The sequence below is a fragment of the Mobula hypostoma genome, chromosome 5, assembly GCF_963921235.1.
Source record: "Mobula hypostoma chromosome 5, sMobHyp1.1, whole genome shotgun sequence".
Lineage (NCBI taxonomy): Eukaryota > Metazoa > Chordata > Chondrichthyes > Myliobatiformes > Myliobatidae > Mobula > Mobula hypostoma.
Window position 1 is genome coordinate 89,545,592 of NC_086101.1, and position 144,179 is coordinate 89,689,770.

General features: G+C 41.3%; 1 long non-coding RNA gene across 1 annotated transcript; it reads right to left on the bottom strand.

The window, feature by feature from the left end:
• Positions 1-21,598: 21,598 nt before the first annotated feature.
• Positions 21,599-77,116, bottom strand: LOC134346233 (uncharacterized). Its single transcript, XR_010017878.1, has 3 exons — positions 77,097-77,116; positions 76,722-76,841; positions 21,599-21,608 (listed from the first exon to the last, which is right to left on the bottom strand). It is a non-coding gene; the product is annotated as an uncharacterized LOC134346233 (long non-coding RNA).
• Positions 77,117-144,179: the final 67,063 nt, after the last annotated feature.

Consider the following 144,179-nt stretch of genomic DNA (forward strand, 5'->3'; position numbering starts at 1 on the left):
TTTTTGCTGTGATTTGCTCCGCGAATGTGATGAACCTACTTTGGGCTGCTCTGGGGTTTGGATCTAAGGACTCAGTATGGTTTGCAATGCTGTTGTTGTTGCTTGCTTCGATTGTTGGTGTGATCTGTATTTTTCCCTCTTTCTCTGTGTGTGTGTATTGGGGGTTGGTCTTAAGTTTTTTAAATTGGGTTCTTTCTGGTTTCTTGCTTTGTGGCTGCCAGTAAGCAAACAAATCTCATATATTGTTTGATAATAAATCTCATATATTGTTTGAAATTGATTTCCGTCTACCCCACTTACTTGCACCACCCCACCCAACTTTACTAAAAGACTTCACGTGCTTTATAAACATTATTTATCATAGAACGGCTATTATCCTGAGAGATGAGTAATATATGCAGTTATACCGCACCACTTTAAGCAATCGTATTTTTTTATTCCTGCTGATTTGAGAAGTTTTTGTAAGCTGAAGTAAATCAGGCAAGAGCTTATGGACTTTTTTAGGTTAAATGCGTTCAAGGCAGAGTTTCTAGAAATGAATTGCATCAATAAGTTTGACAACTCTCTATTCTTAGCAGCCTATATTTAAACTTCTTATTTCCTCAGGGGAACTTTTCTGCATTTTTTCTTTACTGCACAGGCACCTGTTTCTGCAGCTTTTTTGCAATCAGGTCCTTCAATAAATATTGTCCTTAATTTGTATTTTTGTGCAGATTTATGTCTAATTATCAGACCTACCTGGATTACACCATGTGGATCTTGGAGAACAATTGAAAAGTCAAGATCTTTCACCGCTTCTGTCCCACCCAACTCTTGTGATTTTTAATTTTTGTCTATATGACCCTCAGCTGTAAGAATGTGTTTATTCCTCAGCACCAAGGGAGGATCAGACCTGCAGCTGTGAAATGGGACAGCATTGAGGTAGAGGAAGTGTGTGGATATTAGGGAATAGGATTGGCAGAGGGAGATGACAGGGATCAGTCAGGCATCTAGTTGTTTGCTTCAGGGTTCAGACACATGACCAGTGATTGAAAGGGAATTTCAACAAGAGTGGAGCAAAGAGGACAGGAAATGGGAGTAAATACCAAGAAGAGGACTTCAAGGAGCATCTATATATAAGCTAACACTCCATGGCAGTGGAACAGTTACATTGTCTCCATTTAACTTTTACAGAAACTACCTTCAACTATCCTGCTACTTGGATACAGGTCTTGCTTTCTGAGACTGATCATTTGCTTATGTCATCGTCAGATTTGAGAGTGTGCATTTTCAAAAGATTGCTAAGGTGAGCTATAAGGTTATGAGGCAGTATGAAAAAATCCTGAGAACTCAGATGAAGTATCTTAGTATTACTGGTTGCAAACTCCATTATCTTCACGTCCTTGCATTTGGACCAAGGAACAACAATAACTAGTTCTATAAAATCCTACTGGGGAACAATCTCAACAGCATGACAACAGCTGGCAGATGCCCTTTGTTCTCACTTAACTCACTTAGTTGGAAGTAATTTGGCAGCCAATGTCAGGATCTATTATGTCTCCTAAGATTGTTTTCCAAACTCTTGAGCTATATTATCCTGGAGTAACTAACTTCATCAAAAACCCGGTGTAAGATAGGAAGAATTTGTGAATAAGCCTGTTGATGTTCAGAAAGTGGTATGAGCCCTCAACTTTTTGTTACCATGCCGACTAATCAGTAAATGAATGTTTTGATTCCAGGTCATGCTCCTCACTGGCTCAATGTAGAAAAGGTGAGATTTGCCCGTGGCAAATACAACCTATAATTCAAACTTGGATCTTGAAAAGGATATGATTTCCACAGAGATCCAGTGTTCAGTAGTGAGCGATTGCCATGCCGTCTGGATAACGAAGACCCATTCGGGTAATAATAAGTGATAAGTAAGATATTCCACCAGCTTTCCACCCAAGTAATTTTTCCACTGAATATCCTTAAGGAATGAACTGATTATTTGAGTAGATGGGTTACCTTGTCACCTCCCAGTGTCTACCTCCCTTGTTTGTATTCCAAAGAATTTTACCTATAATTTAATGTATATTTATTTCTTTTTATTCTTGTTCTCCTCAGTCAGGGAGTTTTAGAGATGATACAGAACTAAAACAGGTCCTTCAGCCTATTTTATCAATGATAACCAAGGTACCTTCCTGATTTAGTCCCATTTGCCTACTTTTGGCCCATATCCCTCTAAACATTCCCTATCCATGAATCTGTCCAAGTGTCTTTTTAATGCTACAATTCTACCGACCTTTACCACTTCGTCTGGCAGCTTGTTCCATGTACCCACCACCCTCTGTGTGAAGAATCAATCTCTCAGGTTTTAAATCTATCCCATCTCAGGGCAAACCTCTGCCCTCCAGTTTTAAACTCCCCTACACTGGGAAAAAGACCGTGAGCATCCACCATGCCTATGTCCCTCATGATGTTAAAGTCACCTCTCAGCCTTCTTCACTGCATGAAAAAAGTCCCAGCGTAACCACTCTCTTCTTATAACCCAGGACTTCCAGCCTAAGAACTCAATTGTCTCACCAGTTTACCATTCTCATTGCTCATTTCCTACTAAAAAGGTATTCCCTTTGCTTGTCAGGGTGAACTCCTACAAGAAGAAAGGGAATACCTTTACTATATTGTAAATACATTTAAAATATGAACCCTTTTGTAAATACTGGATCCACAAAGGTGACTATAGTGTGCATATGCCACAAAAATAGCCACTAGGGTGTACACCCCTAACATCTTTAATCTTCCATGCTGGCACCAATATGCTGGCCACTTCTTGCCGCTGTGTAACTTGGAGCCACTGAAGATGCTGGAAGTTTATGGATGCACTTACCCCCAAGCATGGACAGGACAGAATCATGACTTCAACACAGCTTGATTCAATATTGGAGAAGGTCCCTCAGCCTGTTGTTTCTCCCTCACCCTGGGGCTGACCCTTGACTGAAAATCCATCGGTCTCTAGCCTCTTCTCCCTACCCCACCACCCTCCACCTGAAGCATGCTACCATCTTCACTAGTTACTGCCTCACCCTTTTCTCAAACTATCTGGACCAAGCATCTGGAACACTTCACCACTCAACTATCAAAATATTTTCCTCTAACAATCATTCCATGCACGTCAATAGTTACCCACAGTATCTTTGTATTTATACTCCTTATTGCCTTGTATACACAAGTGCAATTATGAAAAAAGCATGGCATGGCCTCTATTTCCTTAGAAGTCTGCAAAGATTCAGCATTTCATCTAAAACTTCTATAGATGTGTGGTAGAGAGTATATTGACTGGTGCATCACAACCAGGTGTGGAAACACTGAAGCCCTTGAACGGAATATCCTACAAAATGTAGTGAATATGGCTCAGTCCATCTTGGTAAAGCCCTCTCCGCCATTGATTACATCTACCCAAAGCATTGTTGAAGAAAGCAGCATGAATCATCAGGGACCCCAGCCATCTAGGACATGCTGTCTTCTCGTTGCTGCCACTAGGACGAAGGTACAGGAGCCTCACACCACCAAGCACAGGAACAGCTATTACCCCTCAACTACCAGGCTCTTGAACCAGAGAGAATAACTTCACTCAACATCACTTGCCCCATCACTGAAATGTGCCCATAAGCTATGGACTCACTTTCAAGTACTCATCATCTCATGTTCTAGATATGTACAGCTTATTTATTATAAAATCATTTTTTCTCAGCTCAAGCTGGTAAAACCTGAGGTAAGGGCATAGCTGAACACGTAAAGCTTAGTATTGTGGCATTCTGAAGATTTGCAAAGATATTCCTGTGTAGCCCTAGTTGTTTAATGCTATTGTGTAGAGACTTTAGAATGACCCCAGTTGTAGGTATTACTATCAGGACAATGTATATTCTTGTTCACATTCCAAAGTCTTTCAGTTTCCTCTTTTAATTCAGCATACTTCTGGTGTTTTCCACTCATTGATTTCTGTAACTTATGTCTGTTTGGAATGGCTATATCTATTAAATAAGTTGTTCTTGCTTGATTATCCTCTAATATTATATCCGGACGGTTATTATGCATTGTCCTATCTGTAATAACTGATCAGCCGTAACATAATTTGTGGTATTCTGACTCTAAAACTGGATCAAGCTTGTATTTATAGCAATGTGTGATTTCTTTTATGAGATTGTATTTTAAAGCAAGATTTTAATGATGTTTGCCACTTGACTGTGCCTGTGTAACTAATCAGATAAAGTTAAACTGTTACAGGATCCTGTAATATGTTGGATTGTTTCTGGTTTTTCTGGACAGTTTCTACATTTATCATCTTGAATTCGCTGGTGTTTTATTGTGTATTTTTGTTTTTTTCTGTGTTCACCATCTGTTTCTGTATTGCTAGAAGGAACCCTTCTGTTTCTAGGAAGAGGTCCCCAGTGCTGAGGTAGGCACTCCACACTTCCTTGTCGATATCTAGTCTGCTCAGATCGTGGGGATAACTTTCATGAAGGGTCATGCTCTTCCATTGGTTAACTTTTTCTTCAAAGGTGATAATGTCTTCATTTTTCTGGGTTGTGCTCTCTTAAGTGTACGGTATACTTATCAGAATTGTATATGCTTGTGTGGAATGCTGATTCCCGTTTTTGTTGATGAAAATATATCCTTAGAAGTTTTATCTAACTGTTGTGTAGATTTTCAATGTTTTATTCTTCTTCCCCCTTCTGTCTTAGGTAGTCTCAATCTAGGCTCATTCAGAAGTACATAATGTTTTCTGAAATTTGTCATTTCAGTTCTTATTTTTCTTTGTAAATTTTCCAGATCTCATTTGGACCAAGATATTACGCCAAAAGAATACATTAATATGGGGATAGCAAATTTATTGCCTTCGTTATATTTTTACTGTTGAGCTCTGTTTGGCAGATTTTCTTAAGTCTCGAAGTAAATTCTCTCAAAAGTTTTTCCTTTATTGCTCTATGGTTTAATTTCTTTCTTTGTTGATATCCCAGATGTTCCATATTTATCCATCGGTTGTGTTGTATCCGGCTGCTCTGTTTTGTATTCTACTAGTTCTATTGCACCTTTCATCATGTTTAATGTTCTGCATTTGTCCAGTCCAAAGTTCATGTCTATATTTCTTGAAAAAAGGTCTATGATTTGAATTAATTGCTTTAGCTTATCTGATGAAGGAGCATATAATTTCAAATCATCCATGTATAAAAGGTACGTTAAGGCATACCTAATTTTATAGTTTCTGATTTGATATTTCTGATCTGATTTCTGATTATTATTTCATTTTTTAACTTTATTTTTGTATTGCACAGTTTTTTGCACACCAGTAGTCCACCATGTTCATACGGTCTTTCACTGACTCTACTCTGATTATTGGATTTATTGTGTATGTCCACAAGAAAATGAATCTCACGGTTGTATACGGTGACATATATGTACTTTGATAATAATTTTACTTTGAACTTTAATTAAAAAATAAAATATCAGTGGCTATATCTTTGCAGTGAACTATATTTAATTATGATGAAATTCAGTATTTTGTCTGCCAAATTGCTACTGTGACGAGAATACACATAAAATTAAGATGTTTGCTGGCCTGGGTTAGCATCAGTGACATCAGCAAGTGGTCTGCCACCTGCCCTCAGGGGAAGGAGAGATAAGGAACAATGGAGCAGCGTCTGGAGATGTGTAGTGAAGGGACGTGGGAGAAAGAGAGCTGTCTGGAGCAGCTCCCCCTTTGAACCCTGAACTGTTTGAAGTGGTGGATGGGTGATGCCCCAGCAGGGGGATAAAAAGGGACAGGTTCGCTGGGGCGGGACACACACGCCACCCGAGGTAACGAGACCCTGGAAGCGGTGCGCCTCTCACGAGTGGGTGAGAAGTACCAGACAACAACCAGGGTGGAAAGGTACGATCAGCGGGAACCCGGTGTGTGTCCGCCCTTGCCTGGGTGCCGGGTTCACTGCAGAGGATCGACCGCATCTGGAGGAGGGGTCACAGTCGGTGACCTCAGGTGACATCACCAAGGACCCGCCCAAAAGTTGCTTGTGAGCTATCTCGCTGGTCTGTGAGTGAAGCCGTTCTGAATGATCAGTTGTTCCTGTTCTATCTCTCTCTTCCCCCACGTTGTCCATCGCCATGGCAACGATTACTGCGAACTGAACTTTGAGTCACGTTGAAATTTGGTCATTTACCCCTAGACAACAATAGAGCTTGATTGATGCTGTTATCTTAATTTTATGCACATGTGTGTTTATCATCGCTGAACTGTTGCATTTATTATCCTTTCGATTACTGTGTTGCTTGTTTCTTTAATAAAACTTTCTTAGTTCTAGTACTCCAGACTCCAACTGAGTGATCCATTTCTGCTGGTTTGGCAACCCAGTTACGGGGTACGTAACATAAGTGGGGGCTCGTCCAGGATTTTGAATGCTAAATTTGGGACGGAGTAAATTGATTGGGTTAAAATTCCCGAAAGAAAGAAAAGACAAACAGCAGAAATGGAGGCTGAGGAATTTATAAAGGCGCCGACCTTGGAGGCATTAGAGGATGCCAGGAAATCGGAATTGATAGCTGTGGCCAAACGGTTGAATCTTGCTAAGGTGAAGTCGACAATGAGGAGAGAGGAGATACACAGAGCTATTGTAGAGCACTATGTATCTAAAGGTGTGTTTCCCCAAGGTGAGCTGGGGGTGGTGTCTATTGAAAAACCTGCTGGAGACGCGGTACAGGTACAGCTTGAAAAACTGAGACTCGAGCACGAGTTCCGGGTACGGCAGTTAGAACACGAAGAGAAGCAGTTAGAAAGGCAGGAGAGACAGTTAGAGAGAGAGGAGAAAGAGAGGCAATGGGAGCGAGAAGAGAGAGGGAAACAGAGGGAAAGGGAATTTGAGCTGGAGAAGTTAAAGATAAGGGCCGAGCAGGTGCTCATGCCGAACCAAGGTGGAGGGTTCCGGGCGACCCAGGAGGTTAGGCTGGTTCCCCCTTTTGACGATACCGACGTGGATCGGTACTTCCTCCACTTCGAAAAAGTGGCTATAAGTCAGGACTGGCCGAGGGATAAGTGGGTTGTTTTACTTCAGAGTGTACTGAAAGGGAAGGCCCAAGAAGCTTACTCAGCTTTGTCCGCGGAAGATGCCCAGAGGTGTGAGGTGGTGAAAGAGGCCATCCTCAGGATTTATGAGTTGGTCCCGGAGGCATACCGGCAGAGGTTCCGGAATGCGAGGAAGCAGTGGGACCGCACGTATTTGGAGTTTGCCCGTGAGATGCAGACGTATTGTGAGCGCTGGTGCGCCTCGAAGGGGGTAGAGGGGGATTATGACAGACTGCTGCAGCTGATTCTGATTGAGCAGTTTAAAGGCTGTGTCCCTGAGGGTATGAGACCCTACCTCGATGAGAAAGAGGCAGCCACGTTAGCCGCAACTGCTAAGTTAGCGGATGAGTATGCGTTGACGCATAAAATGAAGATTGCCCCGAGTAAAGGCTACCAGAAGGGTAGTCAGGACGTCGGGGAGAGTCCGCCGGAAAAGTCAGAAAGTAAGCCGGGGACTAGTGAGAAGGATAAGGTAGACCGGGAGCAGTCTGGTAGGAAGTCTCCTGGGGTCGTCTGTTATAATTGTGGGAAAGTCGGACACTTTGCGTCCAGGTGCTGTGCCCCAAGGAAGGAGACGGGGAAAGGAAAAGCGGAAATTTGGAATGGCTGTATCGAGCTGTTAAGCGAACCGCTAGGGAAGGACAGGTCTGAAAAAGTCCAGGAAGGGCGCAAGAGGTTTATCTCGGCCGGACTGGTGTCAGTGAAGTAGGGGTTAAAACCAGTTCCAGTGCGGATCTGGAGAGACACGGGAGCGTGTCAGTCACTAATACTGAAGAGTGTATTAGAGTTTAGCTCAGAGACCCAGACTGGGGAGGTAGAGGTCAAAGGTGTTGGGGAAGGGACAGAGTCAGTCCCTTTGCACCAGATACACTTACAAAGCAACCTGGTCTCTGGACTAGTCACGATCGGGGTGAGGTCCGAATTACCGATGAAAGACGTGGAAGTCTTGCTCGGTAATGACATCGCCGGAGGAATCGTGTTCCCAGTCGTGAGATTGACAGTCGAGCCTGCCAGCATGGAGGCCCCGCCCGTGGACTCGCAGGTTTATCCCGTTTGCGCAGTAACTTGGCGGATGGCGAGGAAAGCTGCAGAGGCCGACATGAATTTAGCTGAAAAGTTTCTGCCAACCTTGTATGAGACGGGGTGTAGTGAGACAAGAGGTAGTGAGGGAGCTGGGACGGACGTAGCAGTAGCCAGGAAAGAATTTGTGCAGACGCAGGAGCGAGACGAGGGGCTGATGGTTTTTGCCGAGACAGCTCTCTCTGACACAGCTTTGACAAGGGAACTAGTAGGCTATTGTGTGGATGAGGAAGTGCTAAGGAAGAAAGGGAAATCAAGTACAGTGCCCGCAGATGAAGAGTGGGGGGTGGTGCAAAAGAGTTATGGGGATGAGGTTTTTAACATGGCCCACGAGGTACCCCCCCAGTGGACATTTTGCGGTGCTGGAGGAAACAGTTGGTGGAATCATGAAAGAGATTTACCGGCTGCCCAGGGGGAAAAATGTTATTGATCATGACCGACGCGAACTGAGACGGTCACTGGCTTTTGATATGCTAACAAACCTAGTGGGTGTTAACGTGGAAATCAATGAAGCTAGGGGCCCCCTGATAAGAGAAAAAAAACATTTTGAAAAGATTAGTATGGGATCGATCAGATGGGAGAAGGCTATTGTTTTGGCCAGGTCTACTGATAAGGTCTCTCCCTTAATCCCCGAACAAAGCGAATCTTTAGCAGAAGTAATTAAACGACTTGCACCTGTGTGTTTGATTGCCCCGAGGAAATGCAAAGAACTGGGACGTTGGGTGATGTCTGTTACAATAGGGCGGCCTAGTAAACAACACCCATATTTTTTGAGTAATTCAGTGACTAAAGGGCTGATGAACACAGAGGTGTGTATTGGCAATTTAATACGGCTGTCTGAAGCCAGTTTGATAGTGAACCTTGAAAAAAATGAATTCGGCCACACGAGGGTCACTTACCTGGGAATTGTGGTGACACAGGGGCAGCTGGCAGTGATGCAAGCTACAGTGCAGGCTATCGCTGACCTCCCAACCCCGACAGACAAGAGGGCCCTCCGAAGGCTCTTGGAGATGGTGGGGTACTGCAGGAAGTTTTGCAATAACTCTGCGGTCAATACCCGTCCCCCTCCTACTAAGCCCTTGCGAGAGAAAATTGAGTCGGAATGGGACGACCCTTGTTGTTGTGGTCCGGGACAAAACCAAATGAGAGGTTACATTGGTCGCAATTCATCAGTGTTTTTGGCCACTATGAAGTTTGCTGAGTGGGAGCCTGGTCTAAGGGATTATTAATAACACGTGTAAAAGGAACAGAAAATGTGATGACTGTCTGTCAAGGTGTTGACAGCTTCAATCTCGCTGTGTTAGCCAAATAACTGATAAAGATGTATATTTGTGTATGTATCAAATAATGTATTCATGTTTGTAATTTTTACCTCCCGGTAAAAATCCTTAAAAGGGGGGAAGTGTGACGAGAATACACATAAAATTAAGATGTTTGCTGGCCTGGGTTAGCATCAGTGACATCAGCAAGTGGTCTGCCACCTGCCCTCAGGGGAAGAAGAGATAAGGAACAATGGAGCAGCATCTGGAGATGTGTAATGAAGGGACGGGAGAGAGAGCTGTCTGGAGCGGCTCCCCCCTTTGAACCCTGAACTGTTTGAAGTGGTGGACGGGCGATGCCCCAGCAGGGGGATAAAAAGGGACAGGTTCGCTGGGGCGGGACACACACGCCACCCGAGGTAACGAGACCCTGGAAGCAGTGCGCCTCTCACGAGTGGGTGAGAAGTACCAGACAACGACCAGGGTGGAAAGGTACGATCAGCGGGAACCTGGTGTGTGTCCGCCCTTGCCTGGGTGCCGGGTTCACTGCAGAGGATCGACCGCATCTGGAGGAGGGGTCACAGTCGGTGACCTCAGGTGACATCACCAAGGACCCGCCCAAAAGTTGCTTGTGAGCTATCTCGCTGGTCTGTGAGTGAAGCCGTTCTGAATGATCAGTTGTTCCTGTTCTATCTCTCTCTTCCCCCACGTTGTCCATCGCCATGGCAACGATTACTGCGAACTGAACTTTGAGTCACGTTGAAATTTGGTCATTTACCCCTAGACAATGATAGAGCTTGATTGATGCTGTTATCTTAATTCTATGCACATGTGTGTTTATCATCGCTGAACTGTTGCATTTATTATCCTTTCGATTACTGTGTTGCTTGTTTCTTTAATAAAACTTTCTTAGTTCTAGTACTCCAGACTCCAACTGAGTGATCCATTTCTGCTGGTTTGGCAACCCAGTTACGGGGTACGTAACACTACAATTTATGTTTTGATATTTTGTTATGGATTTTTTGGCATTTAAAAATATTGAACATCATGTTATATAGAATGGTACAATGAAAATTAACGATTCCTGCCTCTGTGCTGGAAGGTGCAAGGCTCCAACTTCACTCTGGACTTTCCTGGTGAAAGGAGATCAGAATTCCCATTCTGAATTAGTGTCTGAGATGAGATTTGAGATTACAGTCTGTAGTAATCTCAGCTATCTCCCTCGGTGAAAAGTCAGTAGTACAATCTTTTTGATGTTCCTGACATTATGGACAAGCCAGCTGATTGGGTAATCGAAGATGCTTATAGACAGAAAAAAACTTTGATGTTGTAGCCACATGGGCTGTTCACTAGCTTTTAAATCTTTTCACTATTTCATACTATTTAATAAGAATTAACAAAGAAAAGAATTGACACATAGATTTTAAAACAGTACACAGATCTATGATCAAAAAATATTTTTGGGTATAGTATCATGCATTTTAATGATGGCTATCTGAGGGTGTACACTTATTCATTTCCCAGTCATTGATAGGGTTAGTACTGACAAAAAATGCATTTTTGGTCTTTGCTAATAACATGCAAATGTTAGAATATCAATTATGTATAGAGTTATCCTTAGAGCAAATTCACATCTCACTGACTTCTGCATTGTATTAGAGAGTACCGATTGATAAATACAGACATGCACTTAAAACTAAAGTAACTCGTCTCCAAAGAGCTAATCTAGTCTTTCAGTGGTATTGTTTGGATGCAGTTGGTTTCAACTTGTATTTCCAAATGAATTTTAAGCCTTTCAAATAATATACATTGACTCTGTGCATCAAAATGATTATTTATAAGATCTCCAAAACTAATGATAAGTCAAAAATTTTGAGGAGTGTTATCATATTTAATTAGTTATTTGACTAACTAATAAAAATAATGCAATGATTGCATTCATTTTGAAATGGCAGTGAATTCTATTCTGCCCTATCAATGTCACCATGGCAGACAGGGTCACTTCTGACTGAGAGTGCTTAATTCTTCTTAGACATAAAATGCACTGATGTACCAAAACACTCTGATGCTCAAACATCTTACAGTTCTACGAAGGTTTTAAAACACAGCATGATATAAACAATTTTATTGGTAGAAAGCACCTTTTTATTCAAATGGTATCTTTCCACTTGCAGAATGTGATGCCATTGAACTGTCAAAGGAAAGAGGAATGTTCCGCTCTGATTAGTCTATTAGCTAGTGTTGGATCAGGAACAGAGTTTTAGGGCCTTGTCTGTCATGTTCCTGAAAACGAGGACAGTGGATGATTTTAATTGCCTTTGCTCAGTAAGCCGTGGCCTGGCAGATGTTCACCATTTGTAAAGTTTTTCTGGAACAGCACATAAATACACATAGGCCCTTAAGCTGCTACAGGCATATATTAAAATTTGACAATTATATTCCAGCTAAACGATGAAAGTATTTTGAATACTGTTTAGATATGACTCACTTGAGATCTTCATTAAACTGCATTGTTTGGACATTCTACAGCTCCCATATTAAGTTTGCTTTTCAATTGGTAATGATTTTGTTAAAACTTAGTTGCTGTAGAGAAAGATAAAGGAACAATAGAAAACTGGGTTGGCAACATTATAACATGAATTCAGTTATAAAATCAGAAACTACAGCATCCCTCAATGCATCACACTCACTTCATTCACAGTTCCTTTGCAATTACTTACTCACTTCCTTTTGAAATACAGTAATGATACAGTACTATCTTGGAGGACAAGTCATTGTGGTGCAGGATTTCATGTTCCCTGTGTAGAATGTGGTTTTTACAACTTCCTCCTTTGTTCCTTTGAAGGCAGTTCTTCAATTTATGTCTTTTTTATGAGTTCACAAATCTGTAGAAGCAATTTTTCATTGTTTACCTCTCAAAGCCTTTCATAACTTTGAGAAATGCTATTAAATCCTAGACCTTTTCCATTTTAGTGAAAAAAGCCTTATTTTTCAAACGATAACTATGATCTTTTCATTCCTCATATTATTCCAGTCAGTCTTTTACAGACCCTTTCAATGGCTTTAATATTTTTTTTAAATTGATGTGCCAGAACTCCACGTAATGGTTTATCCATGAGCTAAGCAATATCTTTTACAAATTCAATGTCAAATTCAGTCTGCTTTTTTCTATCTAGAATCCTATCTGTCCTTTAATGACCTTTTGTGCCTTCTCAACCCCTTTTAAAGATTAATATCCTACTCAGTGTGTAGGTTAAGCTGCTCCCCAAAACATATTATCTCTCAAGTCTCAACAGTGATTGGTATCTGCCGCATATCTACCCATTTTATTAACCTGTCTACCTTGTAGCCCTCCACACAGATTGTAATACAGTAACTTTGAATTTGGTTTCAGAAAAACTGATTTCATTTCTTTAGTATTATGTTTAAACAATTTATAAATAAAAAGATGGAAAGAATTCCAGTATTGACTGGAGTGATATACCAATACTGTAGCCAGATTCAGAACCACACTTTTTTTCCCCTGTTCTCTATATTTTCTATCCATCTAACTTCCTTTAATACTATATGTCAATTTACAATTTTTGTACGTACAGTATCTACATCTCCACATCAGATGTCTTTTTTTGTTTCTGTCCTCTTCCATTGTATGTTTCCCACTATCATTTATGCCATTTTGTTTGGATACTGGTTGTGAAAATCGATTACATGTTAGGATTATCTTTTGTTGCATTTTTTTATCAGTTCAAATTTACCTTTACTAGCCACCTATACTCCATTGGTTGAAAGAGGTCTTTTAGTTCATACCAGACAAGAGACTTTGTAGTGTAGGGATATATCTGGAGACATCTTCCATCAATAGTGAAAATATGTTCCATGTAAAGACACCATCTTTATATGAAGATGATAAAAAATTAGAATCATGTTTATTATCACTGAGATATGTTTTGAAATTTGTTGTTTTGCGGCAGCAGTACAGTGCAACACAAAAAATTACTATGAATTGCACTAAGAAATGTATAGAGATAAATAAATAGTGCAAGATGGGTACAAAATACTGAGGTAGTGTTCATGGGTTTATGCAATGTTCAGAAATCTGATAGCAGATCCAGAGATGATGAACATTAAGTGTGGCTCCTCAGGCTCCTGTACCTCCACCAGGATAGTAATTATAAGAGAGCACAGCTTAGATGGTGAAGATCCGGAACTGGAATCAGAATCAGGTTTAATATCGCAGACCTGCTGTATGTTGTGAAATTCGTTCCTTTGCAGCAGCAGTACATTTCAATACATAGTAATAAAAAAAAGCTACAAATTACAATAAAAAATAAATTAAGTAGTGCAAAAAGGGAGGGTAAAAAACCAATATGAGAAAGTCTGTAGATGCCGGAAATCCAAAGCAAAACACGGCATGCTGGCAGAACTCAGCAGGCCAGGCGGCATCTACGGCATTGAGTAAACAGTCGATGTTTTGGAATAAAAATACTGAGGTATTGCTCATAGGTTCATAAGTTACCCATTCAGAAAGCTGATGGCAGAGGGAAAGAAGCTGTTCCTGAAACATTGAGTGTGTGTCTTCAGGCTCCTGGACCTCTTCCCTGATGGTAGCAGTGAGAAGAGGGCATGTCCTGGCAGAAGGGGGTCCTTAATGACGAATGTTGCCATTATGAGGCATCGTCTTTTGAAGTCGACTTGGATGCTAGGGAGGCTAGTGCCCATGGAGCCAGGAGGGTTTACAACTTTCTGCGGCTTTTTCCAATCCTGTGCAGTGGCAGCTTCATACCAGATGATGATGCAACAAGGTAGAATGTTCTCCATGGTACATCTGTAAAAAACTGTGGGTGTCTTTGGTGACATACCTATTCTCGTCAAATGCCTAATGAAATATAGCCACTGTCTTGCTTTCTTACATTAACATGTTGGGCCTAGAGTAAATCCACAGAGAGTCTGACACCCAGGAACTTGATGCTGCTCACTCTTTCCATTTCTGATGGCTTAATCAGGGTGTGTGGGTCTGTCCTTAATGGTGAAGGTCACCTGCTTAAGCAGATGACAGTTGTGGAGAGGGTTGTGTCCTTGCTGGAGCTGCCCGAGTCTACCCCCTCTGCAGGTTTCTTCAATCCTGTGAATTAGAGCCTCCATACCTGATGGTAATTCAACCAGACAGAATGCTGTCCTTGGTACCTCTGTAGAAATTTGCTAGAGCATTGGTGACATACCATACCTCCTCAAGCTCCTCATGAAGTAGAGATACTGGTGTGCCTTTGTTATGACTGCAGATTAATCCTATTTTGAGTTGGAGAGAAACTATGAATTATTTTCAAGCATTGACTGCAAGACAGAAATTTGTTGAAGCAGAGGCAATCAACTGAATCTGAGACCCATCTGGTTGATATAGCTAAATGTCATACAGGTCAGTGAATTATACATTGAATTATTATGGATGTAGGGGATTCCAGTCCAATCATTTGATGGCTCAGAATATATTACAAACAAAACAGAATACATGAAACCAACATTATCCTTGACACATCGCAAACATTTATATATGTGATTAATTGGTTCTAACAATCTATTGCAGAACGTACATTTGTATGAGCATATGAATTATGAGCAGAAGCAGGCCACTCAGCCTTTTGAACTGCTTCACTGTTCAATAAGATTGTGGCCAACATGCAGTATGCCCATGAGATATGAAGAGTTTAAAATGTGTGTAGTTCATCTATGGCATCTTCGGACACTGCCTTTTCTTTTAAAACATGTTATAACCAATGGAAAGGTTAGCTGCATGTCATAACAGGAAAGACAATACTCGTGCATTCAATGTCTTGTAGTTAATAATATTTCAATATTGATAAATCTGGTTGTGGAGTCCAATGTTAGGTTCCTACAGCTTGGGAGAAAGATTGCACATTGTTCCTCAAGAGTGACAATGCAGTAGTAATGTAGACCACTTCCCATACTGAAGTAATGTTGAAAGCAGAAGTGTTCTATAATCTTCTCAAAGTCTACATCAACAAGTTAGGTGTTCTATACTTTTGTCTATGCCTTGCCTTTATTTTTGTTATTCCCATGATTTGCACAGTGTAATCTTGTTTTACAATTCCTTCCATATACTGCCTGACACCCTACTTTACACAACACTTGTAAGTAAATAATTCATAGCATCTGCAATTCAATGGTTTCACACCTTCAGTCAGATTTGTGTTTACATATGATCTTCCAGTTAATGTGTAATCATATATTAGCTTCTAAATAGGGCCTTCCTATGTAGCTGCATTTCCACTGTTGTTATGAGGAATTCATCTTTATCACCTACAAAACATTAATATTGGAACTGGTTTATCATTGTCACATGTAAAGAGAAGATTAGCATTATTTCTGACATGTACATTAAAATGTGCAGTGAAATGTGTCATTTGGGTCAATGACTAACATGATCTGAGGATTATACTGGGCAGCCTGTATCGCCATGCTTCCATTGCCAACATAGCATGTCCATAATCATACATCTTTGGAATGTGGGAGGAAACCAGGGCACCTGGAGGAATCTCACATGGTAATAGGAAGAACATAAAAACTTCTTAACCAGTGGCAGGAATAGAATCTTGATCTTACAGCTGGCACTGTAAAGCTTTGTGCTAACTATGTTACTATGCTGCCTCCAAGGTACAGTGCAAACCTGGTCTTGCATACTGTTCATTCAGATCAATTCAATACAAAAGTGTATTGCGTAGTACAAAATAAAACTATTAGAATAAATTGTAACAGCTGCAAGAAAGATGAAGTCTAGGTAGACAACGAGGTGCAAGATCAAAATGAGATAGATTGTGAGGTCAAGAATTAATTTTATTGTACTGGGGAAACCATTCAATAGTTTTATAACAGCAGGGGAGAAGCTGTCCTTGACCCTATTCGTATTCTTTTGTCCGATGGGAGAGGGGAGAAGAGAGAATACCCGCAGAGGGTGGGGTCTTGGATTATGCTGGCTGCTTGACTGAGGCAGTGAGATATGTTAACAGAGTCCATGGAGGGGAGGCTGGTTTCCGCGATGCGCTGAGCTGTGACCCTCTGCAGTTTTTTTTGCAGTCAGAAGCAGAGCAGTAGTCCTACCAAGTTGTGATGCTTGGGGTAAGGTGTTTTCTATCCAAAATGTCTTTATTTCCTGAGGAAGTAGAGGCATTAGTGAGGTTTCTTGGAGTCTACATTGTTGAATGAGGACAGAGCCATCATGAACAGGGTCATCACGTCCGTAAGGAGTTTGCAAGTTCTCGTCATGACTGTGTGGGCTTCCTCTAGGTGCTCCCGTTTCCACCCACGCTCCAAAGACGTATCTGTTAGGGTTAGGGTTAGGGTTACGGTTAAGTTAGTTGTTAGCATGTTATGTTGGTGGCAGAAGCATGGGACACCTGTGTGCTGCCCCAGCACATCCTCAGACTGTGCTCTTTATTGACGCAATGACACATTTCACCCCATTGTGATGATTTAAAGGCCTTCATCAAAGTCAAGTTTATTGTCAAGATTCAGGATTTAAAATTTAAGTTTGTTTCATGTCATTTCTAGTACACAAGTGTAATGGAGAACAAAGTAATTATTACTTTGGATACAATTTAGCATGAGAAAAAGATGAAGAATACAATGATTAAAACAACAATCAATATAAATACATTAGATAGCTTATATTAATCGATTGTATCTGCATAAAGTAACGCGAGGCACAGCAGTGTCTGTACATAAGGTGACTCTGATGGGAAATGATAAAGTAGTGGTGGTGATTGGTGTGGAGGTGTGGATCAATGTTACTGCTTGGCGACGGTAACTGTTTTTGGCTCTGCTGGTCCTGGCACATAACCTGCTCCCTGATGGAAGTGTGACAAACCATCCAGGAGCAGGGTGGGTGGGATCCTTCACGATGTTGCTGGCCCTTTTCCATCATATGCAGAAGAATACTGTGTGCATGCATAGGTGCAATGAAAAAAACTTAACTGCAAAGGCATCACAGGCCTCCAGTCATATAAACAGCCTTCACAAGAAAGGTTTATAGAAAAGCTCCAGGGCATTGAGTATAGAACTTGGAGTGTGATGTTGCAGTTGGACAAAATGGTGAGGCCATAATGAAAATTGTGTTCAATTTTCGTCACCAGCTCTAGGAAAGATTCGGTTAAGCAGGAAAGAGTTGATTAATGAGGGTGTTTTTGGGTCTTGGGGAAGTGGAGTATGAAGAGGGGTAGAGCAGGCTGGGACAATGGTCAGAGTGTAAGAGAATGACAGGTAATATTATTGGGCTCATTTTCACCCACTCATAGATCTACATAAACTACTTCCATCTGCATAACGGTCTATTTGATTTTTAAACTAACATATTTTGAATCCTTCTTCAAATAATCAACTTTTATAAAAGTTGCTTTTAAAAATTCATTCTAAATAGATAAAATATACTGGATATACAAGAGCATTTGATTCATTCTTGCTTGCAGTGTTTTAGGTGAGATATCTATATATTTGCAATATTTTAATTTTACCCTATCTGGTATCATGGTATAGAACTGTAACCCCATGTGGATCAATAACATTGATAATCATCAACATTGGGCTTGGCATAGAGCACGAAGCAATTCTAGATTTGTGAAGAATTTTGCACCTGTCAGGTTAGTTTTATGAATCTTGAAGTGTAGGAAGATGGAGATTGCTCCCCTACTGCTCTGCTAAAGAGTCACGTTATCTTCTATTCATAGCTGGGTTCTCTTATCAGTTTTAGCTACCACTACTTTTGCTGTTGCCCAGAGGTGAAAGTAACAAATTTCTTACTGCTATGCTCATGTAAATTTCCTGTTGGATTCAGTGAACCTGAAGCACCACGTCACTTCTTACCAGTTCACCATACTGAACTGTGGTTACTTGCGTCTGCTGTCATCCCATCAGTCTTGTCATTCTCACATTGCCGTTCAAGTTCATTTAGCTCTCTGTACCCGGGCTTTTATTTTTGCATCAGGCACTGGTGTGAGATTACACTAAATAGGTCAGAATTTCACTTGGTTATTTGGTGATGGAGCACGGAGTCGACTCTTCGAGCCACGCTGGCCCAGCGACCCCTCAGCACCAATTAACCCTAATCTACTCACAGACAATTTACAAAGACCAGTTAACCTTCCCAGAAAATGGTTTGGACTGTGGGAGGAAACCAGAGCATCCAGGGAAAACTCAGGCATTCCACGGTGAGGACCAACAGAGACTTCTGACAGGATGGCACCGGAACTGAACCCTGAATTCCGGAATGCCCCCAAGCTGTAATAGTGTTGTTTGTGAATCTTATGAACCTCATTTATGAATCTTTCATACCTCCTCCTGTTGCAAATACAATGTTGACACCTAGTTCAGTTTCAGCTAATGGAATCATGTATGGTTTCATTTCTGCACTTTCATCCTCACCTTCTATTTCAACAGGGTCATTCTCCCCAAAGTCATGAATGAAATTGATCCATTTTATTGTGTAACTGAAAATTTCAGATCTGTGACTGGACTGACATTTGTACGGTATTCCATTTTGTCAGTAAGTCAGCATTTTTTTAAAGCTTGTAACAAATTTTACAGGTCCTTATGTTGAAACCTGCACCTCAGACTTGCTGTGATGTATTGTAAGCTTCACTAACGCTTACCAATACAGCCATCCTCAAATAACTATGTTGATTATGATTCCTCACTCTCTTCATTATGAGTATAAAGTATCTACAGCTAGGTTTATTAATGTTTGATGAAGTCCTCTATAGGATGTGAGGACTTGGTACCCATGAGATATGAAGATCTCAAACAAGTGTGCAGTTTTATCAAGTACCCTTTACCAGCTGTACTTGGAAAGACATACAAAAGATTATTAGAACCAAGAGAACAGTTAGTCATAAAACACAATCATAATGGAGCATCTGTTTTAAAGTAATGATCTTTGTTCATAACCAATGTAAATAAACGACACTCTTTACTGGTAGTTACTATTGTTGGAGAGAACCTTCCTTTGGTAATCAATCAACTCGAAAAGGGTAAGCATCAGAAGTTATTTCTTGAAATTATGTGTATGATTGGAGAAGATCAGAGGGAATTTTCAGACTAGTTCTTAAAATTAACCTCATACAGACTCTGGAGGAAATATTTCCTTTAATGTTTACAAAATCCAACACAAAGATAGAGAGCACCTTCTCTCCAATATTTATTCTCTTTGAAGTAGAGTAAAGTTTAAAGATTGTCAGCAATTGTTAACTTTCTAATTGAGAATAACAAAGAAACTAAATCAAAACTCTTAAGTAGCTCACCCCAGATATCGAAATAAAATGTTGCAGTCTTAAATACTTGAATGCAAGCAGCTGCATGCCAAAGCATAACAGTGTTGTTTACTCTTTTTAATGATTTTATGAGGTCTGTGATTATACAGTAGAAAATTTTGAAGCAGCTGCTACCATGTTTGATTGCCCATTGGCATTTTTTTTTAAAACTATACTTCATAGCTCATTTCACATATCATTAAGAAACCAATTTGAACAATGTAGACTTACAAAGTGGTGCAGCAAGGAAGAAATACATAATTGGGCAGCAATGTACATTTTAATCTTATAATAATTTAAATATTAGATTCTCTCAAATTCAGTGAACTTTGCTAATTCATCTTTTTTTTTGTAAAATTCATCAGTATTTTTGGATGTTCCATTTTATGTGCAGAAACTCATCTCAGACTATTACAACAATCTTGTTATTTTGGAGACACAGGATACTGCAGATGCTTGGGTTTTGGTGCAAGAAAAAGAACTGCTGGAGGAAGTCAATGTCTTAAGCAGCATCTATGGAGGCAAAGGGATGGTTGACATTTTGGTATGGGACTGTGCATCAATGTAGGGAAGACAGCCAGTGTAAAAGAGGAGAGAGAGGGAGGAGTAAGGTAGAGGCCGGCAGGTGATCTGTAGAATCATGTGAGTTGGGGGATGATTGGCAGATGGAGATAGGTTGAAAAGTGGGAGGGGCTCACTTAGAGACAGAGGTTGGTGAGTGATAGGTGGAAATGAATTCAGAAAGTAAATTTTAGGCAGATTGAGCCAGTTCAGGGAGGGCAAAGGGCAACGGGTGGGAATGGTGGTAGATGGAACCTGTTGAGGTAAACGATGATAGGCAGTTGGAACCAGGTAGGACAGAGGGAGTGGGAAGTATTGACATTTTCCAGTTTCTCTATCTCCATATGCCTATCTGGTGCTATCTGCCCATTTTGTTTGTTTATCACCCAGCAGCCCCGTCTCACCTCAGCCTCTCGCTCTTAATACCAGCTATTTTCCTCTATACTCAAAGTCCAAGTGCAGTGTCTCACCAGAAATATCAATCATTTAACTACGGAGATGCTGCCTGATCTGCTGAATTCCTCCAGCAGTTTTTTAAGAATATATAGATCTTGTTATATTGTAAAGAAGTTCCAATTTGAGGTGGAAACATGTTATTTACTGCAATACAAATGTTTCTATTTATTTGACTGCTTGTTGTTTCTACATTCTCCCTAATAAAGGCAAGTGGAAAATAAATATTCTGTTGCCTTTGTTTAAATCAACATGTCCTTTTGTTCACTTGTTTAGTCTATTGTTTGGTATGTTGACATTGCTAGTACTTGATAAGATATTTTAGAAATTTGCTGAAGAGGCTGGGTTTAAGTAGCTGTTGTGTCAGTTTTAAAAGAACAACTTTTTAAACATTATCTCACATGCTGTGTACATACATCTACTGATGCTTCTGGACACATCTTCAGTGATGTTCCTGGAATCATCGGGTGTTTTGGGTCTTTCAACATCATACAACCTCCTCCGGGTGACCCAGCCGGGGCTGATCAGACCCCAGCTTGTGTCCAGATGGCGAGCTACTTATGACTCCATGGCTCCCCTCTTTTGAGCCACAGCCATCTTGAGGCCCTCTCTGCCGCATCGGTGGTACTGCGGATGGCTCTCCTCTTCCTCTCTCCCTCGATGCCCAAAATGCTGAAGGCTCTAACGAAGGAACGGGCTGCAAATCCCCTACAACCAACCTCCACTGGGAGACACCTCGCTCTCCATCCAGCCTGCTGACAGTTGCTGACCAGTCCTGAGTACTTGGAGGGCTTCCTTTCAAAGGCCTCTTAAATAAACTCGAAGTAACTTGGCAAAAAAGCTCACTTTCATTTAGTATTACTTCGTCTACAGATAGTAGTAATTGAAAATAAACATAGGTTAAATTATCCAGTAATACCATTTGGAAAAACAAATGCTCTATATTTGAATAATGTTCTTAATTAATCTAAATCTAGTCATATATTTAAATGTTATTTTGTAAATATAAAAGCATAAATGATTTAAGTATAACCATCTGTATATATAGAAAATATATTTAAGTATATCTTAAGTTTTATATCTATACGCGTAAGTTCGTTACTTTTGTTTCCCATGTTTCAGATATCACTAAATCTTACGAAGTTTCTACACATATTTAAGAAATACTTTCTTAGGAAGTCATATAATGATATTTTAAGACCATGTATATTTTTACAATATTATTATTCTATATTATGATTTAGCATTGATAAACTGTTATTAATAAAGGTGATATTCTTATGATTTAACTAACCTGTAAAAATAGTTTATATAATATGTGCAATACATTGGTTGGGGTATCACAGCAAATATCTTTGCAAATTTGCAAACCTATCCTCCACATTTCAAAATTATTAATTATTATTTTATAATGACATTGGCCATCAGGAGAGAGGTCATTTCAAATTTCAGTTTGATATAGTGCCCATCCCATCCTGAATATTCCTTGAGTGGTGTAGTTATTGGAAAGTAAGGATGAAAGTCTATCTATACTGTTCTATACAGAACAGTAAATGAACTAGGAAAAGTAGCAAAAGGTGATATATTTAATTTATTTTCAAAAACAGTACTTCACAGAAAGCTTTGTGCTCAAAAAATTCAATTTAGTGAATCTACCCTGGAGTATTTCTTCTGGATAAAGTAAATTGAAATACATTTGATTTAATTGTTAATATCATTTTTTTTGTAAAGTTGTAGAGAGAAGACCTTTAGTCCAAATACCAATCAATACTGATGAAATTCCAATATCCCTGAATCACATCTGTTGACAAAAACCATCTTCTGGAAAACTATTCAGGCAATCTGTTCCACACACTTGCCACCATCTCACTAAAACATTTCCTGCATATCCTGTTTCACCTTGTGGTATTTTACCTGTCAGTACCACTGTTCTCTACAAATGCTGCAGAAAATAGTTAAATCATTTAGAAACAAGAGAAAGTCTGCAGATGCTGGAAATCCGAGCAACACACACAAAATGCCAAAACCCTTCGGCAGAACCCAAAACGTCGAATGCACTTTTTTCCATGGATGCTGCCTGGCCTGCTGAGTTCCTCCAGCATTTTCTGTGTTGATCTAAATCATTTAGATCCAGTTGGTTCAAATTGTTCAGAATTTAGTTATTTTATTACATCTCACTCACAAGAAAAAAAAGACACTATTTAATACTTCCTCATTCTCTTAAGTAACACAATCTGCTAGAAGAATGAACCAGATAGCGCAACATCAGTGGCATCTGCTATCTCGTGTCTTCAATCTCTTAAAACCAGAGATCGACAGTTTAGCTCTTCTATGCATCCCCTGAAATACAGTATAATTATTCTTTTGTTGTTGTTACATGTACATTGCTTTTTTTAACATGGGATTTAACAAATTGTGATCCTATGTAAAAACATTCCAAGATGGCAGAAGTCCAGCTCATTAACAGAGGTTTGAAACTCCCTGCTGCATTCAGCCCATTGGAAACAATCCCTCTGAATTTATTTGTGATAATTCTTGCTGAAGTTTGGACAGTGTTTACTTTTTCAATATCATGAGATCCAATTGCTAAAGTTTTGTTCTGTAATCTTACTATTATTCAGTTAACACCTGCTAAAGCTACCTAAGCTTTCTCCGGCTTCCAAACTTCCTGTCCATTCTCCGTTATTATATTACCTGCATCAACCTCTGATCAGCCAAATCCTGCAGCTGCCTTAAAAGTAAATTATCAATGCTCTATCAACCAGTTTATAGTGTCAAAATCAATTTGAATTTGATAAACATTGATATTTACCTGTGGAAACAATAACCGTGCTTCAACGCCAATATGACAAAGGAAGTTATTGTAGATTTCAGGAAGGGGAAGTCAAGAGAACACATACCAGTCCTTACTGAGGGGTCAGCAGTGGAAAGGTGAGAAGCTTCGAGTTTTAGGGCATCAGCATTTCAGAGGATCTATCATATGCCCAACATATTGGATGCAATCACTAAAATGCACACTAGTGGTTATAATTTATTAGGAAATTGAGGAGATTTGGCATGTCACTTGAGCAAATTTCTACAGACGTTTAGTGGGAAGCATTCTGACTGGTTGCATCACTGCTTGGCATAGAGACTGTAAATGCACAGGAATGAAAAAGAAAGATTTACAGACTCATCTAGCGTCATCATGGACATTAGCCTCCCTACAATCAAAGGCCTCTTCAAAAAGTGGTCCCTGAACAGGCGGCTTCCATCATTAAACCCATCTTTGGGGAGTTGCTACAGGAGCCTAAAGATGCTTTTAATGCTTTAGGAACAACCTCTTCCCACCTGCCATCAAAATTTGAATGCTCCATGAACCCACAAACACTACTCTTCGAACTTCCTGTCATTTTGAACTGCTTATTTATTTATATTTCTTATTGCAATTCACAAGTTTATGTATTGTCACAAAACAGCAAATTTTACCACATACGTCAATACTAATAAGACTGATTCAGATTCCTCTAATCTGGTATCGGCAGCCAATTTGGACATATTTGGTGCAATGTGTTCTATGAATCATTTATATTCTAAGTTCAAAGTAAATTTGTTATCAAAGTACATACTGTATATGTGACCATATAGTACCCTGAGATCCATTTTCTTGCAGGTGTTCATAGCAGATACTGAGAAACATAATAGAATCAATGAAAAGCTACTCACAAAGATAGGCAAACAGTCAATGCACAAATAATGACACATTGTGCAGATACAAAAAGAAAAACGAAACAATAACAAATAAATAAAACCTATTGAATGGTGAAAAACCTCGATAGAGTGGACCTGGAGAGGATGCTTCCTATGATGGGAGAGTCTAAAACCAGAGTATACTGTATCAGAATAGAGCAGTGTCCTAATAGAATGAGATGGAGTAATTTACTTAGCCAAAGAGTGGTGAATCTGTGGAATTCTTAGCCACAGGCAGCTCCGGAATCTGTGTATATTTAAGGCAGAGGTTGATAGATTTTTGATTGGTCAGGGCATGAAGGGATACAGGGAGAATGCAGGTGACTCGGGCTGGGAGGAAAAATGGATCAGCCATGACGAAATGGCAGAGTAGACTCAATAGGTCAAATGACCCAATTCTGCTCCTACGTCTTATGGTCTTAAGTAAATAATATTGAGAACGAGTTGTAGAGTTGTTGAAATTGTGTCTTTCTATTGCGCAATCAGCTAAGTATTGGAGTGAGTGAAGTTATCCATTCTGGTTCAGTAGCCTATAGTCTGAGGGATAATAACTGCTCCTGGGCCTGGCAGCGTGGGAGCCAAGGCTCCTGGGCCTACTTCTCCATGGCAGCAGCAAGAAGGGAGCATGACCCCTGGATGGTGGATACTGCTGTCCTGTAACTGTGCTCTTTGCTGATGTGCTCAGCGGTGGGATGGACTTTACCTGTGATGCACTGGGCTGCACCCACTACACTTTTGCAGGCATGTGCTAACCAACTGGTGGGAATATTCAAGTACACCTTCAATCCCTCACTGCAGCAATCGGAGGTTCCTACCCGCTTCAAAAGGGTGACAATCATACCAGTGCCCCCGGAGAGCATAGTGAGCTGTCTCAATGACTATCATCCAGTTGCATGCCCATCTACTGTGATGAAGTGGTTTGAGAGGATGGCCAACTCCTGCCTAAGCACAGACCTGGACCTGCTCTAATTTGCCTGTTACCACAATAGGTCTACAGCAGATGCACTCTCAGTGGCTCTCCACTCGGATCACCTGGACAATCACAGTACCTACGTCAGGCTGCTGTTTGTTGATTACAGCTCGGAATTCAACAAAATCATACACTCATTTCAAATCAACGAGCTCCAAAATATGGGGCTCTGTACCTCCCTCTGCAACTATATCCTTGATTTCCTCACTGGGAGACCACAGTCAGTGTGGGTTGGAAATAATACCTCCTCCTCCATCATAATCAACACTAGAGAATCTCAAAGATGCATGCTTAGCCCACTGCTCCACTCTCTCTACACCCACAACGTGTGTTAGGCACAGCGTTGTAGCATAGCAGTTAGCTTGACGCTGTTACAGCTTGACTTCAGTTTGGGTGTCCTTTGTTCGAAATGTTGTATATTCTTCCCATCAGTGCATGTGTTTCCTCTGGGTGCTCCAGTTTCCTCCCATAATTCAAAAATTTACCAGTGAGCAGATTAATTGAGGGCCCTGTGTTGCACTGTATTTCTAAATAAGATAAAATAACAAAAAATAAAGTTTGCTGATGACACAACTATTGGTTGCAGAATTTGAGATGGTGACAAGGAGGCATACAGGAGTGAGATAGATCAAAAACAACAGGAATTCTGCAGATGCTGGAAATTCAAGCAACACACATCAAAGTTGCTTGTGAACGCAGCAGGCCAGGCAGCATCTCTAGGAAGAGGTACAGTCGACGTTTCAGGCCGAGACCCTTCGCCAGGGTGTTAGTCCTGACGAAGGGTCTCGGCCTGAAACGTCGACTGTACCTCTTCCTAGAGATGCTGCCTGGCCTGCTGCGTTCACAAGCAGCTTTGATATGTGCTGCGTGAGATAGAACATCTACTTGAGTGGTGTCGCAACAACAACCTCGCACTCAATGTCAGTAAGAACAAAGCATTGATTGTGGACATCTAGAAGAGGAAGTCAAGGGAACACACGCCAGTCCTCAAAGGAATCATCAGTGGAAAGGGTGAGCAGTTTCTAGTTCCTGCATGTCAAAATCTCTGAAGATCTGACCTTAACAGTGCATATTATAACCATTACAAAGAAGATATGACAGCGGCTAAATTGCATTGGGAGTTTCAAGAGACTTGCTATATCAAAGACTGTCGCAAATGTTTACAGATATGCTGTGGAGAGCGTTCTAACTGGTTACATTGCCATCTTGTATGGAGGGGCCCCACACAGAATCATAAAAAAGTACAGGAAGTTGTAAACTCAGCCATTTTCATCACAGGCACTAGCTTCTCCAGCATGAAGGACACCTTCAAAAGGCAGTGCACCATTAGAGACCCTTACAAGGAAATGTAGACATTTTGTCTTACTTTTTGATTCTCTATTAGTAATATTAAGTGATAAAATTTTTACTTTATCAAACTTCATTTGAAGTTGAATATCATAGATAGTTGGAAGCATTTAAAGTACTTAAGTGCCTTTTTTAGCGGAAAATATTTGGGGCATGACCCTGTGGTCAATTCTTTCCGACCTTTTTATAGATAGGCTTGTTCTTGTCCATCCATGTGACATATCACGTAGTCCTACCCCCAATCAGAATCAGATTAACATTTACCAGCAGGGAATCTGCAAAAGGGAATGCTATTCTTTATCTATGCTTCAGAATTGAACAAGAATGGTGTGATACAAGCAGCAACATCTGTACCTTTTTCTTTCATAATGAGCGACTGACTTTTATTACCGTTGTTCAGACTCTATAGGTCTGGCATTTGCTTGAGAGGAAGGTTGATTGGGAAGGGAGATTATGTGCAGGGAGGAGATTAGAGGCATAGCCTTGATGGAATACAAGGTTCACAAAGAAGATGTTTGGGTTATATCATACATTGTGGGAACCTTACTGTCTGCGGAAGTGCTTGATAGAGGAAATCATTCTGTATTCCCCAGGAACAAGCAGTGCACGCAAGTCATCGACCCCTTAAATATGACCCTTTTGCCATATTCAGAAGATTAAACCAAAATAAATCTCTTAATGTGCAAGTGTGCTGCATCCTTAAAATAATTTATTGACCTGCTTGTATTCTGAGAATGGGTTGGTTAAACATTTCTTAACGTACTTTTACTAAAACTTGCCTGCTGATTGAAACACATATTAAGATGTTTTCTTCATCTTTCCTAACCTTCTGAGCTTAGAGATGGATTGAAACCTGGCTATGTTTAGCTTTGATGTCAATTCCAATCAACTGCATAAACTTTCAGGACATTGGGCAAAATCTTGCTTGAAATGAGCTTAGCCACTGCAATCAGAGATGGCCTTTGGACATTACAGGCACATTCCCCTTATCAGCCACAGCAACAACACTTGAGTTGTCATGGAGAAGACAAAAGCAGTAAGGAAATGGGAGGCAGCTTCATTTAAATGATCAAACAAATACTGGTCAATGACATGTGTCAAGGGATGGATGCTGTATATTGGGAAACATAGCTGGAAGTTTGCCACATGCATTATAAGAAAACCCTAAATGGAGGGGATACAATGCTCTGCTGAAAAAAGTATCATGGTCTCAGAACGTGTCAGAGTGATCTGCAAGCCATTGTTCACACCTGAACAGTGAGAGCATCACAGAAACAACAGGAATTCTGCAGATACTGGAATTTTAAGCAACACACATCAAACTTGCTGGTGAACGTAGCAGGCCAGGTAACATCTCTAGGAAGAGGACTCCTGACGAAGGGTCTCGGCCTGAAACGTTGACTGTACCTCTTCCTAGAGAAGTTACCTGGCCTGCTGCGTTCACCAGCAACTTTGATGTGTGTTGTTAGCATCACAGAAGATGTTTTCGATGCACAGCTCTGAGTTCTCTAAGTGAGGTGCCACTCATTGGGAAATACTGCTGATGCAGTTAGAATATTTTTAAAAATCCGAGCAACAATTTATTCATATGTGTTATTTAGTACATATGATTTTCACATCAGGATGTGAGAAATTGTTGTGCACCAGCTGGTCTCTCTGGCTGATTATCGGTAAACTGAGTTACAGTCGAAGATTGTTGTTGCAGAATGCAATGTTGGTCTTCTTCTTCCAGTTATACTTTTGCTAGTTCAGAATTAACAAGATTTTTGCAATTGGAAAAGTAAACAGAAAATGTTGGACATACATAGCAGGTCAGGCAGCATCTGTTGAGAGAAAAACAAGAGTTCAAGTTTAAGTTTGCTGACATTTCAGCCCCCTGTTTTCATGAACAATCTCAAACATTAACACTGCCTGATCTGCTCAGTATTTCCATTGTGTATTTTCATTTGCTGAGTATTTTCATTTCCTCTTTAAGACTCTGTATAGCAAACTTGGGCCTGGAAGTAAAGAAACAACCATTGTTTCATGTAGTGTTGCAGAGTGTTTGTATCTGTGACAGTTTAAAGTGGCAGTGGCATGAACAAGTTTGAAATAATTTTCAACACATTCTGTCGATGAGTACATCTACCTTTACTGTTGATTTTTTTTTATTCCAGTGCGTCAGAGTCTTTGAATTACCTGTAAATGAATACTGTACCATTTGATCATACTGTTTCCATTGGGACAGAATTTTAGCACCTTATCTAATGAATAATAAACCAATCAACACTGAAGTTATGTGTTGAGTGAACAGTATCTTAAGTATGCCCCATAAGCATACTGTTAGGATGCATACTGTGCACAAAGTATGAAGATGGGGACACTGAGCCGTGCCTGAGCATTTGGTTTGCATTCCAAGTGTTGGCCTGAAGGGAAAAGCAAAACTGTCAAAGACAGTTGTGGGTTCCTTGCAGATGTATGTACAGACGCATTATAACGTGGAATTTAGAAAGGGTTTTGGAATTAAACTACTTTGTATTGGCTTTGGTGAAAAAGGCAGCAATAAAGACGCATAAGTATTAGAGAACAGATTTATTTGTAATTTTTTTGATTTTTTTAAAATGGAGATACAGCAGGGAATAGGAACTTCGAGCCATGCTCCCCATCAACCGTAGCCTAGTCACAGGGTAATTTACAATGACCAACTAACCTACCATTTGGTAGGTCTTTGGAGTGTGGGAGCAAACCAGAGTACCTGGAGTAAGCCCATGCTGTCACAGGGACAATATACTAACTCCTTACAGAGAGTAGCAGGAAATGGAGAATAAGAAACTACAAGAGAAAACTAGAACTGGTTAGTGTGCTTGATAGCTGATAAATCCTAAGGATCTAATGATCTACATCCCAGAGTTTTGAAAGAAGTAGCTATTCAAGATAATGCATGTGCTGGTTATCAGCTTCCAAAATTTCGTTGGAGTGGTTCCTTTATATTAAAGGTCAGTGAATATAACCCCACTATTTCAGAAAGGAAAAAAAAAAGAAAACCATTAACTTGTTACATTGATATTAGTAGTAGGGGAAATTCTGGAATCTGTAATGAGTCTGGTTCCAAGGATGGTGGGTTTCCTGTATGAGGAGAAATTGTGTAGTTGAGGCTTGTATGCTCTGGAGTTTGGAAGAGTGAGAGAAGATTGCATTGAAGTTTATATAATCCTTACATGACTTGAAGCGTGAGTGCAGAGATGTTGTTTTCCCAGCTGAAGACTTAAGAATCAAGTGCCAGAAGAAAGAGTTAAAAATTTAGTACTGGGTTGATGAGAAATGTCTCTGCTCAGCATATGGCTTTCTTCAGACAGTCTTTACCCTGGAAGGCTGTGGAGTTTCCTGATATGAACAGAATCTTTCTTTCTTTCTTTCTTTTTAAATCTTTTTATTGAGTAAGTATACAAAAAAGGTAAGCCATATAAACATTAATACAATGTTAAAGTATAATAAAATTCCAAAAGATAACAATACCAAAAAGAAAATACTACAAACAATGTAATTTAAGCATAAGAAACCAAAATAACATAATAGTATACTAGATTTTATATATATCAATGGAAAAAAAGAAAAAAAAAACCCAAAAAAAAAACCCACCGTGCAACTAACTAAAAGCAAAGCAAAGCAATGGGCTAACTTGAAACCAAACAGAGTTAAACTTAAAATCACGTCCTCAATCCCGACCTCCATTAAAACAGTGAAAAAAAAACAAGAAGGGTAAATATTACATTAAATGAAAATATCGAATAAAAGGTCCCCAAATCTGTTCAAATTTAAATGAAGAATCATGAAGGTTACTTCTAATTTTCTCCAGATTCAAACATAAAATCGTCTGAGAAAACCAAAAAAAGGTAGTTGGAGCATTAAGCTCTTTCCAATGTTGTAAAATACATCTTTTCGCCATTAAAGTAAGAAATGCAATCATTCTACGGGCTGAAGGGGAAAGATTACTAGAAATTTTAGGTAGTCCAAAGATAGCAGTAATAGGGTGAGGAGAGATATCTATATTTAATACCTTAGAAATAATATTGAAAATATCTCTCCAAAAAGTTTCCAAAGTAGGGCAAGACCAAAACATATGAGTTAAAGAGGCTATCTGCCCCGAACATCTATCACAGAAAGGATTAATATGCGAGTAAAAACGCGCTAACTTATCTTTGGACATATGTGCTCTATGCACCACTTTAAATTGAATTAGGGAATGTTTAGCACAAATAGAGGAAGTATTAACTAATTGTAAAATCTGCCCCCAATCATCCACAGAAATGGTAAGCCCCAATTCCTGTTCCCAATCTACCCTAATCTTAACAAATGGAGCTTTCCTGAGTTTCATAATAATATTATAAATCATAGCCGATGCACCTTTCTGACATGGATTAAGGTTAATTATCGAATCTAAAATATATATAGGAGGAAGCATTGGAAAGGAAGGAAGTATAGTACTTAGAAAATTTCTAACTTGTAAATATCTAAAAAAATGTATTCTTGATAGGTTATATTTATTAGATAATTGTTCAAAAGACATAAGGGAACCATCTAAAAATAAATCCAAAAACCGTAAAATACCCTTAGTCTTCCAAGTTTGAAAAGCGCGATCCGTAAAAGAGGGAGGAAAAAATATGTTACCTAAAATAGGAATCGCTAACCCGAATTGATTAAGATCAAAAAATTTTCTGAATTGAAACCAAATACGCAAAGCATATTTAACGATCGGGTTAGAGACCTGCTTAAGGCGTTTCGAATCAAAAGGAAGAGATGAACCTAAAATAGAACCAAGTGTATAACCCTGAACAGATTGTAATTCCAATGCTACCCATTTAGGAATAGATAGTATATCCCGGTCAAGTAACCAAAATTTCATATGTCGAATATTAATAGCCCAATAATAAAATCTAAAGTTAGGTAATGCTAAACCTCCATCTCTCTTAGCTTTCTGTAAATGTATTTTACCCAGTCTCGGATTCTTATTCTGCCAAATAAATGAAGAAATTTTAGAGTCGACTTTATCAAAAAAAGATTTAGGAACGAAAATTGGTAATGCCTGAAACACATATAAAAATTTTGGCAAAAAAAACATCTTAACTGCATTAATACGACCAATCAAAGTTAAATATAAAGGAAACCATTTAGATGAAAGTTGAGTAATATGGTCTATTAATGGTAAAAAGTTAGTCTTAAATAAATCTTTATGTTTACAAGTAATTTTAATCCCAAGATATGAAAGGTAATTATTAATCAATTTAAATGGAAATTTATAATATAAGGGAAGATGTTTATTAATCGGAAAAAGTTCACTCTTACTAAGATTTAATTTATAACCTGAGAAAAGACCAAATTGTGCTAATAACTCTAAAACAGCAGGAATAGATCTCTCAGGATTAGAAATATATAAAAGTAAATCATCAGCATAGAGTGATAATTTATGGGACTTTAATCCCCGAGTTATCCCAGTAATATTTGAAGATTCTCGAATAGCAATTGCAAGAGGTTCTAATGCAATATCAAATAATAGGGGACTAAGAGGACAGCCTTGTCGAGTACCACGAAAGAGAGGAAAAAAAGGTGAGTTTAAAGAGTTAGTACGAACAGAATCAAGTGAAATGAAGTTAGTGCAGGAAAATAGGACTCATGTTGAAAAGCATCAATGACTTGGATGAATAGTGGACTAGACTTTAGGGCCGAATTAACCTCAGCGTAGTATATTGTGACAGATACATACTATAATAACAAATTTACTCTGAACTTGGCTCCTATTTGTTTTGTCTTCTGGGGAAAAGTGGATTTAAAAGGAGTGATCTAGCAATGACAGGATTTGTGATTATAGATAATGAATTGTACAGACAGTTAAAAAAAAAACTAGTTACAGGATATCTATAGAATATCACCTACAACTTCTAATTACGCCTCAGCTAACTAGATAGTACATTCCACAGCAGAGTATGATATTTGAGAGAATTGTGCTTTCTTGTACAATGAAAATTAAAAAATAAGTAACAAACCTGACAAACACCTGAGACAAGTTGCTGCAAAATGTTACTTTCTGATCCTGAGTGGTAATCAAAAATTCAGATCATTGATATAGTTTTGATAGGAAGACTTTGCGTAGGTTATCAGACTGCCCAGATTGCTCATGTTGGTAAGATCAACGTCATTTTCAGTGTGTGGAATAGTTGATGTAGGGAATTGCATCAGAATTAAATTAGACCATGATGGTCTAGTACTAGGTAATGAATCGGGTCAGGTCACAGATCTCTCAGTGGGTGAGCATCTGGGGGACAGTGACCACCGCTTCCTGGCCTTTAGCATTGTCATGGAAAAGGATAGAATCAGAGAGGACAGGAACATTTTTAATTGAGGAAGGGCAAATTATGAGCCTGTAAGGCTAGAACTTGTGGGTGTGAATTGGGATGATTTATTTGCAGGGAAATGTACTATGGACATGTGGTCGATGTTTAGAGATCTCTTGCAAGATGTTAGGGATAAATTCGTCCCGGTGAGGAAGATAGAGAATGGTAAGGTGAAGGAACCATGGGTGACAAGTGAGGTGGAAAATCTAGTCAGGGGGAAGAAGGCAGCATACATGAGGTTGAGGAAGCAAGGATCAGATGTGTCTATTGAAGAATATAGGGAAGCAAGAAAAGAGCTTAAGAAGGGGCGAGAAGAGCAAGAAGGGAGCATGAGAAGGCCTTGGTGAGTAGCGTAAAGGAAAACCCCAAGGCATTCTTCAATTATGTGAAGAAAAAAAGGATGACAGGTGTGAAGGTAGGACCGCTTAGAGATAAAGGTGGGAAGATGTGCCTGGAGGCTGTGGAAGTGAGCGGGGTCCTCAATGAATACTTCTCTTCGGTATTCACCAATGAGAGGCAACTTGATGATGGTGAGGACAATATTTGTGAGGTTGATGTTCTGGAGCATGTTGATATTAAGGGAGAGAAGGTGCTGGAGTTGTTAAAATACATTAGGACAGATAAGTCCCTGCGGCCTGATGGAATATTCCCCAGGCTGCTCCACGAGGCGACAGAAGAGATTGCTGAGCCTCTGGCTGGGATCTTTATGTCCTCGTTGTCCACGGGAATGGTACCAGAGGATTGGAGGGAGGCGAATGTTGTCCCCTTGTTCAAAAAAGGTAGTAGGGATAGTCTGGGTAATTATAGACCAGTGAGCCTTACATCTGTGGTGGGAAAGCTGCTGGAAAAGATTCTCAGAGATAGGATCTCTGGGCATTTCGAGAATCATGGTCTGATCAGGGACAGTCAGCATGGCTTTGTGAAGGGCAGATCGTATCTAACAAGCCTGATAGAGTTCTTTGAGGAGGTGACCAGGCGTATAGATGAGGGTAGTGCAGTGGATGTGATCTACATGGATTTTAGCAAGGCATTTGACAAGGTTCTACACGGTAGGCTTATTCAGAAAGTCAGAAGGCATGGGATCCAGGGAAGTTTGGCCAGGTGGATTCAGAATTGGCTTGCCTGCAGAAAGCAGAGGGTGGTGGTGGAGGGAGTACATTCAGACTGGAGGATTGTGACTAGTGGTGTCCCACAAGGATCTGTTCTGGGACCTCTACTTTTCATGATTTTTATTAACGACCTGGATGTGGGGGTAGAAGGGTGGGTTGGCAAGTTTGCAGACGACATAAAGGTTGGTGGTGTTGTAGATAGTGTAGAGGATTATCGAAGTTTGCAGAGAGACATTGATAGCATGCTGACGTGGGCTGAGAAGTGGCAGATGGAGTTCAACCCAGAGAAGTATGAGGTGGTACACTTTGGAAGGACAAACTCCAAGGCAGAGCACAAAGTAAATGGCAGAATACTTGGTCGTGTGGAGGAGCAGAGGGATCTGGGGTACATGTCCACAGATCCCCAAAAGTTGCCTCACAGGTAGATAGGGTAGTTAAGAAAGCTTATGGGGTGTTAGCTTTCATAAGTCAAGGGGTAGAGTTTAAGAGTCGTGATGTAATGATGCAGCTCGATAAAACTCTGGTTAGGCCACACTTGGAGTACTATGCCCAGTTCTGGTTGCCTCACTATAGGAAGGATGTGGAAGCATTGGAAAGGGTACAGAGGAGATTTACCAGAATGCTGCCTGGTTTAGAGAGTATGGATTATGATCAGTGATTAAGGGACTAGGGCTTTACTCTTTGGAGAGAAGGAGGATGAGAGGAGACATGATAGAGGTGTACAAGATAATAAGAGGAATAGATGGAGTGGATAGCCAGTGCCTCTTCCCCAGGGCACCACTGCTCAATAAAAGAGGACATGGCTTTAAGGTAAGGGGTGGGAAGTTCAAGGGGGATATTAGAGGAAGGTTTTTTACTCAGAGAGTGGTTGGTGCGTGGAATGCACTGCCTGAGTCAGTGGTGGAGGCAGATACACTGGTGAAGTTTAAGAGACTACTAGACAGGTATATGGAGGAATTTAAGGTGGGGTGTTATATGGGAGGCAGGGTTTGAGGGTCGGCACAACATTGTGGGCCGAAGGGCCTGTAATGTGCTGTACTATTATATGTTCTATGTTCCATGAGGCCAAGTTTAGAGTATTGTGTGCAGTCTGGTCACTCACCTACAGGAAAGTTATCAGTAAGTTTGAAAAAATGCAGAGAAATTTTACAAGGACGTTGCCAGGATTTGGGGACCTGAATAAGACAATAAGACCATAAGACAAAGTAGCAGAAGTTGGACATTCGGCCCACTGAGTCTGCTCCGCCACTTTATCATGAGCTGATCCATTCTCCCATTTAGTCCGACTCCCCTGACTTCTCACCATAACCTTTGATGCCCTGGCTACTCAGATACCTATCAACCTCTGCCTTAAATACACCCAATGAAGTGGCCTCCACTGCTGCCCGTGGCAACAAATTCCATAGATTTACCACCCTCTGACTAAAAAAATTTCTTTGCATTTCTATTCTGTATGGGCGCCCTTCAATCCTTAAGTCATGCCCTCTCGTACTAGACTCCCTCATCACGGGAAACAACTTTGCCACATCCACTCTGTCCATGCCTTTCAACATTCGAAATGTTTCTATGAGGTCTCCCCTCATTCTTCAAAACTCCAAGGAATATAGTCCAAGAGCGGACAAACATTCCTCTTATGTTAACTCTCTCATTCCCAGAATCATTCTAGTGAATCTTCTCTGTACCCTCTCCAACGTCAGCACATCCTTTCTTAAATAAGGAGCCCAAAACTGCACACAGTACTCCAAGTGAGGTCTCACCAGTGCCTTATACAGCCTCAACATCACATCCCTGCTCCTATACTCTATTCCTCTAGAAATGAATGCCAACATTGCATTCGCCTTCTTCACCACCAACTCAACCTGAAGGTTAACCTTAAGGGTATCCTGTACGAGGACTCCCAAGTCCCGTTGCATCTCAGAACTTTGAATTCTTTCCCCATTTAAATAATAGTCTGCCCATTTATTTCTTCTGCCAAAGTGCATAACCATATACTTTCCAACATTGTATTTCATTTGCCACTTCTTTGCCCATTCTTCCAATCTATCCAAGTCTCTCTGCAGACTCTCTGTTTCCTCAGCACTACCGGCCCCTCCACCTATCTTCGTATCGTCAGCAAAGTTAGCCACAAAGCCATCTATTCCATAATCCAAATCATTGATGTACAATGTAAAAAGAAGTGGCCCCAAAACGGACCCCTGTGGAACACCACTGGTAACTGGCAGCCAACCAGAATAGGATCCCTTTATTCCCACTCTCTGTTTCCTGTCAATCAGCCAACGCTCTATCCATGTATGTAACTTTCCCGTAATTCCATGGGCTCTTATCTTGTTAAGTAGCCTCATGTGTGGCACCTTGTCAAAGGCCTTCTGAAAATCCAAATATACAACATCCACTGCATCTCCCTTGTCTAGCCTACTGGTAATTTCCTCAAAAAATTGTAATAGGTTTGTCAGGCAGGATTTTCCTTTAAGAAAACCATGCTGAGTTCTGCCTATCTTGTCATATGCCTCCAGGTACTCTGTAACCTCGTCCTTGACAATCGACTCCAACAACTTCCCAACCACCGATGTCAAGCTAACAGGTCTATAATTTCCTTTTTGCTTCCTTGCCCCCTTCTTAAATAGCGGGGTGACATTTGCAATCTTCCAGTCCTCCGGAACCATGCCAGAATCTATCGACTTTTGAAAGATCATTGCTAATGCCTCCACAATCTCCACAGCTACTTCCTTCAGAACACGAGGGTGCATTCCATCTGGTCCAGGAGATTTATCTACCTTTAGACTATTCAGCTTCCTGAGTACTTTCTGTGTCGTAATTGTGACTGCGCACACTTCTCTTTCCTGCCACCCTTGAGTGTCCGGTATACTGCTGATGTCTTCCTCAGTGAAGACTGATGCAAAATACTCATTCAGTTCCTTTGCCATCTCCTTATCTCCCATTATAATTTCTCCAGCATCTTTTTCTATCGGTCCTATATCTACTCTCACCTGTCTTTTACTCCTTATATACTTGAAAGAGCTTTTAGTATCCTCTTTGATATTATTTGCTAGTTTCCTTTCGTAGTTCATCTTTTCCCTCTTAATGACCTTCTTAGTTTCCTTTTGTAAGCTTTTAAAAACTTCCCAATCCTCTGGCTTCCCACTAATTTTTGCTTCCTTGTATGCCCTCTCCTTTGCTTTATCTTTGGCTTTGATTTCCCTTGTCAACCACGGTTGCATTCTTTTTCCATTCAAAAATGTCTTCTTTTTTGGAATATACCTGTCTTGCACCTTCCTCACTTCTTGCATAAACTCCAGCCACTGCTGCTCTGCCGTCTTTCCTGCCAGTGTCCCTTTCCAGTCAACTTTGGCCAGTTCCTCTCTCATGCCACTGAAATTTCCTTTACTCCACTGAAATACTGACACATCAGATTTCAGGTTCTCTTTTTCAAATTTCACAGTGAACTCAATCATGTTATGATCACAGTCTCCTCAGGGTTCCTTCACCTCAATGTCTCTAATCACCTCCGGTTCATTACACAATACCCAATCCAGTACAGCCGATCCCCTAGTGGGCTCAACAACAAGCTGTTCTAAAAAGCCATCTCGCAGACATTCTACAAATTCTCCCTCTTGAGATCCAGCGCTGACCTGACTTTCCCAATCCACTTGCATGTTAAAATCCCCCACAATTATCATAACACTGCCCTTCTGACAAGCTTTTTCTATTTCCTGTTGTAATTTGTAGTCCACATCACTGCAGCTGTTTGGAGGCCTATAAATAACTGCCATCAGGGTCCTTTTACCCCCGCGATTTCTTAGCTCAACCCATAAAGATTCTGCACCTTCTGATCCTATATCACCTCTTTCTAATGATTTAATATCATTTCTTACCAATAAAGCCACGCCTCCCCCTCTGCCTACCTTCCTATCCTTCCAATACGCTGTGTATCCTTGGACGTTCAGCTCCCAGAGACATGCATCCTTTAGCCACGTTTCAGTGATGGCCACAATATCATACCTGCCAATCTGTAGCTGTACGACAAGATCATCCACCTTATTCCTTATGCTGCGTGCATTTAAGTATAACACCTTAAGACCACTAATTGGGAAAGGTTGACTAGGTTGGGATTTTATTCACAGGACTGTAGGAGAATGAAGAGGGATTTGATAGATATGCAAAATTGAGGGGCATAGATGGGGTGAATGCTTTCAGGCTTTTTCCCCTCAGGTTGGGTGAGACTAGAACCAGAAATCATAGGTTTAAGGTAAAAGGTAAAATGTAAAATACTTAAGGAAAACCTGAAGGGGAACTTCTCTCAGAGGGTAGTGTAAGTGTTAAATGAGCTGTCAGTGGATATAAGTTCAATGGTAACAACTGAGAGAAGTTTTGACAAGTAAATGAGGAGATAGGTATGGAGGTCTATGGTCCGGGTGCAGGGAGATGAAACTGGGCAGAAAACCAGGCAGAGTTGAAGGGCCTGTTTCTGTCGATGACAATGGAGTGTGTGCTGAAGTCTACAATTTTGATAATCCTGTGTCTGCAATTATTAACTGCTCTCCCCCTTGCACTCGGCCATGAGTTGAAGAAACCATGTTCAATTCACATCAATATACTAGTAGAAATAAATACTTTTGTTAATTTAACTTCCAAAAATTTCACTGTCAATTTAATGAGTAAATTCTAGATTAGAACTTTCAAACCTATGTGTTTTGTTACAAATGTTAAATTCCAAGAATATTAAAACAGTATTCTGCGTAATCTTAAATGATCATGATATTTCTCAGCTTCGGTACGAGTCAGCTTTTCACAATATTGAGATTACCTATGTAGTGTCAACAGATACCATTACCCATTAAGAAAGGTCACAATATACATATTAGTTTTCCAAGTGTGAAGGTAGATTATAAAACAATGACACTAAATGAAATCAGCGCTGCAGTGATGTCTAATGCTGTTCTCGATCTGTCAAAAAGTGTAAACAGATCATGGCAATGTAGCCCTCACTGATGTTTCATATGCACTGCAAGATTTTCACAAAATTTGCACTGAATTTATTTCTGCACCTATGAGATAATCACTTCGGTATCCCATAATAGCTAACAGAACTTACTATAGCTATTGCTCACAGCAATCATTGAGTTACTGTGTCAAAGGAGAAGATGTGTTTTTCCAAGAGAAGCTTGTAGTGCTGAATGCAAAATGAACAAGTGTTCAGCAGGACAAGCAAGCATGATATCAGACCTACAGATTTCCCTGAAAGTGAATACACAAGTTGATAAGGTGGCAAAGAAGGTACAGTATATGGCATGCTTGCCTTATTAGTTGACAAATGTTTTCAAGAGTTGGGAAGTTATGTTGCAGCTTTATAAAATTCTATTTAGGCAACATCTGGAGTATTGCATACAGTTCTGGTTGCTGCATTAAAGGAAGGGTGTTGAGTCAATGGCAGAGGTGCAGGATGCTGTCTGAATTAGAGGACATGTGATTAATGAGAGGTTGGATAACCTTGGGTAGTTTTCTTTGGAGCAGTGGACACTGAGGAGAAATCTGATAGAGGTTTATAAAATTATAAGCAGACAGAGTAGACAGCCAGTATAACTTTTCCCAGGATTAAAATGTCTAATCCCGAGAGCATGCATTTAAGTGAGAGGGGGGTAAATTCAAAAGAAATGAGCAGGGCAAGTTTTTTTTTAAACACAGAACAGTGGGTGTCTGAAAATTGCTGCTTGGGAAGATGGAGCAAATGATAGAATCATACAAGAGGCTGTTAGATAGGCACTAGAAGGTGCGAAAGATAGAAGCATATTGACGTTGTGTAGGCAGAAGGGATTAGGTTGTACAGACATTTGATTATTAATACAATTAATTTGGTACAACCTCGAGTGCTGAAGGACCTGCGCCTGTGCTGTATTATTCTATGTTCAAAAAGGGAAAGTTGATAAGTGATTGGTACAAGCATTGATTTTTACAGATCAAACGTCTGATCATTTGTTTGCAATTATAAGCAATAGTAAATTTCATGTTATATAACTGAAATGTCTATACCTGTGCAATCTACCATTCCAAAATCTAATTGTGGACAATATTCAGTGATTCATCTTTGAGTCTGATTGAATACACCACAGTTGTCACTGACTTCGTCAAGACTTGTGTGGATGAGTGTGTACCTGTGAGCACATACCAGAGATACCCAAACCAAAAGCTATGGATGGACCAGGAGATTTGTAGCTTGCTGATGGTGTCAGCAAGGAGAGGCATCAGATGCAGGTAGATTTTTTTTTTTGTTACTTGTTCTTTCTTTTTGCACATTTAGAGTAATAGGGATGTCAGACAGGATACTGGAATACTCCTCTTGCAGGATGTGGGAAGGCAGGGAGAACTCCAGTGCCACTGATGACTACACCTGCAAGAAGTGCATCCAGCAGCAGCTTCTAACAGACCGTGTTAAGGAGTTGGAGCTGGAGCTGGATGAACTCTGGGTTAGTCAGGAGGCTGAGGAGTTGACAGAACAGACATACAGGGAGGTAGTTACACTCAAGGTGCAGGGCACGGGTAAATGTGTGACATTGAGAGGGGGGAAGGGAATAAGCAGCTCGTGCAGAGTACCCCAGTGGCTGTTCCCCTCAACAACAGGTATGTGGTGGATACTGTTGCGGGGGGGGGGGGTGGTGGGATTGACCTAGCAGAGGAAAGCCACAATGGTCAGGTCTCTGGCACTGAATATGCCTCCGAGTCTCAGAAGGGAAGTGGGGAGAAAGGATGAACTGCAGTGATAGGGATTCATTGATTATGGGAACAGAAAGGAAGATCTGTAGATGAGAATGAGATTCCTGAATGGTTCGTTGGATTGTGCCAGGATCAGGGGCATCTCGGATCTAGTCCACAGCATTTTTAAGTGGGAGTGTGAGCAGCTGGAAATCAAGGTCTCCATCAGTACCAGTGACTTAATAGGATAGGTGATGATGTCCTGCAAAGTGAGTTCAGGGAGCGGGATGCTAAGTTAAGGACAGGATCTCTAGGGTTGTGATCTCAGGATTTTTATTCTTATTCTGAATACGTGGAAAGTTAAGATCACCTATCACTACTTTATGAAAGAATAAAAATCAGCTTTAATATTGTTGGCATACTGTATGTTGTGAAATTTGTTATGTGAGAGCAGTACAGTGCCATACATAATGATAAAAACTTTAAAAACTGGGACTCCAATACTGTAAAGGAGCTGGATGGGAAATAGTTTATCAGATGTGTTCAGGAAACTATCCTTAATCAGTCCATAGAAATCCCAACTAGAGAGAGTGTGATACTGGATCTCCTATTAGAGAATGAGACAGGGCAGGTGACTGTGTACATACATCTGTTGATGCTTCTGGACACATCTTCAGTGATGTTCCTGGAATCATCGGGTGTTTCGGGTCTTTCAACATCATACAACCTCCTCCAGGTGACCCAGCCGGGCTGATCAGACCCCAGCTTGTGTCCAGATGGCTAGCTACTTATGACTCCATGGCTCCTCTTTTGAGCCACAGCCATCTTGAGGCCCTCTCTGCCGCATCGGTGGTACTGCGGATGGCCCTCCTCTTCCTCCCTCCCTCAATGCCCAAAATGCTGAAGGCTCTAACTAAAGAACGGGCTATGAATCCCCTACAACCAACCTCCACTGGGAGACACCTCGCTCTCCATCCAGCCTGCTGACAGTTGCTGACTAGTCCTGCGTACTTGGAGAGCTTCCTTTCAAAGGCCTCCTCCAAGCTATCTTCCCATGGGACTGTCAGCTCCAGCAGCACCACTTGCTTAGTAGACTCAGACAGTAGGACAATGTCTGGTCGCAGGGTGGTGGCTGCGATATGGTTGGGGAACTTCAGCTGCCCTTCGAGATCCACCAACAGCTGCCAGTCCCTTGCAGAGTTCACAATGCCTGCAGATGTTCTTTTGGCAGGTATTGGCTGCTCCCCAGCTCTGACAAAGGCAATGGTCTGCTTGGAGGGTCGGGACCGCTTCGCCCACTCAACTCCTGTGCTGATGGCTTCAGCGATGGTCTTCAGGACCTGATCATGTCTCCACCTGTACCGTCCCTCACCAAGTGCCCTTGCACAGCCACTGAGGATGTGCTCCAGGGTTCCTCGCTTGGAGCACAGTGGGCACTCAGATGACTCTGCCTTGCCCCATGTGTGCAGGTTTGATGGGCTTGGAAGCACATCGTACACTGCCTGGATGAGAAATGGGATGCGGTGTGGTTCGGCCTTCCAAAGATCAGCCCAGGTCACTTTCCTCTCAACTGCATTCTCCCATCTCGTCCAAGCTCCCTGTTGCTTCATTCCCACCACTGAAGTTTATGTAGGGGAACACTTTGCATCTAGAGATCACAATGCCATTAGTTTCAATATAATTATGGAGAAGGATCATTCTGATCCTCCGATTGAGATGCTAAACTAGAGACAGGCCAATTTTGATGGTTTTAGAAAGGATCTGCTAAGTGTGGATTAGGACAGGTTGTTTTCTGGCAAAGGTGTACTTGATAAGTGGGAGGCCTTCAGAAGTGAAATTTTGAGACTACAGGGTATATGTTCCTGTCAGAATAAAAGCAAGGATAACAGATTGAGGGAACCTTGGTTTTTGAGGGATACTGAGTCCCCGGTTAAGAAAAAGAAGGAGGTGCAGAGCAGGTATAGGTAGGCAGGAACAAATGAGGTTCTCAAGGAATACAAAAAATGCAAGAAAACACCCAAGAAGAAAATCAGGATGGCTAAAAGATGACATGAGGTTGCTCTAACAGACAAGGAGAAGGAGAATCCCAAGGGTTTCTACAGATATATTAAGAGCAAGAGCAAGGGACAAAACTTGTCCTTTGGAAGATCAGAGAGGTTTTCCAAATGAGAAGGGGGAGAACTTAAATTGATATTTTGCATCTGTATTTACTCAGGAGATAGACATAGAATGTATAGATGTGAGACAATGCAGCAATGAAATCATAGACCCTGTAAAAGGAGGTGTTTGCTGTCTTGAGGTAAATTAGGGTGGATAAATCCCCATACCCTGAGGTGTTCCCTCGGATGCTGTGGAAGACGAGTGCAGATATCAAAGGGGACCTGGCTCTAGCAGAGATATTTACAACATACTGAGCCATGGGTGAGGTACTGGGGATTGGAGGAGAGCTAATGTTCTGTTGTTTAAGAACGGCCCTAAGAATAAGCCAGGAAATTATAGGCTGGTGACCCTGACACCAGTAGTAGGAAGCTTATTGGAATTTATTCTAAGGGACTGGATATATAATTATTGGATAGACAGGGACTGATCAGAGGTAGTCAACATGGCTTTGTGGATGACATGTCATTTCTAACCAATCTTAGAGCTTTTTGAGGAAGTTACCAGGGAAGTTGATGAAGACAATGCAGTGGATGTTGTCCACATGGACTTTAGCAAGGCCTCTGACAAGGTCCCACGTGGAAGGTTGGTCAAGAAGGTTCAGTCACTAGGCATTCAAGATAAGGTAGTTAATTAGATTGGTTTTATGGAAGAAGCCAGATGGTAGTAGTTGGTTGCCCCTCTGACTAGTAGTGTATTGCAGGGATCGGTTTTGGATCCATTGTGGTTTGTCATCTATATCAATGATGACACCAAGATTGGGGATGTATTGGACAGTGTGGAAGGCTGTCAAAGAGTGCAGTGGGATTTGGACCTGCTGGAAAATGGACTGAAAAATGGAAGGTGGAATTTAATGCAGACAAGAGCGAGGTGTTGCAGTTTGGGAAGATCAACCAGGGCAAGTCTTTCATGGCGAGTGGCAGGGTATTGACGGGAGTGGTAGAACAGAGGAATCTGAGAACACTGATCCATTATTCCTTGAAGGTGACATCACAGATATATAGGGTTATAAATAAAGCTTTTGGCACATTGGTTTTCATAAATCAATGCATTGAGTAAACGGGTTGGGATATTATGCTGAAATTGTCTAAGACACTGGTGAGACATAATTTAGAGTATTGTGTCCAGTTTTGATCATTTACCTACCGGAAAAATGTAAATAAGATTGAATGTATGCAGAGAGAATTTACAAGGATGTCGCTGGGACTTGAGAACAATCTATAAATTTTCTGAGAACATGACTGTAGTTGGCAGAATTTCAGATGGTGGTGAGATGGCATACAGGAGCGAGACTGATCAGCTAATTGTGATATTGCAACACCAAACTTCTACTCAACAGAGTTAAGATCAAGGAATTGATTATGTACTTCAGGAAGGGGAGGGTGAGGGAACACACACCAGCTGATCATTGAGGGATCAGCAGTGGAAAGAGTGAGCAGCTCCTGGGTGCTAAGATCTCTGAAGATCTATCCTGGGCCCAACTTATTGATGCAATCACAAAGAAGGCACGGCAGCAGCTACAGTCCATTAGGAGTTTGAGGAGACTTGGTATGTCAACAAAGACACATGCAAATTTCTACAGGTCTACCATGGAGAGCATTGAACTGGTTGCATCGCTGTCTGGTATGGATGGGCCACTGCACATAATCAGAAAAAGCTGCAGAAAACTGCAAACTCATCTAACTCCATCAATGGCGCTGGTGTCTCCAGCATCTAGGACATCTTCAGAAGGCCATGCCTCAAAATACAGTGTCTGTTATTAAGATTCCCCCTCACCCAGGACATGCATTTTTCTCATTGCTACCATCAAGGATGTGGTACAGGAGCCTGAAGGCAAACATCTGCTATCAGATTTCTGAATGGACAATGAACCCATAAACACTACCTTACTAATGTTCCTTCTCTTTTTCAACTACTTATTTAATTAAAATATTTTATCTCTGTTTATTTCTTACTGTAATTTGTAGTTTTTATTATGTATTGTAGTATACTGCTGCCACAAAACATCAAATTTCATAATGCTGCAGGATAGAGCAATGCTGAAATCATGACAGAATCACTGCCAGCTGCACAAACTGTTTGTACTTGTTTTCCAAAAGATCAGTATCTACATACCTCCTCCATGTGACGAAGTCAAGGAGATTATCATGAAAGCTTATATAGACAAACACTTGAAATTCAGATCAATGGGGATATTATTCTTGTGAACTGCTTGCCTGCATGGTTGTCATTTGCAGCTCCATATGACATGCAGCCATTTGAAGTTACTGCCACAGTGTGTTCTGTGATCACACCAGTATACCGTTCTCACTATTCGAAATGTTTAAAACATCCCCCAGATCAGTGAATAACCTCGGGTTTGAGAAGGAAACAGACAACCTCAGTTGATGCAAAGTCTGGTCCTTACATCTGAAAGAATGATAGCTGTATGTAAAGGTCTCTTATAATAAAATGCTAAACAATGCGTTAGATGTCCCTTGAGTGGAAACTGTCATTATCTGAGGTGTTTAGATTAAAGTTTAGCTTTTAAATGTGCTTTCAAATCCTTGTTTCTATCCTGAATATCAGAACATCATAGTTACTGCATGCCAATTGTACACTAGCTTGATTGTGGAGAGAATCTCTTTACCACCTTTAACAGTGTCCAACGGCATTCTTCACATGTTTAGTTTTATTTATTCTTTCTTGGGATGCCAATTCTAAACTTGCCTTAACTACCCTTTGACATGAGCGAGCAAGCCACTTTGTTTAAGCATCGTGCATCTTCACATAGTTTTGGAGTCATATGTCAGTAGGGACAATAGACACCAGCGATACAGAAGGTAGAGTGGCTGTTGCTATAGGAGTTTAATCTCTCCATCCACTGCTGTCCCTGTGGAGTTTGTACATTCTCTCCGTGATCTGTGTGGTTGCTTTCTCCCACATCCAAAAAGGTTAATAAATAAATTGTTCCTTATGTTGCTGAGTGACGGAATGTGCTCACACCTGCCATGCACTGGAAGATGAACAGTTGATCTCCCCATCAAGCTCGCTATGGCCCTTGCACTTTATCTATCTACCAACCAGTTTAAGATGGTGTTGGTGAACCACAATGACAACTTGCTGGCAGCAAACACAACTGCTAACTATTTTATTACTCATACCACTTGAAAATGATCATGATAATCAATAGCCTGTAATATCCCTTTTCGAGTTAAGCTTTCGAACGGTCAGTTTAACCTTGCATTTTTGGGGTTGTGAAAACTGAAATCTTGAAGGATCAGGTACTGGCTGAATCAAGGCAGCAGGTATTTATTTGCTTTTCATCCTTCTGTTTGTTCTATTCCTGCACATTGGGTGTTTGACAGTCTTACTTAAATGGGTTTTGTTGGGTTTCTTTGTTTTGTGGCTGCCTTTAAGGAGACAAAGCTCAAGGTTGAGTACAGTATACACACTTTAATAATAAATATACTTTGAACATTTTCCTGCAAGGTACCATACAGGGAGTTCTTTAAGAACTGGTTTGTATCACATGCTATTCAGGATATACAGTATCATTGATTTTTGAAATTTGACAGGATGCCCTCTGTATAGCTCCTGTGTCTATTTGCTTATGCTTACAGCAACAGAATGTAGCCCACAGAGGCTAGTGTTTGAGTTTGGGATGTACTGTGAGGTAAATAGAGAATGGCACTCTGTGTACAGGCATGATAATGAAAGCTGATGGATTTCTAGGAAACAGATTCAGAAGGAAGAGGCCTGCATTCAATCAAATGTGACTGAAGACAAACACTTTATTGAGTGTCCCAGGGAGAATGCAGTTTTCATGCCATTTTAATTCTCCTTCCCAGAACAAAACTGACCTGTGTCTTTGGCCTTCCTGTTGCTATTGAGAGCCAAGTACAAATAAGAATAACAACATCTCAATCCCCTTGGGTAGCCTACAACTCAATGGTAAGAACATTAAATATTCCATTTTCAGCCAACTCTACCCAGTTCACACACTCCCACTCACACCCGCATCCGCATACAGTATCTAATTTACTTCTCCCTTAGCCCAATTTTCTCATCTCCTCCACATCTGGTTCCTCTATCATTTCTACAAGCCTCTGTCCCATGGGCCTTCACACTGCTGTATACTGGCAATCTTTTATTTTCCCTCTTGGTTCTGATGCAGAGTTTTATAAACATAGAAACATAGAAAACCTACAGCGCAATACAGGCCCTTTGGCCCACAAAGCTATGCCGAACATGTCCCTACCTTAGAAATTACCAAGGGTTACCCATAGCCCTCTATTTTTCCAAGTTCTATGTACCTATCCAGGAGTCTCTTAAAAGACTCTGTTGCATCCACCTCCACCACCATCGCCAGCAGCCCATTCCAGGCATCCACCACTCTGCGTAAAAATCTTACCCCTGACATCTCCTCTGTACCTTCTCCCCAGCACCTTAAACCTGTGCCCTCTTGTGGCAGCCATTTCAGCCCTGGGAAAAAGCCTCTGACTATCCACACGATCAATTCCTCTCATTATCTTGTACACCTCTATCAGGTCACCTGTCATCCTCCGTCGCTCCAAGGAGAAAAGGTCGAGCTCACTCAACCTATTCTCATAAGGCATGCTCCCAAAACCAAGAAACATGCTTGTAAATCTCCTCTGCGCCCTTTCTATGGTTTCCACATCCTTTCTGTAGTGAGGCGACCAGAACTGAGCACAGTACTCCAAGTGGGGTCTGACCAGGGTCCTATATAGCTGCAACATTACCTCTCAGCTCTTAAACTCAATCCCACGATTGATGAAGGCCAATGCACCATATGCCTTCTTAACCAAAGAGTTAACCTGCATAGCAGCTTTGAGTGTCCTATGGATTTGGACCCCAAGATCCCTCTGATCCTCCACACAGCCAAGAATCTTACCATTAGTACTATATTCTGCCATCATATTTGACCTATCAAAATGAACCACCTCACACTTCTCTGGGTTGAACTCCATTTGCCACTTCTCAGCCCAGTTTTGCATCCTATCAATGTCCCTTTGTAACCTCCACACTATCCACAACACCCCCAACCTTTGCGTCATCAGCAAATTTACTAACCCATCCCTCCACTTCCTCATCCAGGTCATTTATAAAAATCACGAAGAGTAGGGGTCCCAGAAGAGATCTCTGAGGCACACCACTAGTCACTGACCTCAATGCAGAATATGACCCGTCTACAACTACTCTTTGCCTTTTGTGGGCAAGTCAGTTCTGGATCCACAAAGCAATGTCCCCTTGGATACCATGTTGCCTTACTTTCTCAATAAGCCTTGTATGGGGTACCTTATCATTTACCTTGCTGAAATCCATATGTACTGCATCTACTGCTCTACCTTCATCAATATGTTTCATCACATCCTCAAAAAATTCAATCAGACTCATAAGGCATGACCTACCTTTGACAAAGCTACACTGACTATTCCTAATCATATTATGCCTCTCCAAATGTTCATAAATCTTGCCTCTTAGGATCTTCTCCATCAACTTACCAACCACTGACCCAAATGCATTGGTTAATATAGTTTGCCTCCACAATTACAGTACTGTTTGTTGTTCCAGATTCAAGCATCTACAGGTTCCTATGCCATCTGGGTCAATGACAAATGATCATTAGGTCATGGGAGTGTAATTACATTGGAAGGCTATAAGCCATGTATAAAAGGCCTTTGCCATGGTTGTTTCAGGAGCAACTAAACCTCAAGGCTAGTTGAAGATGGGCCAGTGCTATGAATATTATAGGATGGAGCATATTGCAAGCCCTTGAAGGCAAAGCCAATAGAGAAGATAGCTCCATGGGGCTTGGACTCTGGCACTCAACTGTATGGAACAGCATTAGTGTCACAAATGATATACTGCATTTCAAATCCACTTGTTGATTGAGGAAGCAACTACAAATACCAAAGAGCAGCACACAAAATGCTGGAGGAAGTCAGGACCTGAAGGCGGGTCTCAGCCTGAAACGTCGACTGTTTATTTACTTCTATACAGGCTGCCTAACCTGCTGAATTCCTCCAGCATTTTGTGTGTGTTGCTTTTGATTTACAGCATCTGCAGGTTTTCTTGTGTTTGCAAATACTGCAACAAGTTGACCTGTCAAACCTCAGCTGGCTGGCCTGTCAAAGATGAGGATGTTTATCGTGAAGTGCCCTCAGGATTTTCTCTTGAGATGTAACAAATGATATTGTGCTATCCAGAGGAAGGGGCTCCTAGTTTATAGGGGCAGGGGGCATTTGGGTATTGGGTAGAGATGTGTGGTTCAGTTTATAGGGGCAGGGGGCATTTGGGTATTGGGTAGAGATGGGTGGTTCAGTTTATAGGGGCAGGGGGCATTTGGGTATTGGGTAGAGATGGGTGGTTCAGTTTATAGGGACGGGGGGCATTTGGGTATTTGGTAGAGATGGGTGGTTCCTAAGCTTCTCATGGTTAAGAGCGTCAGTGATTCACAGAAGTAGGTGCAATTGAGTTACTGAGTGATGTAGATTCAGGGTTTGTGTGATTTTGAGGGGATCAGCATGGAGATCTGGTTCTCAGGATGCATTAGCCCCACCTGAAATAACTGCTGCTTAAGTTGGTTTGAAACTGAAGAAATGTCTTCTGGGAATAAATGGAAACATACCTCCAGATAAAAGGGTGCAGAAGATTAACAGTGTATATCTTCAGGCACCCACAGACAGAATGACATAGCACAGAAATGGGACCTTCAGCTCAACCAGTCCAATGCTAAAATGCCCATCCAAGCTAGTCCATGAGTCAGAATTTGACCAATAACCTTCTAAACATTTCCTATCCATGTACCTATCCTACTATCATTTAAAAGTTGTTATTGTTCTGCCTCAACTACTTCCACTGGCAGTCCATCCAGATACATAACACCCTTTGTGTAACAATACATTGCCCCTCAAGTTCCTATTAAATCTTTTCCCTCTTACCTTAAACCTATGCCCTCCGGTTCTTGATTCCTCAACCCTGTGATAAAGACTGAGTGCATTCACTGTATCTATGCCCTTCATGATTTTATACAGCTTCATAATATCACCTTTCAGTTTCCCGCACTCCAAGGAAAAAAGTCCTCACCTGTCCAAACTCTCCCTACCTCAGCCCCTTAAGTTCTGGCAACATCCTTGTAAATCTTTTCTACACTCTTTCCAGTTTAATAGTCAGGTAAGTGCGAAACGTTGCATGTTGGAAAGCTAAATCAAAGTAGGGCTTTCAAAGTGAAAGGCTTTAGAGCAGAGGAACCCTGGAATACAAGTATATATTTTTCTGAATGTGGAGTCACAGGTGGTTAGTGTGGTGAAGAAGGGTTTATTAGTCTTTCCTATAGCAGGATGACCAAAACTAAACAATACTCCAAGGACAGCCTCACCGGCATCTTGAGCAACCACACCATAGCTGTGGAGGGCAAGTCACTGGGTAAACTTACAGCAGAGGGTGATAGGTTCTTGATTTGTACAGACATCAGTGGTTATGGGAGAAGGCAGGAGAATGAGGTTGAGAGGGGAAATAAGTCAGCCATGATCAAATGGCCCAATTCTGGTTCTATGTCCTATGGTCATATGGTCCTCTCAACTTTCACACTCATTGCCCTGACTGCTGAGGGCAAGCATACCAATACCCTTCTTCAACACCCTAACTACCTGTGACTCTCCCTTCAGGGAAACACATGCTTGTATTCCAAGGTCCCTCTTTTCTAAAGCACTCCTCAGAGCCATTCACAATGCAACTCCTATTTTGATTTAAATTTCCAACGTGCAACATCTCATACTTAGAACCATAGAACAATAGAACACTACAGCACAGAAACAGGCCATTTGGCCCTTCTAGCCTGTGCTGAAACATTATTCCGCTAGTCCCATTGACCTGCATCCAGTCCATAACCCTCCAGACCTCTCTCATCCAAGGACCTATCCAATTTATTCTTAAAACATAAGAGTGAGCCCGCATTTACCACGTCAGATGGCAGCTCGTTCCACACTCGCGCCACACTCTGAGTGAAGAAGGTCCCCCTAATGTTCCCCCTAAACCTTTCCCCTTTCACCTAAAGCCATGTCCTCTCGTGTTTATCTCTCCTCATCTAAGTGGAAAGAGCCTATTGGTATATACTGTCTATTTAAAGGCATCCATTAGTCTTGCGAGACAATGGATCTGCGCCTGGAAAGTCTTCACTCTCCAGGGTGCAGGCTTGGGCAAGGTTGTATGGAAGACCAGCAGTTGCCCATGCTGCAAGTCTCCCCTCTCCACGACACCAGTGTTCTCCAAGGGAAGGGCATTAGGACCCATACAGCTTGGCACCAGTGCAATGTGTGATTAAGTGCCTTGCTCAAGGACACACCACGTTCCCTCGGCTGGCGCTCAAACTCACGACCTTCAGGTAGCTAGTCCAATGCCTTAACCACTTGGCCACATGCCCATGATACTGTCTATACCCTTCATAATTTTGTAAACCTCTAACAAATCTCCCCTCATTCTTCTACACTCCAATGAATAAAGTCCTAACCTGTTCAATCTTTCCCTGTAACTCAACTCCTGAAGGCCCAGCAACATCCTAGTAAATCTTCTCTGCTCTTGTTCAATCTTACTAATAGCCATACTATAGTTAGGTGACCAAAAGGGAGGAGAAGATGGCGACGTGACGACAGCACGCGTGGCCGGTCCGGTGATGAATATCTGTTATCTGTCAAGTAGGGGACTGTGCAGAATTCTAATTTGATGGAGATGGACGTGAGAGTATGGAGGAACATCTGGAAAACTTCTGAAATGCCCGCTTCACTGCTGCTGCTACTGTGTAGTAACCGTAATCTCCAGAGCAGAAGACCCCGAAATTCTCAGCTTTGCTAGTTTCAGCGGCTGGGGCGAGGTCGAAGGTGCTCGGCAGAGGATGGCGCTCGGGAGGCTGTATTGGAGGGGCTAGTCGGAGGCTCGAAGTTTTCGGACTGATGGACTCAGTTTTGGCTGTGGTCAGCTGCTTCCAAGGCATCGGCAAGTTGACGGTGCCTGGAGGTTTATGGCAGGGAGTTTCTCCCTTTTGCTGCCTGCTATCGGGGACTCGGGAGTTGATTGACTCAGGGACCTTTGAGACACTTTTTTTTTACCGTGCCCATGGTTTGTTCTTCATCAAATTAGGGTATCGCTTTGCACTGCTGTAACTATATGTTATAATTATGTGGTTCTGTCAGTGTTAGTCTTTGGTTTGTCCTGTTTTCTGTGATATCACTCCGGAGAAACATTGTATCATTTCCTAATGCATGTATGCATTTCTAAATGACAATAAAAGAGGACTGAGTGTTCTCATAATCTAAAAAAAACTGTACACAATACTCCTAATTTGGCCTCACCAATGTCTTATACAACCTCTCCATAACATCCCAACTCCTATACTCAATACTTTGATTTATGAATGCCAGGATGCCAAAAGCCTTCTTTACAGCCCTGTCTACCTGTGATACCACTATCAGGGAATTATGTATCTGAACTCCCAGATCTCTTTGTTCCTCCGCACTCCTCAGTGCCCCACCATTTACTGTGTATATCCTACCTTGACTTGTCCTTCCGAAATGCAGCACCTCACACTTGTCTGCATTACATTCCATCTGCCATTTTCTGGCCCATCTTTCCAGTTGGTCCAGATCCCTCTGCAAGCTTTGAAAGCCTACCTCGCTGTCCACAACGCCTCCAATCTTAGTGTCATCAGCAAACTTGCTGATCCAATTTACCACATTATCATCTAGAACATTGATATAGACAACAAACAACAATGGTCCCAGCACAGATCCCTGAGGCACACCACTAGTCAGAGGCCTCCAGTCTGATAAGCAATCATCCACTACCACTCCCTGTCTTCTCCCACACAGCCAATTTCAAATCCAGTTTACAACCTCTCCATGGACACCTAGTGCCTGAACCTTCTGAAATAACCTCCCATGTGGGACGTTGTCAAAGGCCTTACTAAAGTCCATGTAGACACCATCCACAGCCTTTCCTTTGTCTACTTTCTTGGTAACCTCCTCAAAAAACTCATCAAGATTCATTAAACACAATCTACCATGCACAAAGCCATGCTGACTATCCTTAATCAGCCCTTGGCTGTCCAAATACTTGTATATCCAATCTCTCAGAACACCTTCCAATAATTTACCTACTACTGATGTCAGGCTCACTGGCCTGTAATCACCTGGTTTACTTTTGGAGCCTTTTTTAAACAATGAAACAACCTGAGCTATCCTCCAATCCTCTGGCACCATACCCGTGGTTAAGGACATTTTAAATATTTCTGCCAGGGCCTCTGCAATTTCTACACTAGTCTCTCTCAAGTTCCGAGGAAATATGTCAGGCCCAGGGGATTTATCTACCTTTATTCACTGTAAGGCAGCAAGCACCTCCTCCTCTTTACTCTCTATATGTTCCATGACACTGCTGCTTGTTTCCCTTCCTTCCATATACGCTATGCCAGTTTCCTGAGTAAATACTGATGCAAAAAAATTGTTTAAGATCTCACCCATCTCGTGAGGCTCCACACATAGACGACCACTCTGATCTTCTAGGGGACTAATTTTGTCCCTTACTATCCTTTTACTCTTAATATACTTGTAGAAACCCTTCAGGTTTACCTTCGCATTATCTCACAAAGTAACCTCATGTTTTTTTGCCTTCCTGATTTCCTTTTCTAGAATTCTCTTACATTTTTTATACTCTTCAAGTATCTCATCTGTTCTTTGTTGCCTGTACCTGCTATACACCTCTCTTTTTCTTAATCAGATCGCCAATATCCCTTGAAAACCAAGGTTCCCTATGCCTGTTAACTTTGCCTTTAATCCTGGCAGGAACATGCAAACTCTGCACTCTAAAAATTTCACCTTTGAATGCCTTCCACTTACTGAACACATCCTTGCCAGAAAACAACTTATCCCAATCCACTCTTCCTAGATCTTTTCTCACTTCCTCAAAATTGGCCCTTCTCCAATTTAGAACCTTAACCTGAGGACCAGACCTATCCTTATCCATAATTAACTTGAAACTAATGACGTTATGGTCACTGGACCCAAAATGTTGGCCTACAGATACTTGTGTCATCTGACCTGTCTGATTCTCTAATAGGAGATCGAGTATTGCATCCTCTCTTGTTGCTACCTCTATATATTGATTTAGAAAACTTTCCTGAACACATTTGACAAACTCTATGCCATCTAACCCTTTCACAGTGTGGGAGTCCCAATCAATATGTAGAAAGTTAAAATCCCCTACTTGTACAACTTTCTGTTTCTTACATCAGTCTGCTATCTCTCTACAGATTTGCTCCTCTTTATTCTCTCTGACTATTGGGTGGTCTACAATACAACCCTATGAGTGTGGTCACCCCTTTCCCGTTCCTCCACCCATATGGCCTCTGTAGACAAGCCCTCCAGGCTGTCCTGCCTACGTACAGCTGTGATATTCTCCCTGACTAGTAATGCCACTCCTCCCCCTTTCATCCTCTCTCTCTGTCACGTCTGAAACAACGGAACCCCGGAACATTAAGCTGCCAGTCCTGCCCTTCCTGCAACCAAGTCTCACGAAAAGCAATAATGTCGTAATCCCACATGTCAATCCACACCCTGCTCATCTGCCTTACCTACAATACTTCTTGCATTGAAATAGATGCACCTGAGAACATTACTATCACGTACAAACCTTTGATTTCTGTCTATACATGCAGTCCTCGCATGACCTTTATCGTCCTCCACCTCACTATCTTTTCTGTCACTCTGGTTCCCCTCCCTTTGCAAATCTAGTTTAAACACTCCCCCCCACCACCCCTGGAGCAGCACTTAGCAAACCTTCCCGCAAGGATGTTAGTCCCCCTCCAGTTCAGGTGCAACCCGTCCCGTCGGAACAGTTCCCACCTTCCCTGGAACAAGGCCCAGTTGTCCAGGAACATGAAGCCCTCCCTCCTGCACCATCTCCCTAGCCACGTATTTAGCTGCATTATCTTCCTATTTCTAGCCTCCCTAGCACATGGCACAGGTAGCAATCCTGAGACTGCAACCCTGGAGGTCCTGTCCTTCAACTTTGCACCTAACTGCCTAAGCTCTCTTTGCAGGACTGCCTCCTCCTTCCTATCCATGTCACCGGTCCCTGCATGGACCACGACATCTGGCTGCTCACCCTCCTTCCTGAGAATACCGAGAACTCGATCCGAGGTATCGCGGACCCTGGCACCAGGGAGGCAACAGACCATCCGGAATTCTCCATCTCTCCCACAAAACCTCTTATCTGTCCCCCTAACTATCGAATCCCCTATCACTACTGCTCCGCTCTTTTCCCTCCTTCCTTTCTGAGCTGAGGGTCCTGTCTCAGTGCCAGAGACGCGACCACTGCAACTTGTCCCTGGTAGGTCGTCCCACCAACAGTATCCAAAACTGAATACTTATTATTGATGGGAACGGCCACAGGGGTGCTCTGCTCATTCTGTCTACTCTCCTTCCCTCTCCTGACAGAATTAAACTTACCTGAATTAAATTCCATAATCGTCTAGGTCACTTGATAATGGCAACTAAACCTTCATAGTATGGCAATAAATACATAAGATTGATAAGCAAGAGTCATTACAAGTGGAGACAGAAAGGGAACTGGTTCTGTTGTTCTTAGAAATAAATGTTTGTGGATATGTCAGACTTATGAAGTTAATACTATTCATGGGAACTTGCTCATATGTTACCAGCGAACGTCATTGGTAAAGTGGTGATGACACAAGGGTTGGCCTGTACATTGTTCTATCTAGAAAAAGGAGTTTAGATGAGAGTCATTGGCTTCAGTGCAGATGATTGCATTTATAAATTTGCCTGTCCCATTTCCTTGTGCTTGCAGCAACCCTCAGACACAGAATATGGCATTCATGAATCTATTGAAAATGGTGACAATCTGGTTGTTTTTTCTAGTACCGAGAGAAGGATGTTTTATAAAAAAAGCAGATTTCTTTAATACATTACCCCTCCCTCATCTTTCTTTTTCTGTTATCATTTTGGCTAGAATTTTAGTTAATTTTGGTTTTTACAGCAAATTATTAATGATTAATTCCCCTGATACAATAGCAATTTTCTGACAGTTCAGTCGTGACTTTACAGCATTTTCAGTTTTCTGTTGGATTTTCAGCATGCACAGTATATTGCTTTAGTAATGATATTTGAGAAATGCCGATATATTCATATTCTTTGTTGATTTTATGAGAGCCCAAAGGCAAAACTCCTCAAACCTTCACAATAAAAGGAATATTCTTTTCCTGTATCTGTTTGAACAACTAATACTACCAATTTTCAATTTCTATTATGAAATTGTTTGAATTGTAGTCTTGACTTGGATTTGCATTTGATTTCTTTTCCAGGAGGGAGAAAGTACAACATAAAGTATGAGGAAGGGGGCAATTGGACACAGATGAACTCCGAAGCTAGATACGAATCCACTGATGTGCTCATAAGCGTATTTGCCAATTGGATTGATCTGGCTGGCTGAAGATAATAGCTGAATTTGAAATAGGCAGTTTGACAGGGAGAAATACTGAAGTGAGGAATACAATAATTGGGGTCTGCAAGTATCATAAATTCTATTATTTGAACACAGGACTGACTTTTTAGCCAGAGTGTCAGAATGTAGAGCTGATTAATACAGGGATTGGGGGAAATGATAAAGATAGGCATATGCTAAATGAATGAAATTGAAAAGTATGCTGACATACAAAAGGGATTGGAAGGAAGATTGTAGGGAGCACAAATGCAGACATGATTCTGTGCTCCAGTGATAATGACTGTTGAGGTCTTCTGCTGTGACTGCTGTAAAGGCCAGTGGGGTTATAAATTGTACAAAACACATGCTGAAGTGTTGCTATGCATTGGATCTGCAACAGTTTCTTGTCGAGCCACAGGACGGGGATTTTCTTACATGCAGCCTCTGCCATAGTTGGCAGATTCCGGCTCCTTCAGAGCAGTTAAGTAAACAATATTGGAGAATTTCCAAAGTTGTGTTGGACAGACTGTTTTATCAGTATCATCTATTGCCATGATGGGAGACCTTAAAGTGGTGGTTCATCAAAAAAAGAACACCACTTCAAGTTGTGTACATAAACCGGAACATACAAGCCAGTAGTGGGAGTGGAGATGGACATTATAGGGATATAGGGAAACATCAGAACTGGAGATCATCTCTTCCTGTCCCATTACCAGTCAGGCCCCATGCAAATTAGAAAATGTTTATTTAAGAGTTTCTGAATCTAGGAAATAAAAGGCAAAAGGTTATGAACATCTACGCTCTGTCCGCCAGAGAAAGCAGGATCTCCCAGTGGCCACACATTTTAATTCCACATCCCATTCCCATTCTGACATGTCCATCCACGGTCTCCTCTATTGTAAAGATGAAGCCACACTCAGGTTGGAGGAACAACACCTTATATTCCGTCTGGGTAGACTCCAACCTGATGGCATGAACATTGACTTCTCTAACTTCCGCTAAGGCCCCACCTCCCCCTCGTACCCCATCTGTTACTCATTTTTATGCACACATTCTTTCTCTCACTCTCCTTTTTCTCCCTCTGTCCGTCTGAATATACCTCTTGCCCATCCTCTGGGTCCCCCCCCACCCCCGTCTTTCTTCCCGGACCTCCTGTCCCATGATCCTCTCATATCCCCTTTTGCCTATCACCTGTCCAGCTCTTGGCTCTATCCCTCCCCCTCCTGTCTTTTCCTATCATTTTGGATCTCCCCCTCCCCCTCCAACTTTCAAATCCCTTACTCACTCTTCCTTCAGTTAGTCCTGACGAAGGGTCTCGGCCTGAAACGTCGACTGCGCCTCTTCCTATAGATGCTGCTTGGCCTGCTGCGTTCACCAGCAACTTTGATGTGTGTTGCAGGTTATTTTTTTTTTTGTCAAATTTTGTTTATTTTCCTGCTTTTAATTTTTTCTTATGTTTTCATCATTAATCTTTTCATCTATTATAAATACCAAAAATATTGACTTATAAATTCTTAAATTACAGTTCTGCCTTTGACAAGGGTTTGAAGCTCTGTCCTCTGTTCAGGCATCTGGGATGTTCTAGGAGAAATCTTGGCAGCTCTCCAATAAGGCTTCATTGCTCAACACCCAGCAGCAGAGGAGCAGCAAAGCCTGACATTTTTTTTACCAGATTAGTTGAATGCCAGCAAGTGGGTGGAGCTTTTGGGTCGTGAGAATCCCATCACTTAATTTAACTCTCTAGCAGCAGTTCACGGAAGGACAGGGCCCTTTCAATTTCTCTTTGGTCTCTCTATAAAGTCCTATTTTTCTTAAGAATATTGGCACTCCATTCTTAGGCTGTGATCTCAAAAACACGTTGTGTACTGCTTCTGGTCATTGTTGAACACCTTGCACCCTCTGTGCATGGGAGTTTCCTCTACGCAGGAACCCATGATTCAACATTACAGTATTTGCATTTTGTGATAGATTTTCAATTTCAAATCAATCACATAGTATATGAAAACTTCTGATAAGATCACATTTCAAAGTTGTAGATTTTACTTACCCCCTAAACTTGATAAGGAATCTCCAGTGTTAATATTTGCTAGTGTTACAATGATGTAAATGTAATCCGACATGTTTACATGGGCATTTTCCATTATAAATGCAGACATGGGGAATATGCAAATGAAAGACTGCAAATATGGGACCAACCATCGAGCACCTGTATGCTAAACTCATTTTCCAAAACTTGGTCCTTAGCCTTTTGTGCCATTGTGTTTCAAGGCTTATCAAACTATTATAAATGTTTGAGTGTACCTGATTCCACCCACCCCCACAGGCAGAGTTCTGGAGTTCATCCATTCTTTGGGTGAAAAGCAAAGGCTAATTATGATATAGATTTGTCAAATACATTGTCCTCCAAAACATAGAAACACAGAAACCCTACAGCACAATACAAGCCCTACAGTCCACAAAGCTATGCCGAACATGTCCTCACCTTAGAACTACCTAGGCTTACCCATAGCCCTCTAGTTTTTCTTAGCTTCATGTATCCATCCAGGAGTCTCTTAAAGGATCCTATTGCTTTTCCCTCCACCACCAGGATTGGCAGCCCATTCCATGCACTCACCATTCTCTGCGTAAAAAAACTTACCCCTGACATCTCCTCTGTACCTGCTTCCAAGCACCTTAAAACTGTGCCCTTTCGTGCTAGCCAATTCAGCCCTGGGAAAAAGCCTTTGACTATCGACATGATCAATGCCTCTCATTATCTTGTACACCTCTATCAGGTCACCTCTAATAAAACTTATAGATTTTGTTGCTGTGGGCCATGTAGCAAGAAAGATCTTTCACATTGTAAACTTTCATCGTGTACCAGCTGGTAATTCTCAGACATCTACCAGGACATATCTACTTGATGCTAACTGGATGGAGCAGGAGCTGAACAGGCACCAAGGAATTGAAAACCTATTGGTCAGTAGCCAGATCTGTGCTACTTTACTACATTTTATGATGTGTGCTGGCAATGTCAGGACCCAATCACAGAGGAAAGACAGACTTCAATGTAGAGATGGTAACCTGAGTTTACACATAATAATTCCAAAAGAATATTGGGGTTCGGCCAATAAGTAAAATTCGCAAAACTAGAATCCCGTGATCAGTGCAAATCAGGCGTCTGCTTAAATAATACAGGATAGAATCCCTGTGCCACTCAAAATAATCTTAAACAGAAAGCACCAGGAGACCACGTTACAAAGAGCAAGTCACTCAAGAAAAACACAAGGAACTTTAAATGATTAACTATCTCATTAAACAAAAATCAACCAATTCAGGTGCTCTTAAAACCTCAGAGCCCTCGCTAGCGACTCACAGAGACCCGAAAATCCCATTGCAGATATGGTGAAATTTCCCAGCATCGTTGTAGTTCTGCTGTCATACCAAATAAAATCTACTCCAATTTTCTGGACTGATTGGAATTCTTCTGGATGCAATTAAAAAACACCACAAATGATGAAAATTATGAAAGAATAGTTATATTTTAGCATTTGCATCATTTTGTTATTAGTTTCTTGAATGACCTTCTGTTCTGCTGTCATTTTACTTTAAACTTAGCAATTTCTTTTTTGGAAAGTAAACTTAAAAATTTTGAATATTGTTTGTGCTACAGTCTTAATATCATCCATTGACTTGCAAAAGAAAAGCCTTCTGCCATATCGAAAATTGCCAACATTTTAAGTGGACTGGAACAAACAATGCTTCCTATACAAATATTTCTGGACATGAAGAATGCCAAGCTAACTGGCACATCCCCCAATATACAAACAGCTTCATTAATGCAGCCCATATGACCATATTACATCAGTGGGAAAATGATAACAAATGGAAAAACAATTTTATTCCATCAACAAGTAGACCGAGTGACCATGAAAATGGACGGCAGTTAGCCTGCCAAAACATTTATTTTACATTAATCTACCAATTTACCAGTAGTTGCAAGGTTACCATTATTTCAAGAAAGGAGAAACAGACAATATTGAAATCAGTAAAGGTGGTGTAAGAAACAAGAATTGACGAAAGGTTTCTCCATGGATGCTGCCCAGCCTCTTGAGAATTTCCAGTATTTTAATGTTCCTGTTGCAGATTTTCAGCATCAGCAGTTTTTTTTTGCCGTTCTGTTGTTCCCCCATTGAAGTCAAAGGAAATGAATTGCAATGCACAGCGACAGCTTTACATACTTCGAACAAGAGATCAAGAATGAAAAATGCTTATTCGGGAGGCTGTGCCTGAGTTTGGTGCGGGCGGGTGGAATCTCCTGATAAGAATACTTTGGTGTTCAGATGATAATTTCAAATTTACCTTCTCTCAAACTCAATTCATAATGGGCATATCTGTCATTAAGGTGAAGGACGTGGAATTGGAAAACTTGATTGGTGAGTTGGATAAGGTAATATACATGGGTAGAGGAATGATAAACAAGATTTAATGCTGACATTTGTACCACACGTAGAAAGGAGGTCATGGAGTATGTGTATCACCTTTTAATTTGAAATGTAATAGAATCAAACTTTAAGAGCCTTATAGTCAAATGTATCAATATTATAAAATAATGCAAACAAGAAATAAATCATTGTCAAAATGCAAAGCTGAAATACTGAGGACAAGAGGAGACTATTTGTTGCATCGGGTTTCACTGAAAGCAATCCAGTCAGCCTCATTACCCTGCTGTTTCCCTTTAGCTCGATAAATTATTTTCTCTTAAGTGCTTATTTAATTCCCATTTGTAAACCCTACGGTTCAACCATAGGAACTACAGCTCAACCACTCTTGGTGAGTTCCAGTGGGTACAGCAATTTTTCTGTACATAAATGCTTGTCCTTCGTCTCTGTCTTTGAACCACATGCTAATGGAAATTGCTTGCTCTTACTTGCCTTATCTAAACCCATGGTGATCTCCTGCATTTCTATTCAATCTCCATACAACCTTCTTCCTAACAAGGAGAAAAACTCCTGCTGTTTTTGACTGAACTCCTTTAATGCTAGAACTTTGCAACTTCCTGGATACTCAGCGCCCTTGTAAAACTGAGGCGATCAGTGTTATGCTTTGAAAAGGTTCAAGATGGCACAGAAATGCTGCATATATCAAGCAGGCCATCCTGCATCTGAGGAAAGAGAAACAGTTAATATTTCAGTGCCAAGACCCTTTGTCAGAACTGTTTCACCATTTCTCTTTCTGCATATGCTACCTGACCTGCTTACTGCTTCCATAATTTTCTGTTGTGTGTTTCAGTTTTTCAGCATCTATAGTTTTGGTTTTCAGGATAATCTCTTTGCTCCTGTTTATAAAGCCCAGGATTGATCAGTTTCATTTATCACTCAATCCACATATCTTACTAACATCAAACATTTACGGACATATACCTGTGTAAATTTTGTATCCCTCTGGCTTTGTGAGTAAGGAACTCTTGAACAGCACCAGAAGTATCAGAGGTGATTGCCTAAGACTTCGGGCCAGTGTGATATACAATGTTTGGAGGACTTTAATAAGTGTGCAGATTGTATTGATCCTGTTGAACTTCAAAATATGCCTCCCAGTTTGAAATATCGGGAGAAATATTTCTGAATGTAAAGTTCAATATTATGAGCCATTAGGAAATAATTATTTCTTTTCTGTTTAGAAAAGATAGATCAGAAATGTAATCTTATAAAGTACGCTTACATGTGTACACTATGGACATAGAAGAGAATATAAAAGCAAGGATGTAATGTTGAAACCTTATAAAGCATGAGTGAAGCCTCACTTGGAGTATTGTGAGCAGTTTTGGGTCCCTTATCTTAGAAAGGATGAGCTGAAATTGGAGAAAGTTCAAAGGAGGTTCACAAAAATGATTCCAGATTTAAATAGCCGTCATATGAAGCGTATGTGATAGCTCAGGGCCTATATTCACTGGAATTCAGAAGAATGAGGGGCATCCTCATTGAAACCTGTTGAATGGTGAAAGGCCTTCAAGAACGGATGTTTTATATGGTGGTAGAGTATAAAAATAATGGGGCGTCCTTTTAGAATGGAGATGAGGAGAAATTTATTTGGCCAGAGTGATGAATCTGTGGAATTATTTGCCACAGGCAGCTGTGGAGGCTATGCCTTTGTATATTTAAAGTAGGGGTTGATGGATTCTTGATTGGTCAGGGCATGAAAGGTATTGGGGGGTGGGGTTGGTGGGAAAGACAGGAGATTGGGTCTGAGGGGAAAAATGGATCAGCCATGATGAAATGGCAGAGCAGACTTCATGGGCCAAGTGGCCTAATCTTGCTCCTATTGCTTATGGTCTTAATGCCTTTTGTCAATTCTCTTTGAATGGGATCAATTCGGATCAAACATCTCATATCAGGTCAAATCTGACACAGGTTGTTCAAGCAGTATCTCCAAAATGCAGGGGAATTGCTGCGATTTCAAGCTCTACTGCTTGAATGCACAAATCCAGTGTCAAAGCACAGGGAAGCCCTGCCAACAAGTTCAGGGCCTCTGCCTTCACCTGCAAGGAAATAGTGAACCCACTGCTATTTATGTAGGGAAATGTAAGCAGTTTATCACCAAACCAGTTTCACTCTCATCCCATTCATACATCATAATCACATTGCAAAGTGTAGAGCTTTCCAGGTTGTGAAAGTGACCACTGATCGCTGGTGAGAGATAGTTAGCAACCTCTCAGCAGCTGATTGTGATAGCACATTGCTTCAACCTGCTGAGTTCAAATCTGTTCCTTGAATTCAGATGTCGTGTGGGCAGAAGGGGCATTGGTGGCCAGAAGATACCCACTGTTTTTGGCAGACAGCCAATTAATTTGTCTGAAATTTCTTTCACCATGTTATCGTTTGCAATACTCTTGTAGGAAAGTCTACTTATGGTGAGATTTCAAATTTCAATTTTAGCAAACTGTAGCCAGCATCAGAGCATAGCTGCGTAGGGTAAAAGCTTTAACAAGATACAGTACGTGAAGCTTACTTGTTTCTTAGTTAGTTGTGGTTCTGGGATAGCTCTTTTCCCCCTAAGACAGCAGGTCATACTTCCAACCCTATTCCAAAGGACCCGAGGACATAACTGAGGCTGACACTGAAGGGGTAAGTTGTACTGCCAAATGGGACCTTGAGTCAATGCTCCATCTGCTTTGCCAGCAGACTGTAAAAAATACTGTGGCACTGAATGAACAATAAACACAACCACTAATTTGGAATTCTTTTCAACACTTCCCCTGGACATATGCAGACAATAAAACCTTTATATCCCCCCATTTAACTTCCACTCTGTTTATGTCATGTATTAAAGGATATACCTTATTATATGTAAATTTTGATGCAAATCATAATATACCTTTGAATAGACAACATGATGATAGATAAAAGATATTGAGACATATTTATATGACTGCCTACAGAAGCTTTCTGACTGATTATCAGATCTATACATATGATCCTTAAATCTTAACAGTCACATACTTACACATACTGATTGCAACAGTAAACACAACTATCTTCCTAACACACAAGTTAGTCAAATAACAAGCCCTTTTGAAGACATATCCTTATATACCCTCATGAATGACCTGGTCATGGGCAGGGCTTAATGTACTATCCTGATTGGCTGGATCTGAATTGCCTGTTCCTGATTGGTTAGTTTGAATTGGACTTATTCTGATTGGTCGATTTTTTTTTTAGGCTGAACCCTCTTTAGGGATGTGTGGTCCCAGACTGGCGCTAGAGGTAAGGGCTGAGTTGAGAGGAGGGCTTGAGTGTGGAGTTGGAAAAGAGCATGGAGGCTGCAACTGTTGAGTTCATGAAGAAAATATCCTGTAGGATGAACAGGTTGATGGATAGTGAAAGTGAGTTTGAGATGGAGGAAAGGAGTGAAGAAAGTGAGGAAAGGAAACAGAGGTATGAGATGTCAAACTCTAAGGAGTCAGGGGACAAACAAAATAAGATAGCAAAACAATGGAAAGAAGATGAGATTAAAGCAATTATAACACTGAGCAAAGATGGAGTGTCTTTTGGTGAATAGAACCTGATTCATTTGACGAAGGTAATCAACAAACTTATAGGTGAAGTCAAAAGAGCAAAGATTTTATGAAATGGATTGCTATTACTGATTTGTTGGGATAGTGCTCAACAAGACAAAGTGATAAAATTAAATAAAATAGATGGCAAAAATGTACAATGCTCAATACCCAACAATAGAAAGTGGACTAGAGGAGTTGTTTTGGGGATACCAATAGAAGTTACTATGGATGTGATTAAACAGAACATAAAAGGAGCAAAAATTATTGAGGCCAAACGTTTGAAAGTTACAAGAAATGGGGAAAAGTGTGATAGTTTATCAGTTAACCAATTTCCCCCGGGATCAATAAAGTATGACTATGACTATGTTATGATCAACTTTGATGAAGAGAGATTGCCGACTAAAGTTTATTTAGGGTATATGTGTTATGAGGTCAGAATATAAATACCACCACCTTTAAGATGCTTTAAATGTCAGAAATTCGGGCATATGGGAAATGTGAGGTGGGAGCTAGGCTGAAATGCTGCAATTGTGGTGAGGAACACAGTGCAGCTTATCAAGGGTGCATTATTAGCAAGAAAGAAGGTGAGATACACTATGTAAAAGTAACTCAAGGGGTCAGTTATGTCGAGGCAGTGAAAGCATTTGCTGAAAAAAGAAGGCTATCTAGCAAACAAATATAGGGAATAGTAAACCAATGAATTGTGAGGGCTGTAATATGATAAATAAGATACGCTAATTATGAGTAAGAAGGATTTCGTACTGTTTATGGTAGATGCAATTAACTGTTCAGCACAAACAGATGAAAGAACAGAAAAAATTTAAATTTTAGTCAAGTCTGCAGAAAAATATCTTGGTATTACAGGGCTTAGATGGGAAGCAGTCAAAGATATGCTGAATGGAGGATCGAACAGTTCACAAGCAGGAGAGGTGGGAAATTAATGGCTATATATATATATAAAACAAGGGAATGCAAGGAGTCTTATCACTAATGATCAAGAATTTACGAAATATGTACCAGAATTTAAGGAAAAATCCTTAGATTTTATGTTACAAGAAACCCAGGGTAAATGTGCAGAACTCCATCGACAAATAGAAGTACTCAATAAGAAGAACTGTGAGTTGGAAAGAGATTGGATGAAACAGTACTGCATTTAAAGGAGACAGTTTCTGAAAAAGATGCTTGTTGTCAAAAATTCAGTGACATGGAAAACAGATTAAAAATGGAGGAATTTATTCCAAAGTTACAAAAGGAAAAAGGAATTTGTTGCAAAGTGAATTATCTACATTCGGATTATAAAATGAAAACATGGAAACAACTGAGGAAGAATTTCAAGATCTCAATAAACAGCTACAGGCTTTGATTCAAGAAAAGGAAAACATGGAAATAGCAGATAGACTTGGCAAGCAACAATTTTAAATGTGAAGTATGTGATAATGAATATTCTCAAGCAAGAAGCTTTTAGTTTTACAAATGATTCAAATGAAATTAATGTAATTTGAGGCAATGCAATTGTTTGGAAAGCAGGTGACAAAAAATTTGAGCAGGGAAACAATCTGCGGTATTGCTATCTAATGAGCACGTAAAGCATTTGCAAGCAGAATTATAATTAAATATACATCCTGCGGATGGCAGTAATACGCCTAGATGCGTCTGAAGAAGAAGAAGAAGAAGAAGAAGAAGAAGAAGACTACTACTGGAGCTATTGAGTTGGAGGAAAGAGGTCTTGATTGGGTGCATGAATGAATGTGGTTGCAGAACTTACTGAGGGAAAGAGAGTGGGGAAGGAACGGGAATTGCTGGGAGGGGGTCACGCAGGTCCGGTAATGGCGGACAAGGCGAGAAGGGCGGTTGAGGGAAAGAGAGTGGAGAAGGAGCGGGACAGGGATTTGGGATCAGAGCTAGGCAGCTGGGGAAAATGGATTATTGTGAAGGGAGAAATAAAGGGAATGAGGAGATAGTGAGGGGACAGATGAATGAAAACCGAGACAAAGGGAATAAAAGAATAAGAAATGACAGTGGAGAGAGTTCTGAAAATGAGGAAGATGAATAAGTTCAGAGAGGAGGTGTTGTCATAATTAGATTTAATGAGAAGACTCAAGGAAACTTGGAGAAATTTAACCCGTTTGTGCTAACAACAACTCTGGCAAATAAGATGGAGAAAATAGTATTTGCAAAAGTCCTTAATGATGACAACCTATTGGTAAGATGTGCGAATGAGGAACAACTTGAGAAAACACTCAAGCTAAAAGAGATAGGAAAATGCAAGGTGGAATACACAGGGCGGGTGGGAGAATGAAATGGCGGTGGATGTAAAGGAGAATTCACGGGGGTACCAATAAGTATAAATATGGAGGAGTTAAAGAGGAATTTCAAAGGAGGAAAAGTAATGAATGTTCAAAGACTGAAAACAACAAAGGAGGGAGTAAAAAAAGGAGAGTGAAACAGTATTTATTGAATTTGAAGAAGAAAGAGTGCCAAGGAAGGTGTTCCTGGGTTTCATGAATTGCCCAGTAAGGGTGTATGTGCCAAAGCCACTGAGGTGCTATAATTGTCAAAGGTTTGGACACGTGGCTAAAAACTGTAAAAGGCAGAGGAGATGTGCTAGATGTGGGGGTGATCATGAATATGGAAAGTGCGGAACAGGAGTGCAACCAAAATGCTGCAATTGTGGAGGAGCTCATAATGTGGCATATAGTGGGTGTGAGGTTATGAGACAGGAGAATAAAATTCAAGAAATAAGAGTGAAAAGAAAGATCACTTATGCAGAAGCTGTAAGAATGTCAAGAGAACAGAATAATGCTCCTAATGAACAGGGAGCAATAGGGATACGAGAGATGCAACAAAGAACAAATGACAGGATTTATGTAGACAAAAAGGCTCTAGTAACATTCATTGCAGGAGAGATTAATAGTACGGCTGAGGTAAAGTCAAAAGTGACGAAATTCAGCTGGTGGTCAAAGCAGCAGTGAACCATTGAGGGTTAGTAGGACTGACATGGGAAGAAGTGAAGGAGAACCTCACTAATCAGTCAAGCCAGGAAGTGTCATGGGTTGATTAATACTAATTATGGTAATTCTTTTGCAATGGAATGCAAGGAGCTTACTGGCCAATAGCCAGGAATTCAAGCACTTTATTAAAGAAATGGTTGTAAAACCAGATGTAATAAGGATACAAGGACAAAACAGACATAAAGTAGTGTGGTGTGCAGATTTCAATGCTCACAGCACAATATGGGGGGATCTGATTGCAGATTCAAATGGAAAGGTAATTGAAGATTTGATGGAAGAAAGGGATTTGGTGTGTATGAATGATGGTAGAGGAACAAGGATAAACATAACAACAGGAACTGAGTCAGTGTTAGATATTACATTAGTGTCTAATACCTTGGCTAGCATTAATAACTGGGAAGTTTGGACTGCTTCAGCAGTAGGCAGTGATCACTACCCAGTTTTATGTTCAGTAGGTGAAAGAGTTGAAGTAAGACCAGGTGGCGGAATCGCAAAGTGGGTGTTTGGAAAAGCAGATTGGGTAAGTTCCAGAAGTTGAGTGAAGAAGCATTGACAAAGATTGACATTTCTAGAAATACAGATGAATTAAACAGTCAGGTGACTTCAGCAATTATTATGGCATCAGAAGGATCTCTACCCAGGACTAAAAATAGGATGAATAGAAAACTGATACCATGGTGGACAGAGGAATGCTGTCAGGCTGTAAAAAACAGAAATAGAGCATTCAGGCTAGTTAAAAGAACCCATAATATGCAGCATTTGATTCAATATAAGAAGGCACAGGCAGTGGTGAGAAGGTCTACTAGTCAAGCTAAAAGGGCAAGTTGGAGGAGTTTTTGCAACAAAATAGGAAGAACAACAGCAGTGGGAGAGGTATGGGGAATGATTAAGAAGATGGGGGGAGATAGAAGGGATTGGGAATATCCAGTAATGATATCTGAGGAGGAAACAGCAGTCTCCAGGAGGGATAAGGCTGAGACCTTGGCCAAGTCGTTTATACAGATACACAGTTCAGAAAATTTGTCTGAAGAAGAGAGAAGAAGAAGGGAAAGAACAATGAGTCAACACCCAGGTGTGTTAAACAGGAGGGAAGAAACATATGCTATAATTGATGATCCATTTACGTTGGCAGAAATGGTGAGGGCAATAAGGAGATCGAGAACAACCTCCCCAGGGAAAGATCTGATATGCTATGTTATGCTAAAAAATCTAGGAGAAGGAGCACTCTTGAAGTTGCTGCATTTTTATAACAGAGTGTGGGAGGAGGGCAGATTACCAAGTGCATGGAAAGAGGCAGTAGTAATTCCAATAAGGAAGCCTGGCAAGGATCTGTCAAAACCCACTAGCTACAGACCAATTGCATTAACATCAAATATATGTAAGATAATGGAAAGGATGATAACAGAAAGGTTATCATATGAGCTTGAGAAGAGGGGAATGCTGGCAAGTTATCAGAGTGGTTTTAGGAAGGGAAGGAATTCCATGGACTCAGTGATAATGTTAGAGACTGAAATAAGAAAGGCCCAGGCAAATAGAGAGTCAGTAGTTGCAGTATTTTTTGACATAGAAAAAGCCTATGATATGATGTGGAAGGAAGGATTGTTAATTAAACTGCATAAGATGAGTGTTGGTGGGAGAGTTTTTAATTGGATTAAAGATTTTTTGTTTGGTAGAAAAATTCAAGTTCGGATTGGATCAGAATTATCAAAACAGTACATAGTGGAAAATGGCACACCTCAAGGTAGTATGATTAGCCCGTTACTTTTCACAATTATGATCAATGATGTCTTCACGAAGGTACCAGTGGATATAGGTAGGTCACTGTTTGCGGATGATGGGGCCTTGTGGAAAAGAGGCAGGAACATGGAGCATATAATCAGGAAACTGCAAGGAGCAGTTGATGAAGTGGTGGAGTGGGGTTATGACCAGGGATGTAGATTTTCAGTTGAAAAAACTGAAACTATATTTTTCACCAGGAAAAGAATTGAGGTAGGGATGAAGTTAAGGATGTGTGGGATTGAATTAGAAAGGGTTGGATCATTTAAATTACTGGGAATTATATTTGATTCATGATTAATGTGGGCAGACCATATCAGGAAAGTTGAGGAGAACTGTAAGAAAGTAATAAATGTGATGAGAGGTTTGACTGGTAGGGAATGGGGAGCAAGTTGTTCAGTGTTGAAGAGCATCTATGTGGCTTTAGCAAGATCTGTGTTGGACTATGGAAATATAACATATGGATCAGCAGCTAGGTCTCTTATAAGGAAATTGGATGTGATTCAGGCTCAGGCTTTGAGAGTGTGCAGTGGGGCTTTTAAAACATCACCAGTATCAGCCCTACATGTAGAAATGGGAGTAATGCCTTTGGAACTAAGAAGGATGCAATTGATGGCAAACTACTGGGCTAATTTGCAGGAGCACAATGATTCTCACCCTACTAAAGGAGTGTTGCAGGAGTGCTGGGAAAATGGGAGGTTTCAGAGGGATAACTTTAGTCAGGCAAGGAATGATATTGCTAACGAATATGGAGTGTTTGTTCTAAGGATAAGTCCTTCAGTAGTATATCCGGTTGTAGCTCCATGGAAGCTTGTATGGCCTGACATAGACTGGCATTTGTTAGAGGTAAAAAGGAAAGGAAAATATAAAACTGATTTGGTAAATGCATTTAACTGTCATGTGATGGAAAAGTATAGTGATTATACTCAGATTTATACGGATGGGGCTAAGGAACCTGAAACAGGAGTGACAGGGTTTGGGGTGGCTATACCAGCAAAAGAAATTGGAATCAGCAGAAGAACATCTAACAAGTTAGCGGTCTATACAGTGGAGATGCTGGCAGTGTAGGTTGTGTTGCAATGGGTGGAGAAAGCTAGACAAGTCAAAGTGTTGATATGCTCAGATTCATCCTCAGTTCTCGTAAGTTTAAGGTCTTTTCACACAAACAGTCAGCAAGATGTACTTTATGAAGTCCTTCAGTTAGTTACAAGAATTGCAAATCTGGGAGGTCAGGTAAAATTTCTATGGGTTCCAGCACATGTATGGGTGAAGGGGAATGAAAGGGTGGATGAGTTGGCAAACAGGGCGTTAATGAAAGAAAATGTAGAAATGCACATTAGTATCAGTAAAGCAGAGGTTAAATGTGTAATCTGGGGGAAAAAAATCAACCAAATGTGGCAAGAAGGATGGGACAGGGAGGGGAAAGGGAGGCATTTATATCAAATACAAAAGAGTGTTGCAGCTACTAGGGTAGGTAGTGGAAACAGAAGAGAGGAAACTGTGTGGACTAGGTTAAGGCTGGGGCACTGTGCATTAAACAAAACACTGAAAATGATAGGGAAATACCACTCAAGATTGTGTGAGGAATGTCAGGAAGAGGAGTCAGTAGAACATGTAGTTCTGAGTTGCAGGAAGTATGGGATACAGAGAGAGATGATGAGAATTAACCTAAGAGAATTGGGGGTGCAGGAATTCACATTAAAACTGTTGCTGGGCATCGGTGAGAGAGCACAGGTCAGGGTATTTTTAGCTTTCTTAAGGGGTACAGGGGTTTTTTATAGGATATGAAGGATAAGCAGGAATAGGGTACTAGTATGGCGAAAGATGTGAGGATAAAGTGTAGGTTAGGGTATGTGTGTGTGTGTGAGATTGGGTGATGGGATTTAGAATGTAAGTCTATTACACACTCCCGAGCAGAAGGTGGCGGTTATGCACCATTAAGCTGGGTGCCAACCACCATAAAACAAGACGGAGAAGAAGGAGAAGAGACTGGAGCTATCTTTGCACTTTTGGGACCTGCATTTAGGTCCCTGCATGCTCCATCTCCGGTGATTCCCTAATCTTTCTCTTGTAGGCATTCTCTTGCTTGCCAAAGTAACCAGGTGACTGTTGAAGATTATCTTTTGTTGCTAAAGTGCATCCCTTCCTTGCCAAAGTATCTAGGTGACTGTTGAATATTACCTTCTGTTGTTAAGTGCACTGTGGTAATACTAAAATACCTGCCTGTGCCTTAAGAGAACATGGTGATGTCATTATGCACATGTGGAGTAGAAAAAAAGTTACGATGTTCTAGAACAATCAGTGAGTGCTAGGAGCTGCTTTCCTCAGGCATGGTGAGGAAAAATGTTTTAAAGTCTAGCCCATATGTGTTTGGAAGTTAAGCACATATATGCCGAAGTGAGTATAGCTCTCAGTTAATTTGAGATGTATGTATTCATGTTTTTGATGTTGTGTATAAGCTGCAATGTTTGTGGGATTCTAATGTTGTTTTAGAATTGCTACTACTTTATTGGTTTTGTATGTTTTATTTTATTTATTTTCATACTGCATACATAACCAGTTGATTCACAAGTGTGTGGACCAAAGTAAGCTGAGATTGTAGCAGCAGGAACTGTGTTTCCTTTATTAATTTATTTTTTATTTATTTTTATTTTGATACCCTCTTTCTGCATTAAAACACCTAAAACAGATAAAGAAATAAAAGACCCGAAAAAGTATTTCTTGTTCTGAGTGTGTATTTTCCCCTGGCTAAAAAAACCAAGCTTGTTGGATATATTTCTAATATCATGCCAAAAAGTATATATTGGTGAGACTGAAAGGCCATTGAGAGCAGAATGAAGTGGAATTGCTGAACACGCCTATCATGCTCATGTAGATCAAGATTTGATGAGGACAACATCCTTGACAAGGAAGAGAATGCCTACAGCAGATTCTAAAGAGGGTTCAGCCTAAAAAAATGACCAATCAGAATAAGGCCAATTCAAACTAACCAATCAGGAATAGGAAAGTCAGATCCAGCCAATCAGAATTGAGCATTAGGCTCTGCCCATGCCCTGCTTTCTTAAGACGGAATAGAAGGAAATGTTTCTAGGGGGACCTGTCATTTGACTAAAACTTGTACCTGAGGAAGATGGTTGAGTTTAATGTTAAAACTTTGCGATCAGTATCAGTACATCTATTTATATGGTCCCTGTCCTCATTTCATTATATGCCTTTGTGATTCGTAATCCTGGCTCCACTCCTTGATTGGAATATTGATTTCAAATGTTCATCACTCTTCGTGTGCAGAACAATTTCTTCATGTCACTCCCAAAATTACTTTTATTAATTTAAATCACCTCGTCCATTTGAAATGAATGCTAACATCGTATTTGCTGTCCTTACCTTAGGCTTAACCTGGAAATTAACCTTCGGGGAATCCTGCACAAGGACTCCTAAATCCCTTTGTGCCTCAGTTTTTTTGTATTTTCTCTCCATTTAGAAAACGGTCGACTCTTTTCTTTCTTCTACCAAAGTACATGACCATATACTGCCCAACACTATTCAAGCTGCCACTTTGCCCATTCTCCTAATCTGTTCTTCTGTAGCCTCTCTATTTCCCCAAAACTACCTGCCCCTCACCTAGCTTTGTATCATCTGCAAATATTGCAACAAAACCTTCAATTCCATCATCCAAATCATTGACATGTAATATAAAGAGAATCGGTCCCAACACAGACGCTTGTGAAACATCAGTAGTCACTGGCAGCTAACCAGAAAAGTTTCCATTTATTCATACACTTCACCTCTTGACAATCAGTTACTGTTTTATCCATGCTGAAATCTTTCCTTTCATTCCATGGGCTCATAGCTTGTTAAGCAGCCTAGTGTGGCAACTTGTTGAAGGTCTTCTGAAAATCCAAGTACACAACATCAACCGATTCTCCTTTGTCTACCCTGCTTGTTACTACTTCAAAGAATTTCAACAGATTAGTCGGGCAAGATGTTTCTCTTGTGGAAACATGTTGACTTTGGCCTATTTTGTCATGTGCCTCCAAGTACCCTGAGACCTTGTCCTTAGTAATCAGCTCCAACATCTTCCCAACCAATGAGGTTAGACTAACTGGCATGCAATTCCTTTCTTCTGCCTCTCTCCCTTCTTGAAGAGTGGAGCGACATTTGCAATTTTCCATTCTCCCAGAACCATTCCAAAATCTAGTGATTTTTGAGGGATCATTGCGAATGCCTCTGCAATCTCTTCAGCCACTTCTTTCAGACCTCTGGGGTGTATACCATCTGGTCCAGGTGACTTGTTTGCTGCTATTGTGTGGCTAGGCATAGCTCAAATACCATCTATAAATTTGCTGACGATACAACCACTGTTGGTAGAATCTCAGGTGGTAATGAGGGAGCATACAGGAATGGAATATGCCAACTAGTGGTGTGGTGCCACAGCAACAACCTGGCACTCCAGGTCAGTAAGATGAAGGAGCTGATTACGGACTTCCAAAAGGGTAAGATGAAGGAACATATACCAATCCTCACAGCAGGATCAGAAGTGGAGAGAGAGAGCGGTTTCAAGTTGCTGGGTGTCAAGATCTCTGAGGATCTAACCTGGTTCCAACATACTGACGCAGTTATAAAGAAGGCAAGACAGCAGCTATACTTCACTAGGAGTTTGAAGAGATTTGGCATGTCAACAAACACACTCAAAAACTTCTATAGATGTACTGTGGAGAGCATTTTGACAGGCTGAATCACTGTCTGGTATGGAGGGGCTACAGAGGCTGCAGAGGGTTGTAAATCTAGTCAGCTCCATCTTGGATACTAGCTTACAAAGTACCCAGGACATCTTCAAGGAGCGGTGTCTCAGAGAGGCAGAGTCCACTATTAAGGACCTCCAGCACCCAGGGCATGCCCTTTTCTCACTGTTATCATCAGGTAGGAGACACAGAAGCCTGAAGGCACACACTCAGCGATTCAGGAACAGCTTCTTTCCCTCTGCCATCCAATTCCCAAACGGACATTGAAGCTTTGGACACTACCTCACTTTCTTTTAATGTATGGTATTTCTGTTTTTTGCATGATTTTTCATCTATTCTATATATGTATACTGTATATACCAAATAAGATTTATTTATTTATTATTATTATTTTATTTTTTTTGTTCTATTTTTCTCGCTGAAGAAAGCTGGTCTACATGAACAGATGCTGGTGATCTTTTACCACTGCACCATAGAGAGCATCTTAACATACTGCATCTCTGTGTGGTATCTCAGTTGTACGACAGCTGGTAGGAAAGCACTTCAGCAGGTCGTCTCTAGCACACAGAAGATCAACGGGACACAGCTCCCAGCCCTGCAGGACACCTACAGCTCTCACTGCCTAAGGAAAGCTACAAGCATCTGTAAGGACAATACACACCCATGCAATCATCTGTTTGAACTTCTTCCATATAGCAGTTATAAGATTTTCTATGCCCACACTTCCAGACTGAAAAATAGCTTTTTCCCCAGAGCTATAATTGCTCTGAACCAATCGATCAAGCATCATCCATAAATTTGTTATATTGCTACTTTAATACTGGTTTTATGTTGCTGGTTGTACTGGCTGGTTACTGGATCTTACCTATTGATTATTTATTTTATTTGTTTTATAGCATTGAGAATGGGAGTTGCAAACTCATTTTCATTGTATTGGTGCATGACAAATTGTACTATGCAATGACAATAAAGATATTTCATTTCATATATTATGTATTGCATTGAACTGCTGCTGCTAAGTTAATAAATTTCATGTCATGTACCGGTGATAATAAATCTGATTCTGATTCTGACTTATCTACCTTCAGACCTTTCAGTTTCCCAAGAATCTCTCTCGTAATGGTAACTTTACACACTTCATGACCCCTGAAGCATGAAACTTCCACCATACTGCTAGTGTCTTCCACAGTGAAGACTGATGCAAAATACTTAAATTTGTCCAACATTTCATTGTTCCCATTACTACCTCTTCAGCATTGTTTTTCAGCAGTCCAATATCCACTCTCTTATTTCCTTTACACTTTATGTATCTGAAGAAGCTTTTGGTAACTTGTTTAATATTATTGGCTAGCTTACTTTTATAATCCATCTATACCTTTATGACTTACTTTATTTGCCATCTGTTGGTATTTAAAAGCTTTCCAATCCTCTGACTTCCCACTAATTTTTGCTCTATTATATGCCTTCTCTTTGGCTTTTGTGTTGACTTTGACCTCTCTTGTTAGCCGTGGTTGTGTCATCTTGCCATTGGAATACTTCCTCTTTAGGATCTATATATCTGTGCCTTCTGAATTGCTTACAGAAATTTCAGCCATTGCTGCTCTGCTGTCATCCCTGTTGGTGTTCTTTTCCAATTATTTCCAGCCAACTCCTGTCCCATGTCTTTGTAATTCCCTCTACTCCACTGTAATGCTAATACATCTGTCTTTAGTTTCTTCTCAAATTTCAGGGTGAAATCAATCATGTGATCACTTCACCTAAGGGTTCTGTTACCTTAAACTCTCTAATAAACTCCAGTTCATTGCACAACACCCAATCCAGAAGGCAGATCCCTTAGAAGGCTCAAACATGAGGTGCTCTAAAAAGCCATCTTGTAGGCATTCTAGAAATTCCCCAACCTGATTTTCCCAATCTACCTACATTTTGAAATCCCCCATAACTATTGTAACATTCATTTTCTAACTCCTGTTGTAACTTAAGTACCTCATCCTTGCTACTCTTTTGTCTGTATGTAACTTCTATCAGTGCTTTTTCACCCTTGCAGTTCCTTAGCTCTATCCACAACGATTCAATACCTTCTGACCCTATGTCACCTGTTTCTAGTGATTTAATTTCATTTTTCTATCAACAGAGCCACACCACCCCCTCTGCCTTACTGCCTCCCCTTTTGATACAATGTGTATCCTTGGACATTAGGTTCCCAGCTATAACCGTCTTTCAACTATGATTCAGTGATGCCTAAAACATAATACTTGCCAAGCTGTAACTGAGCTGCAAGTTCGTCAAGGAGTTAATCGTTTTAACTTGTGTTTTAAATGAGGTTGATTACTTTTAGTTGTTTGTATTTTCTGGTTTATGTCCAATAATGCTTTGCATTTTTGATGGAATTTTCAATATTTTTGAACATTTGTGAATGCCAGAACTATTTATATTTTGTAGCCTGGGGCAAAGTACAAACTCAGGACAACAAACGCGTTTTTGGGTTTTAATTCCTCTATCGGTTTTCGATGTTTAAGTGCCAGAGGAAGGTCGCGAAACAAAACGAACAAATTTACAACCTGTTCTTGCCGTTACAATCTCAGTTTAACTTTCAATCCACATCCTTGTGTATGAACAGAATTGCGTATGCAGTATAAAAAATACCAGAACTGATCGGTACTAATACGGTAGTGGCAATCCTAAAGGAACACAATACAAACAACATTAGAGACCCACCCACCCTGCATCTTATACATAACAGCGAAAAATCTAAGCGAATACATCTCATCTGAGACGTACACACGTGCTGAACTTCCGAACAGAGACTAAACATTCACGCTATGCGGTTGCATTCACAATCAGTCCTGGTTCAATAAAGTTAGACAAAAGGTACACTTTGTCACAACGTTTACAAGGTCTTGCCTGGTAGTTAAATTACAGGAAGACTGACCTACTTGGATGGTGAGGAACTCCATAAGCCACGCTACCCAGCATTGATTCCTTCACTCGTGGAAATCTAAAGCATCCACATGTAAAACATGTCAAATTACCGATATTCTTGATCCGCCAACAAGCCTAAACGAATTCACATGGATATTGTCAGTTAATGCTCACCTTTCCTCACCCTGCCCAGCACATTCTGGGAGGAACCCGATTCCAATGCCCCACCGCGTCTACAGCAGAAAACAAAATGGTCTCTCCGCTATCCCGCACGTGCGTAATGACATCACCGTCTCCCTTAAAGGCACAGGCAACTATTCTAGCATTACCCGGCTGGATGCCTAAGTACACCTTTAACGATACTGAATAGGATCTGACGGTCACCCAGTTACATATAAATATTCAAATTAAGTATTGAATTAAATTGACTTTATTACTTACATCCTTCATATACATGAGTAAAAATCTTTACGTTACGTCTCTGTCTAAATGTGCAATGTAGAATTTATAGTAACTTATAATAAATAATATGTACAACAGGACTGTCAATGCAACATAGAAATACAATTGTATCAGCATGAATTAATCAGTCTGATGGTCTATTGGAAGAAGCTGTCCTGGAGCCTTTTGGTCCTGTATGCTCCAGTACCATTTCCCGGTTGGTAGCTGCTGGAACAGTTTGTGGTTGGGGTGACTCGGGTCCCCAATGATCCTTTGGGCCCTTTTTACACACCTGTCTTTGTAAGTGTCCTGAATAGTGGGAAGTTCACATCTACAGATGCAATGAGCTGTCCGTTCCACTCTCTGCAGAGTCCTGTGATTGAGGGAAATACAGTTCCCATACCAGGCAGTGATGCAGCCAATCAGGATGCTCTCAATTGTACCCTTGTACAAATCTCTTAGGATTTGGGGGCCCATACCAAACTACTTCAATTGTCTGAGGTGAAAGAGGTGTTGTTGTGCCTCAGTGAGGTGTATGCTGAGCAACTTAAAGCTGTTCATTCTTTCAACCCTAGATCCATTGATGTTAATAGGGGTCAGTCTGTCTCCATTCCTCCTGTGGTCCACAAAAAGCTCCTTTGTTTTTGCGACATTGAGGGAGAGGTTGTTTACTTGATACCACTGTGTTAGGCTAGCTAAAGAAAGGATATGATAAGGATTTCCTTGATATCCTGTAGTGCCTTCTTTACTTTATACTTTATTGTCGCCAAACAATTGATACTAGAACGTACAATCATCACAGCGATATTTGATTCTGCGTTTCACACCCCCTTGATTACAAATATTAAATATTAAAAATAGTAAAAATTAGTAAATATTAACAATTTAAATTATAAATCATAAATAGAAAATAGAAAAATGGAAAGTAAGGTAGTGCAAAAAAACCGAGAGGCAGGTCCGGATATTTGGAGGGTACGGCCCAGATCCGGGCCAGGATCCGTTCAGCTGTCTTATCACAGTTGGAAAGAAGCTGTTCCGAAACCTAGCCATACAAGTCTTCAAGCTCCTGAGCCTTCTCCCGGAGGGAAGAGGGACGATAAGTGTGTTGGCTGGGTGGGTCGTGTCCTTGATTATCTTGGAGGCACTGCTCCGACAACGTGCGGTGTGAAGTGAGTCCAAGGATGGAAGATGGTTTGTGTGATGTGCTGCGCCACATTCACGATCTTCTGCAGCTTCTTTCAGTCTTGGACAGGACAACTTCCATACCAGGTTGTGATGCACCATAGAAGAATGCTTTCTATGGTGCATCTATAAAAAATTAGTAAGGGTTTTAGGGGACAGGCCAAATTTCTTTAGTTTTCTCAGGAAGTAAAGGCACTGGTGGGCCTTCTTGGCAGTGAACTCTGCTTGGTTGGACCAAGACAGGTCATTTGTGATACTGACCCCGAGGAACTTAAGGCTTTTGAGCTGTTCCACTTGCACACCACCGATGTAAATTGGGTTGTGTGGTCCGCTACTCCTTCTGAAGTCAACAACCAATTCCTTTGTCCTGCTGACGTTGAGGGATAGGTTATTGTCTTTGCACCATGCCACCAGGTTCTTAATTTCCTCTCTGTACTCAAACTCATCATTACCCGAGATACGGCCTACAATTGTTGTGTCATCAGCAAACTTATATATTGAGTTCGATGGAAACTTGGTTACACAATCATGGGTGTACAGTGAGTACAGCAGGGGGCTGAGTACACAGCCTTGTGGGGCACCGGTGCTCAGAGTGATTGTAGAGGAGAGCTTGTCCCCTATTTTTTCAGCCTGGGTCCTGTCTGTGAGGAAGTTGAAGATCCAGCTGCAGATCTGAGTGCTAAAGCCCAGGTTCCGGAGCGTAGGAATCAGTTTATTTTGAATGATGGTATTAAAGGCAGAGCTGTAGTCAATGAAAAGGAGCCTTACATATGCATCTTTATTCTCCAGGTGTTCTAAGAAGGGATGTGGGGCCAGAGAGATGGCATCTGCCGTTGACTTGTTGCTCTGGTAGGCGAATTGCAAAGCGTCGAGGTTGACCGGTAGTCTGTGGTTGATGTGTGCCATAACCAATCTCTCGCAGCACTTCATAGCAATTGATGTCAGAGCCACAGGTCGATAGTCATTCAGGCATGCCACCTTGCTCTTCTTTGGCACCGGGATTATCGTTGCCTTCTTAAAACACGAGGGGATCTTAGACTGAAGCAAGGAGCAGTTGAAGATGTCAGCAAGCACTCCAGCGAACTCACTTGCACAGGCCCGGAGAACCCGTCCCGGGACGCCATCTGGGCCTGTCGCCTTCCTTGGATTTATCTTCAGGAAGGCCCTTCTAACATCCTCCTCGGTGACGATGAATCTCGATGCCACCAGGTCCAGTTTATCTGAAGGGAGCGGGACGCTCCTCTTCTGTTCGAATCTTGCATAGAATACGTTAAGTTCGTCAGGAAGAGAAGCGCCACAGTTATTGAAGGCACTGAACCATGAAAGAGCCACCACCATGCAAGATCTTGCTGAAGGCATGTTTTGACTACTAGCAACTTTCTGTTATGATTTTGTAAGTTTGACTGCTGTCTTGAGATTAGCAAGCTTCCCCTAACTGCAACCTTGAATTTAAATCTAGATGTTCGAAAAATTAATTTTATGTTAAATGAATAATTTAAAACTAAAGATTAAGCCTTACTTTTTGAGTCCATTCTTCCAGTCGAAGGCATAGGCTACAACTTAATATGGATTCTTGTAAAATTCTGAACTAGAGAAATTTCAAAGGAATAATCCTGGTAATGAAGTTAATGTATGAGGAGCATTTGCTGGCGCTGGGCATAGACTCACTGGAGTTCAGAAGAATGAGGTGCTGGCAGGATCTCATTGAAACCTATCAAATATTCAAAAGCCTAGATAGAGTAAATATGCAGAGGTTGTTTCCAGCAGTGGAAGATTATGCACCAGAGGGCACAGCCTCAGAATAGAAGGATGTCCTGTTAGAATTGAAATGAAGTATTTCTATAGCCGGAGGGTGGTGAATCTGTGAAATTCATTGTGACAGACAGCTGTGGAGACCATGCCATTGGGTATATTAATATTTTGTTTTAACAACACAGTGCAGGGTAGGTCCTTCCTACCACCCCAGCAACACCGACAAATCCAATTAACCCCTAACCTAATCAGAGGGCAATTTACAATGACTAATTAACCTGGTATGTCTTTAGACTGTGGATGGAAACTGGCGTACTCGGGGAAAACACATGGATTCTGTGGGGAGTACACCAGAAACTCCTTACAGAACAGAACCAAAATTGAACTCCAAATTCCAAATCAGCTCGAGCTGTAATAGCTATGCTACTGTGGTGCCCATGTTGATAAGCTCTTTATTAGTAAGGGTGTTAAAGGTTATGGGAGAAGGCAGGTTGATGGGGTTGAGAGGGAAAATAAATCAGCCATGAGCGAATGGTGGAGCAGACTCGAGGAGCCAAATGACCTACTTCAGCTTCTATCTTTTGTATTATTACCTCCAATACCTTTGGTCTTTAATCAATCTGTTCCAACAAGCCTTCCCAGAGCTGTTGGTATTTTTCAAACGCAAACACGAGGAAATCTGCAGATGCTGGAAATTCAAGCAACACACACAAAAAATGCTGGTGAACGCAGCAGGCCAGGCAGCACCTATAGGAAGAGGTGCAGCCGATGTTTCAGGCCAAGACCCTTTGTCAGGTATTTTTCAAAGCTCTCCATAGTTTAATCAGCCTTGCCTCTATAATCTCCTAATCTATAACTGTATGAGATATGTGTGCCTCACCAACTATGGCTTCCAGTTCATCCCAGTTTTAATTGTTTCTTTACTTGCCCAGGTTCTGATGTAATTAATCACTTTTATGTGTTCAGGACTACTAGAGCCTTTGGGTAATACAGCACTGAAAAAGGCCATTCTGCCCATCGAGTCCATGCTAAACCACTTCCTCTGGTACCTTGTTCCACTAAATCACCAGCATCTGTATGAAAAAAGTTGCTCTGCTTCCATTTAAATCTTTCTGCTCTCATCCTTAAATCTATACTCCCTAGTTTTTGATTACCGTGGGGAAATCATTGCCGCCATCCACCTTATCGAAACTCCTCATGATTTTAAACATTTCTATAATGTCACCACTGATCTTCCTACACTCCAAAGAATACCTAGCCCGACCATTCTCTCTTGATAACTCAAGCTCTGTAGTCCTGGCAACATGCTTGTAAATCTTTTCTGTACTCTCTCCAGAGTTGTGTCTCGAAGAAATTTTAATGACACCAGACCATTAACCTAAATTTCAGGTTCGTCAATATAGCATTCTGATTTTAATAAAATACTGGAAATAAATTGGCTTGGAATTAGTGACATTTTCAGAAAGCATCTTTGATGGATCTATGACAGTGCTGTAATACTATTTGAGACAATGTAACAAGATTACTGTGCTAAAATAGGTTCAATGATACTCAAGGCAGCAGGAGTACTGTACACTGTGTTTGTATGCACAGCAAACATTGGGAAATGTGTATGTACATGCATTATTTTCTGAAATGTTATCCAAAGGTTCATGCCACAGTCTAGCTGCTAAGCCTGCAAGTGGCAATGGATGAACTGTAATACCCTTAATTTTGAAAAAAAAAACCCTAGTAAAATGTTTTATTTCGTCTGCTAATACATAATACAGAGGTTGTATTGAGAGCATCCTGAGCAGCTGCATCACTGTCTGGTTTGGAAGCTGCATCATCTCGGATCGCAAGACCTTGCAGCAGATAGTGAGGTCAGCTGAGAAGATCATCAGGGTCTCTCTGCCCGCCATCACAGACATTTACACCACACGCTGCATCCGCAAAGCAAACAGCATTATGAAAGACCCCACGCACCCGTCATATAAACTCTTCTCCCTCCTGCCATCTGGCAAAAGGCACCGAAGCATTCGGGATCTCACGACAAGACTGTATAAGTTTCTTCCCCCAAGCCATCAGACTCCTCAATACCCAGAGCCTGGACTGACACCAACCTACTGCTCTCTACTGTGCCTACTGTCTTGTTTATTATTTATTGTAATGCCTGCACTGTTTTGTGCACTTTATGCAGTCCTGGGTAGGACTGTAGTCTAGCATAGTTTTTGTGTTTTTTTTCTTACGTAGTTCAGTGTAGTTTTTGTATTGTTTCATGTAGCACCATGGTCCTGGAAAACGTTGTCTCATTTTTACTATGTCCTGTACCAGCAGTTATGGTTGAAATGACAATAAAAAGTGACTTGACTTGACTTGATAAGGAAAATTTCATTCAGTAAATGGATAGAGGATGTGAGTGAAATGTGAGTGTTATAGAACTTGGCATCATAACTAATTAATGGGAAATCTCTTAGTTGGTGAATAATTGAACACTGCGGCATTTACAATTGAATATTATTTCAGGTAGTGTTTATCCCCATTTATTATGTAGCACCTTCTACCATATAGTAGTTTATAAAAACATTGATATAGCATCATTAATGTAGAGAAACATCTTGCCTTCCCTGCTGGTGATGGAACATAGAACAGAGAAGAGCGCAGCTCAAGAACACGTGCTTTGCCCACAATGTTGTGCCAGACAAATTAAACTAGTAATCAGATGGACAACTAAATGAATTTCTTCTGCCTACCCAATGCTCATAACCTTCAATTTTCCTCACATTCATGAGCCTATCTAAACAGCTCTTAAAAGTCCCTATTGTATCACCATTCCAGGCAGTGCATTCCAGTCACCCACCACTCCCTGTGTATTAAAAAAAACTTGCCCCTCACATCTTCTATGAAGTTACACTCTCCACACCTTTATTAGACTCCATCTGGTATTAGATATTTCAATTCTGGGGAAAAATATATTGTCTGTTTGCTTCATCTCAGACACTCATAATCATATAAACCTTTATCAGATCTCACCTCAGTCTCTGATGCTCCAGAGAACACAATCCAAGTTTGACTAACCTCTCGTTATAGCACATGCCCTTCAATCTGGGCAGCATCCTGGTAAATTTCTTCTGCACCCTCCCCAAGCCTGGACATCCCTCCTATAATGGGGTGACCAGAATTGTATGCAAACGTGACCTAACCAGAGCTTCTAAAGTTGTAACATCCTGAACTTTCAACTCAAAGCCTCGACTAACAGGCAAGCTTGCTATGCGCCTTAATCACTCTAACAACCTTCTTAGCTACTTTCAAGGAGGTATGAACATGGAACCCAAGATCTCTCTTAAGGATCTTGCCTTTAACGATGTACAGTCTCTATACATTTGACCTACCAAGAAGAAACACTTCACACTTGACCAGGTTAAACTCTGTCAGTCATTTCTCCACCTACGATGTATAAGAAAATGGAGATAAAGGAGGAAAAAAACTTAGAAAGTGTGCTAGAAACCTGATTAGATTTGTTTATGAATCAAATGTATATTAAAACATACAGTGAAATATGTCATATGCATGAACAACAGAATCTGAGGATGTTCTGGGGGCAGCCTTCAGGTTTCACCACACATTCAGGCACAAACACAGCACGCCCTCAATTTTCAGCAGAACAATACAGTCAACAACAAGTAACAATCACAAAACAGGCCATTTTCCATGCCCCAGCCATGCACGCAGACGGACGCTGGACTCGGCAACCTCGGGCTTTGACCACTTGACTCAGACCTCAGGGCTTTGACATCCAATCTTTACCCTCTGAACTTGGCATCCTCTGGGCTCTGCCTTCTTGAGGCATCGCCTTTAGTCATAGTCATAGTCATACTTTATTGATCCCGGGGGAAACTGGTTTTCGTTACAGTTGTACCATAAATAATAAATAGTCATAGAACTATTAATAGTTAAATAGTAATATGTAAATTATGCCAGTAAATTATGAAATAAGTCCAGGACCAGTCTATTGGCTCAGGGTGTCTGACCCTCCAAGGGAGGAGTTGTAAAGTTTGATGGCCATAGGCAGGAATGACTTCCTATGACGCTCTGTGTTGCATCTCGGTGGAATGAGTCTCTGGCTGAATGTACTCCTGTGCCCAACCAGTACATTATGGATGGGAGACATTGACCAAGATGGCATGCAACTTCGACAGCATCCTCTTTTCAGACACCACCGTGAGAGAGTCCAGTTCCATCCCTTTACAATGTCTTTGGTGGTGGGGAGCTAGCGTCATGATGGAACTGGCTGGATCTACACCCCTTGGCGAATGTCCTCAATTGTGTGCATTGGAGCTTCCATGCCAGGTACCCTCGCAACCAATCAGAATGCTCCTCAATAGTATAGCTTTAGAAATCTGCTAGTCTTTGGTGACATCGCCCCACTCTCCTATGAAGTACAACCACTGATGTGCCTTCTTTGAAATCGCATCAATGTGTTGAGCCCTCAGGAGGTGTTGGCACCCAGGAACTTCAAACTGCTGACCCCTCAATGAGGATTGCTGTGTATTCTCCCGATTTCCTCTTGAAGTCTACAATCAAATCCTTGGTCCTATTGACAATGAGTGCAAGGTTATTGTTGTGACAGCACTCAGTTACATAAAAGGTATACATGCTGTCTCAAAAGAGCTCGGGTTTCTTTTAATTCCTCTTGAGTCCAGGCAAAGAATGACAAAACTATGCAAATAGTTTTAATTAAATAGTTATTTAATCAAAGAACAAAGAAAATAATAACTCAATAATTTTATTTAACTCTTAACTACAAATCTATTTGAACTTTAACTGGAAGACATAGCTCAACTAACTTTATTTAGTAGTTTTATTAGACTCTTCACTACATGAATGAAACAGATATTTATTTGATCCTCCACTCATGACTCATGCTCAAGGTTGCTGGAATTCATAATAATACTTATCAGTAATCACTATAAACAGTGTTGCTTGCTTAATCTTAAATACTCAGTTTTTTTGTTCGTCACGGAGTCTCAATAGTTTGAGGAGAAACAGGTATCAAGGTCACCAGGGACTGGTCGTAATCGAGCTTATGGGGAAGCTCCAAAAATCCCTTGAAAATGCCTACCTATTATAACATTGATACCTCCCTTATTGCTTCTACAAATAAATAACAGCTGTATATAAGGCAAGGTCACTGATGTGTGCTTTACCGGAAGCCACCACATGATTTCCAGTAAATCCTCTAACAGGCCTAGCTGTATAACCAGAGCCTAAAACAAAACAAGTCAGCTATCTGGTTAATATATTTAGCCATTTTATAGCTATTACAACAGGGAAATCAACAATTCTGCTTCACCCTACCACACATGTTAAATCCCCTTTTCTCTGTTAAATCACATTTGTGACGTACTTTGTTGTTACACCATGTTTTTGAAACTATGACTTTGTATCCCTTGCACCGTAAATCACAGTTAATTCGGACCATGATACAGAAGAGAAGCTTATTGGGCAGAAGTATTGTGCTAAATAGAAAGATGAATAGTGTCTGTAAAAATAAATAACTTGCTATGTTCCCTTTTACTGCCTCATCTCAGCTGAAGAGTATCTCACTCTTTCTCAGCAAATCTCTATAAAATCACTGATAATTATGGACACCTTACTTCATTAAAATCTTGCAGCTTATTGTCCGCCTGCACTGCACATTCTCTAGAGCTGTTTCAGCTGATTCTTGTACTACCTCAATGCACTGTGTAATAATTTGTATAATTAGTATAGAAATCAAGGTTTTCACTGTACCCTGGTATATGTGACAATAACAAATCAATTCCAATTCCTCTATTTGTTCAGCCACACTCATAGGCACTTATGTTTAACAGTTATATTGATGTTATCTATATACTACTAAAACTCTCATGCTCTGTCTGTCTGTGTGTGACCTCCAATTAGCGCAAACCGTGCATTAGAGCGGCACCCTTTTTTGCCTAAATCTAATTAAAATGCGCTAACATACAGAATGTAGGCAAAGTTCAGGATTATATATTCGTATAAAATTGCTCATTTGCCAAAAATCAACAGGCTGCCTTTCACCCGAGACTCGATCGGCCATCATGGAAATCGGGACACCGCAGCCCGACACATGCGCACGGCCAGCCTCAGCAGCACCTCACGATGCTCACAGAGCCGGCTCCACCTTCCATGGAGACTGCGATGCCACACCATGACAGATGTGCGCGGCCAGCCTCAGCAGCTTAGAGGCTTTGGTGTTTAAGGCTGATTTATACTTCTGCGTCAACTCGATGTCGCAAGTACAGCATTGCCGTGAACCCTACGCAGAACCTACGTGGATCCTTACGCTGTAGCCTGACGCGCACCTCTCCCAAAATGTAACTGCGCGTCGCAGCAACGCAGACCGCAACAACTGTGGTTGGTCTGCTTGGTATCGCATTTCCTCCTATGCTGCAATGGCTTCCCATTGGCTGACTGAAGGGCAGGGAAAGAACTCTGGCTCCAAGGCTTTCCATAAAGCTTTACAGACCTCCAAAATTATGGAGGACACATTTCACTTTTACGAAAAACGATGCTCGCTTTAAACTTGTTTACTCCGAGAAAGACTACCATGAACATGAAGCCTTGCACGGGCAGGTGTGTGCGCATGCACGATGTGCCCAAATTGCAGAGCGACACAGACACACCAATGCACAAGTATAAATGCTCTCAACGTGCGTAGGCCACTTGCGTAGGTTACGGCGTCAAGTTGACGCCCAGGTATAAATCACCGTTTACTGCTTCCTATCTTCTATCAAGCACGAGGGTAAAAATATATGGATAGCCTAATTATGCCGTGTGGAAAGAGAAGGGGGACGTTATGGTCACGAGATGACGCCAAACGTCATCAGGAAGTGGCAAGGAGAGGGAGAGAACAACAATCGGATGAGGCCAAGGCCGCACAACTCCAGGATCAAAGAGTCAGGACAAAAAAGATGAGCGAAGAGGAGACAGGGTAGGGCAGGCACGCACATCTCCAAAATGACAACAATAGGCACAGATGGAGGACAGAACAAGAATCCCATCGGGCCAGGGCCGCACGACCCCAGGATCAGAAAGGAAGAACAAATGGTAGAAGAGATGAAGAGACGAAGGATGAAAGGTCTGTGCGTCTCCAGAATGACAAAAACCGGCAAAGAAGGAGGAGAGAGGAAGAGACAGAGGAGAAAAGGAAAGAACAACGAGAATCAACACAGAGTAATTATTGCGAGAGTTGCTGAAGACCACAATGGCCGTTTTCGACGACAATACCTTGACAGAGAAAGATCAAGGCAAAATGCACGACTCGCATGCCGTCACATATCTGCTGATGTTGGTTCGATGACCAGAGTATGCCCTCACTGTCGTGCCTTCCTATTCACTGGAGAAACTGTACATTTCTGCTGTATGAAGGGACAGGTCAGGATAGGCAATTTGCAGCCTGTACCTCATGAACTCCTCAATTTGTACAGCAATAATGAACCAATTGCAAATGAGTTCAGGAAGAACATCAGACAATACAATTGCCTCTTCCAATTGACATCCTTTGGTGCCAAAGAAGTCATTCCAACTAAGAATTGATGGAATCCTTCTATGCTTGTTCAAGGCCACATCCATCATTACATCGGACATTTAATTCCAGACCCGAGCCAGCAAGCCCGATTCCTTCAAATTTACTTCATGGATACTTAATGTTCGTTCTGCTCACATATTTGTCTTGCTATGTATCTTTCTTTTTTAATAAGCTGAGTTTTTCTTCTTTAATTTCCAAATCAAAGAGATAGCAATAGCATTCAGGAAAATTTAATGTTCATTCTGGTCACATCAGACTGCACTACCCTTCTCTCAAAGGGTGCCCCAATGGGTCACCCTGTTGTCTAGTATTGTCTCTAAGGAAGTCTTGTCCATTAAAATTGCAAAGTTCTTTGAAAGCAGCTGTTTGCATCAGTCTTGATTTCCCTCCCATAACCTTGCCAGAGGTAAATCCATTCAATTACTTTAGAAGATGTTCTTCACTATGGGTGGTAACTTGCTACATTAGGATAATTTAATGATGGCTATTTGGACCGCCTTCAGCCAGAAACTCAGTCATTATGGAGCATGTAGCAAATCCAGTCAAGCAGCTAAGTGGCGGACAGCTTGTTGTCAGGGAGGTTTCTTTGTTCCCTGCCTACTGCAAAAGCTGTTTGAACACATGAATGGAGCCTTAGCCCTCCAAGCAGTCAAAAGTCTGATGATATGGAACAAGTCCATCTGTTTCCACACAATACTTTGAAATTAATTGCATTGGAAGATATTCTGATTTGCTGACTGACTACTTTGGTTATTTATCCCCTTTCTTAGTCTGTCCATGTGCCATTCTACAGTGACCAAATGTAAAACATGTGAAGTTCAATGTCCAAAGTAAATTTATTGTCAAAGTATGTATATGTTTTGCCGGCCAGTGGTGTAGTGGCATCTGCTCTGGACCTCAAGGTGAGTGATCCCTGGTTCGAAATCGGCTGGCTCCTTGCATGCTTTCCATCCATGCGGAGTTGAGTGTTGAGTTAGCAACTTGGCCTCGGAAAAAACAGACCAAGTGCTAAGAAATGGCAAGGTTTCCATCTGATGTCCCACAAGGCATGGAAAAGATCAACACCGATATGTCACTATATACAGCCCTGAGATTATTCTGTTCTGTGCATACACAATGAATTCAAAATTATATAGTAACCATATTTGAATTGACGAAAGACTGCACCAACTTTGGCATTCAGGGGAGGGAGGGAGCGTCGAATCAGACCATGAGAGGCCTGCGTTGGGCATTTTCATGCCTTACAAGGCGCAGATTGGAAGTCTGTGTGGGGCGCCACTCCTCACACAGACACTAGAGCAATGTGTGGTTAAGTGCCTTGCTTAAGGACACAAACACGCTGCCACCGCTGAGGCTCGAACTAACGATCTTCAGATCACTAGACAAATGCTTAACCTCTTGGCCACGTGCCCAACACAACCTGTGTGCAAAAGATGCCAAAATGTGCAACTGCAAAAAGAAAGAAATAATAATCATAAATCAGCCATAAATATCGAGAATATGAGATGGAGTCCTTGAAAGTGAAGCCATAGGTTGTGGGAACATTTCAATGATAGGGCAAATAAAATTGAGCGAAGTTATCCCATTTGGTGAAAGAATCTGATGGTTGAGGGGTAATAATTGTTCCTGAAGCTGGTGTTGTGTGTCCTGAGGCTCCTGTACCACTTCCTAATGGCAGCAGTGAAAAAAGAGAATGACCTTGTTGGTGGGGGTCCCTGATGATGGATGCTGCTTTCCTGTGACAACATTTCATGTTGATGGGCTCAGTAGTGGAAGGGCTTTACTTCTGAAGGATTAGGCCTTACCCACTACTTTTTTGTAGTATTTTTGGTTCGTGGGCTTTGGTGTTTCCATACCAGGATGCCATGCTTTCTTTGTAATGGCACTTGAGTGCTGGGTCCAGGACAGGTCCTACAAAATGATAAAAACTGAGGCATATAAACTTGCTGACCCTCTCCAACTCTGATCCTCTAATAGGGACTGCTCATGGACCTCTGATTTCCCTCTCCTGAAGTCAATAATCAGCTCCTTGTTCTTGCTGACATTTAGTAAGAGGTTGCTGCTGTGGCACTATTCAGCCAGATTTTCAATTTCTCTTGTATGCTGTTTCATCACCACCTTTGATTCAGCCTATGACAGCGGTGTCATCAGCAAACTTGAATTGCTTCTTGCAATATCTCAAGTACTCGATTATAGTTGTCTGCAGTCAGGATTATGGAGAACTTTGTCGATAAATAGAGCAGACGTCATTTGACCATTTGGTGTTCAAAGCTGGGGAGCAGGAGTTTGACAAAACCGCTATATTGGAACACTGCTAAGAGCTTATCATGAAGCACACCCCTCCACCTTTTGCCTTTTTCGAATCAGAATTTCGGTCTGCCCGATGTATCAAGAAGCCTTCAGGTCTGATCACGTGTGGTGCGTTGGGAGTAAGCCATGCCTCTCAAACATAGAATGAATACAGCAATCTTTCATTTCCCTCTGATACAGCAGTCTTGCCCTCAGGTCCTTGATTTTGTTCTCCAGTGACTGCGTACTTGCTACCAGATGCTGGGTTCAGGAGGCCTCATCCCTCCGTTTCAGGCTGGCTTGGAGTCTTTCCCTTCTGCCTTGCTTCTGGCTATGGTGATGAACCTTTATTTGTTTAAAAGTGCTGCTACCTGCTTGCTTGTGAGTTGAGACTGCCAAGTCCTTCATAAGATTGTGAAGTTTGTAGAACATTAAGTCAATTTAAAAGTACAAACGTGTACATTTTAAAGGGAAATTACATGCTGCAGAATGCAGTGAGAGATTGAAGTGACAGTTCTATCTCCTTTTGCTGCTCTGTAACATTACAATGTTCACAATGCCATCATATTGAGGAGCACAGTCCAAATGCATGCTGGAATTTCAATAGTACAAGTTGCTGCTTGATATTTTGGATGTATATCAGGAGGTTTAAATTGTCCTTTAAAGTTTAAAGTACATATTATCCAAGTATACGTATGTCACCATATATTACACTGAGATTCTTAAAGGCATTCAGTGGAACAAAGAAACACAATAGAACCAATGAAAAACTACACACAAACAAAGCCTGACAAACATCCAATGTGCAGAAGACAAACTGCAAATATGAAAAGGAAACAAATAATAATTAATAAATATTGAGACCAAGTCATTGAGTATTGTTAAGGCAGAGGTTGGTAAGTTCTTGATTAGTCAGGTTATGAAGGAATACGGGAAGAAGGCAGGAGATTGACGCTGAGGGAAAATGGATCAGATATTTGAAAGGCGGAGCAGACTCGATGGACCAAATGGCCTAATTCTGTTCTAGATATTATGGTCTAATATTGAGAGCATGTTTGAGACCTCGAAAGTGAATCCATAGGTTATGGAATCAGTTCAGTGTTGAGGTGAGGGTTATCAATGTTTAAGAGCCTAATGGTTGAAGGGCAATTACTGTTCCCAAACCTGGAGATGCGGAACCCAAGGCTCCTGTACTCCTCTGTGGCAGCAGCAAAAAGAACATGATCAGGATGGTGAGGGTCCTGGATGGATGCTGCTTTGTTGGGGCAGCACGCCTTGTAGGGACAGGCTGCCCCAAGAAAGGATGCTCAAGGGTGGGGAGGGCTTGATGCTTTCTTTAACTGTCAAAATATTTCTGCACTTCCTCGGGCTAATACAATACATGCAGTATATTTTGCATACTTCACACCTTTAGTACATTGTGTAATCTGGTTTATAGAGCTACGCTCAGAACACGCTGAAGGAACTCAGCAGGTCGGATAGCATCCGTTGAAACGATCAGTCAATGTTTCGGGCTGGAACCCTTCGCCAGGACTGAAGAGGGAAGGGGCAGAGGCCCTATACAGAAGGTGGGGGGAGGGTGGGAAGGAGAAGGCTGGTAGGTTCCAGGTGAAAAATCAGTAAGGGGAAAGATAAAGGGGTGGGGAAGGGAAGCAGGGAGGTGATAGGCAGGAAAGGTGAAGAAGGAATAGGGGAAAACACAATGGGTAGTAGAAGGAGGCAGAACCATGAGGGAGGTGATAGGCAGCTGGGGGAGGGGGCAGAGTGACATAGGGATAGGGGAAGGGAGGGGGAGGGAATTACTAGGAGTTGGAGAATTCTATGTTTATACCGAGGGGCTGGAGACTACCTAGACGGTATATGAAGTGTTGCTCCTCTATGCTGAGCTAAGCCTCATCATGGTAGTAGAGGAGGCCATGTATGGATATATCTGAATGGGATTATCCTATCCCCTCCCTGCTTCTCCTCCCCCACCCCTTTATCTTTCCCTTTACTGGTTTTTCACCTGGAACCTACCAGCCTTCTCCTTCCCACCCTCCCCCCACCTTCTTTATAGGGCCTCTGCCCCCTCCCTCTCCAGTCCTGACGAAGGGTTCCCGCCGGAAACATTGACCGATGATTTCCACGGATGTTGCCCGACCTGCTGAGTTCCTCCAGCGTGTTGTGAGTGTTGCTTTGACCCCAGCATCTGCAGAGTATTTTGTGGTTTATAGAGCTGTCGCTGGTGTAGCAGTTAAAGTTTTAACTAATTACAATTTTACACTCTTCATGAAAGTGCCAGGCTGGCTTTCTGGAGCACATTCTGCACCTGTTGCAATGCAACACACCTGTAGTCACAGTACTATCAGTTATGCAGGAGATCCGCAGGCTCTAGAAGGGAAGAACTCAGTTTAAAAAAAAGATCAGAAAATTGGGGATATTGTCAACTTTTGCATTTGACACCCTACTTTACTTTCAGGCATACTAGCTTTCTCATGATTTTAAAAGTAGATTTGAGGCCGAGGGAAAAGAGGTTGTTTCCATGACAGCGCCAGTATGAAATCGATCAAACTTGATGTCTCTAGAATCAAGAGACATCAACAGACAACTGTGATCAAAACTGAAAACAAACTATGTGCCACATCAGTCAGCAGGTCTGACAGTTTTTCAGTAGGTTCAAAATGTGGGTGAAAGGATCAGGGACTGTCTGAAATATCTCTAGAAATGAAGTGGAGTCTATTTTCATTGCCATGATTAACAAAGCACTATTATTTTATACCAGTTACTGCTGCTTCTGATGGTAAATATTTAACTTTTACCATCTGAAAGTGTGAGTGAAATGGATTGCTATTTAAATATGAAGCAAACTTCAGTTTTCTGATTGTAATTTCAACAAACAAAATACTACTGTAAAAAGAGGTCATTATGTATCTGAAACTGAGACAATTCTCACATTTTCAGATTTCACTTAAATTTAAAAAAAGACTATTTTGCGAAAAAGGCACTTAATCTCCACCAAAGTTCAAAGTAAATTTATTATCAAAGTACATATTGTGGCAGCAGAAAGTAATTGCAGAGGCCTCTCAATCAACACCAAGAAGACAGAAAGCATGGTCATCTCCAGAAAGACAAACATCCCACAATGTGTGATCAGGATCGGTAATACAAACATCAAACAAGTCAACAAATTCAAATACTGTATCTTGGCAGCCTAATAACAAGTAATGGCAGGTGAGACACAGATATCAAATACAGAATAGCAATGGCGAAAGATGCTTTCCAAAAAATGAAAACCATATTAACAGACAGAAAGATGAGCACGCACACTGAAAACAGAATACTGCAGTGCTACATTTATTCTATCCTGACTTATGGAGGTGAATGCTGGACCATTTCTCCAGCTATGGAAAAGAGACTAGAAGCAGCTGAATTATGGTTCTACAGGAGAATGTTAAAAATATCATGGACCACACACACATCAAGTGAAGGAGTTCTCAGAAGAGCCCAAGCAGTTCAATCACTCATACCAACAATAAGAGAAAGACAACTCAGATTCCTAGGACACATCATGCGGAAAGATGAACTAGAAAAATTTATACTCTCTGGAAAGATTGAGGGGAGTAAATCTAGAGGAAGACCTCGGCTTATGTACACCAAAAGCATAGCCAGGTGGCTACACATTAAGGAAATGGATGTCATCCAAAAAACGAAGGACAGATCTATATGGAAAACCATGGTCACCAAAGTCCGCATCGGATATGGTACCTAGACAGACAGACAGACATATGTCACCATATACAACCCTGTGTTTCACCAAGGCCTTCTTTCCATTCTCTGTGATACGGTATTGTGGAAACTTCCAAACTTTAGAAATTTGGAGTGACTCCAACATTTCTACTCTTTTTTTCAAGATACTTTTGCAAAGGCTGTTTTACCACATGAATTGCACATTATGATTCGCATGCAGTTAAAATGATTGTTCACTATTTGGCTTTGCTTTCATTATGAACACCTCACAAATTGTTATCTCTTAAATGTATCTTGGTGGGTTCCCAAAAGAGTTTACATTCTGTATACACCTCCAGTTCAAGAGAGAAAAGAATGGAAGCCACCAAGTCCACACCCATGTCTTCACAATGATCCTCCAGCTTCTTCTGTTAACTCTCATTCCAATGGAGCAAAAATAGAGGCAATCAATCTATAATAGATTTTCATCAGTGCTATTGTGCTGAAATGATGAATTCTGTCATTAATAGTGCTGTTGATATTTATATGTCATAAACCTGAAAATGCTGAGAGTACCCAGCAGGTCTGTCAGTGACTGAACAGACAAGCAGATAACATTTTAGTCTGAGCTTTTCATAAGGGCAAGGAAAGGTTAGAAATCCAACCTGTTAAGTTGCAGAAAGATGGAGAGAACAAAGGGGATGTCGTGTGATAAGGTGGACAGTACAAAAATGATGATGGTGATACAGGTGAGAGTGTGTTGACAGAAACATAATCTCATCTAATTTGCCTTTAGGAAGCAGAAATAGAGCTGAGTGAGGACAGAGAAGAGAAGAAAAATACACAACGCTGAAGCTGTAAAAGGTCTTCCAAGTACTTACATACTTTTCTTTCTGGCTTTGAGCATCTGAAGTTTTTTTAGGTTTTTCAAAGCTTCTATGTAATTCAGCATTACCTATGTGCCATGTTTAATTGTTATTCTGTAGCCGCTAGCTTTAAAAGAAATAGTATATATAAAGATGCCAAAAGAAAATTAAGCATAATATTTAATTTTATATTTAACTGAGAGGAACTGTTTTAAAGAATAACCCTTGAAATTTTATTTGAAACTGGGTCATGACAATTGCATTGACTAACACACAGTGCTGGAGGAACTCAACAGGTCAAGCAGTATCTATGGAGAAGAATAAAGGGTCAATGTTTCAGGTCAAGACACTTCATCAGGACTGAAAGGGAAGGGGGAAGAAGCCAGAATAAGAAGTTGGGGCGAGGGGAAGGAGGACAAGTCTGCAAATGATAGATGAAGTCAGGTGAGGGGTAAGTTAGGTGGGTAGGGAAGAGGGGATGAAGTTAGGACCTGGGGGATGATAGGTGGAATAGATAAAGGGCTGAAGAAGGAATCTGACAGGAAAAGAGAGCGGACCATGGGAGAAAGGGAAGGAGGGGCATCTGAGAGGTGATGGGCTGGCAAGAAGGGGTAAGAAGAAGCAAGTGGGGAATGGAAAAAAGGGAAAAGGGGAGTGAGGAGAAATTGCTGAAAGGTAGAGACATTGATATTCATGTCATCAGGCTGGAGGTATTGAATATTGCAATTAGCTGCAAAAATTTTCTGAAAAAGATCATTTGGTCTCTATACTCTTCTCCATTCCCTTCATTTTGAATTCAGCCTTTGGAAATCCCTGATCTTTAGATACAATGATGGTATCCAGCTTGATGAAAACACACATAATGCAATTTTACTTTTAACAGAGCAGGAAGGGTAAGCTCTAGCCCAGATGTTTGACTGTGCCAGTAAAGGCTCATAACTATTTACCCCTCGATTGTGACCCCACTAAGACCCCACTATTCTGGTATCTGTCCCCCACTTGTCCTTCGCTACATTGACGATTGCATTGGCGCTGCTTCCTGCACGCATGCAGAGCTCATTCACTTTATTAACTTTGCCTCCAACTTTCACCCTGCCCCCAAGTTTACCTGGGCCATTTCCGACACCTCCCTCCCCTTTCTAGATTTTTCTGTCTCTATCTCTGGAGACAGCTTATCCACTGATGTCTACTATAAGCCTACTGACTCTCACAGCTATCTGGACTATTCCTCTTCTCACCCCGTCTCTTGCAAAAATGCCATCCCCTTCTCGCAATTCCTCCGTCTCTGCTGCATCTGCTCTCAGCATGAGGCTTTTCATTCCAGGACGAGGGAGATGTCCTCCTTTTTTAAAGAAAGGGGCTTCCCTTCCTCCACCATCAACTCTGCTCTTAAACGCATCTCCCCCATTTCATGCACATCTGCTCTCACTCCATCCTCCTGCCACCCCACTGGGAATAGAGTTCCCCTGGTCCTCACCTACCACCCCACCGGCCTCTGGGTCCAACATATTATTCTCTGTAATTTCCACCACCTCCAACGGGATCCCACCATTAAGCACATCTTTCCCTCCCGCCCCCCTTGCTTACTGCAGGGATCGCTCCCTACGCGACTCCCTTGTCCATTCGTCCCCCCCATCCCTCCCCACTGATCTCCCTCCTGGCACTTATCCTTGTAAGTAGAACAAGTGCTACACATGCCCTTACATTTCCTCCCTTACCACAATTCAGGGCCCCAGACAGTCCTCCCAGGTGAGGCGACACTTCACCTGTGAGTAGGATGGGGTGATGTACTGCGTCCGGTGCTCCCGATGTGGCCTTCTATATATTGGTGAGACCCGACGCAGCTGGGAGACCGCTTTGCTGAATACCTACGCTCTGTCCGCCAGAGCAAGCAGGATCTCCCAGTGGCCACACATTTTAATTCAACATCCCATTCCCATTCTGATATGTCTATCCACGGCCTCCTCTACTGTAAAGATGAAGCCACACTCAGGTTGGAGGAATAACATCTTATATTCCGTCTGGGTAGCCTCCAACCTGATGGCATGAACATTGACTTCTCAAACTTCCGCTAATGCCCCACCTCCCCCTCGTACCCCATCCTTTATTTATTTATATACACACATTCTTTCTCTCTCTCTCCTTTTTCTCCCTCTGTCCCTCTCACTATACCACTTGCCCATCCTTTGGGTTCCCCCCCCTGGGCCTTTTCCTTCTCCCTAGGCCTCCTGTCCCATGATCCTCTCATATCCCTTTTGCCTATCACCTGTCCAGCTCCTGGCTCCATCCCTCCCCCTCCTGTCTTCTCCTATCATTTTGGATCTCCCTCTCCCCCTCCCACTTTCAAATCTCTTACTGGCTCTTCCTTCAGTTAGTCCTGATGAAGGCTCTCAGCCTGAAACATCGACTTACCTCTTCCTAGAGATGCTGCCTGGCCTGCTGCGTTCACCAGCAACTTTGATGTGTGTTGCTTGAATTTCCAGCATCTGCAGAATTCCTCGCGTTAACTATTGGTCTGTCCTCTTCCACACATACTCTATTGGCACTGTGTGCAAATTAACCAGGGTAACTCATTGGCTGGAGCCATATTTGGTGAGGTTGATGAATTACAGGAAGAGAAAAATCTGTGGTAACTTTGTATTGAAACTCAAGGATCAGGTCATAAGTAGAGGAGATGAAACAAATTTTAGCTGGTGGAGAGGATGGTTAAGGGATCAAAATAAGTGCCAACTGTCAAGTCATTGTGGATCAGCTGGTGATCAGCAGTGAAGGGGATTGAGTGGCATATTGTGCTGAAGATGGTTGAATAAATGGAGGTGTCAAATTTGGTGGGTGCTGAGCAACAGGTCATACGCTAGAACCTACTACTGTGGTTGGAGGAAGGGTGGAAAACCTAATGGAAGTCAATGAATGAATTGCCTAAATAGATTTTATTTCACATTTGGTTTTGCAGAGAAATTGGATCTCTTAGTGGTTTGTAATCCTATTTTCAGCCAAGCATTCAAATTGTTTTGTAGGAACAGGAAGATATTCAACAGTATTCATGAGTTAGTACTTAGTTAAATTGTACCTCAGTCAATACGTAGATCCAGTGCTTGATTTCTCACTGCAAGCATGACTTACGTTTGCAGTAAGAACTCTAAGTTCTCTTCAAATAGATTTCAAAAAGATTTTCATCTGAAAGAATTTCTAATACTACTGTGCTTTGGCAGAGTAGAAAATTGCTGAATGCTTCAGGGTCTCTGTACTTACTGCACATCTGCATAGCTGTTACACTCAATAATGATAACAAATTGATAAAATTTTACTATCGTCAGGACCACAAATTCTGGGCAAATTATACAAAACTGTAGCTGTCCTGAGTTATTAAATAGATTTTCATCAAAACAACCACAATATCTGTGGTAATCTTATAATGATGAAATGTTCTATCGTAGTTAATTTCAGATGCTTTTGAAACTTACAAGACTGTTCTTACTCTGAGGACTGCCTCTGCATCCAAGACCTTGGTGTCTACTTTGCCAATATTGAGTATTAGAGGTGAACCAAGTAACTGATTTCCCAGATAATGCCTCTTCTATTAAGTAATCAACTTAATAGATGACAAAATGTAAAAATAAAACATGCTTGAGATTCTCAGGAGGTAGGTTAACACATTGAAAGAAGTACTTGTTCACGCTCTCCATACTCACTGCTGTTACTGCCAATATTTTCTACATTTATTTCGATTCCTAGCATTTCTAATATTGGTAGTAAATTTCTCTGCACTCTAATGACATACTTTGGAAATACGTAATGATTGTCATTTTGAGCATGTTAATACAATTCTTATTTTAATGATTAAGTGCAAAGTGGATATTTGCATAGTGTGCCAATCCTGGATCTGCCTTTTCCCTCTCATTTCCAATCTGCCAATGGGAAGGGCAGCAGAATACAGATAACATGATGTTATGAGTGGTTTATGTTCCTAGAAAATAGACCTCATTGTGATTTTCTGTCATGCAAAGCTGAATCATCTGCACATGCATTAAGAAAAATACATTTTTGTAAGAGTGAATTCTTGTTCCGTAACCTGGATTTTTTTGCTCGTGATCTGTGAATTCCATAAGGAGAGATTTCTGGTAACAAAATTGCTGTAACATAAAAGTGGCATGCACAGCATTAAGTATTTGGAAGAACTTACTGTGAATCTGACCAACTTTTGTTTATATCAACTAATAAGCTTCAGACTTATCTTTAAATTACTGATCTGTTATCTTAGACACAATCTCTCCTCTAATTTTACAAATTTAGATTTAATTTTGTTACCACAGCTTGAATCTTGTAATAATGATCATTTAAAGTTCACAAGCTGACCATTTACATTGAACATTTAAAATATATGAAACATTATACAGGTCAATTACTTCTACATTTGGAATGGAACTTCTTTCCTGAAGCAGTTTCTACTGCTTCACTGGGAGTTTTGAATAAGCCATCAATTTAATCTCTAAGCAATGGGACGGGGCATCAACTGTGGAGAACAGCTAAGGAACTCCAGTAATGGTTGTCAGAAGGTTTCAATAGAGTTCTGAGCATGGCAGAACTCCCAATATGCAATGAAGCTCAATTTTTGTATTTCCCCCTGGAAAGTTAAAGTTAAAGTCTGTCCCGAGCCTTATAGGCTCATCAGGCCAGTGCTTATGCCGGTTTCCGTGGCGTGAATGCTTTCCCCTGGAAAGCTTTGTGGAAACCCCTCAAAGTTTTATCTTCTGTAAGATTGCTACTCAACCTCATATGATCCAGCTTCTAGCCCACTATCACTCTTGAATTGACCTCCTGTACAATAAGAGGGACTTGGCCTCATTATGCTCTGTACTTTATTGTTTACCTACACTGCACTTATTTTTGGAAGCTTTTACACATTATTCTGCATTGTTATCGTTTTACCTTATTCTAGCTCAATTCACTGTATAAGCAGAATGCAAGACAATCTTTTCACTGTATCTTGCTACATGTGACAATCATAAACTAACACAAATACCAAAGAAGTCCCAACCTATCCAGCCTATAGTTATAACTCAAGGTCATATTTGTATATTGACGACACTTTGCCATTTGCAGAGGAAATAATCAGGGCTTGCCAGTGATACCCAGGTTGTAAAAAATGAAGGCCCAAAAAAGGGCTGCAGAGGAAATTCGTGATTTTGGGCCAGTAAGGCAGCGATCCCCAGCCACCGGACGGCAGACCGGTACTGGGCTGCAAAGCACGTGCTACCGGGCCGTGAGGAAATGATATGAGTCAGCTGTACCTTTCCTCATTCCCTGTCATGCACAGCTGAACTTGAACATAGGGTTGCCAACCGTCCCGGATTAGCTGGGACATCCCGTATATTGGGCTAAATTGGTTTGTCCCATACGGGTCCGCCCTTGTCCCGTACTTCCCCCAATAAAGTAGAGCGTTCCTATGAAACCTTTTTGCCGAAATGGCGTAAAGTGAAGAAGCAATTACCATTAATTTATATGGGAAAAATTTTTGAGCGTTCCCAGACCCAATAAATAACCTACCAAATCATACCAAATAACACATAAAACCAAAAATAAATAACTCACATATAGTAAAAGCAGGAACGAATGATATGACAAATACACAACCTATATAAAGTAGAAATAATTTATGTACAGCATAGTCAGGACAATTAAGCCAAAATCGATTTTTGGAAAAAAAAATCGGCACATACGAGCATGCGCACGTCACATGTGCGTATGTCACGTTTGTAAACACAGGTGCCCGCGCAAGGCTTCATGGTCATGGTAGTCATTCAGGGGGTAAACACAAGTGTCCCGTCAACACACACAAAAAATGCTGGTGAACACAGCAGGCCAGGCAGCATCTACAGGAAGAGGTACAGTCAACGTTTCAGGCCGGGACCCTTCGTCAGGATTTGACTGCTACTTTTGTCTCTTATATGGGAGTGAGAAAGTTGACAACCCTACTGTTAAAGACACTAAACTGGTCTGTGGTGCAAAAAAGGTTGGGGACCCCTGCAGTAAGGGCAAGGCTGTGTTGATGCATGGAGCTCAGATCCTGGCAAAATGCTACTTGTCAATGAGAAATGGGTTATTTGAGAGCAAATATTCTGTAGATGATATTTTCTGTCACTTTGCTACTGATTGTAACTAGTCTGATCGGACTTGACCTAATTTCTTGGGCAAGCATAGATTTACAAAAAATATTCAGTCATGAAAAGCTGATACTCTGTCTTGCAGTATATGGGACTCGCCATAAAATTTAGGTGTATTATTGAACATTCCACCTGAAAAATGAAGCTGTTTCTTTGGGGATTCTTTTCAGTCAAATGGGCAAAGTACTGAGTGAAATTCTCTGGGGAAGTTTTAACCTTGAAGTGCAATTAGATTAAATTTTTGGATGAGATTTAAATTTAATTTCCGATTTATCTTTTTCATGGCTGGCTAATCTTCATCTCAGGTTCTTGATATTTATTGCTAATTTACTTATTATTTATTTCTGTATTTGCACAGTTTGTTGTCATTTGCACACTGGTTAAATGCTCAGGCTGGTGCAGTCTTCCATTGATTTTATAATGTTTCTAATTCTATTATGGATTTACTGAGTATGCCCATAACAATGAAACTTCGGGTTGTATATGGTGACATGTATGTATTTTGATCATAAACTTGCTTTGAACTTTGAACAATTGCACCTTACTGCTATTCCTGCTGCTTCAGTCCTTCCCCTCACCATTATTTATTCCTTTTGACCATTATATATTCTGAACCTGCTGTCTCCTCATTTACTTTATGGTTGGATTATTTCCTCTCCATCCTTGCCTTTTTTCCCCACATAACTCTGCACTGAGCCTGAAATCTGTAATCCTCACCTCTGGTGACACAGAATTTGATTTCCTCTTCACAGCCTAGTACAGATCCATGAAGTGTCAATGGGCTAATCATCTGCTACCAAGTTTTTCATCCAAAGCTACTTCCCTCACATCCAAAAGTATGAATCTATAAATATCAGAGACTCAACTCATCTGATTGACATCTATGGCATGCTTTAGGCTTACATTAGTTAAGCTTACAATTCAGAATTTATCATTATCATTATATGCCGTGTCATTTTGACATGGGAAATTATCTGCCTTTTTAAGACCCACCTTCGCACTGCTCTTATTCACGTTTTTCCATGACCATGATTGTTCTTGGCGAATTTTTCTGCAGAAGTGGCTTGCCACTTGTAACACCTGTGTAGCATCAGTCTTTTCATGTGTGAATTGACCAGTCACCGCACTCTTTTGAGAAAACCAAATTACACCAGGTTACCAAATTCTGATGCTAATAGGCCATCAGAAGATTCTAGATATCGGAAGGAGGCAGTGAATAGAAATCACACACTTCTGGGGATAAGGTTTTGTTTATAAGAAAAAAACAATATGTACAAAATATTTACATGAGCAAGAAGAATTCAATATTCAAATATTCTGTTTAGGTTCACAATCTTAGATATCAAACTACAACAAATTCCTTTTCAATTAGAATCAGTGAGTTTCCTTTACTACTCTAATCTCTCTAATTAATTAGATCCAGTGTAATTCCCTATTTAAAAGTTTACAGACTAAACTTTCCTTTTTACTTATCCCTAGTTAGTTAGAAAACCAAACATAATTATAGTTAACTTCAGGTTCAGTTCCAGGCAGTACATCTACAAGTTTAAATTCAAATTCAAAAATTATATTTACACAGATTAACTCCTTTCACAACAATTTTCCAACATCACAACTCTTAAACAAAGTAAATCTCATTCAGTAACTTATCAAAGTCTTTGCAAAAATGATCAGTTCTTGCAGAAAATCAAATTCAAATTCTTCAAATGAAAATAAACTTGTACATCCAGCCATATTAAATCCTCTGCGTCATTACACATTTCATTCCCGCACTGGTTCTTCATCTTGGGTGGCTTGCCATCTTGTTTCTTGGTTCATTGGTACGAAATAGTTTATCATCCACAGAAAGTCAGTTCACAAACTTGTACCAAACCTTGACCAAATCCCTTGGTATGATTTTGCAGAACTAAATCCCGACTATACAGTAAGGAATTTGGACACTCGTCTCTGCCAATATTGTCTCACTAAAGCTGCTGCGTGTTATAGCTGTAGCTTCAATAAATACCGCTATTGTCTCTCCTCCAGGGTTTCACCCTGAGGTTTTCAAGTTAGTAGGGTAAAGGTACTCACTACCAATTCCACTCTTAACAGTTCATGTCTTTAGCTTCTAATCGTTGCTGCGTTCCTCTCCTGTGTCAGCCAAGCTCCACAGTCACATAGTGATATTTTTCCAAAATTCTCGTTTTTAAAAAGAATTGGTAACCCTTGTTTTCATCCCTCCACAGGTGGAACTTTCTAATGTTATAACTTTGGGTTTAATTAACCTGGGTTACACACTGCTGCCTTCTGCGCAGTGTCTTTACAAGGTGGGTGACTCTAGCCGTTATCGATACTCTTCAGAGATTGTCTGCCTGGCATTGAAGGCTGTATAATCAAGACTTGTGATATCAACCAGCTATTCATGCAACCATCCCATGGCTTCACGTGACCCTGATCAGGGGACTAAACAGTTACTATACCTTTCCCATGAGTGACCTGCAGGCTAGTGGACGAAAGGAGCACCTTACACCTCTAGCAGAGATGTGTCTCCACCCCACTACTTTAATTTAATATTAGATTTCAAAAATATCAATTTATGTAAAGAAGCTAACTGAACAATAAAAACAAAAGAAACTTGGTGCAGATTTGGAAGAAAAAGAATGAAAAATGTACCACAGTATGCAACTTCAGTAGCTGAGGGAGAGATTTAGAAACAGATCTAGAGGAGTGAGTGGGTCCGCGCCAGTTACTACAAAGTGGCAGGTAAGCACAATCATAAACACAAGAGGTTCTGCAGATGCTGCAAATCTTGAGAAAAAATGGTGGAGGAAATCAGCAAGTCAGGCAGCATCTGTGGAAATGAATATATAGTGGACGTTTTGAGCTGAGACCCTTCATCAGGACTCAACTGCTGTACTTAACTATATAAACTAGCAGCTCCAGTAATAAGGTGCTATTGAAAAGAGACCTGGGAAGGTTGTTGCTTGGATCTGGTATAGCTTTCAGTGAGACGTTAAAGTGACATTTTAGCTCTGGAAAAGGTGTAAGCATGAATCATTGACTTGCAAATCGAGTCAATCAAGTGAATTTTGAGAAAAGTTGCCAAAACTTTGCGAAAGCTTACTAACAAACTAACACATCGTACAAGAATTGGAAATAATGGACATTGACTGAGATAGTTCAAGACACTTCAACATTGCAATATTTTAAAAACTGTATTACATTTCAGAGATTTCATGCCTTTTCTTGTTCTGGAAATTATATAGTTATCCTGTGTCAAAGGTAAAGCACTTTGAGATGAGATCTTTTTCTTGGAGGATGTGGAATCATTGGAATGCAACCTTATTTCTGTGCTGCAATGGGAATGAGTGGGGCTGCCAAAATATATTCACAAAGATGTTAAAGGAGAATTGTGAAGTTGCAGTCCAAAGTCGGTGTCACCAGGATCAAAGTTACAGGAGGTCAAGATCCAAGGCGATCTGCAGTATTCCCCCACAAAGTCGGTACATTTGCATCAGATATGCCTTTGCACTTTAATATTATTTTATAGTTTGAAGTTACATTAAAACAGGTACTAAGGGGTTACACACATGGGTGTTGGCGCATGGCCAAATGGTTCAGGCATTGGTCTAGTGATCTGAAGGTTGCTAGTTCGAGCCTCAGCTGAGGCAGCATGTCGTGTCCTTGAGCAAGGCACTTAACCACACATTGCTCTGCGACGACACCAGTGCCAAGCTGTATTGGCCCTAGTGCCCTTCCCTTGGACAACATCGGTGGCGTGGAGAGGAGAGACTTGCAGCATGGCCAACTGCCGGTCTTCCATACAACCTTGCCTAGGCCTGCGCCCTTGCAAGGTGCAAATCCATGGTCTCACGAGATTAACGGATCCCTATATATAAAAAAGATTCATCTCTTTACAATTTGTCATGATGCGCTCTTGAAGGATTGGTCCCAGGTGTGGAGGAGCGGCAGGATCACCAGGAAGAGGCTGAAACAAAAGGTTAAATGTTGGGATCGGTCTATGAGGAGCGACCCAGCGACACCACGAGGTAACTCGCTCTCTCTGACCACAGTGAGAATGTTGTGGGGTGGATGAAATCACTGGAGAGGCAGAGTTACTGGTAGATACAAAGCAGCTTCTTTATTCGACACAAGGTACAGCAGGCATCGTACGGACGGAGACGCTTTCGGTAAAAGGTCTGCTAGCTCAATGTGGGCTCGCTATTTATAAGCTAAACACAAAGGGCAATTCCTATTTACAAAGTTATAGACCATGCATAGACGTTGCTCTGTTTTGAAGCTACATACAAAACATTACACTTTCTGGCTTCAGCTTTTCCCTCCTGACACCAAAAGGTCTGGATTGGTACTCACAGCCTTTAGGAGTGCGAGTCAAATCCACAATACATTTATTTGGCATTTTACATGCTAATATAGAGGACAATTCATATTTATAAAGTATAGATAACGCTGTCTTCGAAACTACCTGTAAACTTCACACTTCCATCCGCAGCTTCTGGCTAGTATTCTGATATTCACAGCTTTTAGGAAATGCATTGTTGTGAGCTCAGTCCACAGTACTTTATCAAACAGAAGGCTGGTAGCCAGAGTCATTTAAGTGTAAATGAATCATCAACCCAAAAACTCACTCTAACAAGAACACCAACAGAGCCCCAAGGAGTGACATAGTGACCGGCCTCCAGCACTGACTGAGCAGCCTCTTTAAATAATCACAGGACGATGGAAACCTCTTCTTCTTCTTCTATTTCTGGCTGTTTAGACGCATCTAGGCGTATTACATCCTTCTGCAGGATGTATAATTAATTATAGAACTTCAAGGAACTCAAATTCTCGAATACAACCTAGTCTCACGTACAAACTGAATAATAGATTCTTCAATCAGATGTTGATTCTCTTGATGGCCAAACAAAGATTTAATAGAAAACCAAAATAAATTTAAGCCAGATAGCCTCTTGAACACCATCCTTCTTTCAGTTTTGTATCGATTACAGCTCTGCAAAACATGCTGGACTATCTCTGGACTACCACAGTCACATAATCCAGTAGGACGTTTTCCTATTATCTTTAAATAATAGTTTAGCCCACAATGCCCTAACCTAAGTCTTGTAAATTTCACCATATCTCTACGACTTAAAAGGTAACGGTCTGAGACCTTTTTAACTAATGGGTGACTAAAACAATAATGCCTGCTCTTTAATTCATTTTTCCAATCCTCCTGCCACTTCTTCTCTATACCTTTTTTAATCCTACTTCTCAATTCTGCTCTGCCTAGGGGAAATCTAATTTCTACTTGCCTGCTCTGTAAGGAAGACTTTGCAATGCCATCCACAATTTCATTTCCCTTCACCCCAGCATGCCCAGGTATCCATGAAAATCTAACTGCACAACCTATCTTCCCTACTCTAAACAACACTAAGAGAATCTCAATAACTATGTCAGGACAAGCTTTTGATTTACTCCCTTTTATAGACTCTAAGGCAGCAGCAGAATCCGAACAGGTGATAACCCTACGTGGTTGAGAGTCTTCTATCCACCATAAGGCCCAGAGAATTGCTAATAATTCTGTTGCAAAGACAGAAACACCATCTGAAACCTGGTGACCAGTCTTAACTCCAAGTTGAGACACATACATCCCAAATCCTGCCCTACTGCTCTCTGGGTCCACTGAGCCATCAGTAAAAATCTTCAGATAAGATCCCCATTTATTATTTAAATATACATTTGTGATCAACGCTGATGAAATTGCACTGCTTCTTTTAAGCTGAAAAAGGAGGAATAGGTCTACTGCTGGTTCTGGAAAGAGCTAGAAAGGGACGGGTGGCAAGCAAATTTGGTCAGCTATGTCTTCCTCAGTCAGTTTCAATTTCACAGCCCAGTTATTAACCAAAACTTTGATGCTCCAACTTCCCCTGCAAAAGACACTTTGGTGGACAGCTGTGATTGAATCCATTTAGTTCTACCCAATACTGCCGGCACCAACTGAACTTGTCTTAAATGCAGAGGCAATTCTCCCATCTCCACACATAATGCAGCGACTGATGTTGTTCTAAAAGCTCCACAACAGAGTCCAAGTGCTTTGGACTGCACAGTGTCTAGTTTTCCAAGCACTGCAGTGGGAGCGGAACCATATACAATACAACCATAATCTATAGCTGATCTAATCATAGCTAGATATATTGAGTACATAGTTTCCCGCCCTGCTCCCAGTCGCATCCAGCAATACTTCTCATAACATTTAAAACTTTCTCACACTTTTCAATTGTTTTATCTATATGAACACTCCAAGTAAGTCTTTCATCAAATCAGACACCTAAAAACTTGAATACCTTGACTCTTTCTAGTGGACTGGAAACCTCTGACCACCTCGATTGACTTGACCAGATTAACTGAAAACACAAGGGCTTAAACATCCGATCAAGACCTTGATTAGTAAATTCAAGTGCTCATAATCATTGGAAGCTCCGTGCTCTGCAGCAAGTTATGGGGTTCATGACAATTTAAGCTGCTTTTGAATGGGGTCATTCTGTTTAACTGCATGTTGTTATAAATAATGGCAAGGGCTGTGTCCTTGTAGTGCAAAGGTGAAGTGCTATAAATGCTGGAAAGCTAAATTTATAAAAGCAAGTGCACAGTAGGTCAAGCAGCATCTGTGGAGCAATAGTGCCTTAATGCAACAGTCTGATAATCTTTCACCAACATGGTGAATAGTTATTTTATCAGAAGATACAAAAGCCTGAAAGAACATACCACCAGCTTCAAGGAAAGCTTCTACACTGACGTTATAAGACAATTGAATGGTTCCCTGGTACAATAAGATGAACTCTTGACCTCACAGTCTATCTCATTATGATCTTGCACTTTATTTTCTACCTACACTGCAATTTCTCTGTTGCCGTTCTACTTTATCTGTATTCTGATACTGTTTTCCTTGTACAACCTCAATGCACTTCTGTAATGGATTGGTTTGTATGAACGGTATACCAGACATGCTTTTCATTATCGCAGTGCGTGTGTCAATAATAAAAAAACATTCCAATTCCAGTTCCAATAAAGGAGCGTATCAGAACAAGAGAGGGAAATGCAAGTGACTACAGATGCTGGAAGTTGGAGCAACAACCAATCCACTGGAGGAACTTATCAGGTCATGCAGCATCTGTGGGAGGAACAAAGTTGTCATGTCTCAGGTCAGAACGCTGCATCAAATAGAAGCTGGTGGAAGATGAAAAATTAAGTGATAAAAGGAGTAATTGTGCTGCAGGGAAATGAACAATGGTTGGCTGTCTTTGAATAGAGCAACATAGATAGAGCATTGCAATATTTGTTGTAACTGTCTCCAGCGATATTCTGGAAATCCCTGCTGTATAAGTGATAATGGCCATTGTCACCACTGTAGCCACTCACAATTTGTTGTTCTGATGTGAGATGATGCCATGTCTGAAGTGTTGATTTCCTTGAATGATGTTCTTGCAGAAGTGTGGATCCATCACATCTTGTTTTATGCTGAAATTCAAGTAAAATTATTTTCTGAACAACCTAGCCAGTGTTCTCAACATTATGGGAGCCTTTTCCCCTTTTGCCATCCTCCTCCCATTCCACTCCCCTTTTCAACGATCATCTTTTTTCTGTTGTTCTGCTTGCAAGAGGAATGCCTCCTCATGTTTTATGGAGAGCCAGCTACACATTTGTACCAGAAGGCATGAAGGCAAAATCCTGTATCATCTGCTTTGTATTTGCAGTAACTTAAAGTAATAAAAGAAAACTAAGAACACTTGTGCAATCATTGCAATGGCCAGTAAAAATAAATCTGACCTTTTACAGTGAATAATCTATTTAAACAATGATTGGTGAATCTTCCGCTGTTAAACAAATGTTTTGTGTGAAGTCAGCTGCAGTAAAGAGGTGCAATATTGCAGAGGGGATGTAAAGTTAATACCTTACTCGACATTCTTCCAACAATTGTGAATTTTGTAACTGCCAGTGTTCCAAATAATATGGCAGATGGTGCTAAGGAGATCGAGGATCAACTTTATTAGCCATATACATTTGTCTCACAAAAGTGCGTGCATCTGACCGTAGTTAGAAGCTGTTTGGCAACAGTCTTTTGCCCCAATTAAGTGACATTGTGTCCCAAATCAATAAAAGGACTCCTGGTTATTTTCTTGATTTACTTTTGCTCTAAGAGTTGTCCCAAGTTAGCAGCTGCCCCGACAAACTGAATGCCCAGTTAACTGGACTCCATTGTTTCATGAGAGAATGGTGCAACAAACCAGACAGTAACAGCTGATGTGAGGATGCTCTCTGTGATGGACAAGCAGGTAGGCAGAGGGGGTGGCGTGGCTTTATTGGTAAGAAATGATATTAAATCATTAGAAAGAGGTGACATAAGATCGGAAAGTGCAGAATCTTTATGGGTTGAGTTAAGAAATTGCAGGGGTAAAAGGATCCTGATAGCAGATATACAGGCCTCCTAACAGCTGCAGGGATGTGGACTACAAATTACAACAGGAAATAGAAAGGGCTTGTCAGAAGGGCAGGGTTATGATAATTGTGGGGGATTTTAACATGCAAATGGATTGGGAAAATCAGGTCAGCACTGGATCTCAAGAGAGAGAATTTGTAGAATGTCTGCGAGATGGCTTTTTAGGACAGCTTACTGTTGAGCCCACTAGGGGATTGGCTGTACTGGATTGGGTATTGTGTAATGAACCGGAGGTGAGTAGAGAGACTGAGGTGAAGGAACCCTTAGGAGGCAGTGATCATAACATGATTGAGTTCACTGTGAAATTTGAGAAAGAGAAGCCGAAATCTGATGTGTCGGTATTTCAGTGGAGTAAATGAAATTACAGTGGTATGAGAGAGGAACTGGTCAGAGTTGACTGGAAAGGGATAATAGTGGGAAGAATGCAGAGCAGCAGTGGCTGGAGTTTATGCAAGAAGTGAGGAAGGTGCAAGACAGGTATATTCCAAAAAAGAAGACATTTTTGAATGTAAAAGGGATGCAACCGTGGCTGACAAGAGAAGTGAAAGCCAAAGTTAAAGCAAAAGAGAGGGCATACAAGGAAGCAAAAATTAGTGGGAAGACAAAGGATTGGGAAGTTTTTAAAAGCTTACAAAAGGAAACTAAGAAGGTCACTAAGAGGGAAAAGATGAACTATGAAAGGAAGCTAGCAAATAATATCAAAGAGGATACTAAAAGCTTTTTCAAGTATATAAGGAGTAAAAGACAGGTGAGAGTAGATATAGGACCAATAGAAAACGATGCTGGAGAAAATGTAATGGGAGATAAGGAGATGGCAGAGGAACTGAACAAGTATTTTGCATCAGTCTTCACTGAGGAAGACATCAGCAGTATACTGGACACTCAAGGGTGTCAGGGAAGAGAAGTGTGCACAGTCACAATTACGACAGAGAAAGTACTCAGGAAGCTGAACAGTCTAAGGGTAGATAAATCTCCCAGACCAGATGGAATGCACCCTCGTGTTCTGAAGGAAGTAGCTGCGGAGATTGCGGAGCCATTAGCGATGATCTTTCAAAAGTCAATAGATTCTGGTATAGTTCCGGAGGACTGCAAGACTGCAAATGTCACTCTGCTATTTAAGGAGGGGACAAGGAAGCAAAAAGGAAATTATAGACCTGTTAGCTTGACATCGGTGGTTGGGAAGTTGTTGGAGTTGATTGTCAAGGATGAGGTTATGGAGTACCTGGAGGCATATGACAAGATAGGCAGAACTCAGCATGGTTTCCTTAAAGGAAAATCCTGCCGGACAAACCTATTACAATTTTTTGAGGAAATTACAAGTAGGCTAGACAAGGGAGATGCAGTGGATGTTGTATATTTGGATTTTCAGAAGGCCTTTGACAAGGTGCCACACATGAGGCTACTTAACAAGATAAGAGCCCATGGAATTACGGGAAAGTTACATACATGGATAGAGCGTTGGCTGATTGACAGGAAACAGAGAGTGGGAATAAAGGGATCCTATTCTGGTTGGCTGCCGGTTACCAGTGGTGTTCCACAGGGGTCCGTGTTGGGGCCGCTTCTTTTTACATTGTACATCAACGATTTGGATTGTGGAATAGATGGCTTTGTGGCTAAGTTTGCCGATGATACAAAGATAGGTGGAAGGGCCGGTAGTGCTGAGGAAACAGAGAGTCTGCAGAGAGACTTGGATAGATTGGGAGAATAGGCAAAGAAGTGGCAAATGAAATACAATGTTGGAAAGTGTATAGTTATGCACATTGGTAGAAGAAATAAACAAGCAGACTGTTATTTAACTTTGTCTTAAAGTTCTGAGATGCAACGGGACTTGGGAGTCCTCGTGCAGGATACCCTTAAGGTTAACCTCCAGGTTGAGTTGGTAGTGAAGAAGGCGAATGCAATGTTGACATTCATTTCTGGAGGAATAGAGTATAGGAGCAGGGATGTGATGTTGTGGCTCTATGAGGCACTGGTAAGACCTCACTTGGAGTACTGTGGGCAGTTTTGGGCTCCTTATTTAAGAAAGGATGTGCTGACGTTGGAGAGGGTTCAGAGAAGATTCACTGGAATGATTACAGGAATGAGAAGGTTAATATATGAGGAATGTTTGACCGCTCTTGGACTGTACTCCTTGGAGTTTAGAAGAATGAGGGGAGACCTCATAGAAACATTTCGAATGTTGAAAGGCATGGATAGAGTGGATGTGGCAAAGTTGTTTCCCATGATGGGGGAGTCTAGTACGAGAGGGCACGACTTAAAGATTGAAGGGCGTCTATTCAGAAAAGAGATACGAAGAAGCTTTTTTAGCCAGAGGGTAGTGAATCTGTGGAATTTGTTGCCACGGGCGGCAGTGGAGGTCAAGTCATTGGGTGTATTTAAGGCAGAGACTGATATGTATCTGAGTAGCCAGGGCATCAAAGGTTATGGTGAGAAGGTGGGGGAGTGGGAATAAATGAGAGAATGGATCAGCTCATAATAAAATGGTGGAGCAGACGCGATGGGCCGATTGGCTGACTTCTGCTCCTTTGTTCTTATGGCAGTGTAGCATTACACCAGTGTGCTCTGGGGAAGATGGAATTTTACCATCTGCTACAAGAAGTATATCCTCTGCTGGGACTTTTTGTTAAAGAAGCTCAAATGATTCTCCTAGCGAAATAATGATGCCCAGGAACATGAATATTGAAACAGTGCCAGCAGTGGTGTTGTTAATGATGAGTGGGTTCATCTTCAGGGTTTTGATGTTCTAAGTTGTTGTGATTGCACAGGTGACCAGCTTGTTTACTTGCTGTTTGTACTTGGATTTATCACTTCAAGTGACTAGTCCTATGACAATGGTGTCATCTACAAACTATCAGTTTAACTGATGGATCACTGGAGAAACAGTCACTGGTGTCCAGGAGAATAAACAGGAAAACAGTATGATTTCTGTATGCTGCCACTGAAAGACAGATTTGAAATGTGGACCCTACTATAGAACCAAAGTTTAGTAACAACTGTCATGGTCTGGATCAGGTTCCCTTTAAATTTAATTTGTTTGTGTTACGATCCAGGCCATTGACTCTCTGTTTCCCTTCAGTTCCCTGTTTTCCTGTGTCTCTCGGGCTTGTGATTAGAAGCAATTTACTCTCGGCTGGATTGGTAGTTCATAAGTCTCCAGCTTTCAGCTGTTTGGCGCGAGAGCGTTAACGAAGTCACTGAAGGTAGTGCGAGTCAATGTCATCTGGCCGGAGCCAACTAAGTTTCTTGCCAGAGCAAGCCTAGTCTCCTCCTGAAGCAAGTGCCAGCAGGCCGCCTTCCCTTGCCAGAGGGGGTCAGTCAAAGTTAACCCACCGGGGTGCGTCAAGAACTCGCCGCTGCTTGGAGCGTACTTGTGCCCACTTATACTACTGTCCATCATTGTGTGGTCTCCGTATCCATGTCCCGCATCTAAAAGGGGTCATGGCCTTGTACCCTAGAAGGGTCCTGACCCTGTGTCAAGAAGAGTCCCGACTTCATCCTGTGTCAAAGGAGGATTCCCAGCTTAGGGTTTTATGTCCTGTGTCTGAGTCTGTCCTGTGAATAAGAAGAGACCCTGGCTCTGGAGGTTTCAAGTATCAAGTCCTGGCTCTGGAGGTTTCAAGTATCAAGCCCTGGCTCTGGAGGTTTCAAGTATCAAGGCCTGGCTCTGGAGGTTTCGAGTATCAAGGCCTGGCTCTGGAGGTTTCAAGTACCAAGTCCTGGCTCTGGAGGTTTCAAGTATCAAGTCCTGGCTCTGGAGGTTTCAAGTATCAAGTCCTGGCTCTGGAGGTTTCAAGTATCAAGTCCTGGCTCTGGAGGTTTCGAGTACCAAGTGTTGGCTCTGGAGGTTTCAAGTACCAAGTCCTGGCTCTGGAGGTTTCAAGTATCAAGTCCTGGCTCTGGAGGTTTCAAGTACCAAGTCCTGGCTCTGGGGGTTTCGAGTACCAAGTACTGGCTCTGGAGGTTTCATATACCAAGTAACACTTTCAGTACGCTGGATGAACTCAGCAGGTCAGGCAGTATCAGTTAGAAACGATCAGCCGACGTTTCGGGCTGGAACCCTTCGTCAGAACTGAAGATTGAAGGATGGGGAAGGATTTGAAGAATGCTTGTAGCTTCAGTTGAAAGACCAGTAATTTGAAAGACAGAGGGGTGGGGGAGGGGAAGCATTGAGGTCATAGCCCTGAAAACAATGGGTAGTAGAAGAAGGAGGCAGAACCATGAGGGAGCTGGGGGAGGGGGTAGAGTGAAATAGGGATAGAAGAAGGGAGGGGAAGGGAATTACCAGAAGTTGGAGAATCCTATGTTCATACCAAGGGGCTGGAGACTACCTAGATGGTATATGAGGTGTTTCTCCTCCAACCTGAGTTTAGCCTCATCTTGGCAGTAGAGGAGGTCATGTTTGGACATATCTGAATGGGAATGGGAAGCAGAGTTGAAGTGGGTGGCTACCGGGAGATCCTGTCTGTTGTGGCGGACGGAGTGGAGATGCTCGATGAAGTTGTCCCCCAATCTGTGTTGGGTTTCACCGATGTAGAGGAGGCCGCACCGGGAGCACCGAATGCAATAGATGACCCCAACAGACTCACAAGTGAAGTGTTGTCTCACCTGGAAGGACTGTTTGGGGCCCTGAATGGTTGCAAGAGAGGAGGTGTAGGGACAGGTGTAGCACTTACGCTTACAGGGATAAGTGCCGAGTTGGAGATCAGTGGGGATGGACGTGTGGATAAGGGAGTCACGGAGGGACCAATCCCTGCGGAAAGCGGGGTACATTCATGTACCAAGTCCTGGCTCTGGAGATTTCAGGTACCAAGTCCTGGCTCTGGAGGTTTCAAATACCAAGTCCTGGCTCTGGAGGTTTCAAGTACCAAGTCCTGACTCTGGCGGTTTCAGGTACCAAGTCCTAACTCTGGAGATTTCAAGTACCAAGTCCTGGCTCTGGAGGTCCGTGTTCCAAGTCCTAGCCCTAGCCCAGTCCCTTAGTCCCAGCCTAGTCCAGGCCTGAGTCCTTGTCCATTACACTATTCCCGCTTCTGCCTTGCTGTCCTTGTAACAAGCAATAAACTCAGTTTATTTAACCTCACAAGACGTGTTTGTCTTGCATTTGGGTCCACCCCTGCTCCTGACGCTCCCTTGTGACAACAACTTTCCAAACTAACATTAATGGTGGCAACAATAGTTGAATGAGGAGAAAGAAATGGAAAAGAATTAATCTGCCGATTTCACTCCCAATTTGCAGAATATTATCCTCTTATTCCAACAGTCATGAGTATAACCTTACATCTGTCACTGTATGGTATGAATTGTTTCATCATCTTGGAGAAACTGAAGTAAATCAGTTCTGCAAAATGCTTGCCATTGAACTCTTTCATTGTCATTGATACTAACGATCTGGACTAAGTGACAGTTTTGTTAGCCTGTTCACATGAAAACAATGACCTTTGCTGCAATCTTTTGGCAGCGCGCCAGAGAACACAAAGCACAGTAGATCTGAATGTTTGAAGTTATTTATTTATGAGATTGAACCTAACTTTAGTGTCAGTTCACAGTCACCATTCGAGAAAGAGCCTATTGTGCTGTGTTGATAATTACACCAGCCTCTGCACATTTGCAAAATGTGGAATCACATCATCACAGAAATTATACTACAGAATAAGGTCATTCAAGTCATAATGCAAATAAAGAATTGTGCACCTTAATCCCTCTTCCCTGCTCTCAGCCTCCAGCGTTAGGACACTTTACACAATACTTGGATAAATTTAAGACTTATCACACTGTTTAAAAATTCTCCTGCTCTAACGTAAGAAGTAACCAAGCTCTGACTTTTATTGCACTTTGTCTTTTTATATTATCTGGGTCTAATAACTTCTCAGAAGTTACAATGCAGAGTCTCTCAACTTGAAGTTCTTAGAAAATTACAGACAGTGACTTCTGGATTTCTGTGTTTTTTTTTCTATTTGGACTGTTGATAGAAGTTACTATCAAATTTATATTTTAATGTTGAGCATAAATGGCATGCTGTATTTTTAGCACAAGATTAGTCCTACTAATTGTTTGATTACTGCTAACCCACAAAATCGTCATTTACGGTAGATTGCTTTGATCTAAAAGAGGTTGAGAGAGATAATAAATTAGCCATGATGGAAAGACTCGAAGGGTCAAATGGCCTAATTCTGCTCCTACGTCTTGTGGTCTCTTTTAAGCAGTATTTTATTGAGGGTGCCCTGTTTTATATCAATGTTATAGTACAGCTTATTCTCATCAATTATGATTAGGATGTACTACACTGAAGTGAGCTTGAGCTGAATTGCTTCCTTTTAATAACAAAAAATAATTTCTGAAGACACAATAGAGCCAGATTTGTAAGTCCGAAGTACTGAATGATTCATGGTTAAGCAATTACTGGAGAAAGATAATATCATATTGTATGCTTTGACATAAAGCAGCACAAAAGCTTTGGTGTTCCCAGTTTAAACAAGTGTTCACTCAGATCCAGTTGTTCACTCAGTACAGCGTGCTGCCCGGAAAACAGACGGGGAACAAATCTCTTAGAACAGGCATGTTGAAACTTCCTGAAGATAGACAATCATAAGCTTTGTAGAAGAAAGCAAAGCTAATCAAAGTAATGTGAAATGAGTTGTGCTGTGCTGTTTGGAAAGAACACCCACTTAATCTAAAATGCATTATTTCAAATGCTTTAGTTGACGATAGCGAATAGAAAAAGTGCCGCTTGACAGATCTATTTGAAGAGTGGTACCTTTCACGTGTATTTAAAATTTAGTGGTTCTGATAAGAATTTTGAAATTTTCCTTTGCAGATGTTTTGTTTTGCGCTAGTTTGCTAATGGTGATGCTTCACTGTTGCCGCAAAATTGAAGATGTTCTTGAACACTCCTGCCAGTTGATCAGCACAGGTTTTTAAAGCCCTACCAGGTACACCATCAGGGCCTGTGGCCTCGCGAGGATTCACCCTCTTGAAAGATGTTCTGAAGTCAGCCTCCAAGACAAAGATCACAGGGTTACCAGATGCTGCAGGGATTTGCAGTTGTGGTTTTATTCTCCCTTTCAAAGCTGCATAAAAGGCGTTGAGCTCATTTGAGAGAGAAGTATCACGACCTTTCATGTTGTTAGGTTTTACTTTGTAGGAAGTAATAGCCTTCAGACCCTGCCAGAGCTGGCGTGCATCTGATTCCATTATGAGCCTCAATCAGAGAAGATGCAGGCAGTGGTAAACTCATCAGCTTCATCAGGACCAGCTTCTTCTCCTCTGCAGTCAGATTTTGGAATGGACAACGAACACAATCTCAGCAATTTTCTTTCTCTTTTTGATAATTTTTTTATATTTTTCTTTTTTTGATTCAAAAATGCAAATAAAAATGCCTCCTCTCCGTGACCTTTGACATCCTGATTAATCAAGAACCTATCAAACTCTGCCTTAAATCTACCCAATTACCTCACCTACACAGCCATTTGTGGCAATGAATTCCACAGATTCACCACCCTCTGGCCAAAGAAAATTTTCCTCATCTAAATTGATGTCTCTCGGTTCTGGCGCCATATCCTTTGGTTCTAGACTTCCCCCCTATAGGAAACATTCTCTCCACATCTACCCTATCTAGCCCTTTCAATATTTGACAGGTTTCAATGAAATCCCCTCCTATTCTTCAGAAGTCTAGTGAGTACAGGCTCAGAGCCATTGAATGTTTCTTGTATGTTAACACTTCCATTCCTAGAATCATTCTTGTGAACGTCCTCTGGACCTTTTCCACTTCCACCACATATTTTCTTAGATAAGAGGCCCCAAATTGCTCACAGTATTCCAAGTGCATTCTGACAAATGTTTTATAAAGCCGAAGTATTATTTCCTTGCTTTTGTAATCTAGTCTTCCCAAGATCAATGCTAACATTGCTTTTGCCAACCTTAGCACCTGCAAGTTGACCTTTAGGGAATCCTGGATGAAGATTCCTCAATCCTTCAGCATCTGATTTTTGAATTTTCTCCTCATTTAGAAAATATCCCTTGCCTTTATTGCTTGTGCCAAAGTGCATAACCATACGTTTCCCTACGTTATATTCCATCTGCCACTTCTCCCAAACTGTCCAAATCCTTCTTCACAAACCTGTTTCCTCAACGCTCTCTGCCCATCCACCTATCTTCATATTGTCTGCAAACTTGGTCAGAAAGTCATCAATTCTTTCATCCAAATCATTGACATACAACCTGAAAAGAAGTGGTCCCAACACCAACCCCTGTGGCACACCACTGGTCACTGGCAGCCAACCAGAAAAGGCTTTTTGTATTCCCATTCTTTGCCTCCTGCCAGTCAGCCAATCTTCTATCCATGCTAGTACCTCTTCTGTAATACCATGTGTTCTTGTTTTGTTAAGCAGCCTCATCTGCAGCAACTTGTCAAGGCATTCTGCAAATCCAAATTAACATACACCGACTCTCCTTCGTATATCCTGCCTGTTATTATCTTAAGTAATTCCAACAAATTTGTCAGGCAAGATTTCCCCTGTAGAAAATCATGCTGACTTTGGCCTATTTTATCCCGTGCCTCCAATTACCCTGAAACCTCATTCTGAATAATTTTTCCAACCACTGAAGTCAGAGTAACTGGCCTATAATTTCCTTTCTTCTGCCTCACTCCCTTCTTGAAGAGGGAGTAACATTTGAAATTTTCCACTCCTCAGGAGCCATTCCAGAATGTAGTGATTCTGAAAGATCATTTGAATTTGGAGAAAGAAGAACTGAGATTCAGAGCGGGAGTGTGGAGGAAGCCTTTTTTAAATTTTTCAGTTTTTTTCATTGGCGTCGAGAGAGGAAGGACTGCTCAGGCGTGTGACGTCGAGGAGTGAAGCGAGGAAGATTTAAAAGGAACACAGCCTTATATAGCGGGCAATGGAGTTTGCGGGCTGCGGAGTCAGCCGGGAGCAGAGTGAAGGCTTAAGGGCTTTGGTTAAATGGGCTTAGGCAGAAATGGGTGAGGTGAAGAGGGTTTGGTTATTCTTTTTTTTCAGTGTTATTTGAAGAGAGAGGGAAGTATGAGTGTGAGAGCAGCTTGTTGTTCTCAGTGCCGGATGTGGGAGGTTGTGGAGTCTCTCAGCCTCCCAGACATCCACATCTGCACCAGGTGCGTCGAGATGCAGCTCCTAAGAGACTGCGTTAGGAAACTGGAGCTGCAGCTCAATGACCTTCGTCTTATCAGGGAGAGTGAGGAGTTGATAGAGAGAAGTTACAGGCAGGTGGTCACACCGGGGCCACGGGAGGCAGACCAGTGGGTCAAAGCTAGGAAGGGGAATAAGAAGAATCAGGTAATAGAGAGTACCCCAGTGGCTGTGGCTGTGACCCTTGACAATAAGTACTCCTGCTTGAGTACTGTTGGGGGGGGGACAGCATACCTGAGGGAAGCAACACTGGCCGCACCTCCAGCATAGAGTCCGGCCCTGTAGCTAAGAAGGAAGAGGAGAGCAAGAGTAATAGGGGGTCAGATAGAGGATTCTGTGGACGAAGTCAGGAGACCCGGATGGTAGTTTGCCTCCCTGGTGCTAGGGTCCGGGATGTTTCTGATTGTGTCTAAGAGATCCTGAAGTGGGAGGAAGAAGAGCCAGAGGTCGTGGTACATATAGGTACCAATGACATAGGTAGGAAAAGGGGAGAGGTCCTGAAAGGAGAATATAGGGAGTTAGGTAGGGAGTTGAGAAAAAGAACGTCAAAGGTAGTGATCTCAGGATTACTGCCTGTGCTATACGACAGTGAGAGTAGGAATGCAATTGGATGTAGGATAAATGCGTGAGTGAGAGTTTGGAGCAAGGGGCAGGGATTCGGGTTTTTGGATCATTGGGACCACTATTGGCGCATACATGACCTGTACAAAGGGGACGGATTGCACTAGGGGGACCAATATCCTGGCGGGGAGATTTGCGAGGGCTACTGAGGTGACTTTAAACTAGAATGGTTGAGGGGAGGGAATTAAATTAAGGAGACTAGGAGAGGAGAGGTTGATGTAGGGGAAAAGGAAGAAAAAGATAACAAAGTTGTTTGCTCAATTAAGGATAAACAGAGAGTGGGAGGTGGAGAGTTTCTTAATGCATCTATTTTAATGCTAGGAGCATTGTAAGAAAGGTGGATGAGCTTAGGGCATGGATTGATACCTGGAAATATGATGTTGTAGCTATTAGTGAAACGTGGTTGCAGGAGGGGTGTGATTGGCAACTAAATATTCCAGGATTTCATTGCTTCAGGTGTGATAGAATAGGAGGGGCAAGAGGGGGAGGTGTTGCATTGCTTGTAAGAGATTATATAACAATGGTGCTCTGGCAGGATATATTAGTGGACTCGTCTAGGGAGGCTATTTGGGTGGAATTGAGGAATAGCAAAGGTGCTGTGACGCTTATAGGGGTGTATTATAGACCACCTTATTGGGACCGAGAACTGGAGGAGCAAATTTGTAAGGAGATAGCAGATATTTGTAGTAAGCACAAGGTTGTGATTGTGGGAGATTTTAATTTTCCACACATAGTCTGGGAAACCCATTCCGTAAAAGGGCTGGATGGTTTGGAGTTTGTAAAATGTGTGCAGGATAGTTTTCTGCAGCAATACATAGAGGTACCAACTAGAGAAGGGGCAGTGTTGGATCTCCTGTTAGGGAATGAGATAGGGCAGGTGACGGAGGTATGTGTTGGGGAGCACTTCAGGTCCAGTGATCACAATACAATTAGTTTCAGTATAATTATGGAGAAGGATAGGACTGGACCTAGGATTGAGATTGTTGTTTGGAGAAAGGCTAACTGAGGAGATGCGAAAGGATTTAGAAGGAGTGGATTGGGAAAACTTGTTTTATGGGAAGGATGTAACAGAGAAATGGAGGTCATTTAAAGGTGAAATTTTGAGGGTACAGAATTTTATGTTCCTGTTAGGTTGAAAGGAAAGGTTAACAGTTTGAGAGAGCCATGTTTTCAAGGGATATTGGAAACTTGGTTTGGAAAAAGAGAGATATCTACAATAAATATATGCAGCAGGGAGTAAATGAAGTGCTCGAGGAATATAAAGAATGTAAAAAGAATCTTAAGAAAGAAATTAGAAAAGCTAAAAGAAGACATGAGGTTGCTTTGGCAAGTAAGGTGAAAATAAATCCAAAGGATTTCTACAGTTATATTAATAGCAAACCGATAGCAAGGAATAAAATTGGTCCCTTAGAGAATCAGAGTGGACGGCTATATGCGGAGCCAAAAGAGATGGGGGAGATTTTGAACAATTTCTTTTCTTCGGTATTCACTAAGGAGAAGGATATTGAATTGTGTAAGGTAAAGGAAACAAGTAGGGTAGTTATGGAAAGTATGACAATTAAAGAAGAGGAAGTACTGGCACTTTTAAGGAATACAAAAGTGGATAAGTCTCCGGGTCCGGACAAGATATTCCCAAGGACTTTGAAGGAAGTTAGTGTAGAAATAGTAGGGGCTCTGACAGAAATATTTCAAATGTCATTAGAAACCGGGATGGTCCCAGAGGATTGGCGTATTGCTCATGTTGTTCCATTGTTTAAATAGGGTTCTAAGAGTAAACCTGGCAATTATTGGCCTGTGAGTTTGACGTCAGTGGTGGGTAAATTGATGGAAAGTATTCTTAGGGATGGTATATATAATCATCTGGATAGACAGGGTCTGATTAGGAACAATCAACATGAATTTGTGTGTGGAAGGTCATGTTTGACAAATCTTATTGAATTTTTTGATGAGGTTACTAAGAAAGTTGATGAGGGTAAAAAGGTGGATGTTGTCTATATGGACTTCAGTAAGGCCTTTGACAAGGTTCCACATGGAAGGTTAGTTAGGAAGGTTCAATCGTTAGTCATTAATATGGAAGTAGTAAAATGGATTCAGCAGTAGTTAGATGGAAGACACCAGAGTGTAGTGATGGATAACTGTGTGTCAGATTGGAGGACGGTGTGTAGCGGTGTGCCTCAGGGATCTGTACTGGTTCTAATGTTGTTTGTCATATATATTAATGATCTGGATGATGGGGTGGTAAATTGGATTAGTAAGTACGCAGATGATACTAAGATAAGTGGTGTTGTGGACGATGAGGAAGGTTTTCAAAACTTGCAGAGAGATTTAGGACAGTTAGAAGAGTGGGCTGAAAGATGGCAGATGGAGTTTAATGCAGAAAAATATGAGGTGCTACATTTTGGTAGAACTAATCAAAATAGGACATACGTGGTAAACGGTAGGGCATTAAAGAATGTTGTAGAACAGAGGGATCTAGGAATAATGGTGCATAGTTCCCCGAAGATGGAATCTAATGTGGATAGGGTGGTGAAGAAATCTTTTGGTTTGCTGGCCTTTATTAATCAGAGCATTGAGTATAGGAGTTGGGATGTAATGTTGAATTTGTATAAGGCATTGGGAAAGCCAAATCTGGAGTATTGTGTACAGTTCTGGTCACCAAATTATAGGAAAGATGTCAATAAATTTGAGAGAGTACAGAGGAGATTTACTAAAATGTTGCCTGGGTTTCATCTTCTAAGTTACAGAGAAAGGTTGAACAAGTTAGGTCTTTATTCTTTGGAGCATAGAAGGTTGAGGGGGGACTTGATAGAGGTGTTTAAGATTATGAGAGGGATTGATAGAGTTGACATGGTTAGATTTTTTCCATTGAGAGTGGGGAAAATTCAAACAAGAGGGTTTGAGTTGAGAGTTAGAGGGCAAAAGTTTAGGGGTAGCATGAGGGGGAACTTCTTTACTCGGAGAGTGGTAACTGTGTGGAACGAGCTTCCAGCAGAAGTCATTGAGGCAGGTTCTATGTTGTTGTTTAAAGTTAAAGTGGACAGATATATGGACAGGAAAGGAATAGAGGGTTAGGGGCTGAGTGCAAGTTGGTGGGACTAAGATAGGGTAAGAGTTCGGCACAGACTAGAAGGGCCAAGATGGCCTGTTTCCGTGCTGTAACTATTATATGATTATATGGTTATATTACTTGTGTCTCCACAATCTCTTCAACTACCTGTTTCAGAACTCTGGGGCTTGGTCCATCTGGTGCAGGTGACATTCTCCTTCAGGCTTTTTAGCTTCCCAAGCAACTTTTCCTCAGTAATAGCAAGGACACACACTTCTGTCCACTGACACTCTTGTACTTCTTGCATTCTTCTATTTTCTTTCAGAGTGACAGCTGGTTCAAAATAAGTTCATACACAATTTTTCTGTCCCCCCCAGTACTACCTCTATGGAGTTATTTTCCAGCAGTTTGATATCCACATTTGTCTCTTTTACCCTTCATATATCAGAAAAAAACTTCTTGTAACATCTTTTATATTATTGGCTAGCTTCACTTCATATTTTACCTTTCCTTTCTTTATAGATTTTTTTCGTTGCCTTCTGTTGGATTTTAAATCTTCCTGATGCTCAACCTTTCCACTAATTTTTGCTGTATTATGTTCTCTCTTTGCAGTTATGCTATCTTTGACTTGCAGTTCCTTGTCAGCCACAGTTGCCTCATACTCCCTTTGGAATACTTCATCTTTGTGATGTATTGTTCCTGCGTCTTCTAAATTTTCCCCAGAAGCACCAGCTATTGCTGTTCTGCTGTCATTTCCTTCCAGTCAACTTTGGCTTCTCCTTTCTCATGCCTTTGTAATTGATATTACTCCACTATAATACTGATACATCCAGTTTTAGCTTCCCCTTCTCAAGCTGCAGGGTGAATTTTATCATATGATCACTGCCTCTTACCCTAAGCTTTCAAATCTAATTTGGGTCATTACATAAAACCCAATCCAGAATTTCCATTTCACTAGTGGGCTCCACTGCAAGCTGTTCTAAAAAGCCATCTCATAGGCATTCTACAAATTCCCTCTCTTGGCGTCCACCACCAAATGGATTTTTCTAATCTACCTGCATATTGAAATCCCCCATGATTATTGCAACGTTGCATTTTTCTGCAATCCTTTTCTGTCTCTCATTGTAACTTGTAGCCCACATCCTGGCTGCTGTTTGGAGGCCTGTATATAACTCCTATCAGTGCCTTTTTACCCTTGCAGTTTCTTAACCCTATCCACAAGGATTCAACATCTTCTGATCCTATGTCACCTCTTTTTAAGGATTTATTTCATTTGAATTGAATTGAATTGAATTTATTTCTTACATCCTTCACATACATGAGTAAAAATCTTTACGTTATGTCTCCATCTAAATGTGCAATGTGCAATCATAGTAATTTATAATAAATAGAACAGTCAATGTAATATAGAGTACACTCAAATCAGCGGAGTTCATCAGTCTGATGACCCCATAGAAAAAGCTGTCCCGGAGCCTGTTGTTTCTGGCTTTTATGCTGAGGTACCGCTTCTCGGATGGTAGCAACTGGAATAGATTGTGGTTGGGAGGCTTGGGTCCCCAATGATTCTACAGGCTCTTTTTACACACCTGTCCTTGTAATTGTCCTGAATCATGGGAAGTTCACAACTACAGATGCACTAGGCTGTCCGCACCACTCTCTGCAGAGTCCTGCTATTAAGGGAGGTACAGTTCCCATACCAGGCAGTGATGCAGCCAGTCAGGATGCTCTCAATTGTGCCCCTGGAGAAAGTTCTTAGGATTTGGGTGCCAAAATTTTTATATGTGTTTCAGGCATTACCAATTTTCGTTCCTAAATCTTTTTTTGATAAAGTTGACTCTAAAATTTCTTCATTTATTTGGCAGAATAAGAATCCGAGACTGGGTAAAATACATTTACAGAAAGCTAAGAGAGATGGAGGTTTAGCATTACCTAACTTTAGATTTTATTATTGGGCTATTAATATTCGACATATGAAATTTTGGTTACTTGACCGGGACATACTATCTATTCCTAAATGGGTAGCATTGGAATTACAATCTGTTCAGGGTTATACACTTGGTTCTATTTTAGGTTCCTCTCTTCCTTTTGATTCGAAACGCCTTAAGCAGGTCTCTAACCCGATAGTTAAATATGCTTTGCGCATTTGGTTTCAATTCAGAAAATTTTTTGATCTTAATCAATTCGGGTTAGCGATTCCTATTTTAGGCAACATATTTTTTCCTCCCTCTTTTACGGATCGCGCTTTTCAAACTTGGAAGACTAAGGGTATTTTACGGTTTTTGGATTTATTTTTAGATGGTTCCCTTATGTCTTTTGAACAATTATCTAATAAATATAACTTATCAAGAATACATTTTTTTAGATATTTACAAGTTAGAAATTTCCTAAGTACTATACTTTCTTCCTTTCCAATGCTTCCTCCTATATATATTTTAGATTCGATAATTAACCTTAATCCATGTCAGAAAGGTGCATCGGCTATGATTTATAATATTATTATGAAACTTAGGAAAGCTCCATTTGATAAGATTAGGGTAGATTGGGAACAGGAATTGGGGCTTACCATTTCTGTGGATGATTGGGGGCAGATTTTACAATTAGTTAATACTTCCTCTATTTGTGCTAAACATTCCCTAATTCAATTTAAAGTGGTTCATAGAGCACATATGTCCAAAGATAAGTTAGCGCGTTTTTACTCGCATATTAATCCTTTCTGTGATAGATGTTCGGGGCAGATAGCCTCTTTAACTCATATGTTTTGGTCTTGCCCTACTTTGGAAACTTTTTGGAGAGATATTTTCAATATTATTTCTAAGGTATTAAATATAGATATCTCTCCTCACCCTATTACTGCTATCTTTGGACTACCTAAAATTTCTAGTAATCTTTCCCCTTCAGCCCGTAGAATGATTGCATTTCTTACTTTAATGGCGAAAAGATGTATTTTACAACATTGGAAAGAGCTTAATGCTCCAACTACCTTTTTTTGGTTTTCTCAGACGATTTTATGTTTGAATCTGGAGAAAATTAGAAGTAACCTTTATGATTCTTCATTTAAATTTGAACAGATTTGGGGACCTTTTATTCGATATTTTCATTTAATGTAATATTTACCCTTCTTGTTTTTTTTTCACTGTTTTAATGGAGGTCGGGATTGAGGACGTGATTTTAAGTTTAACTCTGTTTGGTTTCAAGTTAGCCCATTGCTTTGCTTTGCTTTTAGGTAGTTGCACGGTGGGTTTTTTTTTGGGGGGTTTTTTTTTCTTTTTTTTTTCCATTGATATATATAAAATCTAGTATACTATTATGTTATCTTGGTTTCTTATGCTTAAATTACATTGTTTGTAGTATTTTCTTTTTGGTATTGTTATCTTTTGGAATTTTATTGTACTTTAACATTGTATTAATGTTTATATGGCTTACCTTTTTTGTATACTTACTCAATAAAAAGATTTAAAAAGAAAGAAAGGATTTGGGAGCCCATGCCAAACTTCCTCAACTGTCTTGAGGTGAAAGAGCGCTGTTGTGCCTTTTTCACCACACAGCTGGTATGTACAGACCACGTGAGGTCCTCGGTGATGTGGATGCCGTGGAACTTAAAGCTGTTTACCCTCTCAACCCCAGATCCATAGATGTTAATAGGAGTTAGCCTGATTCCATTCCTCCTGTAATCCACAACCAGCTCCTTTGTTTTTGCGACATTGAGGGAGAGGTTGTTTTCTTGACACCAATGTGTCAAAGGGATGACTTCTTTCCTGTAGGCCACCTTGTATTTTTTTGAGATAAGACCAATCAATGTAGTGTTGTTGGCAAATTTAATTAGCAGATTGGAGCTGTGGGTGGCGATATAGTCATGGGTATACTGGGAGTAAAGGAGGGGACTCAGTACACAGCCCTGAGGGGCTCCTGTGTTGAAAGTCAGAGGGTTGGAGGTGAGGGAGCCCACTATTACAACCTGCTGGTGATCTGACAGGAAGTCGTTTTCTACCAACAGAACCCCCATCCCCTCGGCCTACCCTATATACAGTATATGCTTACTGTAATTTAGTTTTATTATGTATTGCAAATGTACTGCAGCTTCAGAACAACAAATTTCATGACATATCCCATTAATATTAAACTTGCTTCTGATTCTGAAGTTAATTCACTTCTTCAAAGCATTTTTTCTGGAAAGAACTTATTTCTCGATGAAAGTCTATTCTCACTGGGGCAAAGATCAATTCAATGATGTTTGTAGGTGTACTGCCATTAATGCACAGATCAGGCCAAACATCATGTTTTCTTGGGTGCTATACTAATAAAAACTATGGCCAATAGCCAAGATGACAAAATGTGTGAGCTGTCCTTCATCTGCTAATGAGGATGATGATTGTTTTTAAAGCTAAGAGTTTACAAGTGATATAGTTTCTACAACAGATGCTAAAGTATTTACTACCTGTGTTAAATTTGCAGAAGTTGGAGAGTCAGAATACCCAGAATACATGAGAATAAAGAATTATGTGTCGGAGAAGAGAAGTGGATTTGTCACCAGATCCTGTCCAACAGCCTCACAGTCTGTATGGCCTACTCCTTCTATTTCTTGGGTTAATCATGGATTAAGATTAAGATTTTTTTTGTCACATGTACATCAAAACATACTACAATGAAATGTGTCTTCTGCGACAAGGAACAACACAGTCTGAGGATGTTTTGGGGGCAGTTAGTGTCGCTGAGCTTCCAGTGATAACATGGCATGCCAACAGTTTACCAAACCTAACCATTATATCTCTGAAATGTGGGGTAAATCATGGTGACGGTACATTAATTTAGGATCCAGGAAGAATGTTTGTAGTCAAGCGATGCCGGTGATTATGAAGCAGAAAGGTACTAGTAATATCTGAGATTCCTGTCCCTACAAAAGCACACGTGCCATCCAATAACAATGCAACATGTTTGAATGCTGGAGGAGCAAGGGGACTTGGAAGAGCAGCTAACCATTAAGGCCACCAGTAGGGACAACCCCAATGTTCACAAAACCTGGAGGTTTTCTCACAACAGATGGCAAAGCCCCATGTTTCATGTCTGCTGTCCTGCAATCTATGTCAATAATTCACATGGTCTTTGTTAGGTGGAAAATCCTCCATCAGTAAGTGTAAGTAGGAAGACAGTAGGAGGTGGGCTGCAGTCTGTCACTGGTTTTAGTCTGACCTACTTGGCAGAGCTTTAGTTCTATTTCTGTCCATAAAAATAAATGTGGGGAATTCTTCTCATATTTCAATAAGTCATTTAGCCGGAAAAGGAAAAAAATCTCTCAAAAGGGGAATATAAGTTTCTACAATACTTTCAAAAGGCATATTCCAATAGACCTAGGTGTTCATCCAAAACATCAGTGAATGGTACAGATACCTAAATGTAAGGGGGTTTCCTCTTTTATGTTACTGCGGAGGCTAATTAAAATGGCTTCTTTGTTATGTTATAATTGGGAATGCTTCTTTGTTACATTAAATGCTGAGAAAGTCTCTAGCTAGACATTTGCTTGGATTAATACAGATAGCAGGGTGTTATTAACCAATTGGGAAGTTGTTATGATTTTGGTGTATCTGGAAGATTTGTATGCGCGGGGTTTTGGGGGAGAAGGCGGGAGAGAGAGACAGAGAATGGACCAGGTGCTGTGAGTCCGCTAACGGGGTCGGACCCCGAGGAGGGCATTAGGCAAGGAGACGGAGACGGACACGTGTGGAGCGTCTGGTCAACCACCATCGTTGGTCCCAGGCGGCCGGTCGAGGTGGTCCGAGGGGTCGCTGGGTGAAGAAGAAGGGTCCCGAGCTCCAACTGTTTTGTGCACGAAGAGATTGAACTTTGATAAGCGTGGCGCCTTTTATTTTCCTTTTATATTTTATTCTCTATTAATTATATAGTTCCAGTAATATCTATAAACTGTAAATCATTTAATCGTATCTGGTGTATTGTCTGTTATTTGGGCAGGGTGGGGTACATCACACAGCATCCACACAAACTAATTACCCAGTTTGGCGGGGCCGAGGGCTGTTTCCCTAGATGACAGCAAGCCGAGCGACCCTGAGGGTGGCCAGGGGGGGCTACATAAGTAATATAAATAAGCCTAGTTTTAACAGCCACACAGTCCCAAGTAAAAGCCGGAAGTTCTAATTGGAACTGCTGACATTTTTTTTGTAGATAATTGGGTTGAGGTTTCAGAGTTGCTAGCAAAGGCAGAAATCCTAAACTTTGGTTTGGGAAAGCTGCACTTTAGTGTTAGACACTTGTTTATGTCCAGTTGGGAACGTAGCATTCCACAGATTTTCTAGCTCTTAGTTTTGGAAATCTGCCTTCTAAACTTGTGTTAGGTTCACTTGTCAGAAAGGGAGCACATCTATCAATTTGGCATGGAAGGGAGGATGGCAGGAGCAAAATAAACACAAAACTTCTCTTTCATTTATTTGAATTGATTCAGTTATATTTAACTGTTTTAAATGTTTAACTTTTTGGGTATTTCAGTTTTATGACAATGTAAAACAATTGTAGCTATATTTTGCATTTTTAACAGCTTTTGAAAATTTGCAGATGTCAGTGGCTTTTGATACTTTTGGCATCCAGTAAGCCTGGGGAGAAAATTAATCAACTGTCAAGTAATTTGGCAGAGGAATCAATCAGTTTCAGTGATTAAGTTACTCCATCGTGCTGTACATTGTTAATCAGCTGGAAAATATTGCCGGATGATTCTGATGAGGAAACCTAGTACAAGTGACAGGAGATTTCGAAAGCAGGTGACTAACGAGGTCTGATAGCTCACCAGTCTGTGGAAGGTCTAGGTCAAATAATTGTAGGAGCCTCCTGGTTATGGTATAGAGCTGCTCTTGATCTTTTTCACGGCCTTGTAACTTCTACCTTTGGGCATTTGTTTAATTCTTTTCTGCTGATTACTACTGAAACGACTTCCACTAACTTTTCAGAAAGGATATTACATCACAACCTGTTGTGTGATTATGTTAGGAAGGGGAAGTTGGGAGAACGCATGCCAGTCGTTGTCGAGGGATCAGCGGTAGAAAGGGTGCACCCTTTCAAGTCCCTGAGTATCAACATTTCAGTGCATCTGTCCTGGGCTCAACATATTGATGCAATTGCAAAGAAGGCAGGTCGGTGGCTATACTTTAGTATGAGTTTGAGGAGATCTGGTTTGTCACTAAAGTATCTGGCAATTTTTTACAGACATACCATGGACAGCAGTCAGACTGGTTGCCTCACTGGAGGTTCAGTGCACAGAACTGAAGGAGGCCGCAGAGGGTTGCAGGTTCTGCCAGCTCAGTCATGGGAACAATCCTTCCAACCACCAAGATCATCTTCAAGAGATGGTGCAACAGGAAGGCAGCATTGTTGGAGTGAGTTTCTGGGTAAATGATTCATTTACACAAATGACTCTGGCCACCAGCCTTCTGTTTGACAAAGTACTGTAGATTGAGTTCACAACAACGCATTTCCTAAAAGCTGTGAATATCGGAATACTAGCAGAGGCTGCAGATGGAAGTGGGAAGTTTACAGGTAATTTCGAAGACAGTATTATCTATACTTTATAATATGAATTGTCCTCTATATTAGCACATAAAATACCAAATAAATGTATTGTGGACTTGACTTGCACTCCTAAAGGCTGTGAGTACCAACCCAGACATGTTGGCGTCGGGAAGAAAATATGAAGTCAGAAGGTGTGATGTTTTGTATGTAGCTTCAAAAGGAAGCATTGTCTATAACTTTGTAAATAGCAATTGCCACTTGTGTTTAGCATATAAATATTGAGCCCACATTGGGCTAGCAGACCTTTCCACCGAAAGCGTCGCTGTCTGTATGATGCCTGCTGTACCTTGTGTCGAATAAAGAAGCTGCTTTGTATCTACCAGTAACTCTGTCTCTCCGGTGACTTCATCCATACCACATCAAGCATGCTTTATTAAGGACATTAACTATATGGGTCATGACCTCTTCTCATTGCTGCAATTAGGGAGGAGGTAGGTTGTAAAATAGGCCTTCATCAATCAGAGTCAGCTATGGATATTGCATCCTAGCTGTCTAGATGTGCAATTCAGGTCCATAAGATGCAGAGAGTAAGCTGTGCCCATGCAGCAAGCTCCCCCTCTCCATGCATCTGATCAATCCAAAGGAATGGCAGAGACTGATACAGCTTGGTACCAGCCGTGTTACAAGTGTAGCCAGTCAGCATTGAACTCAAAATAGGACGGTCTTGGGGACTCCAACTCCAGATTTTCCCTCATGGTTCACTCCCAAAGCCTTCCGCATGAGTGGGTATAGAAACAAGGCAGTGGAGGTTTGAGATCAGAGTTTTCCTTCTCCTGGATGAGCTGCCAACCATGGCTGACAAGCTCGGTCTGCCCAAAGAGACGGGTTTTAAGGCACTAGCAACTTGCCTTTTCCCCTTTAGTCAGTAGAAACGGTTCCGCAGTGCTTAGTAGCTGAGCCACATGTGAAGGCCAGGAGCTGGACTTGGTTATCAGGGGCTTTTTGAGATGCGCCATTGGAAGCATTTAATAGATAGTGGGAGCTTATCCCCACTGCCACTCCCAGCTATAACAACCTTAAGGAACCAGGGAGCCCAACAAGACACACTCAGTGTTTCAGAAAGAGCTTTGCCCCTCCACCATCAAATTTATGAATGGTTCATTAACACTACTTCCCTATTTTTCTCTTTTTGCACTAGTTATCTACTTCTTTATTTCTTTATTTTTATTGCAATTTTTATGTATTGCACTGGACCGCTGCAACAAAACAAATTTTATGACGCGTGTCAGTAATAATAAACTTGATATTGCTTTGGAATTTGATTCTTAATATAGTTTAATCTAAAAACTACCCCACACAAGGTTTCCAATGTCCCCCTTTCTTTGGGTAGCAACCCTGCCAGAGATGGTTCTTTTCTCAAGAGGAGGAAATGCAAGGGGGAAATTAAGCTGACTGTTGTGCAGCTTTGTGCTGCCTATAACTGAAGTGGACAGACTAAATAAATACAGGATTCTTTAAATTTTTTTTAATAGAACATAGAATAGTACAGCACAGTACAGGCCCTTCAGCCCACAATGTTGTGCCGACCCTCAAACCCTGCCTCCCATATAACACTCCACCTTAAATTCCTCCATATACCTGTCTAGTAGTCTCTTGAACTTCACGAGTGTATCTGCTTCCACCACTGACTCAGGCAGTGCATTCCACGCACCAACCACTCTCTGAGTAAAAAACCTTCCTCTAATATCCCCCTTGAACTTCCCACCCCTTACCTTAAAGCCAAGTCCTCTTGTATTGAGCTGTGCTGCCCTGGGGAAGAGGCGCTGGCTGTCCACTCTATCTATTCCTCTTATTATCTTGTACACCTCTATCATGTCTCCTCTCATCCTCCTTTTCTCCAAAGAGTAAAGCCCTAGTTCCCTTAATCCCTGATCATAATGCATACTCTCTAAACCAGGCAGTATCCTGGTAAATCTCCTCTGTACCCTTTCCAATGCTTCCACATCCTTCCTATAGTGAGGCAACCACAACTGGGCACAGTACTCCAAGTGTAGCCTAACCAGTTTTATAGAGCTGCATCATTACATCGCGACTCTTAAACTCTATCCCTCGACTTAAGAAAGCTAACATCAATAAGCTTTCTTAACTCCCCTATCTACCTGTGAGGCAACTTGTACCCCCAGATCCCTCTGCTCCTCCACACTACCAAGTATCCTGCCATTTACTTTGTACTCTGCCTTGGAGCTTGTCCTTCCAAAGTGTACCACCTCACACTTCTCCGGGTTGAACTCCATCTGCCACTTCTCAACCCACTTCTGCATCCTATCAATGTCTCTCTGCAATCTGCAACAATCCTCTACACTATCTACAACACCACCAACCTTTGTGTCGTCTGCAAACTTGCCAACCCACCCTTCTACCCCCACATCCAGGTCGTTAATAAAAATGACAAAAACTAGAGGTCCCAGAACAGATCCTTGTGGGACACCACTAGTCACAATCCTTCAATCTGAATGTACTCCCTCCATCATGACCCTCTGCCTTCTGCAGGCAAGCCATTTCTGAATCAACCTGGCCAAACTTCCTTGGATCCCATGCCTTCTGACTTTCTGAATAAGCCTACCATGTGGAACCTTGTCAAATGCCTTACCAAAATCCATATAGATCACATCCACTACACTACCCTCATCTATATGCCTGGCCACCTCCTCAAAGAGCTCGATCAGGCTTGTTAGACACGATCTGCCTTTCACAAAGCCATGCTGACTGTCCCTGATCCGACCATGATTCTCTAAATGCCCATAGATCCTATCTCTAAGAATCTTTTCCAACAGCTTTCCCACCACTGACGTAAGGCTCACTGTTCTATAATTACCCGGACTATCCCTACTAACTTTTTTGAACAAGGGGACAACATTCGCCTCCCTCTGATCCTCCAGTACCATTCCCGTGGACAACGAGGACATAAAGATCCCAGCCAGAGGCTCAGCAATCTCTTCCCTCGCCTCATGGAGCAGCCTGGGGAATATTCCGTCAGGCCCCGGGGACTTACCAGTCCTAATGTACAAATGTATTTTTCAACTCCAACACCTCCTCTCCCTTAATATCAACATGCTCCAGAACATCAACCTCACTCATATTGTTCTCACCATCATCAAGTTCTCTCTCATTGGTGAATACCGAAGAGAAGTATTCATTGAGGACCTCGCTCACTTCCACAGCCTCCAGGCACATTTTCCCACCTTTATCTCTAATCGGTCCTACCTTCACTCCTGTCATCCTTTTTTTTCTTCACATAATTGAAGAATGCCTTGGGGTTTTCCTTTACCCTATTCGCCAAGGTCTTCTCATGCCCTCTTCTTGCTCTTCTCTGCCCTTTCTTAAGCTCCTTTCTTGCTTCCCTATATTCCTCAATAGACCCATCTGATCCTTGCTTCCTAAACCTCTTGTATGCTGCCTTTTTCCACCTGACTAGATTTTCCACCTCACTTGTCACCCATTGTTCCTTCACCCTACCATTCTTTACCTTCCTCACTGGGACAAATTAATCCCTAACATTCTGCAAGAGATCGCTAAATATCGACCACATGTCCATAGTACATTTCCCTGCAAAAACATCATCCCAATTCACACCCGAAAGTTCTAGCCTTATAGCCTCATAATTTTCCCTTCCCCAATTAAAAATTTTCCTGTCCTCTCTGATTCTATCCTTTTCCATGATAATGCTAAAGGCCAGGGAGTGGTGGTCACTGTCCCCCAGATGTTCACCCACTGAGAGATCCGTGACCTGACCTGGTTCATTACCTAGTACTAGATCTAGTATGGCACTCCCCCTAGTTGGCCTGTCCACATACTGTGACAGGAATCCATCCTAGACACACTTAACTAACTCTGCCCCATCTAAACCCTTGGAACTAATCAGGTGCCAATCAATATTAGGGAAGTTAAAGTCACCCATGATAACAACCCTGTTATTTTTGCACCTTTTCATAATCTGCCTCCCAATCTGCTTGTCTGTATCTCTGCTGCTACCAGGGGGCCTATAGAATACCCCCAATAGAGTAACTGCTCCCTTCCTGTTCCTGACTTCCACCCATACTGACTCAAAAGAGGATCCTGCTACATTACCCACCCTTTCTGTAGCTGTAATTGTATCCCTGACCAGTAATGTCACCCCTCCTCCCCTCCCCCCCACCCTCCCATCCCTTTTAAAGCACTGAAATCCAGGAAAATTGAGAATCCATTCCTGCCCTGGTGCCAGCCAAGTCTCTGTAATGGCTACTACATCATAATTCCATGTATGTATCCAAGCTCTCAGTTCATCACCTTTGCTCCTGATGCTTCTTGCATTGAGGTACACACATTTCAGCCCTTCTACCTTACTACCTTTACACCCTTTATTTTTGGTCAATCTTAGCTAGTAGAACTGGAGGAAGACTTCATTCCACATTGAAATAAGAAAGAGAATTTTGGCCTTTACTCCCACTTCTAAATCTGTAACAAAAATTTCTGTTGAAGCTCACACTGTAAAGCTTGGTGATTTCTTCCTCACAGTGAAGGAGTTGGTCAAGCATTGGTCCTTACAGCCCTCCACTGAGTATATATTGCCATTCGCAAATATTCATTTGCTTTCTTCTGTTTTATTTTCATGCAAATTCCTTATTAGCGTAACTTTTGTCATTATTTTTAGATTTAAAAACACTATATAGAATGTATTATTTAGTTCAAAGTTGATTTCTTGTCCATTAGTTCTTCCTCATCCACTTGTATACAACTGTTTTGTCGGATGAGATGCGTTAGCCACATCTGATATTAAACTTAGTTTTGTGTATTTAACATTTCAATAATATTTGAGTGATCTTGTATATATGTTGTTTAAAAATTCTTGTTTGTTTAAATAATTATGGGTTATATGAAAAAATATGTTAATTGCCCATGTCATCATGTTACCACGTGATATGTGTGCGCCTTGCTTAAAGTGAACTCAAACTAGACTTGTATTCCTGGACTCTTTAATCTTGCCATTGAGTTAGTTTAATGTTTTGAAATTAAAAAACGTAACACCTAGTTTGCAGCAGGCCAGGCACCAGCTATAGGAAGAAGTACAGTCGACGTTTCGGGCCAGGGTCCTGACGAAGATTCCCGGCCTGAAATGTCGACTGTACCTCTTCCTATAGATGTTGCCTGGCCTGCTGCGTTCACCAGCAACTTTGATGTGTGTTGCTTGAATTTCCAGCATCTGCAGAATTCCTCGTGTCTACACCTAGTCTGCACAGTTTTCTATATTGTCCTGATGCCTGATTCTGAAAGACATGCTTCTCATCTTCTTGCAGTTCTTGGGAATAACTTTGATTAACTAATCCATCAACATAAAGGCAAAGAATTAAATGATTTGACTGGCTGGTTGCTCCTCTCCACCTCAACCCACCCTCCCTCCAGGTTCAGATAGTTCCCTTTTATATTATCCAGTTGAGGACTCCTGTTGCTGTCACAGTAGCCGGGCTTTCATTCACCTTCACTCGCAGGCAATCTACTCCTGAAGTTTGCTACTCTGTTGGTAATGAAACCCAAATTCAAAATTTGAGACCTTGTTTTGCTAGTTTCCAATAACCACCCGGACCCCCCACCAGTCCAGACACACATCCACGCACGGAAGAATGCATAGGTACACAGAGCATCAGGGCCTAGTAGGGTGTGAGCTGAATTCAGGAAATTGGACCAGCTGTGTGGTTGCACTGAAGAGCTTGGATCCTTGCTCTATGACTTTATCATTTGTGTTTGGACCACTCAGTATCCATTATTTGTGGGGAAAAGATCCAAAGTGTGAAGCAGTATCCAAAATTTAGTACGATCATCATGTCCTTAAGTTTGTTGTAGCTGGGGGTTGGTAGTTGGGTTAGGCTCCCACTACTTACTAAGAGCTCCCAACGGCATGTGTCTCAAATAGCCTCTGATAACCAAATCCATCGCCAGGCCTTCGTGTGGGACTCGGCTGCTAAGCCTGACAGAACCATTTCTACTGACAGAAGGGGCAAAGGGGCGCTGCTACTGTACACCAGCTGCTTTGGTCAAATGGGGCTCATCTGCCGTGGTTGGCAGCTCAGCTAGGAGAAAGAAAGCACTGGCCACAAACCTCTGCTGCTTTGCGGCTAAACCCGCTCATTGGGAAGGCTTCGGGAGTAAACGCCAAGGAAAATTCCAGAGCTGGAATCCCTAAGCAGTCCAACATGGAGTTTAATGCTAACTGGCAACTGCTATGATGCTGCTGGTTCCAAACTGTATCGATCTCTGCCGTTCCTTTGGATTCATCAGCTGTGTGGAGAGGGGCAACCTGCTGCATGGGCAACAGCTTTCTCTCCATATTGTATTGCCCTGGCTTGTGTATCACGTAGACAGCTGGGGTGCAACCAACAGACTGTCTTACTTTAGTGCCACCGGGGGACTTGATATAGATAGACAAAATTTGAGGGCCAAAGATGGGATAGCTAAAAGCTTTTTCTCTTAGTAGAGTTTTCTGAAACTACATTGGTATTTAGATTTAGGGAGAAGGATTGTAGGTTTAAAAGACATCCGAGGAAGAACTTTCTTTTACTCAATATATAATTGGAAGCAGGCCCAGGTACTGCTCGAGTAGTTGGAGGAGGCAGATATCCTCACAACATGTAGTGCTTCAGTATGCACTTGAATAACCAACACATAGAAAGCCAAGGAATCAATGGTATTAGTTGGTATAGATAGTTATTTAATGGTCAGCAGGGACATGGTGGGCCAATGAGACTGCTCTTCTGTTATATCACTATGACTTTATCAGGAAGAGGAGCTGACTAAAGCAATAATCACAAAATAAAGTAAAAATGCCTCTTTGTGAGAAACAACAGAAGTATTACAATGACGATGACTGAGGAAATAATGAAAGCAATTGAAAATCAATTTAGTTGACTAAATGTCTGTATGTTGGGAAATTAAAACTGGATTGTATACACGTTTGCTCAATCAATACTTAACAGCACTTTTTAATTTAACACTGTGCCTAAATCAGTCATATAATAGGAGAAAAATAAACAGGAATAAATGCACATGAGTGTGGAAAATAAGTATAAAACAAAACATTTGCCAATGCAACTGAAGCTCCAGCTCCAAGGTCAAGACCCCTGTCAAGTAAAGGACTATTTAAAAAATCTGCAAGTAAAATCATTTTTAACATTCAGGATTGCAGGTGACAACTACGTTTGATTGGTGGTTTTGATTATTCTGATTTATTTTATAAGGTGTCTATAAGTGCCTCTCTCTCTCAATGGTGCAAAAACAAAGGAGCTTGTTGTGGATTACAGGAGGAATGGAGAAGGACTAACCCCTATTGACATCAGTGGATCTGGGGTCGAGAGGGCAAACAGCTTCAAGTTCCTCGGCATCCACATCAGCAAGGACCTCACATGGTCCGTACACACCAGCTGACCAGCTGTGTGGTGAAAAAGGCACAACAGTGACTCTTCCACTTCAGACGGTTGAGGAAGTTTGATATGGGCCCCCAAATCCTAAGAACTTTCTCCAGGGGCACAGTTGAGAGCATCCTGACTGGCTGCATCACTGCCTGGTATGGGAACTGTACTTCCCTCAATCGCAGGACTCTGCAGAGAGTGGTGCGGACAGCCCAGCGCATCTGTAGTTGTGAACTTCCCATGATTCAGGACACTTACAAGGCCAGATGGGTAAAAAGGGCCCGTAGGATCATTATGGACCCAGCTATCCCAACCACAATCTATTCCAGCTACTACCATCTGGGAAGTGGTACCGCAGCATAAAAGACAAGACCAACAGGCTCCGGGACAACTTCTTCCACCAGGCCGTCAGACTGATTATCTCACAATGATTTGAGTGTACTCTGTATTACACTGACAGTTCTATTTATTATAAATTATTATAAATTACTATGATTGCACATTGCACATTTAGATGGAGACGTAACGTAAAGATTTTTACTCCTCATTGGTGTGAAGAATGTAAGAAATGAAGTCAATTCTATTCAATACCTCAGAAGGCAATCACTGATTTGCCCCTTTCTTATTCTATTATATCAAAAAATCAATAAAAATGAAGGAGTGACAAGCTGTATACACTGTAATGGCAGGAAAATGGGGTGGAGAAGAAAATAAATTAGCCAAGATGGTATGTCAGAGCACACTTGATGGGCTGGGCTGAATGGCCTAATTTTACTCCTATATCTTACGGTCTTTATGGCCTATATTGATGACATTCCATGAATGTAATTCTTTTACTGTGATGTTGTCTATAAAAGACAATTTTGACATACTTTGATGCTTGATGTACTTTTATCTGCTACATGACTCTCTTGTACAAAGTGGCCATGCAGAAAAAGTATAGCAGGTCATTAAAACCTTAGAATTCTGGGAATATTTTGTTTACAGTCCTTAAACACCCATTCTCAGTGGCACACCTTTCCACCAAATTAGTTTTATTTTCTTCAAGGAACGCCTCATTGATAAAGGTTAGGTTAGTGACTCTATTTTACTGCAATGTTTATCTACCAGTTTTATTTGTTTAATGTTTAACTATCAGCCCTTTTTAGAGGTGCATCCAACTTCCAGTTTATGATAATTGCCAAATGAACTACATGAAATGGAAAAGCAGAGTACATTTTTTTTAATGAAGAGATGTTACAAACTGATTCTGTATACAATATGAAAAAATGGGCTCAGGGTGAAACCTTTTCTTATAGAGCAATCGATAGGCTCTAAAAGGGACTCAATAAGAATAGAGCAAAGGCAGATTTTATTGTGGTGTTCATATCTGTAGTTGGAGGAGAAGAATTATCTGTTCTTCGAGAGCCATGCAGGCTTACTGGGACAAACAGTTACTTTTGTGCAGTAACTATTCCACAATTGATTTTAAAGTCAATTATGAAGAACAGAAAATTAACACAACAGTAATTATAAAACCAAAAGGAATATTGGAATGAATGATAAAAGTAGGGAAGCTTCCAGAGTATAGAACATTGAAGCAATCATATCTGGAGTACAGCACAAAGTTTTACTATCCCTTTTCAATGTGACATTGGGAGTGTTTGGGGAGTGTTTTCACATGACGATGAAGGGATTTTCTTATGAGGCAGAGCAGGGGTTTTGACAGGATTGTGCTGAGATGTTACTTCATTAGGAGTTTGAAGTCATTTGGCATGTCAACAAATACGTTTAAAAACTTCTATAGATGTATCGTGGAGAGCATTCTGACAGTCTGCATCACTGTCTGGTATGGAGGGGCTACTGCACAGGACTGAAAGAAGCTGCAGAAGGTTGTAAATCTAGTCAGCTCCATCTTGGGTACTAGCCTACAAAGTACCCAGGACATTTTTAGGAAGCGGTGTCTCAGAAAGACAGTGTCCATCATTAAGGAGCCTAGCACCCAGGGCATGCCCTTTTCTCACTGTTACCATCAGGTAGGAGATACAGAAGCCTGAAGGCACACACTCAGCAATTCAGGAACAGCTTCTTCCCCTCTGCCATCCGATTTCTAAATGGACTTCGAAGCTTTTGACACTACCTCACTTTTTTAATATACAGTATTTCTATTTTAGCACAATTTTAATAATCTACTCAATACATGTAATTGATTAACTTATTTATTATTATGTTTTATTTTATTTTTTATTATTATTATTTTTCTCTCTCTCTGATAGATTACGTATTGCATTGAACTGCTGCTGCTAAGTTGACAAATTTCACATCACATGCCGGTGATAAAAAACCTGATTCTGATTCTGAGATGTTTGCTCTCCTGAAGGAATGTAGAACAAGGGGGATATAATATCTTAAGTTGCAGTAATCTCTTCCGTCAGAGGATTGTGTATCTTGGGATTCCCTTGCCTGGAGTACTGAAGAAGCTGAGTGCAGAATGTTTTCACCCCTGAGGTAGTTAGATTTTTGTTTGTAGAGAAATCAAGGTTCTTGATGAATCATCAGGAGGGTGTAGCTGAGAAACTGATACGGAATAGGGATATTTCCACTGATCGGCAAAGCAGGCTTAATGGATCTGCTTCCAGTTCTTGTGAGAAAGAGTTTACTTTGCTCTGTGATGAAATATGATATGTTAGAATGGCAACATTATTTTACTGGGAGCCTTCAATCAATGTACAATAAATCAGGAAAAAACAAAACAGTCAACGTGTCAAAGAAATATGAAAAATAAGTAAAGTTCACCTTCTTCTGCTACGAGGGGTGATTGATAAGTTTGTGGCCTAAGGTAGAAAGAGTCAATTTTAGAAAACCTAGCATATTTATTTTTCAACGTCGTCCCCTCCTACATGTACACACTTAGTCCAGCGGTCTTGGAGCACATGGATCCCTTCTTTGTAGAAGTGGTCCACAGCAAGGCTGATTGATAAGTTTCTGGCCTAAGGTAGAAGGAGATGAGTTATATAGCTCTCGTTACATGCACGTACAGTTCAACTCTTTGAGTGAAAATACAGAAAGCTTGAAGTTAATAACACATCTCCTTCTACCTTAGGCCACAAACTTATCAATCACCCCTGCTGTGGACCACTTCTAGAGGTCCAAGACGCCGACTTCCACAAAGAAGGGATCCAAATGCTCCACGACCACTGGACTAAGTGTGTAAATGTAGGAAAAATAAATGTGCTAGGTTTTCTAAAATTGACTCCTTCTACCTTAGGCCACAAACTTATCAATCACCCCTCGTACTTTTTAATGGCCCGTAAAATGTGAATAAAAGGGACTGGGTAGTAAATGCAGAGTGAACAAATTTAATGTCAACACAGCATTTGTCCATTGTGTCCGGCGATGACAGGAAACATGGGAGAGTTCTGAAAGCCATTGCACTGGGACATTTCTGCTCTTTCGACCTCAGAAGTCCAGGTTCAGTTGTACAAACAAGCATCGCAAACTGGGGTCTTTCTTGGTTGCAGTGGATGACCGTGTCATCTTCTGTTTCTTGTCATGCCCTTCGCTCTCCATGAAGCGTTGCAGAACCACCTTCCTGGGTGTCAGATCCCAGTGTGGATCTCATCCACTCAGTCAGCCAGAGCTGATTTCACATGCTACAACAGGCATGTCCCTCTCTCACCAGGGTATGAGGCTGCTGGCTATCGTCACCTGGTGTAGGCCGCTTGTTGAAGCAGTGTACCCGGGTGTGGTCGTTGTCACATGCAAACAGCTACTTGGAGTCATAGGTGGGATCTGAGAATCTAGTGGGGACCAAAGGTGAGTTAGCTACCCCAGAATGGACATGACAAGCCCCTTCACCAGCGGGGAGGAGAAGCAAACAATCTGCTGGATGAATTCAGCAATTCAGCAGCATCAGTGGGAGAACTGAATTGCTTGTGTTTTGGGTAGAAATCCTGCACAAGCCCTGATGCAAAAACATCAATAATTTCTTTCCTTCCACAGATGCGGCTCGATCCACTGGGATTATCCAGCAGCTCTTTTGTTGCTTCATGTTTCTGCATCTGCAGTCTCTTGGATGAGGAGCTTGTTTCTTCATTTAGATAATCAAATGATTTGTACCTCAATTCCTTTTATCTGCCTTGGTTCCAGATTATTTAATACTTTTCATTACAAGCATCTATCAATCGCAGTTTTGAAATTAGTAATCAATTCAACGTTCACACCCTTCTGGTGGCGAGCAATGGTGATTCCCATGACAATTTACAAGGGTGTTGTTGGTACTTGAGGACCTGAGTTATCAGAAAAGGTTGAACAGGTTAAGACTTTATTCCCTGGAGCACAGAAGAATGAAAGAAGAGTTGATCAAGGTGTACAAAATTAAGAGGGGTATAGATAGTATTAATGCAAGCAGGCTTTTTCCACTGAGGTTGGGTGAGACTAGAACTAGAGGTCATAGGTTAAGAGTGCAAGGAAATATTTAAGTGGAACCTGAGGGGGAACTTCACTCTGTGTGGTGAGAGTGTGCAACGAGCTGCCAGAGGATGTGGTGGATGCAGGTTTAAGAGAGGTTTAGATAAATACATGGATGGGAGGGTTATGGTCCAGATGGGACTTCGCAGAATAACAGTTCAGCACTATCCAGATGGGCCAAAAGGCCTGTTTCTGTGCTGAAGTGTTCTGTGTCTCTGTAATTTGTCTGAAAAGGTGCTTACTGAACAACAGCCCTAATAATATTATCGTCTTTCTCCTCAACAGGGAATTAACTGAAGTAATTTAAAAATTAGCTTGAGTCCTTGTTTAGATTACGCAGATCCGTTGGTTGTTTCTCAGCCTACTCCATTTAAGAAAATCCGCGTCTGATATTTGGAATCAGCATTCATATTTTAACCCTTTTGGCCTTCATATCATTCAGGTAGCTGGACTCTGCATTCCATCAAAGGACAACATTATCCTTCCTGAGGTGTGGGTGCCAATGATTGAATTTAGTACCCCAGACTGGAATCTAACCATTTCTTCAAAGCTAGAATCATAATCTCCATCCTTCTTGAGATACGTAATTATATCACTTTATAAATGTTGACTATTTCATTTTGAGCCTGGACAGCTACCTTTTAATGCTTGTTGGAGTTTAATCCCATTATCACTCTGGTTATCCACAGTTCTGAGCTTCTAATTTTAATCACAATTAGAAACATAGAAACTTAGAAAATAGGTGCAGGAGTAGGCCATTCCGTCCTTCGAGCCTGCACCGCCATTCAGTATGATCATGGCTGATCATCCAACTCAGAACCCTGTACCAGCCTTCCCCCGATACCCCCTGATCCCTTTAGCCACAAGGGCCATATCTAACTCCCTTTTAAATATAGCCAATGAAATGGCCTCAACTGTTTCCTGTGGCAGAGAATTCCACAGATTCACCACTCTCTGTGTGAAGAAGTTTTTCCTAATCTCAGTCCTAAAAGGCTTCCTCTTTATCCTCAAACGGTGACCCCTCGTTCTGGACTTCCCCAACATCGGGAACAATCTTCCTGCATCTAGCCTGTCCAATCCCTTTAGGATCTTATACGTTTCAATCAGATCCCCCCTCAATCTTCTAAATTCCAACAAGTATAAGCCTAGTTCATCAGTCTTTCATCATATAAAAGTCCTGCCATCCTAGGAATCAATCTGGTGAACCTTCTTTGTACTCCCTCTATGGCAAGGATGTCTTTCCTCAGATTAGGGGACCAAAACTGCACACAATATTCTAGGTGTAGTCTCACCAAGGCCTTGTACAACTGCAGTAGTACCTCCCTGCTCCTGTACTCGAATCCTCTTGCTACAAATGCCAGCATACCATTCGCCTTTTTCACCGCCTGCTGTTCCTGCATGCCCACTTTTAATGATTGGTGTATAATGACAGCCAGGTCTCGTTTCACCTCCCCTTTTCCTAATCGGCCACCATTCAGATAATAATCTGTTTTCCTGTTTTTGCCACCAAAGTGGATAACTTCACATTTATCCACATTAAATTGCATCTGCCATGAATTTGCCCACTCACCCAACCTATCCAAGTCACCCTGCATCCTCTTAGCATCCTCCTCACAGCTAACACTGCCGCCCAACTTCGTGTCATCCGCAAACTTGGAGATGCTGCATTTAATTCCCTCATCCAAGTCATTAATAAATATTGTAAATAACTGGGGTCCCAGCACTGAGCCTTGCGGTACCCCACTAGTCACTGCCTGCCATTCTGAAAAGGTCCCGTTTATTCCCACTCTTTGCTTCCTGTCTGCCAACCAATTCTCTATCCACATCAATACCTTACCCCCAATACTGTGTGCTTTAAGTTTGCACACTAATCTCCTGTGTGGGACCGTCAAAAGCCTTTTGAAAATCCAAATATACCACATCCACTGGTTCTGCCCTATCCACTCTACTAGTTACATCCTCAAAAAATTCTATGAGATTCGTCAGACATGATTTTCCTTTCACAAATCCATGCTGACTTTGTCCGATGATTTCACTGCTTTCCAAATGTGCTGTTATCACATCCTTGATAACTGACTCTAGCATTTTCCCCACCACCGACGTCAGGCTAACCGGTCTATAGTTCCCCGGTTTCTCTCTCCCTCCTTTTGTAAAAAGTGGGGTTACATTAGCCACCCTCCAATCCTCAGGAACTAGTCCATAATCTAAAGGGAGTTTTGAAAAATTATCACTAATGCATCCACTATTTCTTGGGCTACTTCCTTAAGCACTTTGGGATGCAGACCATCTGGCCCTGGGGATTTATGGGCCTTTAATCCCTTCAATTTACCTAACACCACTTCCCTACTAACATGTATTTCCCTCAGTTCCTCCATCTCACTGGACCCTCTGTCCCCTACTATTTCCGGAAGATTATTT